Source organism: Carassius gibelio, chromosome A1, assembly GCF_023724105.1.
Source record: "Carassius gibelio isolate Cgi1373 ecotype wild population from Czech Republic chromosome A1, carGib1.2-hapl.c, whole genome shotgun sequence".
NCBI classification, from domain to species: Eukaryota; Metazoa; Chordata; class Actinopteri; order Cypriniformes; family Cyprinidae; genus Carassius; species Carassius gibelio.
In genome coordinates, this window is record NC_068371.1 from 30,407,179 (window position 1) to 30,522,673 (window position 115,495).

Here is a 115,495-nt window from a genome sequence, read left to right on the forward strand (position 1 = left end):
AGATCTAAATTAATCATATTCCTGATTAATTATTCAAATTCCCTATATATCATTTGAGTTAATTATTCTGTAAAACTCATTGTTGCTACATAGCTAAGTTAACAACACAGAGATATTTGAAGCAGTTTTACTCACCGCATGTGGTTCCAACACACGATCGTGACCCTTTTCCGTTGGGACTGCATTATCCTTCAGAAATAAACGATGTGCAATCCGAAATGCAGGGAACAAACAAAAACACTTGCAACAACTCCGTTGATGCTCTGTAAAAATAAACTCCATCCACTGGTCCCTTAATGCTGTTTCTCTTTTGGTAATCTGTGCAGGGTTGTCTTGCCCTGGAAACCAAAAACACACTTCTTTTGTGACTTTTCGCGACGCTCTCGCTCTGATCAGGCTGTGCTCAGCCTCTCAGTGCTCTGCTATACGGGAGCGCGCGCTCTTCCGGCAGAAGAGCGCGCACTTAGGACCCATATAAGGAAATTCCGCTCCATCTAACGTCACACAGAGCCATACTCGAAAAAAAAAAACTTTCCGAAACTTGAGACAAACCGGAAGAGGTTTTTTTGGAACAAAAATACTCCTTCAAACGTACAACTTAATTTTTGAAACTTTGTCCATGTTTAGCATGGGAATCCAACTCTTTAACAGTGTAAAAAACTCAGTATGCATGAAATAACATTTCACTCCCCCTTTAAAAGTGTTTTCTGCGAGTCATTGTGCTTTAATTCGTTATTGTTTCACGTGCGTTTACCAAAAAAACACTTAACACAGTCGCACGTAGTCGTGCTTTATGTGCTGCTCAGGAGTCACTATCTGTTTGTTAAGTGGTGAAATGTCACCTTGTAGAATGGCTCTTAATTGTAGTACATGATCATTTATTGACGTTAACCTTATGCTGCGTTCCAGACAAACAACTTGGATATAATAACTATAATACAATACAATATTATTTGATATTATATTATAGGGTATAGTATTATACTTTACATAATAATATATAATATAGTTTATATACTTTATATATTTATATATTATGTTAGGTAAAAAAAAAAAAAAATTAGCCTGATTGTCGAAATGTTTACATTTTTCTGCCCTTTTTAATTATTTAATTTATAAATTAATACAAAAATGAAGAAAGAAAAAAGTTGTGAAGTGTACAATAAAGCACAATCAAGTCCTTATATTATAATCACATTGCACTTTATAATCAAGTTAAAGGTGCAATCTGCCGATTGTCCTCCAGGTGATGAGTGTCTGTAAACACCTTCCTGATAAGGCTCTGTTGTCCGTTCTTCATATGTGGATTACTCAGTTAGCTTGATTTTATTGTTGATTTTTCTCTCAGTGCTCTGCTATAAGGGAGCGCGCGCTCTTCCGGCAGAAGAGCGCGCACTTAGGACCCATATAAGGAAATTCCGCTCCATCTAACGTCACACAGAGCCATACTCGAAAAAAAAAACTTTCCGAAACTTGAGACAAACCGGAAGAGGTTTTTTTGGAACAAAAATACTCCTTCAAACGTACAACTTAATTTTTGAAACTTTGTCCATGTTTAGCATGGGAATCCAACTCTTTAACAGTGTAAAAAACTCAGTATGCATGAAATAACATTTCACTCCCCCTTTAAAAGTGTTTTCTGCGAGTCATTGTGCTTTAATTCGTTATTGTTTCACGTGGGTTTACCAAAAAAGCACTTAACACAGTCGCACGTAGTCGTGCTTTATGTGCTGCTCAGGAGTCACTATCTGTTTGTTAAGTGGTGAAATGTCACCTTGTAGAATGGCTCTTAATTGTAGTACATGATCATTTATTGACGTTAACCTTATGCTGCGTTCCAGACAAACAACTTGGATATAATAACTATAATACAATACAATATTATTTGATATTATATTATAGGGTATAGTATTATACTTTACATAATAATATATAATATAGTTTATATACTTTATATATTTATATATTATGTTAGGTAAAAAAAAAAAAAAATTAGCCTGATTGTCGAAATGTTTACATTTTTCTGCCCTTTTTAATTATTTAATTTATAAATTAATACAAAAATGAAGAAAGAAAAAAGTTGTGAAGTGTACAATAAAGCACAATCAAGTCCTTATATTATAATCACATTGCACTTTATAATCAAGTTAAAGGTGCAATCTGCCGATTGTCCTCCAGGTGATGAGTGTCTGTAAACACCTTCCTGATAAGGCTCTGTTGTCCGTTCTTCATTTGTGGATTACTCAGTTAGCTTGATTTTATTGTTGAGGGTTTGACATGATCCAGGATTTATAAATTGTTCAAAGCTCATCCTGGAGCCGCTTTAATAGCAACAGGCCCGTGAGCTCAAACTCAAGAGCAGCTTATTTCAAATAAACAGGATCAGATCACATCTTTTTAAATGAAGGGGTTACTGAAAGTTTGTCCCCACCACTGATATTTACTTGTGTACCTTATTTCCAGAAATCATCATTTAAAATGATTTTGAAAATAGTTATGTTGTGTAAAACTATAATTATGGACACAACCAATTTTGCTCATTGGAATATTTATTCATGAAAAGCTGTTATATCATAATTATACTGCAGTCATACACACACTTACATATAGTTTGTATGAGCCATGCATTAATCTGAATGGAGAGCTTAATTCATTAATTATTAAAATAATTAATCCCATGATTCTCAAATCTCAAAACGCTTTTATGAAGCACAATTAAACACAGTCTGTTTTGTCTTTGGTGATTTAGGATCTTTAATGTTTTCATGTATAGCAAATCCGCTTAAATGAACGGCTAATTACAAAACCCTGAAAACTGAAAAAAGCAGAGCCTATAGAAATACTAAAATTGGTGAAAAATAACTGGGAATGATAAAACAAATATGGTTACATTTTATTTATCCATCAGCAGTTTCATGTCATCTTGCGGGCTGGGCTGTTTCCTTTATCTTAATTATATATATATTAATTATATGATGTCATTACACTGATATCTCCACTACATTGCTGGTCATGGTTTTGAGTATTGATATATCTGCCCTTTCCAATGAACACAACAACACAAAGTAATCTCAGACAATTTAATCCAGTTATTTGAATCAAATCTGCTAATTTATTTGAAGCACCAAATCAGCCAGAAATCAGTTATCACGATTAAAAGATCTGGCATCTGTCAGATCATCTCGCATGTATTAAGCAAGGTGTGAAGAATGGACCCCCTGGTCAATTTTCGGCGGGTTGTCAGTCACATCCACAATGGTGACGAGTACAACAGCATCAGCCGTCTTACTGGCGTCATTCTGCTGAGTTGCCTGATTTTACAAGGAAACACTGTTTAGGAAAAAATATACAAACAAAGTAGTGAAATCTCTTCAGACTTATAAGAAACTTCTGATACCTGTATGACAATAGCAATCTGCCCTGTTTGCTCTCTGTCTAGCGCTGCCGTCACAGAGATGACCCCAGTGTTTCGGTCGATCTCAAAGCTGTTCTGATATTCATTTGGAATGACTGAAACAAAAATATCAATATATGCTGTGTTATTATCAGAAAGGTAATTCAGATCATGAGTACATTTAATGATTATTTTATTGTTTAGATTAGGACGTGTGTTGTAAATCGTCCGTTACAGGTACCTGATGTTATGCTGTAAACTACAGGCTCGTTGATGCCCGTGTCACCATCTTGAGCTTTTATGGGCTCAGGAGTGATGTCCGAGAAGAGTCCAATCTGTGCATGGACAGAAAGAGGGTTTTATTCAAGTGCTCAGACATGTATTTAAAGCTTCGATCTTGTCCTCCGAGTTAATTTACCTGATTTTCCTCAATGGATGCCTTGTAGAGACAGTGATCAAAATAAGGGTTTAGGTTGTCAAAATCTTCAATCGTTAGTGTAACTGTTGTTGTGCCACTGAGTCCTCCTATATCCTGCAAGATAATAAACTCCTTTCAAATTTTTCAAAAGTAATCATTTCTCTCCAATTGTGATTTATTGTAACCCAATGAAATGAGTTTCTCAGCTCAGTCCATTGGATTAAACTGTATCCAACCACTGACTTTACTTTAATTTGTACTATTAATGACATTGAAAATGATAGTTTCCAGACATCAAGACAGCTGTTCCTATATAGCTTGGACATTCTGCTAAAAATCTCTTTTTGTGTCCCTCGAGTAATTAGATGATGACAGAGTTCCCAGTTTTGGATGAGCTTTGCTTTATAGGCTAGAGCAGTATTTTGAGGTTTAATAATGGATGTAAGACTAGAAGGATGTCAGAGAGTTTGTATTTACTTTAGCTTCCACCATGAAGACGTATTTTTTAACATTGTTGTAGTTCACAGGCTTAATCAACTCGATGTCAGCAGCATCGTGTTGTGGGTTATATCTCAAGCCAAAGTGTTCTGGTACTGGAGGCTGTTAACAGAAGTCATGAATTAAAACAGGGACATGCAGACACAATATTATTTTATTTCGTTTAGTTTCTTTAAAAATGATTTGCATGCATCAATTCTGTGATTGTAAAACATGAGATTAGACACATTCAATGCTTTAACACTCTGGAGTCTAAGAGCCATATTGGCATTAAATTTAGTTTGATGGATTTAAAGTCATATGATATTTATCAGATGAATATTAACAGAATAAGGAACAGGACATGAAAGTGCAATGGTTTTGTTTGGTAATGAAGATTTTTGTTTATGATCAAAGTGCAGAGTTCCCAAGACAAGAGCTCAACAGCATCTGTAAGGTTCACACAACAGTCGGGGCTTGAACACGGTCAAATCAAATGTAGGATGCAGTTTCACTCATTTATTGTCTGACTTTCACCTTCACCATTAATGCACTTTTGAGGAAGCCTATTGCATATATCAGATATATAATAATCCCTCACGACTCACCAGCATAGAATATGTAACTCTTTTGTTTTCTAGATTTACATCTTTATCGAAAGCTTTCACTCTGTTGCAAACCCAACCGACAGGCGTCCCCTGGAATGAAAGACACGGTTTAGTAAGAGATGCGAGGGAACTCTGAGACCAAACACAATGCAGCTGTAGAGATGTGAGATTACACACACATCGGACACTGTGCCGGTGTATGAACTGGTCTGGAAGATTGGAGGGTTGTCATTGATATCCAGAACATATAGTGACCGGACGTTTTTCGCCTGAAATGGAAAACGAAGACTCTATAGTCAAGGTTATTTGCTGAATCTTTATTTCTATAATATGTTGTCTTATTTAATGATTTATGATGTTATTGTTTAAATAAACATACCCCTCCTACACAGGAAACTGAATAAGACAAAGCTTCTCCATACTAGAAAACATAAAACATACAAAGAGATTTATATATAAAAATGCAATATTATCTATCTATATATATGCACTTGATCACTGAGCGTGGAACAAACCTGCCTTATTTCCTCAAGATCCAGTGGTCTGATGGGCCGTACAGTCGCGGTTGAGTCTCCATCAGTGTAAACCAGCTCCAAATATTGCAAACAAAGTAGACAGACATGGTACTCCAGAACAAGACGAACATCTGGACTGATGTTAGTGATAATCTCTATATCTCCTGTAAGCCATATCAAATACACATTTAAATACATACTCTAAAATATACACACCAGATAATGTTTTTGCATTATGACTCAACATACTATTTAATTATTGGCTCATTTATCTAAATATTAACAATAAATTGAAATGGAAAACAACAACAACAACAATATTATTTTATATTAAATATAATAATAAAAATATTATATTATATTATATTATATTATATTATATTATATTATATTGGTATATCGTACCATCAAATCCCTCCTCGACTCTCGCTAGAGCGACATTACTTCCACTTACACAGTTCACTTCTGTTGAAACTTAAACAACAAGCAATTGGTTTCTGGAGTTAGTTAAATTTAGCAGCACATGTTATTATATGCAGTATATAGAAAATCAAGACAAATTCAGCATTCAATAAAAAAAAAAAAATGTCTGAAATACTGAAAAAACTACAGAAACAGTGGCATGGCTCAGCTGCCGTTCTTAAAATAGACAGAAAACTGACTTACCAATAGCGCTCCTTACACTGTCGACTTGCAGACACACTAAAATAATTAAAACAGAGAATAAGGCCATATTTTCAGTGCAGCTTGTATCGTGAAGTCTGACAGTGAACAGAATGACTATCCTTGTGTAATATATATATGTATCTTTCTGAGCTGTTATCTATTATGTTAACTGTTTATGTCATAAAGAGTTATGGCCTCTACTGTAATCAGGTATCAAAGGTGCGTGATAGAGGCCAATAAAGCAAGATTGACAGCATATGTGACAGAATGACTGGAACGAGCATATTTGACATGTTGAACATTTGGAACTGAACTTAACTTAATCTTGTTCTGTAACTCATGAAGGGGTTTCAATCACTAAGGTCTATTCTTGTTTATTATTATGAAGCCTTCTGAAATATTTAATTCTGATTGGACAGTCACAACCTTTTAATGTGAAATGGACTCTTAAGTTTATATTTGGCCACGACACAGCAACCAACAGGGTTTCTGTTGGGCTTTAAAAAGATTTTGCGACATTAAATGGGATTAAAAGATATTACATTTGATTCTTACAGGCATTACATGGTTTTTAAGATAATTTTATATAAATGTATTGAATATAACCTTCACAATTAATACAAAAAATTGTTGTTGCAAGATATGTAACGTTATGGGAAACCAATTTGGTAATTGTTTCTTTCTGAATCAAAATTGCTGTGATGTGGAGATGACACAGACATTTTGTACAGCGGTGGACCGATCTGAACCTAGGAACAATGGGAAAGTGTAAGTTCCAGCTGAAGTGGCTGGAAAACCAAAATGTTAAGACACGGTTGCAGCCTGTTAGAGGTAAAAATGTTGAGGGATTTTGCAGCGTTTGCAGCGTTGGGGACCATGAGAATCAGCGCTGTGAAATCCCACATGCATTGTGATGGCCTCAAATCAGCGGTGAGAGTCAGACAGCCTACAGTGACTGATAAATCTACAAGTAATAATGTTACGATGACAACTGATGTTGTAGTCACTAACATTACCGTAGCAAAATCAAGGAACAGTCAATGTTTCCTGATTCTGAAACCGTCAAATATTTCACTTGTGGCAAGGACTAAATCAGCTACATTTTAACATTTGCAGCTAAAATCGCACATGCCTTAATTAACTTACACAGTAAATGACAATTGACAGAGACAAATAACAAGTAAATGCAGTTTCTATGGCTATTGCATACATGTATCTACTTTGAATACATTAAGTTTGAGCATTTAAAAAGTTGACCATTGAAGTTGAAAAGTTGAAGCTGAGCTGTTTTGTGATTTATGAAACAATTATAAATAAAATCATTCCCTTTCTGAACTCCGAGGTGGCAGTGAGATTACATTTTGTTACAATTGCACACTTTTGTTTTTGGTTAGCCTACAGTTACTGATTTGTTGTTTTGCGCACACTTTTACAAAAGCAAGCTTTTTGAATAATTGTGGCTCTCAACTTAAACTAGAGTTCCTGCTAATTTTGAAATATCTCCAAATAAATTTACATTTTAAGCTGCCTCCTGAGCCATTTCTAATTCAGTTCAGAGTGACATAGTTTCATCATTGCATCATCGTGAAACTGACTGGTTGCAATTCAGAATTTGGGATTTGTCTAAAGAAATATGTGTGTGTGTATAATATCCGTGGTTAGTCATGGGTTGTGTATGGCATTAAAAAGGCATAACATTCAATTTGAAGATACCTGCAGAAACCCTGTGCTTTCTTTATTGTTACATAATATAATAATTTAGTTCAAATCGGTATTTCACAGCAATATATCAATATATTTGTCAAATTAATAAGAAGAATCAAGAACAGTCAACTGGTGATTATAATAAAATAAACCCCTTTATGGTGATACAAGTTTGTATCTGGGATGTTGTCCGGCTTTATTTTGCAATAATGAATGGTTATTATTCCTTCCTTAATAAATAAATCTGAAAAGCTTCATGCTGGAGTTTGGCCTGCAATTGAACAGGCAGTAAAGTTCCTCGACATCGATTAATGATTCACACCTGATACTGCTGGGATTTTTAAATGTATGCCTTATCCTATGTTTCTACTGCCAACACGGAAAAGGCCTTATCTTTACACTGTTTATTAGTTATGATCCTTGATCATCAGAACTAATCAGCATTGAGAAGATTACTTTAGAATTTAGGTTACAGATTACAAGTTATCCTATTTAAAATTTAATATGTAGTGTAATTTCAATTACTTTAAGAAAATAATGTAATATAATCTTTGAATTCTTTTTTTGAATACTTCTTAAAATTTCTGTTTTCAACTGTTAATCATTTGCAAACATTTAAACCAATATGAATTCACAAAATCACTTTGAGTGATGAACAAATAAACTTACTCAGTATAGAGAGTTTGAGTATATTGAAAAGAGTTATTATCTCATTAATTCAATGAAAACAGCAATCAAATCCAATTTAGAGACACATCAACATCATGAAAACTTGCACAAGAACTGACAAATTATTGATATTGTCATTTTAGTTTTGGGCAGTTTAAAGTGGTTTGATGTGACAATATGACGTTGCAAAATTCATATCATAAATGAGATAGAAGTGACATCCGTGCAAATCAGGTCATATGTCATGCATAAACATTTATTTATATATCATTAATTAAAACTACTCAATAAAATAGGTTACATGCAAGTCCCTGTCTGCTCTGCATTGTGAGTGAAAGTAAATGACTCTGAGAAAAAGTTTAGTGTGCACAAGACATACAGTAAATATCACTATAAATCAGTATGACGTAAAATGAATAAATAAACAAATAAAATGCATTTTATTGCCCCTAAAATACATGTAGCCTTTTTTTTTTTTTTGGTTGAAACTCAATATATTTCCAGGGGCCAAAGAGTAAAAGTCCTGAACAATGCATTCGCTTTGATGCAAATTTATAGAAACTGTTTAAAGGCTCAAGAACTCAACTGAAGCAAATACTCACCACAATTATGGTGGCAAAGTTTTTTTTTTTTTTTTTCAGTTACACTTATATTGTAATTGTTTTATTAAAGAAGTGGTTCATTAAAAAAGACACCTTACCTATATTGTAATTGATTTATCATACTTAGAAGGGAGAGGCTATTATGTGAGTCTAGGAGAGCATAAGTCTAAGTGGACGTCCATGACATGCGGAGTCCCACAAGGCTCAATTCTTGCACCGCTCTTGTTTAGCCTGTATATGCTTCCACTAAGTCAAATAATGAGAAAGATCCAAATTGCCTACCACAGCTATGCTGATGATACTCAGATTTACCTAGCCTTATCTCCAAATGACTACAGCCCCATTGACTCCCTCTGCCAATGCATTGATGAAATTAATAGTTGGATGTGCCAGAACTATCTTCAGTTAAATAAGAAAAAAACTGAAGTCATTGCATTTGGAAACAAAGATGAAGTGTTCAAGGTGAATGCATACCTTAACTCTAGGGGTCAAACAACTGAAAATCAAGTCAGGAATCTTGGTGTGATTCTGGAGACAGACCTTAGTTTCAGTAGTCATGTCAAAGCAGTAACTAAATCAGCATACTATCATTTAAAAAACATTGCAAGAATTAGATGTTTTGTCTCCAGCCAAGACTTGGAGAAACTTGTTCATGCCTTTATCACCAGCAGGGTGGACTATTGTAATGGGCTCCTCACCGGCCTTCCCAAAAAGACCATTAGACAGCTGCAGCTCATCCAGAACGCTGCTGCCAGGATTCTGACTAGAACCAGAAAATCTGAGCATATCACACCAGTCCTCAGGTCCTTACACTGGCTTCCAGTTACATTTACGATTGATTTTAAAGTACTTTTACTCGTATATAAGTCACTAAATGACGTAGGACCAAAATATATTGCAGATATGTTCACTGAATATAAACCTAACAGACCACTCAGATCACTAGGATCAAGTCAGTTAGAAATACCAAGGGTTCACACAAAACAAGGGGAGTCCGCCATTAGTTACTATGCTGCACGCAGTTGGAATCAGCTTCCAGAAGAGATCAGATGTGCTAAAACACTAGTCACATTTAAATCTAGACTTAAAACTCATCTGTTTAGCTGTGCATTTATTGAATGAGCACTGTGCAATGTCCAAACAGATTGCACTATATTTTCACTGTTTTATTTATTTTTTATTTTTTATATCATTTTCTAACTGTTTTTAAATGTTTTAATCATTTTAAAAGTTTTAAAATTGCTTGTTTTATTTTTGTTATTTTTTCTTCATGATTATTTTACTTTCTTTTATGTAAAGCACTTTGAATTACCATTGTGTACGAAATGTGTGTGACCGTATTACAGTCAACTCATCCTAATAAGGCCCGTACTCCAGGCTTTCAACCAAATGAAAAGGACGAGCAGAGACAAAAATCACAGATAACAAAATGTATTAATCAATTAAATTACTAAAACCACATTGAGCTCGACAGTAATTAAAAGACCCCTTTGACCAATGGAAACAGGTCAACGAAATGGGCTTTGTTGTGGTTGGCTTACATGGGCCGCCCACCATACACTGACCAACACAAAAAAAATTCAAAAAATACAAGAAAAAAGGAAAATAAAAAAAAATAAACTAATCAAGTTAGTTTATTTTCTCTGATTGCAATAACCAATTTACTGCTCAAATAATAAACAAACACTTCAAACCAAAAAAAGAACACAATTATGTAAATCCACCCAACACAAACCAAATAAGCCAAAATAAGACAATTTAAATAAATAAAAAAAACAATCGCCCCCAATGACTACACTACATTCTTGAGCAGTTCTAATGTAAAGCAGATCAAAGAAATAATACAACTCGAACAACAAAATAATCAAAATACTAAATCAATTCAAAAACAACCTAAATGATAATAGCTGATAATTACAACAAAACCGAAAATAAAAAAACAAACAAACACACAATTTCAGTTAAACTCACACACACACAACAAAATACAATCAGCAAATAAATGAAAATCAAAAGGATTGCGTCACCGTTAATCTGCTCCGTAAGTGAGCGATGTCAATATGCAGGAAGTAACCCAAATACAATAACCCCAGATTACTAAATAACTGAAGTTAAACCATACATAAAATTGCGCCAGCGAGGTGGCGAACACCATGCAATCCCGAAATCAAGTTACGGGTTTAGAGTGGCTTCAACATGGGGATCGTACAGGCATTAACAATGTTCAATGAACTTGCGGGCGCTCGATACAACCAAGAGCGTGCACTGCAAACCCGCTTCTCAAACGGGAACGATGATTTAACCGCAGCAAAGCAGCAACTGGCACTCTGAAAAAAAACATTAGACATACATTCGTTTGCTTTTCTTCTTCCTCCCCACTCCTCTCCTATTTATAATCACACCAGAAGGGTAGGGAAAAATAAAATTACCTTTTGCGTGTATAACACTCACATACTCGCAGTGGATGCCTGGATATACCCAACTAATCTAAAATAACACCAAACAAACACATTAAACACCTGTGAATTAAATAAACTTCCCCACAAACACCCGTATTCTAAATTTATAATTCCCTCCCGTCAATACCCTCCAATTTAACCAAACCTACCTTTACCAAGGAGTGAAGGAGATACAAGACCTACAGCAACAGGTCACATCAGTACAATGGCACAAAGAAAGCGAACTCACCTGAGCCTATATAGCTACGTGATTACCTAACGTAATCAACCACGCACCTGATGCAATCTGTCTGCTCTTTTAAAGGGCTACGCCAGCTATTATTAAAGGGGCAATCCCACTACATGTGCAATATAAATAAACTTGCCTTGCCTTGCCTATTAGAGAAGTGATTTATTAAGAAATACACCACACTTATATTGTAATTGTTTTATTAGAGAAGTGGTTTATTAAGAAAGACACCACACTTATATTGTAATTGTTTTATTAGAGAAGTGGTTCATTAAGAAAGACACCACACTTAAATTGTAATTATTTTAAGCATTTATTGAGCAAATATTTATGGCATATATAAGCTAGAAATAATATATTCATTAGTAAGAGCTTTGCTAAAGAAAAATGAAGAAAAAAGGATGTTACTGTAGAATGCTGTGTTGCAGACGCAGTGCATTAGGCATCTAAGAAGAAAGTCCTGGAGGAGAAAGGTGAGGAAATGGAAAGCTTCTTATAGGGAGCTTCTGAGGGAATTTCCCGACCTTATGACATCACCAGACATTGGAATCCACCTGCTGTCTATAAGGGACTGAAGGGCAATGAGGAAACAAGATGTTGAGGAACAGATTCTCCTCTGCCAGCAGCCTTGCCTGTGATGCCTCTAAACAACCGAGCTTGCAAATTATTTCTCTTTTATTTAGTTTTTTTATTATTATTTATGTTAGTAATTTGTTTGTAATGTATTTAACATATATACAATAAACATATACTTAAATATAATTAAGAAGCTCAAATTTTATTATAAATAAAATAAGGTAGAAGGTGTAGGAAATTTAGCACTGTGATATATTATGTTATATATATATATATATATATATATATATATATATATATATATATATATATATATATATATATATATATATATATATGGTTGAAATGTATTACTGATTGTTCATCATCATTAGCAGAAAGATCTGACCTGATGATGTAAGCTGATTCTCACAGACACAAATGACTGCTTAACTATTCCAGTATCTGTTCGTGTTGAGATGTTTTAAGAGATGTTATCTGTCCATCAGTCTGCTGAAGCAAACTCCACTGTTTCAAACTTTAAATTCAAATATAAATGAATCATGGGAATATCAAATTAAATTTGTCCATTTATTTTAATCTATTCGTAAACATTGACACATGCAAACAAGGAGTTCAGGAGTTTTCAGACTGATCACATGAAAAGCCAACATTACAGTTCTTAAAGACATACACACACTCAGATGGCTAAGAGGCATTCAAATGACCTAAGCACATGTAAACCAATTATAGCTTTATAATACATACACAGCTAAATCCCCAGTGTTAATTTAACAAAAAATTGTGCCGTTAAATAACAGTAATTTAATTAATTTAACACTCTGAGTGTGCACTGTTAAAAATCGCTGTAAAAAAACGGCCAAATTCGACAGTAACATACTGTTTTTCATTAAAACAGTGCATTCTGGGTAATATTCATCGTTTTCGAGAGGGTACACTGTTAAAAATCGCTGTAAAAAAACGGCCAAATTTTGACAGTAACATACTGTTTTTCCTTAAAAAAATGCATTCAGGGTAATATTCATCATTTCGAGAAGGTAGCCTGCTGCTATATATCGTATAATATTCAATAAGAGAAAGGACACGGGATTGGATCAGAAATAATAGAGTGTTTGTTGTTGTCAATCTATGAAAAGCAACACCAAAATCTCTTTTCTGTTTTTCCGCTATAGCAGGCTCCAAAAATGCATTGTTACAGCATGTAAAAAAAAAAAACATAGTTGTTTTAAAGTCACGTTTAAGAGCCCAACTAAAGTAAACACTGATCTCCATCATGGTAGTGAAAAAAAGCACCTAAACCTATTTAACTCTCAATAAGATCTTCTGTAGACATCTGACAGAAATAAAGTCAGTCTGGTTAGTAATGTGAATCTGGTGAAGCTGTTTTATGAGTAGTTTAATCAGATCTTGAGAGATTTTATGAATCAATTTATTTCAGTTGATTTCATCTAAGGCAGTGGCTCAAGTCAGTTGTATTCCTTGTGTTTCTCTTTCCTTTAGTAATTGTGTTTGTTAATAGCGGGTGTTCATCACTTATGCTCAATCATCAATTAATCACATAATTATCTCATTAACTTCACTAATTCAGTGTTAGTCAAACACTCTGTAGTGTGCACACATTATAAGTCTTCATTTAAAACTGAGGATTTTGTTGTGGGGTTTAAAGGGTTAAAAATTTAATACGAAGAAAAAACAGCATGAAACATAATTTAACAGTAATAAACTGTAATTAATTTACAGGAAACAAACTGTAGAAAAACAGTTATTTACTGGCACCCCTGCTGCCAGTAAATAACTGTTTTTCTACTGTTTGTTGCCGTAAATTAATGGTTGCCAGCAAAAAAAAGTGTTTTTCTACAGTTTGTTGCTGTTAAGTCAAGGAAAAACTGTAATATACTGTTAAATGTAAATGTCAGATTTACCAAATGAAAAAAAAAATAATTTAACTAAAATATTTGTGAACATCCATAGAAAAAAATGTATGCAAAGTCATACACTGATAATGAGAGTAAATACTGAACTCAACTGTATTAATGTGCACTGTTAAAAATTGCTGTAAAAAAACGGCCAAATTTCGACAGTAACATACTGTTTTTCATTAAAACAGTGCATTTTGGGTAATATTCATCATTTTCGAGAAGGTAGCATACTGCTATATATCGTAAATTAACAACGTTCAAAGTCGACATCAGCCTCTGTGTTTCAAATCACACCCTACACCCTCATTCACTATTCCCTTCATGAGTTTACTAAAATATTCCACCTGACAGAGAGAATGAAAACTAATGAGTGAATTCAGACACTGATGAACAGCTGCTGTTAACGAGTAGAATCACCGAAGAAAAGAGAAACAAGACAAACACAAGAACTACAACTGACTTCAGCCACAGCCTTAGATGAAATCAACTGAAGATTTAAACAATCAACAAACAGCTTTACCAACTTCACTCATTACTAACCAGACAGATTTTATTTCTATCAGATCAGAGATCAAAAGATCTTACTGAGAATTACAGAAATGTAGATGATAATGCTACTGTTTCGTTTGACGTCACCATTGTGGAGATCAGTGTTTGCTTTAGTTGGGCTCTTGACCCTTGACTTTTGTACTTTAACTTTTGTTTCATTGCTATATTTGTATCTTTATGATCCATCTCTATTAATTTTGATGGTCAAGTGATTATGACTGTTTCTGTCAGGCATGATCTACTAGACTGACTTGTTGCTGTAATAGTCAAATAATAATTTGGTGTTGAAATATGTGAGTGAATTACACTTTTTTTTGTTTTTTCAATTTTGTAAGATTGAATGGTAATGTGATAATCTGAACATAATGATTTAACGATAGTTTGAGTTTTTTGGGCAGCGGTCCCCACAACACTCAAAGAGAGACATCAACAATCAGCATATGGATCTCAACAATGGTGACAATCAAAAGGTTCATGATGCAATGCATGCTGGGTACCAGCACAGGATAAAACTCATCCATGACTCCCAGCATGCATTGCGGCATGAATAAATTATGCCCCTTATTTAGTTATTTACTGGCAGCAGGGGTTCCAGTAAATAACTGTTTTTCTACAGTTTGTTTCCTGTAAATTAATTACAGTTTATTACTTCTACATTATGTTTCATGCAGTTTTTTCTTCATCTTAAATCTTTAACACTTTAAACCCCACAACAAAATCCTCAGTTTTAAATGAACACTTATAATGTGTGCACACTACAGAGTGTTTGATAAACACTGAATCAGTTAAGTTAATGAGATAATTCTGTGATTAATTGATGATTGAGCATGAGTGATGAACACCTGCTATTAACAAACTGAATTACTAAAGGAAAGAGAAACACAAGGACTACAACTGACTTGAGCCACTGCCTTAGATGAAATCAACTGAAATAAAATAATTCATAAAATCTCTCAAGATCTGATTAAACAACTCCTAAAACAGCTTCACCAGATGCACATTACTAACCAGACTGACTTTATTTCTGTCGTATGTCTACAGAAGGTCTTATTGAGAGTTAAATAGGTTTAGGTGTTTTTTTTCCACTACCATGATGGAGATCAGTGTTTAATTTAGTTGGGTTCTTGAACATGACTTTTCAACAACTAAGGTTTTTTTTTTTTTTTACATGTAGTAACAAGGCATCTTTGGAAACTGTTATAGCAGGGGGTAAAAAGTCTACAGAAGAAAAAAATCTGGTATTGTTGTTTATAGATTGACAAGAACAAACACTCTATTATTTCTGATCCAATCATGTGTCCCTTCTCTTATTGATACTACAGCAAAAGAAGGAACACTGCTGAGCCTTAAGTTATGAAAGACTGTTAAGAAAATTTTGCTCATAAAAAAAAAAAAAAACCTTCACTGAAATTTAGACAGAAACATCAAGAATCAGCGCATGAATCACAACAATGGTGACAATCCAGAAAATAAATAAACAGATAATTTCTGATCATCACAAAACATGCTACTAAAACTTAAGACAAAAGCAAAATTTTAAGCACATAAGAATTCAAGAAAACAAGTGAACAATTCAGCGTCATAATTTATTCATGCTGCAATGCATGCTCGGAGTCATGGATGAGTTTTATCCTGTGCTGGTACCCATCATGCATTGCATCATGAACCTTTTGATTGTCACCATTGTTGATCTCTCTCTTTGAGTGTTGCGGACACCGCTGCATAAAATATTTAAAACTCAAACTATCGTTAAAAAGTATGTTCAGATTATCACAGTACGGTTCATTCTCATAAAATTGAAGAAACAATTTTTTTTTTTTGTAATTCCCTCAAATATTTCAAAGCCTAACTAATATTTGACTACTATAGCAACACTTTAAGTCAGTCTAGTAGATCATGATGGACAGGGGCAGCCATAATCACTTGACCATCAAAATTAATATTGCTGTATCCAATGTAGCATAAAGATACAAATACAGCAATGAAACAAAATTTAAAGTAAAACAAGTCAAGGGTCAGGAGCCCAACTAAACCAACCACTGATCTCCACAATGGTGATGCTAAACGAAACTAACATTATCATCTGAATCTCTGTAATTCTCAGTAAGATCTTTTGATCTCTGATCTGATAGAAATAAAGTCAGTCTGGTTAGTAATGAGTGAGGTTGGTAAAGCTGTTTGTTGATTGTATAAATCTTCAGTTGATTTCATCTAAGGCTGTGGCTGAAGTCAGTTGTATTTCATGTGTTTGTCTTGTTTCTTTTTTCTTCAGTGATTCTACTCGTTAACAGCTGCTGTTCATCAGTGTCTGAATTCACTCATTAGTGTTCATTCTCTCTGTCAGGTGGACTATATTAGTAAAGTCATGTAGGGAATAGTGAATGAGGGTGTAGGGTGTGATTTGAAACACAGCCGCTGAGTGTCGACTTTGAATGTTGTTAATTTACGATACACACTGTAAAAAAAATTGCCGTTAAATAACAGTAATTTTCTGGCAGCAGGGGCGCCAGTAAAGTACTGTTAATTTACAGCTCTTAACCATTAATTTACCACTCTTATTTTTTAACAGTATTTTACTGTAAATTCTACCATGGAAATTAACTCCACTCCCACTGCTTCAAACAGTTCTAGTTTTTAAAACTAGCATTCCTATGATGTTAGTACTATGAACTTATTTCATTTGAGTCCACTGAGAAGGAATATTTCTTAATATAACGATGCAAACACTTAATGTGCAGTAATAAAGTAACTAAATACATGACTTTTACTCAAATCACTGCAGCTCATTGTCATCTGCACTAGAGTTGTGACGTTCGCGAACGAACCGATTCTTTTGAACGGCTCATAAACATGAACGATGGGAGCCGAGTCGCGACTGGAGAGGAGCCGTTCTTTCTATCGTTCTTTTTTCCTATGCGTGTTCATACAAATGAGCTCCTCCAGGAGACAGAACAGTTATAGGGGGAGGGGCGCACCCAGCGCAGGCCAACCCTTTATAGCGTGATGATATTAGTTATTAGTTGTGCATGCATTTACATTGCATTTTGTGTTCATTTAAAACTTATTTTAAAATCATTAAAAATGTTCTTTTGTGATACTGTACTTGTATAGAAATTTTTCACTAAAAGCTGTTTTCCACAGACATTCATTGCAGCCCACTTTGTTATTGTTCATTGACTTGAAGGGGTTGATGTCCTATTTGCAAAGTTTACAGTAGTAATAGTATGTAGTATGTAGACATTTCCATTTTAATTATTCTAATTTTATCTACTTTAAAAAAAAAATAGTTTTCTATCAAAATGTTCTTGTGTGATAACAATGTTCTTGTGTGGAAGTGTTTGTAGTAAAAGCTGTTTTGCACAGAAATTCATTGCAGCCGGCTTTGTTTTTTATGTTTATTTGTGAGTAGGTATTGTATGAATAACATAAGTCAACGTAGTTTTACACACACACACACACACACACACACACACACACACTTTGTACTAAAGGTAAATCAAAATAATGATGTCACTGTCTAAGCAGAGGGATTTGTGCAACCCTATGGAATATAGTCCACACATGAGAAATGAGGTAACAATCAATATTTCAGAATAATTCAAACTCAGATATTGGTGTGTGATATCTGAGCTTTAATTATTTGACTAACAAATCTCACCTCATAATACCTCCCAGTGATTATTTCCAGGATAAACTGAGATGCTCCCAAGCTGGCTTCTTAAAACTGACTAAATATTTAAAAAGAGCCAAAAGAGCCATTCTTTTGAACGGCTCTTTGAAAGGAACGGATCGCGAAGATCCGGATCCCCTCAAAGAGCCATAAATCCCATCACTAATCTGCACCACACATGTATGTGCTGAAGTACTTAACACAGAGATCATCACTGTATCAGCAACTCCACATTTACTGCCTTTATACAAAGCAGCAGAAAATCAGAATTTGTGGCTCATCATTGACTGAATCACAGGCTCTACTCTCCAGCACAATGGTGAACAACAAAACTGCATTAAACTAAACGATCTCTCTTGTGCAAACACACATTAATACAGTCAAGTTCAGTATTTACTCTCATTATCAGTGTATGACTTTGCCTAATTTTTTTTCTATGGATGTTCACAATTATTTTAGTTAAATTAACTATTTTTTTCATTTGGTAAATCTGACGTTTACATTTTACAGTATATTACTGTTTTTCCTTGACTTAACGGCAACAAACTGTAGAAAAACACTTTTTTTGCTGGCAACCATTAATTTACGGCAAGAAACACTAGAAAAACAGTTATTTACTGGCAGCAGGGGTGCCAGTAAATAACTGTTTTTCTACAGTTTGTTTCCTGTAAATTAATTACAGTTTATTACTGTTAAATTATGTTTCATGCTGTTTTTTCTTCATCTTAAATCTTTAACCCTTTAAACCCCACAAGAAAATCCTCAGTTTTAAATGAACACTTATAATGTGTGCACACTACAGAGTGCTTGAGTAACACTGAATCAGTGAAGTTAATGAGATAATTCGGTGATTAATTGATGATTGAGCATTAGTGATAAACACCTGCAGAATCACTGAAGGAAAGAGAAACACAAGATCTACAAATGACTTCAGCCACAGCCTTAGATGAAATCAACTGAATAAAAGAATACATCAAATCTCTCAAGATCTGATTAAACAACTACTAAAACAGCTTCACCAGATTCACATTACTAACCAGACTGACTTTATTTCTGTCAGATGTCTACAGAAGAACTTATGGAGAGTTAAATAGGTTTAGGTGTTTTTTTTTCACTACCATGATGGAGATCAGTGTTTACTTTAGTTGGGCTCTTGAACGTGACTTTTCAACAACTAAGTTTTTTTTTTTACATGCTGTAACAATGCACCTTTGGAACCTGTTATAGCAAAACAAAAGTACACAGAAGAGAAAAAATCTGATATTGTTGTTTATAGATTGACAAGAACAAATACTATTATTTCTGATCTAATCCCGTGTCTCTTCTCTTATTGAATATTGATACTACAGCATAAGAAGGAACACTGCTGAGCCATAAGTTATGAAAGACTGTTAAGAAAATTTCACTCATAATAAAAAAAAAAACCTTTGCTGAAATTTAGACAGAAACATCAAGAATCAGCGTATGAATCACAACAATGGTGACAATCCACAAAATAAATAAACAGATCAGTTCTGAACATCACAACACATGCTAATAAAACTTAAAACAAATGCCAAATTATAAGCACATAAGAATTCAAGAAAATAAGTGAACAATTCAGGGGCATAATTTATTCATGCCGCAATGCATGCTGGGAATCATGGATGAGTTTTATCCTGTGCTGGTACCCAGCATGCATTGCATCATGAACCTTTTGATTGTCACCATTGTTGAGATTCATATGCTGATTGTTGATTTCTCTCTTTGAGTGTTGTGGAGACTGCTGCCCGAAATATGTTTTAACTAAAACTAGTCATTAAATCCATAAATACTGGTTATCACATTACTTTTCAATCTTACAAAATTGAAGAAACAAAAAAAATTGTTTCATTCACTCAAATATTTCAACACCAAATTAATATTTGATTACTAGTGATGGGATTTATGGCTCTTTGAGAGGATCCGGATCTTCGCGATCCGTTCCTTTCAAAGAGCCGTTCAAAAGAATGGCTCTTTTGGCTCTTTTTAAATATTTAGTCAGTTTTAAGAAGCCAGCTTGGGAGCATCTCAGTTTATCCTGGAAATAATCACTGGGAGGTATTATGAGGTGAGATTTGTAGTCAAATAATTAAAGCTCAGATATCACACACCAATATCTGAGTTTGAATTATTCTGAAATATTATTACCTCATTTCTCATGTGTCGACTATATTCCATAGGGTTGCACAAATCCCTCTGCTTAGACAGTGACATCATTATTTTGATTTACCTTTAGTACAAAGTGTGTGTGTGTGTGTGTGTGTGTGTAAAACTACGTTGACTTATGTTATTCATACAATACCTACTCACAAATAAACATAAAAAACAAAGCCGGCTGCAATGAATTTCTGTGCAAAACAGCTTTTACTACAAACACTTCCACACAAGAACATTGTTATCACACAAGAACATTTTGATAGAAAACTAATTTTTTTTAAGTAGATAAAATTAGAATAAATAAAATGGAAATGTCTACATACTACATACTATTACTACTGTAAACTTTGCAAATAGGACATCAGCCCCTTCAAGTCAATGAACAATAACAAAGTGGGCTGCAATGAATGTCTGTGGAAAACAGCTTTTAGTGAAACATTTCTATACAAGTACAGTATCACAAAAGAACATTTTTAATGATTTTAAAATAAGTTTTAAATGAACACAAAATGCAATGTAAATGCATGCACAACTAATAACTAATATCATCACGCTATAAAGGGTTGGCCTGCGCTGGGTGCGCCCCTCCCCCTATAACTGTTCTGTCTCCTGGCGGAGCTCATTTGTATGAACACGCATAGGAAAAAAGAACGATAGAAAGAACGGCTCCTCTCCAGTCGTGACTCGGCTCCCATCGTTCATGTTTATGAGCCGTTCAAAAGAATCGGTTCGTTCGCGAACGTCACAACTCTATTGATTACTATAGCAACACTTTGAGTCAGTCTACTAGATCATGCCTGACAGAAATAGCCATAATCACTTGACTATCAAAATTAATATTGCTGTAACAGATGTATCATGAAGATACAAATACAGCAACTAAACAAAATGTAAAGTACAAAAGCCAATGGTCAGGAGACCAACTAAAGTAAACACTGATCTCCACAATGGTAACATCAAACGAAAACAGTAATATTATCATCTAAATCTCTGTAATTCTCAGTAAGATCTTTCGATCTCTGATCTCTGATCTGATAGGAATAAAGTCAGTCTGGTTAGTAATGAGTGAAGTTGGTAAATCTTCAGTTGATTTAACCTAAGGCTGTGGCTGAAGTCAGTTGTAGTTCTTGTGTGTGTCTTGTTTCTTTTTTCTTCAGTGATTCTACTCGTTAACAGCAGCTGTTGATCATTGTCTGAATTCACTCATTCATTTTCATTCTCTCTGTCAGGTGGACTATATTAGTAAACTCATGTGAAATAGTGAATGAGGGTGTAGGGTGTGATTTGAAACACAGCCGCTGAGTGTCGACTTTGAACGTTGTTAATTTACGATATATAGCAGCAGGCTACACTGTTAAAAATCGCTGTAAAAAAACGGCCAAATTTTGACAGTAACATACTGTTTTTCATTAAAACGGTGCATTCTGGGTAATATTCATCATTTTCGAGAAGGTAGCCTGCTGCTATATATCGTAAATTAACAACGTTCCAAGTCGACACTCAGCGGCTGTGTTTCAAATCACACCCTACACTCTCATTCACTATTCCCTACATGAGTTTACTAATATAGTCCACCTGACAGAGAGAATGAAAACTAATGAGTGAATTGAACTACATGAAATACAACTGACTTCAGCCACAGCTTTAGATGAAATCAACTGAAGATTTAAACAATCAACAAACAGCTTTATCAACTTCACTCATTACTAACCAGACTGACTTTATTTCTATTAGATCAGAGATCAGAGATCGAAAGATCTTACTGAGAATTACAGAGATTTAGATGATAATGTTACTGTTTCGTTTGAGGTTACCATTGTGGAGATCAGTGTTTACTTTAGTTGGGCTACTGACCCTTGACTTTTGTACTTTTAAATTTAGTTTCATTGCTGTATTTATAACTTTATGATACATTTGTTACAGCAATATTAATTTTGATAGTCAAGTAATTATGGCGGTTTCTGTCAGGTGTAATCTGCTAGACTGACTTAAAGTGTTGCTGTAGTAATCAAATATTAGTTTGGTGTTAAAATATGTGAGTGACTGACACAATTTATTTTTCTTTCTTCAGTTTTGTAAGCTTGAACAGTAATGTGATAACCAGAACTTATGGATTTAACGACAGTTTTATTAAAAAAATATTTCGGGCAGCAGTCCCCACAACACTCAAAGAGAGAAATCAACAATCAGCATATGAATCTCAACAATGGTTACAATCAAAAGGTTCATGATGCAATGCATGCTGGGTACCAGCACAGGATAAAACTCACCCATGACTCCCAGCATGCATTGCAGCATGAATAAATTATGGCCCTGAATTGCTCACTTATTTTCTTGAATTATTATGTGCTTATCATTTTGCATTTGTCTTAAGTTTTAGAAGCATGTTTTGTGATGTTCAAAACTTATCTGTTTATTTATTTTGTGGATTGTCACCATTGTTGCGATTCATACGCTGATTCTTGATCTTTCTGTCTAAATTTCAGCAAAGGTTTTTTTTTTATTATGAGTGAAACGGTCTTTCATGACTTATGGCTCAGCAGTGTATCTTCTTATGCTGTAGCATATAATAGTGTTTGTTCTTGTCAATCTATAAACAACAATACCAGATTTTTTTTTTTCTTCTGTGGACATTTGTTTTGCTATAACAATTTTCAAAGGCGCATTGTTATAACATGCAAAAAAAAAAACCTTAGTTGTTGAAAAGTCACGTTCAAGAGCCCAACTAAAGTAAACACTGATCTCCATCATGGTAGTGAAAAAAACACCTAAACCTATTTAACTCTCAATAAGATCTGCTGTAGACATCTGACAGAAATAAAGTCAGTCTGGTTAGTAATGTGAATCTGGTAAAGCTGTTTTAGTAGTTGTTTAATCAGATCTTGAGAGATTTGATGTATTCTTTTATTCAGTTGATTTCATCTAAGGCTGTGGTTGAAGTAATTTGTAGTTCTTGTGTTTCTCTTTCCTTCAGTGATTCTGCAGGTGTTTATCACTAATGCTCAATCATCAATTAATCACATAATTATCTCATTAACTTCACTAATTTAGTGTTACTCAAACACTCTGTAGTAGGGCTGGGCGATATATCGAACGATATGATCATGCGCATCTAATCAGTAAAGCTGCTTCCGTGATCACCGCTAAAATCTCCATCACCTGCTTATAATTGGAGTGGCATTTAATAGACAGAGCCGTAGATCGCTGACAAGCCACGCCATATCGCGTTCATTACCGCAGGCGATAATGAACGCGATATGGCGTGGCTTGTCAGCGATCTACGGCTCCGTCTATCAGAGGTGAGACTTTCAAGTCACAAGCAAGTCTTCAAGTCATATTCAAGTCCTCAGAGGGTTAAAGCTAAAGAGATAATTAAGTGACTAATTAAATGATGATTGTGCATTAGTGATGAACATCTGCTGTTAACAATCAACATCACTAAAGTAAAGAGAAACACAAGAACTACAACTGAATTTAGCCACAGCCTTCAACTAAAAAAAAAAAGTAAAATAAAAGAAAACACTATGCCACCATAATTGTGGTCAAGGTTTGCTTTAAGTAGTGTCTTGACCCTTTTACTAATTCAAACCAATTTGATTCAAAACAATTGCAATATTGTTTTCGCAACAACCTTGCAGTAACAGATGATCTTATGCTTTTTCTGCTTATAACTCATGATAACTGAACATAATGAAATTGTGTTTATCTTTGGATAGTAGACTGACACTCAGCTATTACTGAACTGAAGTAAAAATAATCACAATGCTTCAATGTTGAAAAACATAAAAGGAGATAATCAGTTCAGGTTTTTAGACAAACACACTTATCACACGATCCTCAACAGTGGTGACAATTTTTCATACTGCAGTGCATGACGGGAGTTTTTACCCAGCATGCAACATTTTGTTGATTGTCACCACTGTTGAGAGTCATATGCTGGTTCTTGATGTCTGTGTGTGTCTACAGAGTATAGTTTTTCACATTTTGTATGCACTTAGTAGATTTAAAATTCACTTACTTTATTTTTTTTTTCCATAGTGTAGTTTTACTGGGTTGATTATGCTAAACTTAAATAGAGCTAACGTCAATTTGATTGTAATCGGACCACCTATCACATACAGATTAATTTCTTCTCTCTGCTTTACAGCACCTCATGCAATGCTACATAAAGAGATCTAAAATGACAGTCAAGGGTCAAGAGCCCCACTAAAGCAAACGCTGATCTCCATTATGGTTGCATCACTTTAATCAATAAAACATCAACATCTGATCCTCTGTAATTCTCAAGAACAGCAGGTGTTCATCATTAATGCACAATCATCATTTAATTAGTCACTTAATTATGTCATTAACTTTAACCCTTTGAGGACTTGGGATATGACTTGAAGACTTGCTTGTAAATTGAAAGTCCCAACTCTGCTGTCTATTAAATGCCACTCCAATTATAAGCAGGTGATGGAGATTTTAGCGGTGATCACGGACGCATCTTTACTGATTAGATGCGCATGATCATATCGTTAGATATATCGCCCAGCCCTACTCTGTAGTGTGCACACATTATAAGTGTTCATTTAAAACTGAGGATTTTGGTGTGGGGTTTAAAGGGTTAAAAATTTAAGATGATGAAAAAACAGCATGAAACATAATTTAACAGTAATAAACTGTAATTAATTTACAGGAAACAAACTGTAGAAAAACAGTTATTTACTGGCACCCCTGCTGCCAGTAAATAACTGTTTTTCTACTGTTTCTTGCCGTAAATTAATGGTTGCCAGCAAAAACAGTGTTTTTCTACAGTTTGTTGCCGTTAAGTCAAGGAAAAACAGTAATATACCGTAAAATGTAAACGTCAGATTTACCAAATGAAAAAAAAAAAGTTAATTTAACTAAAATATTTGTGGACATCCATAGAAAAAAATTATGCAAAGTCATACACTGATAATGAGAGTAAATACTGAACTCGACTGTATTAATGTGTGTTTGCACAAGAGAGATCTGTTAGTTTAATGTAGTTTTGTGGTTCACCATTTTGCTGGATAGTAGAGTCTGTGCTTCAGTCAATGATGAGCCACAATTTCTGATTTTCTGCTGCTTTATATAAAGACAGTAAATGTGGGTCCGCTGATACAGTGGTGATCTCTGTGTTGAGTATTTCAGCACATACATGTGTGCTATAGCTGACAATGAGCTGGAGTGATTTGAGTAAAAGTCATGTATTTAGCTACTTTATTACTGCACATTAAGTGTTTGCATCTTTATATTAAGAACTATTCCTTCTCAGTGAAATCAAATGAAATAAGTTCATAGTACTAACATCGTAGGAATGCTAGTTTTTAAACTCGAACTCTTTGAAGCAAGTTAATTTCCATGGTAGAATTTACGGTAAAATATTGTAAAAAAAAAATAAGAGTGATAAATTAATGGTTGAGAGCTGTAAATTAACAGTACTTTACTGGCACCCCTGCTGCCAGTAAATTACTGTTATTTAACGGCACAATTTTTTACAGTGTACACTTTTAAAAATTGCTGTAAAAAAACGGCCAAATTTCGACAGTAACATACTGTTTTTCATTAAAACAGTGCATTTTGGGTAATATTCATCATTTTCAAGAAGGTAGCCTACTGCTATATATCGTAAATTAACAACGTTCAAAGTCGACATCAGCCTCTGTGTTTCAAATCACACCCTACACCCTCATTCACTATTCCCTTCATGAGTTTACTAAAATATTCCACCTGACAGAGAGAATGAAAACTAATGAGTGAATTCAGACACTGATGAACAGCTGCTGTTAACGAGTAGAATCACCGAAGAAAAGAGAAACAAGACAAACACAAGAACTACAACTGACTTCAGCCACAGCCTTAGATGAAATCAACTGAAGATTTAAACAATCAACAAACAGCTTTACCAACTTCACTCATTACTAACCAGACAGACTTTATTTCTATCAGATCAGAGATCAAAAGATCTTACTGAGAATTACAGAAATGTAGATGATAATGCTACTGTTTCGTTTGACGTCACCATTGTGGAGATCAGTGTTTGCTTTAGTTGGGCTCTTGACCCTTGACTTTTGTACTTTAACTTTTGTTTCATTGCTATATTTGTATCTTTATGATCCATCTCTATTAATTTTGATGGTCAAGTGATTATGACTTTTTCTGTCAGGCATGATCTACTAGACTGACTTCTTGCTGTAATAGTCAAATAATAATTTGGTGTTGAAATATGTGAGTGAATTACACTTTTTTTTGTTTCTTCAATTTTGTAAGATTGAATGGTAATGTGATAATCTGAACATAATGATTTAACGATAGTTTGAGTTTTTTGGGCAGCAGTCCCCACAACACTCAAAGAGAGACATCAACAATCAGCATATGAATCTCAACAATGGTAACAATCAAAAGGTTCATGCTGCAATGCATGCTGGGTACCAGCACAGGATAAAACTCATCCATGACTCCCAGCATGCATTGCGGCATGAATAAATTATGCCCCTGAATTGTTCACATATTTTCTTGAATTCTTATGTGCTTATAATTTTGCTTTTGTCTTAAGTTTTAGCAGCATGTTTTGTGATGTTCAGAACTTATCTTATCTATTTATATTGTGGATTGTCACCATTGTTGTGATTCATAGGCTGATTATTGATGTTTATGTCTAAATTTCACCAAAGGTTTTTTTATTTATTATGAGTGAAATTTTCTTAACAACTTTTCATAACTTATGGCTCAGCAGTGTTCCTTCTTATGCTGTAGTACCAATATTCAATAAGAGAAGAGACAGGGGATTAGATCAGAAATAATAGTGTTTGTTCTTATCAATCTATAAACAACGATACCAGATGTTTTTTCTTCTGTGGACTTTAGTTTTGCTATAACAAGTTCCAAAGATGCACTGTTACAGCATGTAAAAAAAAAAAAACTTGGTGGTTGAAAAGTCACGTTCAAGAGCCCAACTAAAGTAAACACTGATCTCCATCATGGTATTGAAAAAAAAAACACCTAAACCTATTTAACTCTCAATAAGATCTTCTGTAGACATCTGACAGAAATAAAGTCAGTCTGGTTAGTAATGTGAATCTGGTGAAGCTGTTTTAGTAGTTGTTTAATCAGATCTTGAGAGATTTGATGTATTTTATTTCAGTTGATTTCATCTAAGGCTGTGGCTGAAGTCATTTGTAGATCTTGTGTTTCTCTTTCCTTCAGTGATTCTGCAGGTGTTCATCACTCATGCTCAATCATCAATTAATCACAGAATTATCTCATTAACTTCACTGATTCAGTGTTACTCAAACACTCTCTAGTGTGCACACATTATAAGTGTTCATTTAAAACTGAGGATTTTGTTGTGGGGTTTAAAGGGTTAAAGATTTAAGATGAAGAAAAAACAGCATGAAACATAATTTAACAGTAATAAACTGTAATTAATTTACAGGAAACAAACTGTAGAAAAACAGTTATTTACTGGCACCCCTGCTGCCAGTAAATAACTGTTTTTCTACAGTTTTTTTGCCGTAAATTAATGGTTGCCAGCAAAAAAAGTGTTTTTCTACAGTTTGTTGCCGTTAAGTCAAGGAAAAACAGTAATATACTGTAAAATGTAAATGTCAGATTTACCAAATGAAAAAAAAGTTAATTTAACTAAAATAATTGTGAACATCCATAGAAAAAAAATTAGGCAAAGTCATACACTGATAATGAGAGTAAATACTGAACTTGACTGTATTAATGTGTGTTTGCACAAGAGAGATCTGTTAGTTTAATGTAGTTTTGTTGTTCACCATTGTGCTGGAGAGTAGAGCCTGTGCTTCAGTCAATGATGAGCCACAAATTCTGATTTTCTGCTGCTTTATATAAAGGCAGTAAATGTGGAGTTGCTGATACAGTGATGATCTCTGTGTTAAGTACTTCAGCACATACATGTTAGTGATGGGAAGTTCGGATCATTTTACCGACTCGGACTTTTGAGTCTCGTTCAGCAAAATGAACTAATCTTTTTTCGAGTCATTTTGTTCATTTCGTTCATTTTAGCAAAATGTTATTAAAATATTAAGTGCTACCTCCCCAACACATCTAGTACTTACGCAAACGTTCATCACACTACAAACAATACAAAACTAAAATGCTATAAGATAAAGAAAAAAATATTCATTCTTTACCTGGGTCTTCAGCCTGTGATTAGCTCATCTCACCTCTTATCTGACAAGAAGTCTTCGGGCTTAAGTCATTCCTTAATCACGTGACAGCCCCATACGCAAAACCAACGCGGTCTAGAGCCGGAAAGAGAATTGATTAGTTCATCTCATGAGTCTTTCGGGTCGAGTTTGACTCGTTCCTTAATCACGTGACAGCCCCATACGCAAAACTAACGCAGTCTTGAGCCGGAAAGAGAATTGATTAGTTCATCTCATGAGTCTTTCGGGTCGAGTTTGACTCGTTCCTTAATCACGTGACAGCCCCATACGCAAAACTAACGCGGTCTTGAGCCGGAAAGAGAATTGATTAGTTCATCTCATGAGTCTTTCGGGTCGAGTTTGACTCGTTCCTCACGTGACAGACCCATGCGCTATTTCTGACATTTCTGTCACTGTGTATTTGTTACTATTTGTTGAGGATCTGTGGTGTGTTATTATTTTATAAATAAATAAAACCTTGTTATAAATAAAATTTTGATTAATTTGTCTTCTTGACTGTCTATCGGTAAATAAACACTAGGCTATATAATAATATAATAATCCAAACTTACAATAAAAAGTATTTATAGACTAGTTTGTATAAGAAGATTGCTCAAAAAAGGACATAATGACATGCATTAAAAGCAAATAACATTTTGAATTTGAATTATTAATGTTAGTATAAAACATTAAAGTTATGATAACTTCAGTTTTAACCGTTTTAACCCAGCTCAGAGTGAGGAGTTTCAGATCCTGGTGCGACTGCCAATGCAGGGGCCATGTTTTGGGAAGACTTTGACGAGAGGTTAGCAAGTTTGAGGCCTTCTGCTACCTCTTCTAAGACCTCAGATGCTATGATGGAGATGCGGGCCAACCTTGCAGAGCTACTCTTACCCCGCACATCAGACCCTCTGGCCTGGTGGAGGAGATGTTCACCAGTATACAAAAGCCTTTCTGAAGTCACAAAGACAAGACTTTGCATTGTGGCCACATCCGTGCCATCAGAAATTATTTTTTTCTAATAATTGGGCAGATTATCTCAGATAGAAGAACTCATAGACTCAGCCCATCCAAGGTCAGGGAGCTTGCTTTTTTTATTTTTTTATAATGCAAACATGCCTTAAAGCAAGTCCTAAAAATATAGCCACAGTGTGTTATTTATTTTAAAGCTTATTTTTATTTATTTAGAAAAAGACTAGCTTGTTGTGCAATATTTTTGTTGTTGTGATTTTAAAGGTAATTTGTTATTGTTATAAGGCTCCGTAGCTTTAGTATCTCTTAATTTTCATTTATTTTTTATTCAAATGGTTTAAAATTATTTTGGGAATATTTATCCTCTTAGTTTTTATTTTGGCACAAAAGTGTTATTTATTTTAAAACGCATTCATTTAAAATTATTATGTAAAAAAAGCAAAGCTTGTTGTGCAACATTTAGTTTTTCTTTTTTTTATATTGTACTTTTAAAGTTCATTTGTTAAGGTTATTAGACCCAGTGGCTTTATTATCTTTTAATTTTAATTTCATTTTTAATTTTAATTTCATTTTTATTATTTTAATTTATTTTGGAATAGTTGTCTTCTTTGTTACAAAGCTTTTCTGGCACAAAAATAAACAACAATTGAAAAGTATGTACAGTGTTTTTAATGTTTATAAAGTGTCATATGTTACAAAAGTATGGTTTACACAGACAATCTGATTTAATAACTGCACAACTAAACAAAAAACAAACAAACAAACAGACAGAAAAAAAGATCAACATTTTAAGCATAACCAACTCTTAATTTCCACATTCAGTGTTATGGAAAAGTACCACCATGACAGAAATTAAAAGCAACAATTTGAAACCAGAAATGCATCACGTTACTGTAAGAGTAAATAATACTAATAATAAATAAGCACTACGCACCCATTTTGTAAGAAAAGTTGTAAATTAACTAATTACTCTAGCCAGTGTTGTCACATCACGGGACAAAAGAACGAAAAACCAGAAGAACCGAAAGATGAACTATTCAATTCTCTGCATTCTTTTACTGTCTATGGTTTTAGCGTATGGGTCTGTCACGTGATTAAGGAATGACTCGACCCGAAGACTCATGAGATGAACTAATCAATTCTCTTTCCGGCTCATTCTGCATTGGGTTTAGCGTATTGGGCTGTCACGTGATTAAGGAACGAGTCAAAAACCCGATAGACCCGAACTATGAACTAATCAATTCTCTTTCCGGCTCATGCTGCATTGGGTTTAGCGTATTGGGCTGTCACGTGATTGAGGAACGAGTCAAAAACCCGATAGACCCGAACTATGAACTAATCAATTCTCTTTCCGGCTCAGACTGCATTGGGTAAGCGTATGGGGCTGTCACGTGATTGAGGAACGAGTCAAAAACCCGATAGACCCGAACTATGAACTAATCAATTCTCTTTCCGGCTCAAGACTGCATTAACTGACAGGTGAATTACTAATACGACTAGAACAGAACCTATTGAATAATGCGCATGCGCGACTGAACGAATCACTCCCCGAGACGACTCGTTCTTCCCGAGTCACATTAAAGATTCGTTCAAAATGAACGAATCGTTCAAGAACGACACATCACTAATACATGTGCGGTGTAGATGACAATGAGCTGCAGTGATTTGAGTAAAAGTCATGTATTTAGTTACTTTATTACTGCACATTAAGTGTTTGCATTGTTATATTAAGAAATATTCCTTCTCAGTGGACTCAAATGAAATAAGTTCATAGTACTAACATCGTAGGAATGCTAGTTTTAAAAACTAGAACTGTTTGAAGCAGTGGGAGTGGAGTTAATTTCCATGGTAGAATTTACGGTAAAATATTGTTATAAAATAAGAGTGGTAAATTAATGGTTAAGAGCTGTAAATTAACAGTACTTTACTGGCGCCCCTGCTGCCAGAAAATTACTGTTATTTAACGGCAACATTTTTTACAGTGTACACTGTTAAAAATCGCTGTAAAAAAACGGCCAAATTTCGACAGTAACATACTGTTTTTCATTAAAACCGTGCATTCTGGGTAATATTCATCATTTTCGAGAAGGTAGCCTGCTGCTATATATCGTAAATTAACAACGTTCAAAGTCGACACTCAGCGGCTGTGTTTCAAATCACACCCTACACCCTCATTCACTATTCCTTACATGAGTTTACTAATATAGTCCACCTGACAGAGAGAATGAAAATGAGTGAATTCAGACAATGATCAACAACTGCTGTTAACGAGTAGAATCACTGAAGAAAAAAGAAACAAGACACACACAAGAACTACAACTGACTTCAGCCACAGCCTTAGATGAAATCAACTGAAGATTTACCAACTTCACTCATTACTAACCAGACTGACTTTATTTCTATCAGATCAGAGATCAGAGATCGAAAGATCTTACTGAGAATTACAGAGATTTAGATGATAATGTTACTGTTTCGTTTGATGTTACCATTGTGGAGATCAGTGTTTACTTTAGTTGGGCTCCTGACCCTTGACTTTTGCACTTTACATTTTGTTTAGTTGCTGTATTTGTATCTTCATGATACATCTGTTACAGCAATATTAATTTTGATAGTCAAGTTATTATGGCTGGTTCTGTCAGGCATGATCTACTAGAATGACTTGAAGTGTTGTTATAGTAATCAAATATTAATTTGGTGTTGAAATATTTGAGTGAATGACATTTTTTTTTTTTTGTTTCTTCAATTTTGTAAGATTGAAAAGTAGTGTGATAACCAGTATTTATGGATTTAATGACTAATTTTAGTTAAAAAATATTTCGGGCAGCAGTCTCCACAACACTCAAAGAGAGAAATCAACAATCAGCATATGAATCTCAACAATGGTGACAATCAAAAGGTTCATGATGCAATGCATGCTGGGTACCAGCACAGGATAAAACTCATCCATGATTCCCAGCATGCATTGCGGCATGAATAAATTATGCCCCTGAATTGTTCACTTATTTTCTTGAATTCTTATGTGCTTATAAGTATGTGCTTAAATTTTAGTATCTTGTTTTGTGATGTTCAGAACTGATATGTTTATTTATTTTGTGGATTGTCACCATTGTTGTGATTAATACGCTGATTCTTGATGTTTCTGTCTAAACTTCAGCAAAGGTTTTTTTTTATTATGAGTGAAATTTTCTTAACAGTCTTTCGTGACTTATGGCTCAGCAGTGTTCCTTCTTATGCTGTAGTATCAATATTCAATAAGAGAAGAGACACGGGATTAGATCAGAAATAATAGTATTTGTTCTTGTCAATCTATAAACAACAATATCAGATTTTTTTCTCTTCTGTGTACTTTTGTTTTGCTATAACAGATTCCAAAGGCACATTGTTATAGCATGTAAAAAAAAAAAAAACCTTAGTTGTTGAAAAGTCACGTTCAAGAGCCCAACTAAAGTAAACACTGATCTCCATCATGGTAGTGAAAAAAACACCTAAACCTATTTAACTCTCCATAAGTTCTTCTGTAGACATCTGACAGAAATAAAGTCAGTCTGGTTAGTAATGTGAATCTGGTGAAGCTGTTTTAGTAGTTGTTTAATCAGATCTTGAGAGATTTGATGTATTCTTTTATTCAGTTGATTTCATCTAAGGCTGTGTCTGAAGTCATTTGTAGATCTTGTGTTTCTCTTTCCTTCAGTGATTCTGCAGGTGTTTATCACTCATGGGCAATCATCAATTAATCACCGAATTATCTCATTAACTTTACTGATTCAGTGTTACTCAAGCACTCTGTAGTGTGCACACATTATAAGTGTTCATTTAAAACTGAGGATTTTCTTGTGGGGTTTAAAGGGTTAAAGATTTAAGATGAAGAAAAAACAGCATGAAACATAATTTAACAGTAATAAACTGTAATTAATTTACAGGAAACAAACTGTAGAAAAACAGTTATTTACTGGCACCCCTGCTGCCAGTAAATAACTGTTTTTCTACTGTTTCTTGCCGTAAATTAATGGTTGCAAGCAAAAAAAGTGTTTTTCTACAGTTTGTTGCCATTAAGTCAAGGAAAAACAGTCATATACTGTAAAATGTAAACGTCAGATTTACCAAATGAAAAAAAAGTTAATTTAACCAAAATATTTGTGAACATCCATAGAAAAAAAATTTGGCAAAGTCATACACTGATAATGAGAGTAAATACTGAACTCGACTGTATTAATGTGTGTTTGCACAAGAGAGATCGTTTAGTTTAATGTAGTTTTGTTGTTCACCATTGTGCTGGAGAGTAGAGCCGGTGCTTCAGTCAATGATGAGCCACAAATTCTGATTTTCTGCTGCTTTATATAAAGGCAGTTAATGTGGAGTTGTGTAGGGAATAGTGAATGAGGGTGTAGGGTGTGATTTGAAACACAGCCGCTGAGTGCCGACTTTGAACGTTGTTAATTAACGATTTATAGCAGCAGGCTACCTTCTCGAAAATGATGAATATTACCCAGAATGCACTGTTTTAATGAAAAACAGTATGTTACTGTCGAAATGTGGCCATTTTTACAGCGATTTTTAACAGTGTAAACACTGAAGCAGTGTTAAAAGTAACACTGAAGCAGAGTTGAAGTTAATGAGATAATTAAGAAGTTAATTGAGTTATGATTGACCATTAATGAAGACACCTGATGTTAACAAGCAGAATCACCAAACGAGAAAATCACAATTTGTGTGTCACCATTATAGTGGTCAGTATTTGCTTTATGTGACCAGATGCTCTCCTCCCATGTTTGTATGGATACTAATGATTTAATTAGAATTTGCCGCCTACAAATTTCCTTTTAGTTGGGGTGACGTGTCATTTCCGATTAGGCTATAAATAGCGCATTTCCATTCATGTCGAGATGTACGTCACCTCCGATTGAGTCGGGGGTTCCCATTTGCTTCCAACGTGCGGGTGATTTGACTGCGGCTGTATGCCAGCTTTTGCGTGCTCCTGAAATGATTTCTTTCGGTAAGCTGTTATTGCAGTTATTTGTGGGAACCAGCTCTCTGGTTGGGATTCTGACGAGTGGGTATGGGTCTTTCGTGTATTTCAGGCACATGTAAAACAACGTGTGACGCTACAGGATCAAAACAAATCAACGAGCGATCTAGAGTGGTTTGTTTTAAGTGATTGACATGGTTCTATCGGCGGGTGAGTCTTTTCCTTATTGGGTCGAGACCATTGGGCATTCAGGCGGGCATTTAACCATTGTGTTTCCCTTCTAAGGTGTCTGAGATCTTTTCCTCTCTGCCTTTCTTCCGTATTTACTGCGAGGAATCGCCGTTGTCCTAACCTACTGTTTTGTGGTTTTTGTCTGTTTCATTTAGTCTGATTTGTAAGAGTGGTTTGTTATGTGGGTTGGATGATGTTATTAGTAATTTGTTTTGTTTTTTTTGTTTCGAGATTGTGTTAGTGTGAATTATAGTATTCAGTGAAGTGTTTTTGGATTATTAGTATTTTTGTTTTTTTGCTGTTTATATTGACTTCATTGTGATTTTTCTAATCGTGATCTTTTTCTTTTTTTTGTGTGTGTGAGCAACTGTAAACTCTCTTTCTGCTAGATGCCAGGGGCTTCAGTCAGGAATCCTCCTTTTCCTCAGCGTGCTGGTGGTGGTTTTGAACACTGGGTGCTGTGTGCAGTGAGACGCACCGATTTTGTGTGTGAGTGAGAAGTTTACTCTACAGTGTGTGGTTTGGTTCCTTGTTCTTTAGCCCGTGGCTGAAAAGCTTTTGAGTGTAAGGTTTTATTGTATGTTTATTTTGTAGTGATTGACTTTTGAATGATTGTAAAACTCCTCTGCCTCTATAACACATACATTCGATGGTCAGATGCCGTGAGGAGTTTTGCCTGGTACGCCCGGTTTACTCCTGTCTGCTTTTAATAATAAAGAACTCCTTTTGTATGATTTGCATGTCTGTTCCTTACTAGTGCAACGAACTTGTGTGTCTTAAGATAAAGGGTATCATTCATTCTCTGATGTCAGAGTGGCGTAGTCGGTTTTTGTAAAGTTGCAGTTATTCTATTCTAAAAAAGCTAGGCCCTAGTGCCCCACGAATTACGAGCTCCCCTCGTTCTGCCACATTTAGTTGGGATCTTGGCTTGTGACTTTTTAAATTTAAAATTAGTGTGTCAAGCCAAGAGCAAAAATCATTGGGTGTTGATGATTGTGTTTTAATGTAATCATTGCTTGACCTTAATCACTGAGCTCATTTGCAGTCTTTTCTCTAAGTTTATTGATTGTTATTTATTGTAACAGCTTTGATTCCACAATGAATGAGTTTGTATTTTCTATCCATTTTATAAGTTAAAATCTGAAGGGTCAAGATCCCAACTAAAGTAAACACTGACCGCTATAATGGTGACACACAAATTGTGATTTTCCCGTTTGGTGATTTCTGCTTGTTAACATCAGGTGTCTTCAATAATGGTCAATCATAACTCAATTAACTTCTTAATTATCTCATTAACTTCAACTCTGCTTCAAGTGTTACTTTTAACACTGCTTCAGTGTTTATATGTGTCCACACAGAGTGTTAAATTAACACTGGGGATTTTGCTGTGTAATATCATTGTAATAAATAGAGCAGTTAAAACATGTCTGTGGTGTGATAGCGTCACAAGTTTACTGAACAATACTGAATAATAATAATAATAATAATAATAATAATAATAAAAGAGTCTGTCTACTGCTGCAACCGTTTATGGTGCTATCGTAAATATTACAAAATGTAGACAGGATTTTGCAGTATTTAACACAGTAACCCAATAAAGTGGACTGTGAAACTCTAAACCATCTTTCCTACACATCTCTGTAACAGCTAATATGCCATATGCATATAATTTGCATATTATGCCGCACACACACTCTCAGAAAATAAAGTACATAATTGTACCTTTAGGGGTACAATAGCTTGTCACTGGGGCTGTACCCTCAAGGGTCCAGCTTTTGTATCAACTGTGATTTGTACCTTAAGAGACCAGTGTTGTACCTGTGGTGACAATTTTGTTCCTTTATTTAACAGTACAAAAATTCACCCTTCAAAAAGGGTACAATCGTTGACTATAATGAGAAAAGATTTTATATATATGAACACACACGCTGAACTAAAATCAGAATTTACTAAATCCTTTTCATTTTAAAAACAATGTCTAACTGTAACATAGAAATGATCATCCACTGAGTGAGTGCAATTTGCCTGAAAATCCATTTAATTTCAAGTAACGTTCATAGGACAAAGGACCCACATGGTGTCTAGGTTAAAGAGATACTTGATTTGCCAAAACAATGGCAATGTCGGTTACTTCTATGCCTGCTTTTGATATTTGTTTAAGGACCTCCTTGGTTGAAAGCCCTGAAAGAACCAGAGGTGGGAAGTCCAGGGGCCAAAGAGTAAAAGTCCTGCCATATTGTTTTACACCCATGAACTCAACATCCGATTTCAGCAGAGAAGGAACCAAGTCATTCTTTCCAAGTTACAAATAAGTCTTGAAAGAGATTATGCCTGCTGTGTGGTGCTATTGAGGATGCCGGTTTGCCATGGAAAAGGTTTGTTAGAATAACAACCGATGGAGCGCCATCAATGACAGGAAGGAAAAATGGACTGGTGGCACTTGTTCAAAGAAAACTGGAAGAGGAGAATGTGCAGGAGGCCATTGCTCTGCAGTGCATTATCCATCAGCAGGCCCTTTGCAGCAAATGCCTTAGGGTTGACAATGTGATGTCTGTTGTTGTAAAATGCATCAACCATATCAGATCTAGGGGCTTAAAACACCGGCAGTTCCGCACCTTTTTGGAGGAAATAGGGTCAGAATATGAGGATGTGCTCTATTTCACAGAGGTACGTTGGCTCAGTAGGGGAAATGTCTTGAAGAGGTTTTTTGAGTTGCGTGCAGAAGTGCACTGTAAAACCCGACAAGTTAACTCAAACCGTTTGAGTAAACAGATTGCCTTAATTTAAACCATGTAAGTTTTAAAACTTTGCATTTAAGTAATTAAGTGATTAACTAAGTGCTGATTGAGAATTAGTGATGAACAGCTGCTGCTAACAAACAGAATCACTGAAGAAAAGAGAAACACAAGAACTACTACAACTGACTTCAGACACAGACTTAGATGAAATCAACTGAAATAAAATACATTACATTTTTTCAAGATCTGATTAAACAACCCCACAAACAGCATCGCCAGCTCAACTTATTAATAACCAGACTGACTTTATTTCTGTCAGATGTCTACAGAAGATCTTATTGAGAATGAACTAAGGTTTAGATGTTGATTTATTGTTTAATTTGAAGTAACCATGTTAGAGATCAGTGTTTGCTTTAGTTGGGCTCTTTACCCTTGATTTCTGTCTTAGTCTTTTCTCTGGCTGTTATAACCATGTGTTGCTAAAACACATTTGTTGTAACTCAAAAGCCCAGAAGAAATATCATCAGGTTTGGTGATGATCATCATCAGTTATTGAACTGTACGAAGTATAATCTCTGATGAAATAGGTGCTGTGCAATTTGATTGATTATAGTAAAAGTGACTCTAAGTGCAAGTGGTTCTGTGATAATCAGTTAATACAAAGACTTTCCAAACAGTGTGGTCTCCTATGGTGTCAATTAGTCACACAAAGACATCAATAATCAGCATATGAACCTCGATAATGGTGACCATTCAAAAAAAAAAATCCTGCAGAGCATGCTGGGAGCCATGGATGAGTTTTGTACTACAATAGTACCCAGCATGCATTGCAGCATGTTTTTTTTTTTCGTCACCATTGTAGAGGTTCATATTCTGATTATTGATGTCTGTGTTTGACCAACTACTGGTATAGAAGAAAAATTTATGTGTACAAAATGTTTAGAAAGTCGTTTTTATATTGACTGATTATCACAGAACCACTGGCTCTTAGTGTCACTTGTACTAGAATCACTTCAGCTAATTAAAACACCTACTTCATCAGAGATTAGACTCCATATAGATCAATGATTGTGAATAGTAATGATTAATCATCATCACCAATATAAAGTATAACAACCTACATCTAGATACAAGTTAACACCTGATGATATTTCTTCTGGGCTTTTGAGTTACAACAAATGTGTTTTAGAAACACATGGTTATAACAGCCAGAGAAAACTCTGAGACAAAAGTCAAGGGTCAAGAGCCCAACTAAAGCAAACAGTGATCTCTAACATGGTTACTTCAAATGAAACAATAAATCAACATCTAAACCTTAGTTCATTCTCAATAAGATCTTCTGTAGACGTCTGACAGAAATAAAGTCAGTCTGGTTATTAATAAGTGGAGCGATGCTGTTTGTGGGGTTGTTTAATCAGATCTTGAGAGATTTCATGTATTTTATTTCAGTTGATTTCATCTAAGCCTGTGTCTGAAGTCAGTTGTAGTAGTTCTTGTGTTTCTCTTTTCTTCTGTGATTCTGTTTGTTAACAGCAGCTGTTCATCACTAATGAACAATTATCACTACAACTGACTTCAGCCACAACCTTAGATGAAATCAACTGAAGATAAAATAATACATTAAATCTCTGGAGACAGCCGCTGACTGGATTTGAACATTTTTCTATTTTTGAATACAAATGCGTGGCGTGGCCAAAAACCAGAGAAAGATGCTTTTTGGAAGCTTAATGTATCGCAACACCTTACATGAACAAACAGACATGCAGCAAAATCCAGGCGACGGCTCAACTGACCGCGGCCCTACACTCACGGAGCACGGTCAATGCAATAAATAATAATACCTGCAGACTTCAGGTTGAATACCAACTAAAATATAAGCACTGTGAACCAATGTGATATAACTATTTTAGCGTTTGAGGCTCTGGAAAACAGTGAATTAACGAGGGAAAAACGTGGTGTCATATTACATTCACGAAGCACATTCAAATTTGCTTACATGCAATAAATCGCAACATTATTTGTTTATCATTACAAATAAAAAAACCTAAAACTCACCTTCCTCGCATTCTTTGTGTTTCTCGACACAAATTCGTGTAAGGTCTCCAGGCAGATGCATTAACTCAAAGACAACACATTTCTTTACGTTTCAATTTTCAATTACTTATAAACTTAAGTTCAGTATCCAAAACTTAAAATGACAATTTAAGTTAAAGAGGAAAAGTAAGTACATAAAACTTATTTGGGCTATGATGTTTCACAGTGAAAAAGTTTGTCCCCGCCACTGATATTTACTTGTGTACCTTATTTCCAAAAATCATCATTTAAAATGATTTTGAAAATAGTTATAATGTTGTGTAAAACTATAATTATGGACACAACCAATTTTGCTCATTGAGATATTTATTAATGAAGAACTGTTATATCATAATTATACTGTCACACACACACACACACACACACACACTCTTACATATAGTTTTTATGAGCCAAGCATTGATCTGAATGGAGAGCTTAATTAATTAATTATTAAAATAATTAATCGCAGGATTCTGAAATCTAAAACTACTTTTATGAAGCACAATTAAACAGAGTCTGTTTTGTCTTTGGGGATTTAGAATCTTTAATGTTTTCATGTATAGCAAATCAGCTTTAATGAACGGCTAATTACAAAACTCTTGACACTGAAAAAAAGCAGAGCCTATAGAAATACTAAAAATGGTGAAAAATAACTGGCAATGATAAAAAAGGCAGTATCCATTAGCAGTTTTATGTCATCTTGTGGTCTGGGTCGTTTCCTTTATCTTAATTATATGATGTCATTACACTGATATCTCCACTATGCTGATTATGGTTTTGAATATTGATATATATATATTCCTTTTCCAATGAACACAACAAGAAAGTAATCTCAGACAATTTAATCCAGTTATTTGAATCAAATCTGCTAACTTATTTGAAGCACCAAATCAGCCAGAAATCAGTTATCACGATTAAAAGATCTGGCATCTGTCAGATCATCTCGCATGTATTAAGCAAGGTGTGAAGAATGGACCCCCTGGTCAATTTTCGGCGGGTTGTCAGTCACATCCACAATGGTGACGAGTACAACAGCATCAGCCGTCTTACTGGCGTCATTCTGCTGAGTTGCCTGATTTTACAAGGAAACACTGTTTAGGAAAAAATATACAAACAAAGTAGTGAAATCTCTTCAGACTTATAAGAAACTTCTGATACCTGTATGACAACAGCAATCTGCCCTGTTTGCTCTCTGTCTAGTGCCGCCGTCACAGAGATGACCCCAGTGTTTCGGTCGATTTCAAAGCTGTTCTGATATTCATTTGGAATGACTGAAACAAACATATCAATATATGCTTTGTTATTATCAGAAAGGTAATTCAAATCATGAGTACATTTCATGATTATTTTATTGTTTAGATTAGGACGTAAGTGTGTTGTAAATCGTCCGTTACAGGTACCTGATGTTATGCTGTAAACTACAGGCTCGTTGATGCCCGTGTCACCATCTTGAGCTTTTATGGGCTCAGGAGTGATGTCCGAGAAGAGTCCGACCTGTGCATGGACAGAAAGAGGGTTTTATTAATGTGCTCAGACATGTATTTAAAGCTTCGATCTTGTCCTCCGAGTTCATTTACCTGATTTTCCTCAATGGATGCCTTGTAGAGACAGTGATCAAAATAAGGGTTTAGGTTGTCAAAATCTTCAATCGTTAGTGTAATTGTTGTTGTGTCCCTGAGTCCTCCTATATCCTGCAAGAAAATAAACTCCCTTAAAAATGGTGAAAAGTAATAATTTCTCCCCAATTGTGATTTATTGTAACCCAATGAAATGAGTTTCTCAGCTCATTCCATTTGAATTAAACTGTATCCAACCACTGACTTTACTTTAATTTGTACTATTAATGACATTGAAAATTATAGTTTCCAGACATCAAGACAGCTGTTCCTATATGGAAAAAAAGCAGCTTGGACATTCTGGTAAACATCTCTTTTTGTGTCCCACGAGTAAGTAGATGATGACAGAGTTTCCAGTTTTGGATGAGCTTTGCTTTATAGGCTAGAGCAGTATTTTGATGTTTAATAATGGATGTAAGACTAGAAGGATGTCAGAGAGTTTGTATTTACTTTAGCTTCCACCATAAAGACGTATTTTTGAACATTGTTGTAGTTCACAGGCTTTATCAACTCGATGTCAGCTGCATTGTTTTGCCGGTCATATTTCAGACCAAAGTTTTCTGGTACTGGAGGCTGTTAACAGAAGTGATGATAGGGTCATGCATAAATTCATGAGTGTATACATTATTATTTTCTTTAGTTTCTTAAAAAATTATTTGCATGCATCAATTCTGTAATTAGAAAACATGAGATTAGACATATACAATCCTTTAATAGACTTATGGATTAAAAGTCATATGAGATTTATCAGATGAATAGTAACGGAATAAGGAACGTGACATGAAAGTGCAATGGTTTCATTTATTAATGTAGATTTTTGCTTATAATCAAAGTATAATCAGAGTTCCCAAGACAAGAGTCCAACAGCATATGTAAGGTTCAAACAAGAGTCGGGGCTTGAACATGGTCAAATCAAATGTGGCTGCAGTTTGAGGAAGCCTATTGCATATATCAAATATATAATAATTGTTCATGACTCACCAGTATATAATATGTAAGTCTTTTGTTTTCTATAGTTGCATCCTCATCAATAGCTGTCACTTTCTGCACAACCCAACCGACAGGCGTCCCCTGGAATGAAAGACACGGTTTAGTAAGAGATGTGAGGGAACTCTGAGACCAAACACAATGCAGCTGTAGAGATGTGAGATTACACACACATCGGACACTGTGCCGGTGTATGAATTGGTCTGGAAGATTGGAGGGTTGTCATTGATATCCAGAACGTATAGTGACCGGCCGTTTTTCGCCTGAAATGGAAAACGAAGACTCTATAGTCAAGGTTATTTGCTGAATCTTTATTTCTATAATATGTTGTCATATTGAATGATTTATGATGTTATTGTTTAAATAAACATACCCCTCTTGTGCAGGAAATGGAATAATACAAAGCATCTGCATACTAGAAAACATAAAACATACAAAGAGATTTATATATATATGTATATATAAATGCAACATTATCTTTCTATATATATATGCACTTGATCATTGAGCGTGGAACAAACCCGCTTTATTTCCTCAAGATCCAGTGGTTTGATGATCCGTACAGTAGCGGTTGAGTCTCCATCAGAGTAAACCAGCTCCACATATTTCATACAAACAACACCAATATACGGCTCCAGAAACAGACCAGCATCTGGACTGATGTTAGTGATAATCTCTATATCTCCTGTAGGCCATATCAAATACACATTTAAATACATACTCTAAAATATACACACCAGATAATGTTTTTGCATTATGACTCTTATCATACTATCTAATTATTGGCTCGTTTTTCTATATATTAACAATGAATTGAAATGGAAAAACAACATCAACAACAACAATATTATTTTATTTTAAATATCATAATAAAAACATTATGATATGATATTTGATATTATGATATGTTATGATATATGATATGATATGTTGATATATTGGCATATCGTACCTTCAAATCCCTCCTCGACTGTCCCTACAGGGTTATTACTTCCAGTCACACAGTTCACTTCTGTAGAAACTTAAACAACAAGCAGTTGGTTTCTGGGATTAGTTAAATTCAGCAGCACATAATGTTATTATATGCAGTATGTAGAAAATCAAATCAAACTGAGCTTTCAATGAACAAATTGGTTTGAAATACTGAAACGACTACAGACACAGTGGCATTGCTCAGCTGATGTTCTTAAAGCTTTACAGCAGTAAATCAGAGTTACTGAAACTTGACATAATCAAAACTAAAATCTAGTTTTCCCCTGTAGACAGAAAACTGACTTACCAATAGCGCTTACACTGTCGACATGCAGGCAGGCTAAAATAATTAAAACAGAGAATAAGGCCATATTTTCAGTGCAGCTTGTATCTGGCAGAGTGAACAGATTGACTATCCTTGTGTAATATATATATGTATCTTTCTGAGCTGTTATCTATTATGTTAACTGTTTATGTCATAAAGAGTTATGGCCTCTACTGTAATCCGGTATCAAAGACCATGGGACCATGAGAATCAGCGCTGTGAAATCCCACATGCATTTTGATGGCCACAAATCGGCGGTGAGAGTCAGACAGCCTACAGTGACTTATAAATCTACAAGTAATAACCTTACGATGACAACTGATGTTGTAGTCACCAACATTACCTTAGCAAAATCAAGCGACAGGCAATGTATCCTGATTCTGAAACAGTCAAATCTTTCACTTGTGGCAAGGACAAAATCAGCTACAGTTTAAAGTGGGGTGAAATGCTCATTTTCACTCAATATCCTGTTAATCTTGAGTACCTATAGAGTAGTACTGCATCCTTCATAACTCCAAAAAGTCTTTAGTTTTATTATATTCGTAAGAGAAAGATAGTCTGTACCGATTTTTCCCGGAAAAACACGACTGGCTGGAGGCATGACGTGTGGGCGGAGCTAAAGAATCACGAGCGTGAGTAGGCTTTTGTGTTGAGAGCGTTTGGAAGCTGTGACAGCTGTGAAGGCTGAAACTGAATGAGAGCAGCAGCAGCAACAACTCGCTCCGAGTGGGGCTCGAACCCAGGTCTCCGGCAGGGGAGGCAGACGCACTAACAAGGAGGCAGAGATATTTTAAGCAGTTTTACTCAACGCATGCGGTTCCAACACACGATCGTGACCCTTTTTCGTTGGGACTGCATTATCCTTAAGAAATAAACGATGTGCAAATCCGTCGTCAAACTGGGCCTTGTTTGTAAAACAAGCATCTTCGAAATGCAGGGAACAAACAAAAACACTTGCACAACTCCGTTGATGCTCTGTAAAAATAAACTCCATCCACTGGTCCCTTAATGCTGTTTTTTTTGGTAATCTGTGCAGGGTTGTCTTGCCCTGGCAACCAAAAACACACTTCTTTTGTGACATTTCGCGTCGCTCTCACTCTGATCAGTGAATGTCTGTGCTCTCTCAGTGCTCTGCTATACTGGAGCGTGCGCTCTTCTGGCAGAAGTGCCCTTATAAGGAAATTCCGCTCCATCTAACGTCACACAGAGCCAGGGCCAGCGCTCCGCACACGCACATCACGCACTGCGCGTAGGGCACCAAGTGCTTGGGGGGGGCACCAAAAAATCTGGGTCGTGAAAAAATCATCACAATAGGCTACTAGTATAAATAACAAATAAAAATTTTCTAAAAGCATGTTAATATACAAAAGCAATACAAAAGTAATGTAGGCCTAGACCAAATTAGTCGAGAAAAAGGTGAATCTCTGTGCCAGTATCCCTCTGGTTTCAGAATTGGTGATGACGGTTATGACGTGACTCAAATGTGACTTGTTGTTCTTGAAGATAGCGGGTTAACTCCGTGTCAGCGCGCGCTCTGGTCGGTAAAGGGGCAGAGATTTCAGACTTCCGTTTATTAAGGAGATCTGTCACAAAACTCATCATCCGCGCCAAGTTTTTTGAGCAAATTTCAAAGCCACACCCGCCTGCCATCCGCTGATTGTTTTGCGGTCTATGGCGATGCAATGCTTTGTTGTTGCGAGCCTCAAAAAAAAAAAAAAAAAAAAAAGCCATTGTCTGTTCTAAAAAGGATGCAGAGGCATAGGCCTATGCTGAGTTTCATTACGATGAGATGCGCTCTAGTTCACAGTGCAGTGCAAGTGAACGCGGTGGGCTGGTGCTTCCATGTCACGGTTATCATTGTCTGCTATATTTGCTTTTTATTAATTGAAATACATGCAATTGGTTGATGAAACATTTATTAAAATTAAGATAAAATTTGTTCAAAACGAAATTCATTTTTAAGAAAGGTTTTCTACAAAGCAAAATTTAATGAAGTGTAGGGCTGTCAACTTTAGTCGTTTAGTCGACTAATCGGTCGATGCCGTCTTGTTGCATTTTTTTTTTCACCAATAAAGAAATGTTCATTGATTAACATCCTTGATATTTATTCCTTTATTGGCAGTTATATAGCCTATTACAGTATTCTAAAGATAATTAGCCTATGTTTTATCCCAAACTTTAAATGCTTTCATTTAGGCTATTTTATAACAGCGCCAAAGTGAACACTTGGGAACCGCATCTGTGGCTGGCTGCACTGCGCGCTCAGTAAGGACTATATGTAGATTTGCTGTATTAAATCAGTTAAAATGCTACTTGTTTGGCTTTAGTCGACAAAATATCCAAGAAATCGTTTAGAATATGTTTAAAATCGTCGAGCCAAGATATACTGTGCCAGCACGGGAGACTGTCATGCGTGCGCTGCGTTCGCGGTTTGATGGACTACGTTAAATGTAAACCAGTTAACGTTTCTCCAATCCTCGGAGGCTGTAAGCCTCACGACTGATTTGTGGTCTTCGGTTAGAATGGAGGCATACATGATAGTTACGGCCCGTTTTATCGATGCGGACTGGAAAATGAATAGTGTTGTGTTAGAAACAAAGCAGATGGATGAATCGCACACAGGAGAAAATGTCGCTGCGCGACTCAATCAAGTCGCGAACGCTTACCACATTCCACCAGAGAAGCGGGTGTCAGTGGTAACGGAAAACGCTGCCAACATGGTTCTCTCGGTGGGATTACTGATGTCAGTGGCCAGACGTGGAGTTGGTTAGGTGTGCAGGCCACACCCTGCAGCTGTGCATAAATGCTGTATGTAATATGTAATAAATGCTGCCTTATATTTTGTAGCGTATGGTGTGGTCAGGTGCACGGACCTAGGACAGAGCTCCTCGCTTTGCAGTAAAAATACAATCAATTAATTTTCAAAGAATTGTATTATTATTATAGTTTTATGTATTATTGATGTTTTTCGTTGTTGTTTTACAAATGCTCATAATTGTTTAATAAATGTTCAATCAAAATGCAAAACATCGCGTTTTTTATTATTATTATTTTTTAGTCGACTGGTCGTTGCGCAGGACAGGACTTTGGTCGACTAAGCATTTCTTTGGTTGACTACAGCCCTAATGAAGTGGTAAAACCATGTCTTCCGATATATTGCGCATCTTATGATCCTATCTAAAAACTGAAACCCACAGATGGGAAATCAAAAATTACCTGTATTACAGTGTATGATGTAGCTGTCCATCTGTATAAACGATGTGCAAATAATTAAACCAAATAGTACACGATTTATAAAGTTACTGGCTTCTAAAGTAAGGAGTCGACTCTGAATCGCTGAAACGAGTCGTTATAGATTTCAAATCTTTTGCCCATCTCGATGTACGTCACTAGGAGCACTTTGCATAATAATCTCCGCCTACCGTATTGGGAGAAACGGAACTCTGACCTGCCCCACCCCCACACACAGATGCTCTGGTTGGTGTGAGAGCATCTTGTCGAGGAGACCGTTTTATTTTCACTGCCAAAGAATGAAGATCAGAAGAACCAATGGCTAAAATTAATTTTCACCACAATACCAGAGCAGTACAACAAATCCCTTTTGTTGTGTTCACAACATTTCACTGATGACTGCTTTTCTAATCTCGGTGAGTACAGCGGGATTTTCAAAGCGTTTGGCCATATAGGGCCCTATCTTGCACCCAGCGCAAATGACTTTGTACACCGACGCATGTGTCATTCCTATTTTGCACCCACGCAAAGCGCGCTTTTCCATCCACAGAAGCATGTCGCTAAACTAGTGAATGAACTTGCGCTCCCTGGGCGGTTCAGCGCAAAAAAGGAGGCGTGTTCCGGCGCAAACAATCCCTGGTGCTATTTTGCTGTTCCATTAAACAATTGCGCCACTGACCAGAAAAAACCTAGTCTAAAGTCAGTGGCGCGTTGTTCATTAGGCTATGCTATTTTAAGGGCGCATGCTTGACCATAATGTATAGCGTGCACAACGCGCATACACTTTGCTCATGTAATCTACACAGATGCAACAGTTATTTTTGCAAATCATAAATTGTTACACTAAAAAAATATTAACAAATGAGATGATGGAAATCATTGTGGTGTGCCACGAAGATGTGAAAAAAATAGGCATAAATCTAGCTTACAAATTATTCAGGCTAATTATTCTCCCATCCCCATACAACACAACTTCTCTGTCTTTCACTGCTCTTACAAGAACACCAGTCTCCTCGGCTGTGAACCACTCCTGGCGTGCGCCTGGTAAATACGCCATAATAATAGCAATCCATAATGGAACTTGCGCACCTGGTTTTAAAGGGAATGTTGGATGACGCTCTGATTGGTTTATTTCACGTTACGCCCAAACCACACCTATGAATAATGAAGCTACTTCAGACCAACCCATTTTAGATTTGCACCGGGCGCAAGAGCCATTTATCCCGCCGGGAAAATAGCAACAGCGCCGAGACCCGCCCACAAAGCTACTTGCGCTTCGCGCTTTGACACTTGCGTTTCAGATCGTTAAAATAGGGCCCAAAAGATGGTTCATTTCCAACTTTATTTAGACCAGACGAGCATCTCCGAATCACAACGCGAAGTATGATTATGAAGTTATGTGTCTGTTTTCTCCCGAGCGTCTTATCAGTATGTGTGCTGTCTGCAGCCTGTCTGCGCTGATCGTCATTTACAAACACGTCATTAAAATGAAGTGTAACTCCGTGAATACTCAACGAAGAGACATGAGAGAGATATCTATAGAAAGCTTGACATGTCTACTTTAAGACTAAACAAGTGCTGCTAACAGATATTCTGTGATAAAGTAATCCATATGAAAACAACGCAATGTCTGTTTTTCATGTCTCCCTTCATTATATCTAATGTGACAACGCCCCCGCGCTGAATGCGCTATTCAGATTCAAACTGAAGCGCGCGGCTTGAATACACCCACACAGAAGAAAAAGCAGCGAGACTGTTCAAGTTTTTTATTTTACTGTTTGCTTCGCGATGAGAGGAATAAGACATAATTCACCCCAAACAGATGCTAAGGCATAGTTTACCGTGGAGGTGTGTGCGGAACAACCAATCAAACCTGACTATGTTACTTGACCAATCAGAACACAGTATGCTACCGAAAGGTGGGGTTTAAGGAAACTGAATCTTTTCAACAGCATCGCACGAACCGTTTGGGGATCTCTGAGAATTGAGGTAATTTTAAAATTATATTTTGACAAAATGACAATGTTTTTTTTTTTTAACCTTGGATGGATTTAAACCTAATGTACAGGACTTATAAACAGTGATAGGAAGCTTAGAATTTTCATCTTACTGGGTCTTTAATTAACTTACACAGTAAATGACAATTGACAGAGACAAATGACAAGTAAATGCAGTTTCTATGGCTCTTGCATACATGTATCTACTTTGAATACATTAAGTTTCAGCATTTAAAAAGTTGACCATTGAAGTTGAAAAGTTGAAGCTGAGCTGTTTTGTGATTTATGAAACAATTATTAATAAAATCATTCTCTTTCTGAACTCTGAGGTGGCAGTGAGATTACATTTTGTTTTTGTGTGTAATTGCACACTTTTGTTTTTGGTTAGCCTACAGTTACTGATTTGTTGTTTTGCGCACACTTTTACAAAATCAAGCTTTTTGAAATTGTGGCTCTCAACTTAAACTAAAGTTCCTTCTAATTTTGAAATATCTCCAAATAAATTGACATTTTAAGCTGCCTCCTGAGCCATTTCTAATTCAGTTCAGAGTGACATAGTTTCATCATTGCATCATCGTCAAACTGACTGGTTGCAAATTCAGAATTTGGGACTTGAATTTGGGAGAAATATGTGTGTGTATAATATCTGTGGTTAGTCATGGGTTGTGTATGGCATTAAAAAGGCATAAAATTAAATTTGAAGATGCCTGCAGAAACCCTGAACCAACTTCATACGCTGTGCTTTATGCCTTTCGTATAACTCTGCGCTTTCTTTCTTGTCACATAATATAATAATTTAAAGTCAAATCGGTATTTCACAGCAATTTATCAATATATTTGTTAAATTAATAAGAAGAATAAAGAACAGTCAACTGGTGATTATAGTAAAATAAATCCCTTTAGATTAGTGATACATGTTTGTTTCTGGGATGTTTTCAGGCTTTATTTTGCAATAATGGTTATTATTCCTTCCTTAATAAATAAATCTGAAAAGCTTCATGCTGGAGTTTGGCCTGCAATTGAAAAGGCAGTAAAGATCCTCGACATCGATAAATGATTCACACCTGATACTGCTGGGATTTTTTTATGTATGCCTTATCCTATGTTTCTACTGCCAACACGGAAAAGGCCTTATCTTTACACTATTTATTAGTTATGATCCTTGATCATCAGAACTATTCAGCACTGAAAAGATTACTTTAGAAATAAAAAAGCTCACAGATTACAAGTTATCCTATTTAAAATTTAATATGTAGTGTAATTTCAATTACTTTAAGAAAATAATGTAATATAATGTTTGAATTCTTTTTTTGAATACTTCTTAAAATTTCTGTTTTCAAGTGTTAATCATTTGAAAACATTAAAACCAATATTAATTCACAAAATCACTTTGAGTGATGAACAAATAAACTTACTCAGTATAGAGAGTTTGAGTATATTGAAAAGAGTTATTATCTCATTAATTCAATGAAAACAGCAATCAAATCCAATTTAGCGACACATCAACATCATGAAAACTTGCACAAGAACTGACAAATTATTGATTTTGTCTTTTTAGTTTTGGGCAGTTTAAAGTAGATGTGACAATATGACATTGCAAAATACATATCATAAATGAGATAGAAGTGACATCCGTGCAAATCAGTTCATATGTCATGCATAAACATTTATTTATATATCATTAATTAAAACTACTCAATAAAATAGGTTACATACAAGTCCCTGTCTGCTCTCCATTGTGAGTGAAAGTAAATGACTCCGAGAAAAAGTTAAGTGTGCACAACACATACAGTAAATATCACTATAAATCAATATGATGTAAAAATGAATAAATAAATGAATAAAACGAATTTTATTGCCCCTAGAATACATTTAGCCTTTTTTTTTTTTTTTTTTTTTTTTGGTTGAAACTCAATATATTTCCAGGGGCTAAAGAGTAAAAGTCCTGAACACCTGGACAATGCATTCGCTTTGATGCAAATTTATAGAAACCGCTTAAAGGCTCAAGAACTCAAGTGAAGCAAATACTCACCACAATTATGGTGGTACAGTTTTTTTTTTCCAGTTACCCTTATATTGTAATTGTTTTATTAGAGAAGTGGTTCATTAAAAAAGACACCATACTTATATTGTAATTGTTTTATTAGAGAAGTGATTTATTAAGAAATACACCACACTTATATTGTAATTGTTTTATTAGAGAAGTGGTTTATTAAAAAAGACACCACACTTATGTTGTAATTGTTTTATTAGAGAAGTGATTTATTAAGAAATACACAACACTTATATTGTAATTGTTTTATTAGAGAAGTGGTTCATTAAGAAAGACACCACACTTAAATTGTAATTATTTTAAGCATTTATTGAGCGAATATTTATAGCATATATAAGCTAGAAATAATACATGTATTAGTAAGAGCCTCTGCTAAAGAAAAATGAAGAAAAAAGGATGTTACTGTAGAATGCTGTGTTGCAGACGCAGTGCAGGAGGCATCTAAGAAGAAAGTCCAGGAGGAGAAAGGTGAGGAAATGGAAGGCTTCTTATAGGGAGCTTCTGAGGGAATTCCCCGACCTTATGACATCACCAGACATTGGAATCCACCTGCTGTCTATAAGGGACTGAAGGGCAATGAGGAAACCAGATGCTGAGGAACAGCTTCTCCTCTGCCAGCAGCCTTGCCTGTGATGCCTCTAAACAACCGAGCTTGCAAATTATTTCTCTTTTATTTAGTTTTTTTAAATTATTATTTATGTTAGTAATTTGTTTGTTATGTATTTAACATATATACAATAAACATATACTTAAATATGAGAAGCTCAAATTTTATTATAAATAAAATAAGGTAGAAGGTGTAGGAAATTTAGCACTGTGATATATTATGTTATTTATATATATATATATATATATATATATATATATATATATATATATATATATATATATATATATATATATATGTTATATATACAGTTCTTAAAGACATACACACACTCAGATGGCTAAGAGGCATAAAAATTACCTAAGCACATGTAAACCAATTATAGCTTTATAATACATACACAGCAAAATCCCCAGTGTTAATTTAACACACTGAGTGTGGACACATCACTGTAAAAAATTGTGCCATTAAATAACAGTAATTTACTGTCAGCAGGGGTGCCAGTAAAGTACTGTTAATTTACAGCTCTCAACCATTAATTTACCACTCTTACATTTTTTTACAGTATTTTACCGTAAATTCTACCATGGAAATTAACTCCACTACCACTGCTTCAAACATTTTTAGTTTAAAAACTAGCATTCCTATGATGTTAGTACTATGAACTTATTTCATTTGAGTCCACTGAAAAGGAATATTTCTTAATATAAAACTGCAAACACTTAATGTGTAATAGTAAAGTAACTAATGCATGACTTTTACTCAAATCACTGCAGCTCACAAGTATGTACTGAAGTACTTAACACAGAGATCACCAATGTATCAGGAGAATCCACATTTACTGTCTTTATATAAAGCAGCAAAAGGTCAGAATTATTGGCTCGTCATTGACTGAAGCACAGGCTCTACTCTCCAGCACAATGGTGAACTACAAAACTACATTAAACTAACAGATCTCTCTTGTGCAAACACACACTAATACCGTTGAGTTCAGTATTTACTCTCTTTATCAGTGTATGATTTTACAGTATATTACTGTTTTTCCTTGACTTAAGGGCAACAAACTGTACACACTGTAAAAAATTGTGCCGTTAAATAACAGTAATTTACTGGCAGCAGGGGTGCCAATAAAGTGCTGTTAATTTATAGCCTTCAACCATTAATTTACCACTCTTATTTTTTTACAGTATTTTACCGTAAATTCTACCATGGAAATTAACTCCACTCCCACTACTTTCAAAGAGTTCGAGATTAAAAGCTAGCATTCCTACGATGTTAGTACTATGAACTTATTTCATTTGAGTCCACTGAGAAGGAATATTTGTTAATATAAAACTGCAAAGACTTAATGTGTAGTAGTAAAGTTATTAAATACATAATTTTCACTCAAATCACAGATCATTGTCAGCTATAGCACACAGGTATGTGCTGAAGTACTTAATACAGAGATCACCACTGTATCAACGACTCCACCTTTACTGTCTTTATATAAAACAGCAGAAGATTAGAATTTGTGGCTCATCATTGACTGAAGCAAAGGCTCCACTCTCCAGCACAATGGTGAACAACAAAACTACATTAACAGATCTCTCTTGAGCAAACACACATTAACACAGTTGAGTTCAGTATTTACTCTCATTATCAGTGTATGACTTTGCATAAATATTTTTCTATGTATGTTCACAAATATTTTAGTTAAATTATCTTTTTTTCATTTGGCAAATCTGACATTTACATTTTACAGTATATTACTGTTTTTCATTGACTTAACGGCAACAAACTGCAGAAAAACACTTTTTCTGCTGGCAACCATTAATTTACGGCAACAAACTGTAGAAAAACTGTTATTTACTGGCAGCAGGGGTGCCAGTAAATAACTGTTTTTCTACAGTTTGTTTCCTGTAAATTAATTACAGTTTATTACTGTTAAATTATGTTTCATGCTGTTTTTTCTTCATCTTAAATCTTTAACCCTTTAAACCCCGCAACAAAATCCTCAATTTTAAATGAACACTTATAATGTGTGCACACTACAGAGTGTTTGAGTAACACTGAATTAGTGAAGTTAATGAGATAATTCAGTGATTAATTGATGATTGAGCATTAGTGATGAACACCTGCTATTAACAAACAGAATCACTGAAGGAAAGAGAAACACAAGAACTACAAATGACTTCAGCCACAGCCTTAGATGAAATCAACTGAAATAAAATAATTCATCAAATCTCTCAAGATCTGATTAAACAACTCCTAAAACAGCTTCATCAGATTCACATTAATAACCAGACTGACTTTATTTCTGTCAGATGTCTACAAGAAGATCTTATTGAGAGTTAAATAGGTTTAGGTGTATTTTTCACTACCATGATGGAGATCAGTGTTTACTTTAATCGGGCTCTTGAATGTGACTTCTCAACAACTAATGCTACTAAATGGTGAAACATTGCATCTCTGGAACTTGTTATAACAAAAAAGAAAGTCAACAGACAAAAAAAAATAAAATCTGGTATTGTTGTTTATAGATTGACAAAAACAAACACTCTATTACTTTTGTAATTACTTTTCTTAATATTGATACTACAGCAAAATAAGAACCCCTGCTGAGCCATAAGTTATGAAAGACTTTTGCTGAACTTTAGACAGAAACATCAAGAATCAGCGAATGAATCACAACAATGGTGACAATCCACAAAATAAATAAACAGATCAGTTCTGAACTTCACAAAACATGCTACTAAAACTTAAGACAAAAGCAAAATTATAAGCACATTAGAATTCAAGAAAATAAGTGAACAATTCGGGGGCATAATTTATTCATGCCGCAATGCATGCTGGGAGTCATGGATGAGTTTTATCCTTTGCTGTTACCCAGCATGCATTGCAACATGAACCTTTTGATTGTCACCATTGTTGAGATTCATATGCTGATTGTTGATGTCTCTCTTTAAGTGTTGTGCCCACTGCTGCCCAAAATATTTAAAACTCAAACTGTGTTAAACATATATGGTCTGGTTATCACATTACAGTTCAATCTTACAAAATTGAAGAATCAAAAAAATTGTGTAATGCACTCTCACATTTTAACACCGAAGTAACATTTGACTGTTATAGCAGCACTTTAAGTCAGTCTAGCGGATTATGCCTGACAGAAACAGCCATAATAATTTGACTACTAAAATTAACATTGCTGTAATAGATGTACCATAAAGATACAAAAATAGCAATTAAACAAAATTTAAAGTGCAAAAGTCAAGGGTCAGGAGCCCAACTAATGCAAACACTTATCTCCACAATGGTGACGTCAAACGAAACTGTAATTCTCAATAAGATCTTTTGATCTCTGATCTGATCTCTGTTGATCAGTGTCTGAATTCACTCATTAGTTTTCATTGTCTCTGTCAGGTGGACTATATTAGTAAACTCATGTAGGGAATAGTGAATGAGGGTGTAGGGTGTGATTTGAAACACAGCCACTGAGTGTCAACTTTGAACGTTGTTAATTTACGATATATAGCAGCAGGCCACCTTCTCTAAAATGTTGAATGTTACCCATAATGCACTGTTTTAATGAAAAACAGTATGTTACTGTCGAAATTTGGCCGTTTTTTTACAGCAATTTTTCACTCCCACTGCTTCAAACAGTTCGAGTTTAAAAACTAGCATTCATACGATGTTAGTACTATGAACTTATTTAATTTGATTTCACTGAGAAGGAATATTTCTTAATATAAAGATGCAAACACATAATGTGCAGTAATAAAGTAACTAAATACATGACTTTTACTCAAATCACTAGCTCATTGTCAGCTATAGCACACATGTATGTGCTGAAGCACTTAACAGAGAGATCATCACTGTATCAACGACTCCACATTTACTGTATTCATATAAAGCAGCAGAAAATCAGAATTTGTGGCTCATCATTGACTGAAGCACAGGCTCTACTCTACAGCACAATGGTGAACAACAAGACTACATTAACAGATCTCTCTTGCGCAAACACACATTAATAGTTGAGTTCAGTATTTACTCTCATTATCAGTGTATGACTTTGCATAACATTTTTTCTATGGATGTTCATAAATATTTTAGTTAAATTAACTTTTTTTTTTCATTTGGTAAACAGTATGTTACTGTCGTAATTTGGCCGTTTTTTTTTTACAGCAATTTTTAACAGTGTACATTCTCAAAAATGATGAATATTACCCAGAATGCACCGTTTAAATGAAAAACAGCATGCTACTGTCGAAATTTGGCCGTTTTTTACAGCGATTTTAACAGTGTACACTAGGGCTGGGCGATATATCTAACGATATGATCATGCGCATCTAATCAGTAAAGCTGCTTCCGTGATCACCGCTAAAATCGCCATCACATAATTGGAGTGGCATTTAATAGACAGCAGAGGTGGGACTTTCAAGTCACAAGCAAGTCTTCAAGTCATATCCAAGTCCTCAAAGGGTTAAAGTTAATGAGATAATTAAGTGACTAATTAAATGATGATTGTACATTAGTGATGAACTTCTGCTGTTAACAATCAACATCACTGAAGTAAAGTGAAACACAAGAACTACAACTGAATTTAGCCACAGCCTTCAACTGAAAAAAACAAAACAAAACAAAAAAAAACACTATGCCACCATAATTGTGGTCAGGGTTTGCTTTAGGTAGTCTCTTGACCCTTTTACTAATTCAAAGCAATTTGATTCAAAACAATTTCAATATTGTTTTCGCAACAAACATATATGCATTGCTGAATTCCAGAAAGCTTGGTTAACTTACCATTTGATAAACTATAACCTCTGGGTTGATTTACCCCAAACAGGCATACCATGAGTATGTCGGTTCCAAAACACCTGAGAAGAGTTAGCTTAATCAACCTCTGACTGGTTACCCAGAGTTAATGCGCGTGCACGGTGCATGTATAAAGACATTTTCAATGGATCGCCGATTTCACGAGTCACCATGGAAACTCAAAGCGAAAAAAAGAGAGCCGCGTATTTCACAGAGGCGGAGTTGGAAGTTTTAATGCATGCTTATGAGGAGTTTAAGCCAATAATATTAAAAAGAAGCAATACAGCTGCATCGGCTAAAGCAAGAGAGTTGGCTTGGCAAAAAATAACGGACAGAGTAAATGCGTGAGTGTATTAAATTACAAATTTGGTATTGGCTCCCGTTTTATTGAAATGCAAAATAATGAAGTATGACTTATACATACTTTTGAATATGTTAAATCACTATGAAAGCATTTACTTTTCCTGCCATTTTATTTCTTTAGCTTGAAATAATAATGTATATTTCTTATTTAATAAGGTGTAATCCTTCTGGAGCCACAAGAACTTTAAGCCAAGTCAAAATGAAACACAAAAACATTCTGCAAAAAGGTAATATTTGATTACACAATTACTGAACTATTATTATAACAGGATTTAGTATATTCATTCTGTCATGCAGCTAACAGAAAAAAGACTGAAGCCCGTCTAACTGGCGGGGGGCCACCACCACCTCCCCTCACCCCATCTGAGGAGCTGGCTCTGTCCCTTAATAAAGGGCGACCAGTGGTTGCTGGCATTCCAGGGGGCAGTTCATCACACATACTATGCACCACAAGTGATGGTGAAAAAAGGGTGAAATGTAAGTTTACCTCTATGATTTGTTTTCATTTTTTATCCTGATAAATTACTATCTCTGTCACTTAAAGGCTTTTTGAACAAGATTAATTTATGTAGGCTTATTTTATTTAACTGCATATGATGTATTATTTTCTTTGATAATATTGAGAATTTAACGGGTTGTGTGTTCTTATAGATACTGATGGACGGATTGTATTATTGGACTCTCCAGAAAGAACACAGTCTGTCACAGTTGTAAGTGATTTGTTGTCAGGTACTTTTAGGGTTTTTTTTTTTTTTTTTTTTGCCAAATAATGTATACTTGAATATTTGTCTTGTAGGATGAAGATGATGATGACGATGAAGAGACCACATCTGCTGTGACAGAAGTGGACAATGCTGGTAGATCCACTGAGGTATGATGCATACCATTATGATGTATGGCCCCTTTTTGCATTAGAGTAACAAACTGTCATTGTCCTTTCATAGTACATACCTAGGGATTTGCCCACAGATGAGGGTCCTTCAGCCTCAGCACACAATCTAAGCAGGGTAAGAATTTGTGTCCATGTGTCCATATTTTAATTTTATTGTCTGACCAAACAATCTCATTTATTACATTTTTCCACCTTAGTTGCCAGCAAAGGAGCTGTATAAGGTCCATCTTCAAAAACAAATAAGAAAAAGTGACATAGAGATGGACCTTATACAGCTTCAAATGGAAGAGAAAAGGCTCCTCATTAAAAAAGCAGCACTTGAAATAGAATTACTTGAGAATCGCCTTAAGGTGAGAACTTGTCTGAATATTAATCTGTTGCATGTTAAAAGTGGTCTGTCTGTCTCTATCTATCTATCTATCTATCTATCTATCTAGCTATCTATCTATCTAGCTATCTATCTATCTGTATGTATGTATGTATGTATGTGTAAAGCAATATAAAAAAAAAAAACATTTTAATGAATTTTACTTTTATTGTTTTTCAGGAAATGAAGAAATAAACTGCCTGGCAGACCAGTGCAAAAAAACTAATAAAAGTAATTTTGACAAATCCTGTCTCTCAAAAGTCTTCCGTCTCTGTTGGCCTCTAAAATCTGTCGGTGTTCCTCTGGGCCATCTTCCTCAATACAAGGAGGGTGGCTCTCTCCTCTTATAGTGGCAATATTGTGAAGCACAACACAAGCCACAATAATGTCGCATGCCCTCTCTGGACTAACCCGGAGCCCACGCAGACACTGAAACCGAGATTTGAGGATCCCTATAGTCATCTCCACCTTGGCCCGTGTTCGGCTGTGAGCCAGGTTAAACCGTGTCTGTGGTCCAGGCTCAGGTTCAGGGTAGGGTGTCATTAAATAGGGCAGACAAGGGTATCCTCTGTCCCCCAGCAAGTAACCATTGTACTGTCCTGTAATGATTGAAGTGTACAACACAAATATAGTAAAAACGAAAAAACAAAAATTGTATAAAGCAAATCATACCCTGCTGAAATGTCTGGCATAATGATGACTCGCGGAAAATTCTGGCATCATGCACAGATCCTGGCCATTTTGCCTCGACATTGGTGATGATTTGGGTTGCCTCACATATTACCTATAGTTAGTGGAAAAAGTAATGACTTTGATGATTTTAAGAAGGGGAAAAAATTAAGTTGTTACCTGCACATTGATACTATGAATAGATTTCCTATTAACATAGTCTCCCTCATTTATTGATGGAGCTTTAATAGGAATGTGAGTGCCATCAATGCACCCAATTACATTTGGAAACCCTGAAACAGAAAGTTTTGGAAGTATGAAGTGTGTGCATAAGGAATACATGTATAGATATTAATAATATGACTAAATATTAAATATGCGTCATATATTTTACTACAAAGGACAAACCTGCCACTCTGTGGAATTCGTCTTTAATAACAAGCAGAGGTTTATGGCCAGGGAACTGTACAAACGTGGGTAACAACTGTTTAAGTGCCAGACACACTGTACGAACGGCTCTACACACAGTTGCCTTTCCCACATGCTCTGAATCGCCCACACTGTACAAAAAATGGCCAGACGCAAAAAACCTAAGTGCTATGCACAGAATGTTTTCTGTGCTAAGCGCAGAGCCGCGGTTTGTCACATTTGCGATATGCGGTTTTAAAAGACGTGTTAAATAAACTAATGAATCTTTTGAAAAACGATAACGCTCTTTTAAATATTCATTAGGGTAAGCAAACACATCAATACGCGGTCTTATAACCAGAGGTGGAGAATCCAGGGGTCAGAAAGTAAAAGTCCTGCCACATTTTTGCTCCACCCATGAACTCAGCAGCTGATTTCACCAGAGGAAACAAGTCATTCCTTCCAAGTCACAAACTAGTCTCAACTCAAATCCCAAGTCCTCAAAGAGTTAAAGTCAATGAGATAATTAAGAGACTAATTAAATGATGATTGTGCATTGGTGATGAACACCTGCTGTTATTGTGCGTTACAGAGGATCAGATTCTGATGTTTTATTGGTTAAAATTATGCCACCATCATGGAGATCAGTGTTTGCTTCAGTTGGGCTCTTGACCTTTGGTTTCTTATGTTAGATATTTCTCTGTAAAAGTACATGTGCTGTTATAAAACAGTGCGATCAGTGCTGTGCAGAAAACCGTTACTAGCTGCTTTTACATGATGAAGTAATTATTAGGCATCAGCCTGATTATTTCCAAAACAATTTTACGTATTTATTATTAAAAAATGTTCAGTTTTTAAATAACTTACCTTGTGGAACGTTGGTTTAATCACTATAATGAATACATTTCCTAATGTATGTAATAAATATACATTTTTCGAAATCTTTTCCTAATAAAACGCACAGACATCATGGCCCAGCATATGAATCTCAACAATGGTGACAATCAACAAAACACTTCAAGCTGAAGTGCATGCTGGGTAACACCATAGTAAAAACTCTCATCATGCACTGTAGCTTGAATAATTATTGTAACCACTGTTGAGGATCATATGATAAGTGCTCATGTCTAAAATCCCGAGCCTGTACAATTTTTTCCCCCAATATTTAAGCATTACAATAATGTTTGTTTAATAGGACTTTTTTGTAGTTCAGTAATTGCTGAACATAATTTAACAAACCTAAGAGAGACACCTTCATGAAGTTAATTAAAATGTTTTAGATGAAAAAAGGACAATTAAATATTCTACTTCAAGCTTTTCATTCAGCAATGTGTTAATGTTTACTACGTAACACAACCGCAAGTGTTTAAAAGCAAATTACTTTGAATTATTAAAAGGGTCAAGAGCCCAACTAAAGCAAACACTGATCTCCATGATGGTGGACTCACCACAATTATGGGGACAAAGTTTTTTTTTTTTTTTTTTTCTTCCAGTTGATTTCATCCAAGGCTGTGCTTAAAGTCAGTTGTAGTTCTTGTGTTTCTCATTTCTTCAGTGATGTTGATTGTTAACAGCAGGTGTTCATCACTAATGCAGAATTATAATTTAATTAGTCACTTAATTATCTCATTGACTTTAACTCTTTGAGGACTTGGGATTTAACTTGAGACTTGTTTGTGACTTGAAAGGAATGACTTGATTCCTCCTCTGGCGAAATCAGCTGCTGGGTTCATGGGTGGAACAAAAATATGGCAGGACTTTTACTTTCTGACCCCTGGACTCTCCACCTCTGCTTATAACCCTCTCCCGATGAAAAAAACCTAGTATAATTTGTGCTTCAACGTCCACAGGATCCTCGTCAAAAGGGCACGCCATGCTCACCAACCTTCTGAAACGAAGTTACACTGAAACATAACCTGCTCTCGAGCAGGTTATCTTCAGAGAGTCAGTTGCTATGGTTACATACATACCCAGAAAGTTACCTCTGTTTTTGGAACCGAACGTTGAGGTTATCCACGAACTTACCCTTAAACATACCCAGGTATGTCACATAACCTGCTTTTTGGAATACCCCCCTGCTGTTATTGAGAATTACAGAGGATCAGATGTTGATGTTTTATTGGTTAAAGTGATGCAACCATAATGGAGATCAGTGTTTGCTTTAGTGGGGCTCTTGACCCTTGACTGTCATGTTAGATCTCTTTATGTAGCATTGCATGAGGTGCTGTAAAGCAGAGAGAAGAAATTAATCTGTATGTGATAGGTGGTCAGATTACAATCAAATTAACATTAGCTCTATTTAAGTTTAGCATAATCAACCCAGTAGAACTACACTATGGAAAAAAAAAATAAAGTAAGTGAATTTAGAATCTACTAAGTGCATACAAAATTTGAAAATCTAGACTCTGTAGACACACGCAGACATCAAGAACCAGCATATGACTCTCAACAGTGGTGACAATCAACAAAATGTTGCATGCTGGGTAAAACCTTAGTAAAAACTCCCGTCATGCACTGCAGTATGAAAAATTGTCACCACTGTTGAGGATCGTGTGATAAGTGTGTTTGTCTGAAAACCTGAACTGATTGTCTCCTTTTGTGTCTTTCAACATTGAAGCATTGTGATTTTTTTTTATTTTTACTTCAGTTCAGTAATAGCTGAGTGTCAGTCTACTATCCAAAGATAAACACAATTTCATGATGTTCAGTCATCATGAGTTATAAGCAGAAAAAGCATAAGATCATCTGTTACAGCAAGGTTCGACTCAGCAATGCATACATGTTTGTTGCGAAAACAATATTGCAATTGTTTTGAATCAAATCGGTTTGAATTAGTAAAAGGGTCAAGACACTACTTAAAGCAAACCCTGACCACAATTATGGTGGCATAGTGTTTTCTTTTCTTTTACTTTTTTTTCAGTTGAAGGCTGTGGCTAAATTCAGTTGTATTTCTTGTGTTTCTCTTTACTTCAGTGATGTTGATTGTTAACAGCAGATGTTCATCACTAATGCACAATCATCATTTAATTAGTCACTTAATTATCTCTTTAGCTTTAACCCTTTGAGGACTTGAATATGACTTGAAGACTTGCTTGTGACTTGAAAGTCCCACCTCTGATAGACGGAGCCGTAGATCGCTGACAAGCCACGCCATATCGCGTTCATTATCGCCTGCGGTAATGAACGCGATATGGCGTGGCTTGTCAGCGATCTACGGCTCTGTCTATTAAATGCCACACCAATAATAAGCAGGTGATGGAGATTTCAGCGGTGATCACGGAAGCAGCTTTACTGATTAGATGCGCATGATCATATCGTTAGATATATCGCCCAGCCCTAGTGTACACACTGAAGCAGTTTTAAAAGTAACACTGAAGCAGAGTTGAAGTTAATGAGATAATTAAGAAGTTAATTGAGTTATGATTGACCATTATTGAAGACACCTGATGTTAACAAGCAGAATCACCAAACGAGAAAATCACAATTTGTGTGTCACCATTATAGTGGTCAATGTTTGATTTAGCTGGGATCTTGGCTTGCGGCTTTTTAAATTTAAGATTAGTGTGTCAAGCCAAGAGCAAAAATCATCGGGTGTTGATGATTGTGTTTTAATGTAATCATTGCTTGACCTTAATCACTGAGTTCATTTGCAGTCTCTTTTCTAAGATTATCGATCATTATTTATTGTAACAGCTGTGATTCCACAATGAAAGAGTTTGTATTTTCTATCCATTTTGTAGGCATCTCTTTCAAACGATTCTGATATTTTTTTATTATTATTATTAAAGAGTTTTTATTTTAGGTACCAACAGATAACAAGAATCAGCATATATGAATCTCAACAACGGTGACAAACAGCATATTCAGATAAACAGATCTTCTCTGAACATCACAAAACTAGATATCAAAAAAGAAATCACATAAAAACAGCAAAAATAAAATATAGTTAGAATAAAAAGTAAAAAAAAAAAAACGTTCAGCTCATAATTTATGCATGCCGCAATGCATGATGGGAGCCATGGATGAGTTTTTATTGGCTACAACATGCTTTTTTAAGGTCACCGTTGTTGTGAAGCTCACTATGATTCTTGTTGTCTGTGTGTCTAAACTAAAAAAAAAACATTTCATACTAAGGCAAAAATCCTGGATTACTTTGTCCGCCTAATTTATGTACACATTAAAGAAACCTTAACTCAGGCATTCAGGTTCCTCCATAACAGTTAGTCCAAACCACAATCAAATCCATAAGATTGCTTTGGCTATGGTTTGTTGGTATGTTATAACTCAGTTACCACAGCCACACAAAATCTGAAGAGTCAAGATCCCAACTAATGCAAACACTGACCACTATAATGGTGACACACAAATTGTAATTTTCTCATTTGGTAATTCTGCTTGTTAACATCAGGTGTCTTCAATAAGGGTCAATCATAACTCAATTAAACTTCTTAATTATCTCATTAACTTCAACTCTGCTTCAGTGTTACTTTTAACACTGCTTCAGTGTTTATATGTGTCCACACTCAGTGTTAAATTAACACTGGGGATTTTGCTGTGTAATATCATTGTAATAAATAGTGCAGTTAAAACATGTCTGTGGTGTGATAGCGTCACAAGTTTACTGAACAAATTATGGCTATTAATAATATTAATAATAATAATAATAATAATAATAATAATAATAATAATAATAAAAGAGTCTGTCTACTGCTGCAACCGTTTATGGTGCTATCGTAAATATTACAAAATGTAGACACGATTTTGCAGTATTTAACACAGTAACCCAATAAAGTGGACTGTGATGGCTGCTGAAACATTGGCAGTGACTAAATATTGATCATTAGTCAGTCTATGAACATTTTTACAGGTTTAAAATACAATATCAGTAGTGTGCTGTGGGGTTTCAATCAGGGCCTTCAGTAAGCAACTGTAAACTACATACTCTAAACCATCTTTCCTACACATCTCTGTAACAGCTAATATTCCATATGCATATAATTTGCATATTATGCCGCACACACACTCTCAGAAAAGAAAGTACATAATTGTAACTTTAGGGGTACAATAGCTTGTCACTGGGGCTGTACCCGCAAGGGTCCAGCTTTTGTACCCTTGGCATAGGGAACAAATTTGTACCCTTGTGATTTGTACCTTAAGAGACCAGTTTTGTACCTTTGTTGACAATTTTGTTCCTTTATTTAACAGTACAAAAATTCACCCTTCAAAAAGGGTACAATCGTTGACTATAATGAGAAAAGATTTTATATATATGAACACACACGATGAACTAAAATCAGAATTTACTAAATCCTTTTCATTTTAAAAACAATTTCTAACTGTAACATAGATATGATCATCCACTGAGTGATTGTAATTTGCCTGAAAATCCATTTAATTTCAAGTAACGTTCATAGGACAAAGGACCCACATGGTGTCTAGGTTAAAGAGATACTTGATTTGCCAAAACAATGGAATAGACTCAGAATGCAGTACATCCCGATGTCGGTTAAGTCTATGCCTGCTTCTGAAATTTTTTGAAGGACCTCCTTGGTTGAAAGCCCTGAAAGAACCAGAGGTGGGAAGTCCAGGGGCCAAAGAGTAAAAGTCCTGCCATATTTTTGTTCCACCCATGAACTCAACATCCGATTTCAGCAGAGGAGGAACCAATTCATTCCTTCCAAGTTACAAATAAGTCTTGAAAGAGATTATGCCTGCTGTGTGGTGCTATTGAGGATGCCGGTTTGCCATGGAAAAGGTTTGTTAGAATAACAACCGATGGAGCGCCATCAATGACAGGAAGGAAAAATGGACTGGTGGCACTTGTTCAAAGAAAACTGGAAGAGGAGAATATGCAGGAGGCCATTGCTCTGCAGTGCATTATCCATCAGCAGGCCCTTTGCAGCAAATTCCTTAGGGTTGACAATGTGATGTCTGTTGTTGTAAAATGCATCAACCATATAAGATCTAGGGGCTTAAAACACTGGCAGTTCCGCGCCTTTTTGGAGGAAATAGGGTCAGAATATGAGGATGTGCTCTATTTCACAGAGGTACGTTGGCTCAGTAGGGGAAATGTCTTGAAGAGGTTTTTTGAGTTGCGTGCAGAAGTGAAAGCAGGGGCAGCTTCTCAGTGCTGCCTATGACAATGTGAGAGCATTCTCCACAAAACTTGTGTCATGGAAAGCCCAGCTCTCTCAGACAAACCACGGCCATTTCCCTGCATGCAAGGCAATCATGGATATGGGCACACCATTCAGTGGTGAGAAGTTTGCTGATGCCATTATGAAGCTACATGAGGAATTTGATCATAGGTTTGCACACTTCAAGACACATAGAGCAACTTTTAAAATTTTTGCTGATTTTTGCTCCTTTGATGTGCAAGATGCTGTTCCTGTACTTCAAATGGAGCTCATTGACCTGCAGTGCAATTCTGAACTCAAAGTCATGTTCAGGGAGGTGAATGGAAACACAGACAAGCTTGGAGAGTTTTTGAGAGATGTGCCATCCACCTTCCCTGAGCTCTCCGGGATGTTCAAATGGACCATGTGCATTTTTGTTAGCACCATCTAAGTGGAAAGCTCTTCTCCACTATGGACTTTAATAAGTCAAAGTACAGGTCCAGACTTACTGATACCCATCTTCAAGCCATACTGAGGGTTTCAACTGTTTCCTCCCTCAAGCCAAATGTTTCTCAGCTGTGTAAGAGGAAGCACTGTCAGGTCTCTGGTAGCAATGAGTAGGCAAGAGACACCTATGTTCCAAAGAACTATTCATGTTCATGAAAAAAAGATTCAGAAAGGATTCAGAAAGAATTGTTCAAATTCAGAGGAACCGTTCATGTTTGGAAGAAACTTTAATGTTGAAGAACTGTTAGTAATACAGATTTAGATGATTGGATCAGTTGTGCTGCTTTTTTGTGGAATACTTGATGCGGCCTAGCCTGACCCAGACTCTACATCCAGCATCCCCCAAGTATATTGAGTTTGAGACCCCTGCTCTCCAGAGTGCGGTTATCCCTATTGCTTGTACTATTTTTTCTACCACATATCTTCCTTCCCTTCACCTCTCTATTAATGTGCTTGGACACAGAGCTCTGTGAACAACCAGCCTCTTTTGCAATGACATTTTGTGTCTTGCCCTCCTTGTGCAAGGTGTCAATGGTCGTCTTTTGGACAACTGTCAAGTCAGCAGTCTTCCCCATGATTATGTAGCCTACAGAAGTAGACTGAGAGACCATTTAAATGCCTTTGCAGGTGTTTAGAGTTAATGAACTGATTAGAGTGTGGCACCAGGTGTCTTCAATATTGAATCTTTTCACAATATTCTAATTTTCTGAGATACTGAATTTGGGATTTTCCTTGTCAGTTGTCAGTTATAATCATCAAATTTAAAAGAAATAAACATTTGAAATATATGAATCTGTTTAATGAATGTATAAAATATACAAGTTTCCCTTTTTGAATAGAATTAGTTAAATAAATCAAACTTTATGATGATATTGTAATTATATGACAAGCACCTGCATGACATGTATCATCCAAAAACAAAGATTATGTAAATCACTTTATATTAATGGCAGTTTTTATTACTTTCCGAACATGATGCTGTGGTCCTCAGTGTTTTTTACATCCACAGCAAAGACATCTAAAGCACTTCCTGTACTGCTGCCTGATCTGGACAAGAATGAGACGAGAGGAGCTGTGCGACTTCATGAGATAAATTCAGCTTCTGAAACCAGATCGAAGTTTGTTCATCAGCTGAAAAAAGTTAAACCTGCCACAGGCACAGATGACACAGTTTTACTCAGCTATTATTGAGTCTGTTCTGTGCTCTGTCAAATCAGAAAATCAGATTGAAGAATATGGCAACGGACTATTAGGACTACAGAAATGATCATTGGTGTGCACCTACCCAGTCTTCAGGACTTGTACAACTCCAGAGTGAAGAAACGGGCAGGTAACATCATCACAGACCGCTCTCATCCCAGACACAACCTGTTGTGCACTTCTCCCCTCAGACAGACACTACAGATCTCTGGGCACTAGAACATTAAGACATAAAAAAGTTTTCCCCATTGTCATTTCCAGCTTAAACAGCTAACATATCAATCATTGCCTGTGCTCTGTAATTAATTTCCATAAATCATTCTACATCTTTAATTATTACCTTTTCAAGTATTATGTAAATGCATATGCATATCTCTATTATTTATACAGTTCTATATAGAGCAAAAATACAAAAATCTGTACATAAATCAATCTACTATTGCAGATTCCTACATAATTAAAGTCTTACTAATTAAAATAGTAAAATAATAGTAAAAAAAATAAATAATTTTATTTATCTATTTTTATTTTTGTTCTCATGTAAGATATGTATGTATGCATGTACCACCTTAAAAACAACAACAACAAATGTATCATGTGTTTGCACAAACCTGGGCTGTGTTTCCCGATAACGATTGATCTTAGAGCTTAAAAGTGTTTTCTGCGAGTCATTGTGCTTTCATTCGTTATTGTTTCATGTGCGTTTCCCAAAAAAGCACTTAACACAGTCACACGTAGCCGTGCTTTATGTGCTGCTCAGGAGTCACTATCTGTTTGTTAAGTGGCGAAATGTCACCTTGTAGAATGGCTCTTAATTGTAGTACATGATCATTTATTGATGTTAACCTTATGCTGCATTCCAGACAAATAACTTGGATATAATAACTATAAAACAATATAATATAATTTGATATTATATTATAGGGTATAGTATTATACTTTACATAATAATATATAGTATACTTTATATATTTATATATTATGTTAGGTAAGAAAAGAAATGTTAGCCTGAATGTCGAAATGTAAAAAAATTTGTCTGCCCTTTTTAATTATTTTATTTAAAAATAAAGAAAAAAAACTATTTTACAATAAAGAACAATCAAGTCCATATATTAGAGCAGCAGCTTATTTCACATAAACAGGATCATATCACATCTTTTTAAATAACTCCTTCGAAGACAGCCAGAAACCTAGGTGTTGTGATGGATCATCAATTAAGCTTCACTGACCACATTGCTACAACGACCCGGTCCTGCAGATTTGCCTTATACAACATTAGGAAGATTAGACCCTTCCTGTCAGAGCAAGCAACCCAACTTCTTGTCCAAGCTCTTGTTCTCTCCAGACTGGACTATTGTAATGCTCTCCTGGCGGGCCTTCCTGCATGTACTGTCAAGCCTCTGCAAATGATCCAGAATGCAGCAGCGAGGGTTGTCTTCAATGAGCCAAAAAAAGCTCATGTTACTCCTCTCCTCATCAGGTTACATCAAATTCAAGGTACTGATGCTTGCCTACAAGACGACCACTGGCACGGCACCAACTTACCTAAACTCACTGGTTAAATCCTATGTGCCCTCCAGAAGTTTGCGCTCTGCAAGTGAACAACGCCTTGTGGTGCCATCCCAAAGAAATTCAAAATCACTCTCACTGACTTTTTCCTGGACTGTGCCCAGCTGGTGGAATGACCTCCCAATCCCAATTCGTACAGCTGAGTCTTTACTAATTTTCAAGAAACGTCTAAAGACTCATCTTTTTCGCCTGCACTTAACCTACTAACACCAGTACTTTTCCTTTTCTTGTCTTTGTTCATTTAATTAAAAAAAACAAAAAAAAAAAAAACAAATCCTGGCTATGCGTTCTATACTAGACTAACTGAGACTTGTCATGGCACTTGTATTCTGTTGTTGTTCTCTTGTTGACCTGACTGCGTCTATTGTTCTCATTTGTAAGTCGCTTTGGATAAAAGCGTCTGCTAAATGATTAAATGTAAATGTAAATGTAAATGTAAATGAAGTGGTAACTACACTGTAAAACATTTCACGTTGGTTAAACTTATAAACGAAAGTTCACCTGCTGCCTTAAAAATGTGAGTTAACTCAACTTAGGCCTACTCTGTGTTTCAACTCAAGAAGTTGTTTTACAGTTTATTAAACTAATGATCATTTGTTGTTTCAATTTGGTGCTCTGAGAGATAAGCAGAAACACAAGAACTACAACTGACTTCAGCCACATCCTTAGATGAAATCAACTGAAGATAAAATAATGCATTAAATCTCTGGAGACAGCCGCTGACTGGATTTGAAAATGTTTCTATTTTTGAATACAAATGCGTGGCGTTGCCAAAAACCTGAGAAAGATGCTTTTTAGAAGTTTAATGTATCACAACACCTTACATCAACAAACGACATGCAGCAAAATCCAGGCGACGGTTCAACTGCCCTACACTGTAAAAAATGATTCACTTTATTTACTCAATAAAATTGTTTAAAATGTTACATTCAATATTATTAATTAAATTTAACACTTTATAATTAATTATTAATAATCAAATTAGATGGTTACAACCAACCATTCAAAATGAGTAGAATAACATGAAAAAATTAATTAAAATTTTCACAAAAATATTGATTTTATTGAAAACAAAGAAACAAAAAACACTATGCTAAAGAATACTATGTTATACATGCCAGGCCAGTAGTTGGGGATCATGAAACACTATACATGTTCACATTTTTGTTGCTTAAATAGATATGATACAGGCATCATGTTCAGAAGTTTGTGTCTTCAGTCCCCCAAAAGTTATTGAAGACACCTAAGGTTCACAAACAGAATCACTGAAGGAAAAAAAGGTACATTTATAGGGTTACCATTATAGTGGTCCGTGTTTGCTTTAGTTGGGCTCTTGACCCTTTACTTTTTAATGTTACATTTTGTACTGCTGTTGTAACTGAATTATAACAGCTAGATTTGCTGACAGAATTGCGGTGGTCCTGGTTATAATCTAGCACAATCTTTGTTTGGCCTGAGCATTATAAATTGAGTCTGTTCTCGGAGACAAATTGACATTCATTAAAGCAACATCTGTAATTCTGCAATAGAAGACCTGGATTTTTATGTGAAATCCAGAGTTTAAGAATTCTGATTAAGAAAAAAAATGTGATGGAGAAGGGAAACTTTCTCTTTGGCACTAAGTGACATCAAGAACCAGCATATGATTCTCAAGAATGGTGACAGACAGCATGATGGGATCCATAAATTAGTTTTGATTGGTGGCACCCAGAATGCAGTGCAGCAAGATTTTTGATGGTCACCATTGTTGAGATTCTCAGGCTGATTCTTGATGTTTGTGTGCCTAAATAAAATTTTCTTTTTTTTTTTTTTTTTTTTAAATGTCCAGACCTTATGCTGTTCAAACATAGGACAACTGAAATCCAGACCAAATGCTGTCAAAACAGACAACACCACCTGATCTTACTCTTTATTGGCTTATCTAGCGGCAATCTCACAATTACAGCAACCAAAAAAAGTTTTGTTTGAAAGGTTAAGGGTAAAGTTCCCATTTACAGCAAACACTGACCACCGTAATGGTAACCAAAATTTAGATTATTCTCCTGCAGTGATTTTGTTTGTTAACATCAGGTGTCTCCAGTTTTGGTAGCTTGAAAACATGAGCTTTTGAACATGATGCCTGTATCATCTCCATGTAATCAACTAAAACATGACTTTGTAAATTACATTTTTGGGCTGTGTTTCTTAGTCGCCAACTACTGGCCTGGTATGCATAACATAATGTTCATAGTGTGTTGTTTTTCTTAAAGAAATGTTATTTTTTTGTTGTTGTTTCTATTTGTTTAAACTTAGCTTATTTTTTGTGCTATTTAACTCATTTTGAATGGTTAATTTCTAAGTATCTCATTTGATTAATTCTAATGAATTCTTATGTGTTAAATTTAATTAATAATATTGCTTGTAATCTGTTGCCACAATTTTATTAACTAAATATAATGTATTATTTTTAACAGTGTACACCAACTACACACACATTTCCTATCATGTATGCCTATGAAAGATGGTCAAACCAATCACAGTAGGTATGGGGCGGGTTAATTTGTGCCACCCCGCCTCTATATGCAGGCTGCAGCTGGGTGCTTCTCGTTTTATCCAACAAAACCGATATTTTTAAATATATTTTAATTAGTTTTTTCATGTTATTTTACTCATTTTGAATAATTTCTTTCAAGCATCTCATTTGATTAATTCCAATTAATTCTAATGTGTTAAATGTAATTAACAATATTGCTTGTAATCTGTTGCCACAATTTAATTGAGTAAATATAGAGTATCACTTTTTACAGTGTACACTCGCGGAGCACGGTCAGTGCAATAAATAATAATACCTGCAGACTTCAGGTTGAATACCAACTAAAATATAAGCACTGTGAACCAATGTGATATAACTATTTTAGCGTTTGAGGCTCTGGAAAACAGTGAATTAACGAGGGAAAAACGTGGTGTCATATTACATTCACGAAGCACAGTCAAATTTGCTTACATGCAATAAATTGCAACATTATTTGTTTATCATTACAAATAAAAAAAAAAAAAACTAAAACTCACCTTCCTCGCATTCTTTGTGTTTCTCAACACAAATTCGTGTAAGGTCTCCAGGCAGATGCATTAACTCAAAGACAACACATTTCTTTACGTTTCAATTTTCAATTACTTATAAACTTAAGTTCAGTATCCAAAACTTAAAATGACAATTTAAGTTAAAGAGGAAAAGTAAGTACATAAAACTTATTTGGGCTATGATGTTTCACAGTGAAAAAGTTTGTCCCCGCCACTGATATTTACTTGTGTACCTTATTTCCAAAAATCATCATTTAAAATGATTTTGAAAATAGTTATAATGTTGTGTAAAACTATAATTATGGACACAACCAATTTTGCTCATTGAGATATTTATTAAAAGAACTGTTATATCATAATTATACTGTCACACACACACACACTCTTACATATAGTTTGTATGAGCCAAGCATTGATCTGAATGGAGAGCTTAATTAATTAATTATTAAAATAATTAATCGCAGGATTCTGAAATCTAAAACTACTTTTATGAAGCACAATTAAACAGAGTCTGTTTTGTCTTTGGGGATTTAGAATCTTTAATTTTTTCATGTATAGCAAATCAGCTTTAATGAACGGCTAATTACAAAACTCTTGACACTGAAAAAAAGCAGAGCCTATAGAAATACTAAAAATGGTGAAAAATAACTGGCAATGATAAAAAAGGCAGTATCCATTAGCAGTTTTATGTCATCTTGTGGTCTGGGTCGTTTCCTTTATCTTAATTATAAGATGTCATTACATTGATATCTCCACTATACTGATTATGGTTTTGAATATTGATATATATATTCCTTTTCCAATGAACACAACAAGAAAGTAATCTCAGACAATTTAATCCAGTTATTTGAATCAAATCTGCTAATTTATTTGAAGCACCAAATCAGCCAGAAATCAGTTATCACGATTAAAAGATCTGGCATCTGTCAGATCATCTCGCATGTATTAAGCAAGGTGTGAAGAATGGACCCCCTGGTCAATTTTCGGTGGGTTGTCAGTCACATCCACAATGGTGACGAGTACAACAGCATCAGCCGTCTTACTGGCGTCATTCTGCTGAGTTGCCTGATTTTACAAGGAAACACTGTTTAGGAAAAAATATACAAACAAAGTAGTGAAATCTCTTCAGACTCATAAGAAACTTCTGATACCTGTATGACAACAGCAATCTGCCCTGTTTGCTCTCTGTCTAGTGACGCCGTCACAGAGATGACCCCAGTGTTTCGGTCGATCTCAAAGCTGTTCTGATATTCATTTGGAATGACTGAAACAAAAATATCAATATATGCTGTGTTATTATCAGAAAGGTAATTCAGATCATGAGTACATTTAATGATTATTTTATTGTTTAGATTAGGACGTAAGTGTGTTGCAAATCGTCCGTTACAGGTACCTGATGTTATGCTGTAAACTACAGGCTCGTTGATGCCCGTGTCGCCATCTTGAGCTTTTATGGGCTCAGGAGTGATGTCCGAGAAGAGTCCGACCTGTGCATGGACAGAAAGAGGGTTTTATTCATGTATTCAGACATGTATTTAAATCTTCGATCTTGTCCTCCAAGTTCATTTACCTGATTTTCCTCAATGGATGCCTTGTAGAGACAGTGATCAAAATAAGGGTTTAGGTTGTCAAAATCTACAATCGTTAGTGTAATTGTTGTTGTGTCCCTGAGTCCTCCTATATCCTGCAAGAAAATAAACTCCCTTAAAAATGGTGAAAAGTAATAATTTCTCCCCAATTGTGATTTATTGTAACCCAATGAAATGAGTTTCTCAGCTCATTCCATTTGAATTAAACTGTATCCAACCACTGACTTTACTTTAATTTGTACTATTAATGACATTGAAAATTATAGTTTCCAGACATCAAGACAGCTGTTCCTATATGGAAAAAAAGCAGCTTGGACATTCTGGTAAACATCTCTTTTTGTGTCCCACGAGTAAGTAGATGATGACAGAGTTTCCAGTTTTGGATGAGCTTTGCTTTATAGGCTAGAGCAGTATTTTGATGTTTAATAATGGATGTAAGACTAGAAGGATGTCAGAGAGTTTGTATTTACTTTAGCTTCCACCATGAAGACGTATTTTTTAACATCGTTGTAGTTCACAGGCTTAATCAACTCGATGTCAGCTGCATCGTATTGTGGGTTATATCTCACGCCAAAGTGTTCTGGTACTGGAGGCTGTTAACAGAAGTCATGAATTAAAACAGGGACATGCAGACACAATATTATTTTATTTCGTTTCTTTAAAAATTATTTGCATGCATCAATTCTGTAATTATAAAACATGAGATTAGACACATTCAATGCTTTAATAGACTAAGAGCCGTATTGTTATTAAATCTAGTTTGATGGATTAAAAGTCATATGATATTTATCAGATGAATATTAACAGAATAAGGAACGTGACATGAAAGTGCAATGGTTTTGTTTAGTAATGAAGATTTTTGTTTATGATCAAAGTGCAGAGTTCCCAAGACAAGAGCTCAACAGCATCTGTAAGGTTCACACAACAGTCGGGGCTTGAACACGGTCAAATCAAAAGTAGGATGCAGTTTCACTCATTTATTGTCTGACTTTCACTTTCACCATTAATGCACTTTTGAGCAAGCCTATTGCATATATCAGATATATAATAATCCTTCACGACTCACCAGCATAGAATATGTAACTCTTTTGTTTTCTGTAGTTGCATCCTTATCGATAGCTTTCACTCTCTGGCAAACCCAACCGACAGGCGTCCCCTGGAATGAAAGACACGATTTAGTAAGAGATGTGAGGGAACTCTGAGACCAAACACAATGCAGCTGTAGAGATGTGAGATTACACACACATCGGACACTGTGCCGGTGTATGAATTGGTCTGGAAGATTGGAGGGTTGTCATTGATATCCAGAACGTATAGTGACCGGATGTTTTTCGCCTGAAATGGAAAACGAAGACTCTATAGTCAAGGATATTTGCTGAATCTTTATTTCCATAATATGTTGTCTTTTTTAATGATTTATGATGTTATTGTTTAATTAAACATACCCCTCTTACACAGGAAACGGAATAATACAAAGCATCTGCAGACTAGAAAATATAAAACATACAAAGAGATTTATATAGAAAAATGCAATATTATCTATCTATCTATCTATCTATCTATCTATCTATCTATCTATATATATATCTATATCTATATATATATATATATATATATATATATATATATATATATATATATATATATATATATATATATATATATGCACTTGATCATTGAGTGTGGAACAAACCGGCTTTATTTCCTCAAGATCCAGTGGTTTAATGGTCCGTACAGTCGCGGTTGAGTCTCCATCAGAGTAAACCAGCTCCAAATATTGCAAACAAATGCTACAGCGATATGGCTCCAGAACCAGACGAACATCTGGGCTGATGTTAGTGATAATCTCTATATCTCCTGTAAGCCATATCAAATACACATTTAAATACATACTCTAAAATATACACACCAGATAATGTTTTTGCATTATGACTCATCATACTATTTAATTATTGGCTCATTTATCTAAATATTAACAATAAATTGAAATGGGAAACAACAACAACAAAAATATTATTTTACATTAAATATAATAATACAAATATTATATTATATTATATTATATTATATTATATTGGTTTATCGTACCTTCAAATCCCTCCTCGACTCTCCCTAGAGCGACATTACTTCCACTTCCACAGTTCACTTCTGTAGAACCTTAAACAACAAGCAGTTGGTTTCTGGAGTTAGTTAAATTCAGCAGCACACAATGTTATTATATGCAGTATATAGAAAATCAAGAAAAATTCAGCATTCAATTAATAAATTGGTCTGAAATACTGAAACAACTACAGAAACGGTGGCATGGCTCAGCTGCTGTTCTAAATTCACTGAAAATTGACTAAAACTAACACCACCTTCTATAAACATTTTCCCCTGTATTTTTTAACATTTATAGATAGACAGAAAACTGACTTACCAATAGCGCTCCTTACACTGTCAACATGCAGACAGGCTAAAATAACTAAAACACAGAATAAGGCCATGTTTTCAGTGCAGCTTGTATCTTGAAGTCTGGCAGTGAACAGAATGACTATCCTTGTGTAATATATATATGTATCTTTCTGAGCTGTTATCTATTATGTTAACTGTTTATGTCATAAAGAGTTATGGCCTCTACTGTAATCAGGTATCAAAGGTGCGTGATAGAGGCAAATAAAGCAAGATTGACAGCATATGTGACAGAATGACTGACACGAGCATATTTGACATGTTGAACATTTGGAACTTTACTTTATCTTGTTCTATAACTCATGAACGGGTTTCAATCACTAAGGTCTATTCTTGTTTATTATTATGAAGCCTTCTGAAATATTTAATTCTGATTGGACAGTCACAACCTTTTAATGTGAAATGGACTCTTAAGTTTATATTTGGCCACGACACAGCAACCAACAGGGTTTCTGTGGGGCTTTAAAAAGATTTTGCGACATTAAATGGGATTAAAAGATATTACATTTGATTCTTACAGGCATTACATGGTTTTTAACATAATTTTATATAAATGTATTGAATATAACCTTCACAATTTATACAAAAAAATGTTGTTGCAAGATATGTAGCGTTATGGGAGACCAATTTGGTAATTGTTTCTTTCTGAATCAAAATTGCTGTGATGAGGAGATGACACAGACATTTTGTACAGCGGTGGACCAATCTGAACCTAGGAACAATGGGAAAGTGTAAGTTCCAGCTGAAGAGGCTGGAAAACCAAAATGTTAAGACACGGTTGCAGCCTGTTAGAGGTAAAAATGTTGAGGGATTTTTTAGCGTTTGCAGCGTTGGGGACCATGAGAATCAGCGCTGTGAAATCCCACATGCATTGTGATGGCCTCAAATCAGCGGTGAGAGTCAGACAGCCTACAGTGACTGATAAATCTACAAGTAATAACCTTACGATGACAACTGATGTTGTAGTCACTAACATTACCGTAGCAAAATCAAGGAACAGTCAATGTTTCCTGATTCTGAAACCGTCAAATATTTCACTTGTGGCAAGGACAAAATCAGCTACATTTTAACATTTGGAGCTAAAATCACACATGCCTTAATTAACTTACACAGTAAATGACAATTGACAGAGACAAATGAAAAATGCAGTTTCTATGGCTCTTGCATACATGTATCTACTTTGAATACATTAAGTTTCACCATTTGAAAAGTTGACCATTGAAGTTGAAAAGTTGAAGCTGAGCTGTTTTGTGATTTATGAAACAATTATAAATAAAATCATTCTCTTTCTGAACTCCTAGGAGGCAGTGAGATTACATTTTGTTATAATTGCACACTTTTGATTTTGGTTAGCCTACAGTTACTGATTTGTTTTTTGGCACACACTTTTACAAAAGCAAGCTTTTTGAATAATTGTGGCTCTCAACTTAAACTAAAGTTCCTGCTAATTTTGAAATATCTCCAAATAAACTGACATTTTAAACTGCCTCCTGAGCCATTTCTAATTCAGTTCAGAGTGACATGTAGGACATGTATAAAGAAATATGTGTGTGTTAAATATCCGTGGTTAGTCATGGGTTGTGTATGGCATTAAAAAGGCATAAAATTAAATTTGAAGATACCTGCAGAAACCCTGAACCAACTTCATACGCTGTGCTTTATGCCTTTCTTATAACTCTGCGCTTTCTTTCTTGTTACATAATAAAATAATTCAATCAAGTCAAATCGGTATTTCACAGCAATTTATCAATATATTTGTTAAATTAATAAAAAGAATGAAGAACAGTCAACTGGTTTTTATAGTAAAATAAACCCCTTTATGGTGATACAAGTTTGTATCTGGGATGTTGTCCGGCTTTATTTTGCAATAATGAATGGTTATTATTCCTTCCTTAATAAATAAATCTGAAAAGCTTCATGCTGGAGTTTGGCCTGCAATTGAACAGGCAGTAAAGTTCCTCGACATCGATTAATGATTCACACCTGATACTGCTGGGATTTTTTAATGTATGCCCTATCCTATGTTTCTACTGCCAACACGGAAAAGGCCTTATCTTTACACTGTTTATTAGTTATGATCCTTGATCATCAGAACTAATCAGCATTGAGAAGATTACTTAGGTCTTTAGGTCACAGATTACAAGTTATCCTATTTAAAATGTAATATGTACTGTGATTTCAATTACTTTAAGAAAATAATGTAATATAATGTTTGAATTCTTTTTTTGAATACTTCTTAAAATTTCTGTTTTCAACTGTTAATCATTTGAAAACATTTAAACCAATATGAATTCACAAAATCACTTTGAGTGATGAACAAATAAACTTACTCAGTATAGAGAGTTTGAGTATATTGAAAAGAGTTATTATCTCATTAATTCAATGAAAACAGCAATCAAATCCAATTTAGCGACACATCAACATCATGAAAACTTGCACAAGAACTGACAAATTATTGATATTGTCATTTTAGTTGGGCAGTTTAAAGTGGTTTGATGTGACAATATGACGTTGCAAAATTCATATCATAAACGAGATAGAAGTGACATCCGTGCAAATCAGTTCATATGTAATGCATAAACAGTTATTTATATATCATTAATTAAAACTACTCAATAAAATAGTTTACATGCAAGTCCCTGTCTGCTCTCCATTGTGAGTGAAAGTAAATGACTCTGAGAAAAAGTTTAGTGTGCACAACACATACAGTAAATATCACTATAAATCAATATGATGTAAAAATGAATAAATAAATGAATAAAATGCATTTTATTGCCCCTAAAATGCATTTAGCCTTTTAGCATTTAGCATTTTTTTTTTTCTAAAATATATTTCAGTGAGCTTACCAGTTCACAATATATATTCAGCATATATTTATGTATATATTGTTGAGGAAAATATGCAATTGTCCTATTACATGTTTGCCTTTTTATTTATATGTACTACCTTTGTATTGTAACCACGTTATGCAATTGTTTATTAGAGAAGTGGTTTATTAAGAAAGACACCACACTTATATTGTAATTGTTTTATTAGAGAAGTGATTTATTAAGAAATACACCACACTTATATAGTAATTGTTTTATTAGAGAAGTGGTTTATTAAAAAGATACCACACTTAAATTGCTATATATAATATAATATATAAGCTAGAAAAAAATTAATGTATTAGTAAGAGCTTTGCTAAAGAAAAATGAAGAAAAAAGGATGTTACTGTAGAATGCTGTGTTGCAGACGCAGTGCATGAGGCATCTAAGAAGAAAGTCCAGGAGGAGAAAGGTGAGGAAATGGAAAGCTTCTTATAGGGAGCTTCTGAGGGAATTCCCCGACCTTATGACATCACCAGACATTGGAATCCACCTGCTGTCTATAAGGGACTGAAGGGCAATGAGGAAACCAGATGCTGAGGAACAGCTTCTCCTCTGCCAGCAGCCTTGCCTGTGATGCCTCTAAACAACCGAGCTTGCAAATTATTTCTCTTTTATTTTTATTTTTTATTTATATTAGTAATTTGTATGTTATGTATTTAACATATATACAATAAACGTATACTTAAATATAATTAAGAAGCTCGGATTTTATTACAAATAAAATAAGGTAGGAGGTGTAGGAAATTTAGCTCTGTGATGACTGCTTAACTTTTCCAGTATCTGTGTGTCAGTGGCGTAGCCAGGGGTGTACCAGGGTGTGCCCGTACCACCCACAGTGGCAGCTGGCACACCTAAAAATAGATGCAGAATTAGGAATTATAGTCTCAATAAAAAAAAGTTTACTAAACTTGGGCTATTTTTGTTTACTTAGAAAAAAAAATATATATTTTTTTTAAATCAACCCTTTCACAAATAGGAGCCTTTCCTGCACACTTAAGCTGCGCGAGCGTCCTGTACCTGTCCCTGCACAAGCAGAGACAGTGAAGAGATGTTCAGCTCAACTTCTCGCCTGTTGGATGAGAAACGAAACAGACTAAACAGTGACATACACATTTGAAAAGACAGAAGTAAATGTCAGTTCGTATAGGATGATTTTATTTTACCTTAAAATTACATCGACTTAATTTGATTTAAAAATCACCTGCTGCAGCACACTGAAAAAAGTGTTTCATTCATCCAATTAAAAAAAAATTAGGGTAATGATTAACTTGAGACAAAAGTTATTTCTTTTTCATTGGCTCAAGTAAAAAAATATAGATGTGAATAATTACCCTAATTTTTTTCTTTTTTAATTGAATGAATGAAACACTTTGCATCTTTGTTTTATTCGCACCAACATAGTTTTATTTAGTTTCACTGGTAAATACCTTTTTTTTTTTTTACCAAATTTAAAAAATAAAATACTGAATGCTGATTAAGAAACATCTTATTGAATGTGTGTTGATTGGATTGTTGAACTATGCAGTTATTGCATTTAATTTCACATGGTTACAGTTAGTCTTTTCATTTAAGGCCAGTTCTATGTAGTTTCAACCCAATTCAAAAACAAAAGCTAAATGCTGATGTCTGTACCATCTGTGTTTGTATTGAATGTAGTCTACTTACTGTGCAGTTACTGCTGATAATTTCAGATGGTTCCGTTTTTTTTTTCAATAGCCAAAAGCCAGTTTGGCCTATTTAATACCAAATAAACATCCTATTTACGCATACTTACATTCTTTCTTGTTTGTTGCTTAAAGAAAAAAAAACTGAAATCTGTATCTGAATCGGCAATAAAAAATCATGATCAGTGCATCACTAGTTCAAACTCCTTGAAATTAGCACTCCTAGACTTATACACTTTAAGTCACAAATGGACTTTGGAATTCAAAATAGTCAGTTTTCATGCTAAATTATGGATGACCCTTAGAGTTAAGACTCTGAAAACATTGTCGTTAAAGGTTCACTTTAAAGTGCAGTTGCTAAAATTGTTTTTATAATGTAACAGTATGTGAGCATGTTTTTCCCCTCACCGTTAACATTTTGAAAATGTTTTAGATTTGTGACTCTCAAACTGGGATCCCTTTGTGAATCACTGTTTTAGATAAAGAAACAAGTAGTTCAAGAAGTTTTGTTTTCTATACTACAAAAAATTATTAAATACCTTACACAAAAACAATTAAGCTGTGGGGGGCAGATTCATAAACATTGTGTTTAGACAGACAGCAGTATTCCACCGCTACAAAAAACCCTCCCTTTTTTATAATTTCATAGTTGAGACATATTAGATTAGTTTCATGTACAGTTCTGGTGCAGAGTCCCAGTTCTCTGGTTTCTGTAACTGATTGTCTTCCATGGCAAAGTTCAAGTACTCCTGCATGTTTGGGTCCCCACAAGGAATCATTGACAGGCTAGCCTCAGTAAGGGCATCCAGTTCAATTTGAAATCTGCAGTCTCTGGAGCCAAACCTATCGTTAAATAGAAAACATAAGCTTTTATTTTCATTTAAGCTAAAACACTAGAATAATACTTTCATCTGTTCATTACCAATGTATCACCTGTGTGGTAAGTAGTAGAGTTCATTGGGCACTCATCCTGAACATGCTGCTGCTCTTGAAGGGTGAATGCTGTGACTGTTCCACAGTCTCACACACTCATCTAAGTATCCTTTCTTCTGCGGTACAACGTACAACACTTCATTCAGTTTTTAAGAGCCCTCAAGCTAATGTTTACACCGTGTAGACTTGACATCATGTCCATGATTACAGGGTACGAGTGGACCTCGTTAAAATATTGAACACATTGATGCAGTATGTCTTGTGTTTCCATCTGGTCCGCGTTGTTTAGAAACTCCAAACATCGATCACATGTGAAGAAAAACCACGTTAAGCTGTTTATGTGTTTGCCACAAAACCTCCCTCGGCCGCAACTTCATTTATGCCATTTACTCCACAACCACACAAATTTTCTGAATTTACCGCGCTCAACAACAACAACAACACCATTCACCGCGTCACTTCCGGTGTGTGGTACGTTCCCTTTTCGTGAAAAATCTGTCATTGTAAATTTGTTTCGGGACTGGTAAAAGTGTTTTGCCTCTTGTTAATTTGTTTTCTAAAATGTAAATTTGTTTCGTCCTTGGTAAATGTGTTTTCCCCATGTGATTGTGTTTTATGGTAAGTAAAAATGTTTTCCAAAATTTAAATTTGTCTTGAGCTTCGTAAAAGTGTTTCACACTTTGTAATGTTGTTTTGCACTTACCGGCCACCGTAGTGAAAAGTCAAATAAAAGAGAAACTGTGTAAAATAGCAGGGCTAAATTCACTAAACATTTCAAAGACAAACTTCCTCATAACTGCTATTTTTTTATTGTATAAATAACACAAGAAAAAAAGTAAAGTCTATTTTGTATTTGCAAAAACTTAATAATTAGAAATGCTGCAAAGAATATTCTTAAAAATCATTGTAAATAACCTATCAAAGTTAGAGTCTTAAATCTCCAAAGATAAGATGTTCAATTCCTTTACTGGGTTTCAAATTAATTGTTGTAAATGAGTGTTGACTGAAGAAGCCCCATTAAGATGTCTTAACTTTTATGTAACAATAGTTTAGCGTATGTAGGAAGATGATACAGTAGCTAATGTATTTTTAAGAGTAATATATTTACTAAACATTTTGGTAAATGTTTACTAAATAAGTTGTCATAGTATAACATGTAACTAAAATATTTAGAATTTTATAAATATGGCATACCTTTTATAGGCAACTTTCAGAGTGTAACAGACTCCCCCATCTATAGAAATGATTAAAAGCTATTTAATAGACATATTAAAATACAATGGCAAGTGCTCAATTTCAAATGAATAGTGTGATTCTACACTTGAATCATGTATAATAATTTCTGTATATGTTACATCAGGGCAAACTGTTACTATAATTTAAGGGGTCATATGATGCAATTTCAATTTTGCGTTTCTCTTTGGAGTTTTACAAGCTCTTGGTGCATGAAGAAGATCTATGAAGTTGCAAAGACTAAAGTCTCAAATCCAAAGAGATATTCTTTATAAAAGTTAAAAGGGTCATATATTGCCCATTTTCCACAAGTTGATATGATTCTTTAGGCTCTTAATGAAAAGTCTGTAACATAGTTTGTTTAAAATTTCTCTATTGTAGTGTAAAAAACACACCCTGTAAAAAACAGCTCTTATCAAACTTGCTAATTAGCACATTATTAGCAAAGACAATATGCAATGATTAATTAAATTACATCATACTCACTGCTTCTGTAGTTGAGGCTGGATCATGAATGATTTGCGCGAACATAAACGCATTTAAGTCGATCAATGGTGCATTACCTTTAGATCCGAATGTTAATCCTCTGCGATTTCAGACCCTCATATGTCGGAAGTAAATGACTACTGCAAACAACAAAGCAGCTCAATCACTTATGATTCATGCTCGTCTGCATCTCGGGCTGATGACGTCTCACTCAGGGCTGAGGTAAGACACAAGTCCAGTCTGTGCTGAGATGCTGCTGTCAATCAAACAATTGTGGGAGGGGCCTACGACCATGTGACGTCACATGTTCACACGCTCAATTTGAGAAAGGGGAAAACATTTAACGTGATTACAAAAAAAAAAAGAAAAAACACTCGGTGGATTTTTATCTTTATATGGTAGTTGTGTACACACACTGCCAACACAGTTCATACAGCTTGTAAAAGTGCATGTAGCATTATGTGACCCCTTTAAAACTCTGCCATGCCCCCCTAAAACGCCTCTTTTAAACACGCCACCACATCTCTATTTCACTATGTGGAACTATTTGTGTAATGCCGCCCAAATGTTCACGTGAAGAAAGCATGGTTTCAGTATCTGCAGTTAGTATTGAAGCAGTCATGTCAGGGAGATGCTGTGTGTATCCCAAAAGCACTTTATTTGGCCTTCTGAAAGTAGATGCGTTAAGGAATCTTTAAGATTCAGCAACGCATTTTATGGATGACTATTTTGTGAACCTTGGAGAGGAGTGTGTGTGCGCGTTTGTGTGTGTGAGAGAGACATAGTGGAGTCGGTTGTCTTAACCGATCATGGCTTGTGTACATACGTACGAGCTTCATCACTGTGTCTGTCACGCGACTCTGTTCCTCTTTCGGGCTTGAACTGATGGTAAAACTAAGGACATTATTAACTAATAACATTATTAATTCATCTTTATTTTTATTTTGAAAGAAGAAGCTTGCAATTATGACAAGGGGCGTTATATTTCCAACGATTGCTTGCAATGATCCACTAGTCACAATGCACTGGGTCGGTTGGCTAATCATAGCAGACTGCACTTGTTGGACTTTGTAGGAAATTACGTGTTTAAGAGAGGCGGGCCATAGACGACCTTCAGTAATGTACAGTATTTGAAAAATACTGTGTTTTTTTAACATTAATGCATGTCATGATATTCTATTACACCAAATACACCAAATAATGATATTTTAAAAAAAAAAGCATCATATGACCCCTTTGAGCCAATTCGGAAATGAACTTATCTATGAGTGGAATCTAGTCAAGGCAGAATGTAAGGATTTTTAAGCTTATTTTAGCCATGCAAGAGTTGATTGGCTGGACACGCCTGCTAATTCAGTCAGTAAATTTAATGCTAAATGTTCAAGTCTGCTTTATTGTCATTTCTTCCACATGTACAGTACATACATCCAGAGAATCGAAATTGTGTTACTCTCAGACCCCCGGTGCACACAGAAAACATTAACATTAAAGCCTAAAAATCTAGATCAAAATATAAAATGTAGATTCAACTATACAATAAGTGAATGTTAAAAAAGACATATAATAAATTGAAAATAAAGTTAAATAAAAGCAGCGCAAGGCAAAAGGCAGATAGAGTTCAAATCAATGAAGTGAACAACAGTGCAGATAAAAGGTTTTTTAGTGCAAAAACAAAAGCTTATCACACAGATAAGATCTGAGAACGTTTTCAAATCAGCTCACTAGTTCAAACGGATCATTTCATCTTGCTAGGTAAGCTATGGATTCAAATAAACAGCAAAGGAGGATGTAGCTATTGCAAGGCTAGCTGCAATAGTAACTTCACATGCAAGTGTCATAAAAATATCCCCAAAATGGCACTTCAAGGGGCAGCTAAAGAGGCTACGCAGTCTGCTCATACTGATGGCAATGAAGATACTGACTGCTGTGATGAATGTTTCTGTGAAATATGGAGCTGTATTGTGGATACTTTTTGTTGCAGGTGAGTATCATTAGCTTTATATTCAATGTCTCTTTTGCTCCCATTTCTTAATTTACGTTCACTGTGGAAATCTAATTTGTTTATTTATCATTTATTCTATTTATTTTAAAATGTGTAAAAAGATTAAATTAATTTGTCCAGTGTATTTGAAAGCATAATAAATGTTGAAATTGAATGTTTTAATGTTATTATTTCTTTTCTTCTTCCATGTAGTTAATCAGTCCTCAGTAAACGGCTTTCTGCAAACTGCAGTCATCAGGACAAGAACATCATCCAACACAAAGCCAACAGCACTACAAACTAAAAATGCAACATATGATAAGAGTGTAGTCAATTCATTTCTAATTATAATTGAGACGGAGATCAAAAAGGCTGTTGAGGAAGATGTTCAACATGTCTGTCAAGTCATCCCAGTCCATGAACATCCCTTAAACACACCGATTTTTTTTAGTTTCTGTAACATCTGAGTTTCTCATTTTCTACCTTCAAAATACATTTATATACTCATTTAATTGATTCATTCGCTGATCAGTACTTTTTAATTATTTGTTTCCACTGATGTTTAATTTTATCATTGTGTGGTTTCAATGAATATTTGACTTCAGATGTAAGAGAATGACTCCATTTTAAAGCTTTAACATAAAAGGATGATGTTGTGAAACAGTAATTTTACTTTGGCTGTGGGATAATAACACCTGTTGGATTTGTGTTGCACTGTAAAATCGAATTATAGTCAGGCTTAGGGGGCTTTGACACTGGAAGTTTAGTGTGGAACAGTGCACGGTTCGCATGAAAAATCGCTAATGTGAACGCTGTGATCGGACCTGGAGAAGGTGGTCTGAGTTCGGTTGCTCCCGAACTGTGGCGTGGTTCGTGTAAATGTGCAAGGAACACGGACTTGGGTGTGCACTTGTTCAGGAAGTAAAGTATCCCGCGCATGCGTAACACTGTCAATATCATTGTTTCCTCAACACACGAGAGAGCCGTAGTTGTTTCCACACACTCCTAAAAGTCCAAATTTGACACATTAAAGTGTCTTTGGTGTTTCCATGTTTTCTAAAAACAAAAACGAGGATGGCAGGCAACACAATGACACAATGGCAGTGTAACTAGTTCAAATTTATTATTTCTCTGGATTTAAACATTCTTCAAAATAGTTGGGATAATGTAAGTACACAAGGAACCAAAATATATGACACTGTTCTAGTGGTTTTTGGATATTTGAAAAAATAAAAATATTCTTACATTGTGTGTCTTTAAAATAAACAAGCAAACAAAAAGTTTAAAAAAGACTAAATAAAACAGTTCAGTAGTGGAACAGCTTTACACTGAACGCATTAACAGCTAAAATAAGACACTTGAATAACAGAGAGGATCAGAAATAATTATATTTATCATCCAAAAACAAAGATTATGTAAATCACTTTATATTAATGCAGTTTTTATTACTTTCTGAACACGATGCTGTGGTCCTCAGTGTTCTTTGCGACATCTGAAGCACCTCCTGTACTGCTGCCTGATCTGGACAAGAATGAGACGAGAGGAGAGACTTCATGGGATCAATTCAATTTTTCAACAACTTTAACAAATTCAACAAGTTTGTTTATAACAAACACTGTCCAGAAAAATCACCAGTTCAGTCACTGACAACAGAACAGCATGTAGGGAGAACGTGGGTCAAGGTAACTGTGACTGGTGGACAATTATTGTGCGTCAGCCTGCGTCTGCCCCGACCCGATTCTGAAGCAGTGGGGGCAATAATTAAAAAAAGGTATACTAAACGATTTTTGCCAAATGATGTTGGTATTCGAAAGCACCAAAACAAATGACCATACCCTATACCCAAACAGGACCTGCTATGGTGGCCGAGAGAGATCAATGCACTGCAAATAAAAAATAAAAAAACTTGCAAATCAAGACAACATCTTCATCTGCAAATGCTCACAACACAAGCAAATAAAGAAACATGCTGCAAATACTCACAATTAGACAAAGAAATGCACTACAATATTCACAACACAAATAAATAAAGAAACAGGCTGCAGAAACATGTTGCAGAAAGAGGTACGAACTACATCAGAGATATTTAAGGGAACCACAAAGTGACTAACTTGGCTCTGGAGGTACGTTTGCTCTGATCTGATCATACGATTCCTGACAAAATACACACTTATTGTAAGTGTGAAAGGTTATGTTAGGTGGCTATAACTTACTTTAGCAATGTACCTTACAAAAAATAACCATAGCCAATGGTTTTATTGTTGTAAATAAATAAATAAATACATAATTTATTAAAAAAATAAAAATAAAAATAAATAACCATGGATTAACAACTCTGACCATAGTTTAACAATGCTATTTTACAAATGTTGTAATACAAATGGTCATCAAAAGACAAAAAAAAAAAAAAAAACACATGGTTATTTTTCGTTTTGTTGGGGTAAATTTGTTTGTGTTTTGAGTATCTGCAGCACATTTCAGCTTTTGCAACATGTTTCTGTATTTATTTGTGTTGTGAGCATTTGCATATTGTTTTTGTATTTAGTTGTTTTCCAAGTATTTGCAGCACATGAGATGTCAAACTGTTGAAGATGTTTTCTTAATGTGCTGGTGCTTTTTCTATTTGCATGCGTTCTGTGAAGATGCAGCAGCTTGAATTCTCTCGGCCACCATACCTCGCCCCTATTTTGAAATCTCTGTCCCACACATATGGACGCAACCATGGCAACAACGATTGTGGACACGTGAAGATGACACACAAGCGTATTCAAACAAAAGCCAACACGGATAGGTAATGTGAAACAAAACAAAATTACCATTACTCACCTATCCTAAAAGAAACAGCACAACCTATTTCTGATGTAGTTTGTACCTCTTTCTGCAACATGTTTCTGCAGCCTGTTTCTTTATTTATTTGTGTTGTGAATATTGTAGTGCATTTCTTTGTCTAGTTGTCTAATGTTTCAAGTGACATTATGATGGCGGCTGACCACTCAAACGGACCACTCTCTACTCTCGATCATGAAAAGACATGCCAATTACCGCTGATTGGCTACAAGTGTGTTTTGGGAATTGGTCAAACACTGCGGTCGAAACAATACTGCATGTTTATTTTGACTATTTTGGCTAATGTACATAGTGGAAACTCTGATTAATCCTCTGTTTACCAATGTCACCTTTCATAGAGACAGTGGGGGGACCATGTCCCCCCCATCCCTAATGTCATCTGTGCGCCGGTTTATAATAAACAGGTATGAAAAAGTGGCCTTCATGCTTTTCTTCCCTATGACCTCAATGAAAGACATCCAGATCATGCATGCAAATTGAAAAAAATATCTGAACTCATTATTGAGGAGACAGTAGATCACGAAGATGAAGGTTCCCTGCTGGGAGTTCAAGATCAGGAAGACGATCTCCAGCCCCTTACTGCCATTAGTGGAGAAAAACAGAATCCAGGAGCAACCAAGAACCACAAACTGAGCCAGTGTTTTAAACGCCATAATCCTGCAGAAAAACAAAAGAAATAAGGAGTTAATGTCTTTATTGACTATGTGGTTTTCTATAGAGTGATTAAATAATGATATTACTTGGTTTGTTTCATCTGTGAAACTTCAGCATTGAGAGTATTGAGTGCTGAGATCAGACTGATGACGATCTTCATGAAGAGAATCATGTTTAACTGCAAAGTAGAAGAGTAATTATTCACCTCTTCCTTATAATATGTATGTCATGAGAAAGAAGAAATTTGTTTACTGCTAGTATGACACAAACAGGACCCAGGAAACTCCAGATGAAGCCTTTCTCCACTTTAATCCAGCATCTGAAAAATCAATATAATAGCTGAATGAAGTAGTCAGAAATACGATTTCAGGTGTTGACTGGTGAAATACTACAGATTTTAATTGTGTGCGTGAAACTGATACAACCTGTGTGCTTATTTTATCAGATAGCAAAATGTCCAAAAACCCCAGAGCTGCCTTTTTCCGTTTAATCAAATTAACTTCAACAACAACAACTCACTGTTCGCTGCCGTAGCCTTCAGGAACCAGACCGACAGACACACACACCACAACCAGAGCAACCAGATATCCAATCACACACAGGAATCCACTGCTAAGCACCTCCCTCTTTCTGGAGCTGATTTGTGATAGGTTCTTCACACAGATGAAGAGCAGCACAGCTTCAATGAACATCCACACAAAGCCGGAGAGAAAGAGGAAGTGCAGAAGTCCTGAGATCACGGCACACAACACCTGGAGACCATGAGAGATGGTTATGATGATTCTCAGTGAGTCTGTGTTGAGCTGTAGGGCTCCTTCATCATTCTCACCTGCTGAGGACGTATGAGGCTCAGGAACTGCTGTGTGAGCAGAAACAGAAGGTGAGCCAACAGAAGACTGATGCAGATGTTGATTCGAGCCACATTATTCACTCCAGGACTCCACTGACAAAGGGCAAAGGTCAACAGGGCCAAAGTGAAGAACACCAGCCCCACGGACACACACACCAGATTCAACAGCTCCATTAGTGAGTCGCTCTGAGAAAACATGTGAGAGAACATGAGATCCAAATCTGTGCTGTTCTTCAGTGTTCAAGAGAAATGCTCTCATACCTCTGGTGGGCGGCTGGTTTGCATGATGAGAGCGAATGTGGACAGATGATCACAGGAACACACAGTGTGGCTGCTGTTGGACTTTAAAACAGAACAACCATCTACAATCCACTCGCTAATATTCCAGTACACACAGGATAGGGAATTGTTAGGATCAAACTCCTGTAAAAACAAGAATGAAGATACAAGAAATATCCGTGCACATAATTAGATGTTTTACGGTTTTCATCAGTGCTCTGATAAAACAAAAGCACATTTCAGTCTCTCACTCTGATGTGTTTGAGGGTGAAGTTGACTGGTTTAGTTAGTGTAGTGTTGGTGGTTTTGGGAAGAGTAGCTGAGATCACAGTGGACATCATGGTTTTAATCGTGTCATTTGGTGTGTTGAAGAAGTCTGGCTTCAGTAGATTCTCCATCGTGTTGTAGCTCATGAAAGCCACAGCAGCTGATCCTGTGAGACAGAAACAGAAACTACAGTAAATGCAATACTATGTAAAAACAACAATAAATGTGATTTATTGGTGATAGTACGCGGTCTCTATGATATATACAAACCCGATTCCAAAAAAAGTTGGGACACAAACAAATTGTGAATAAAAACAATGATGCAATGATGTGGAAGTTTCACATTTCAATATTTTATTCAAAATACAACATAGATGACATATCAAATGTTTAAACTGAGAATATTTATAATTTAAGTGAAAACCCCAAAAAGCCATGTTTACCACTGTGTGGCATCCCCTCTTCTTTTTATAATGGTCTGCTAACGTCTGGGGACTGAGGAGACAAGTTGCGTAATAGGAATGTCGTCCCATTCTTGTCTAATACAGGCTTCTAGTTGCTCAACTGTCTTAGGTCTTCTTTGTCACATCTTCCTCTTTATGATGTGCCAAATGTTTTCTATGGGTGAAAGATCTGGACCGCAGGCTGGCCATTTCAGTACCCGGATCCTTCTTCTACACAGCCATGATTTTGTAATTGATGCATTATGTGGTCTGACATTGTCATGTTGAAAGATGCAAGGTCTTCCCTGACAGAGACGACGTCTGGATGGGAAGATATGTTGTTCTAGAACTTGGATATACCTTTTCAGCATTGATGGTGCCTTTCCAGATGTGTAATCTGCCCATGCCAAACAAACTCATGCAACTCCATACCATCAGAGATGCAGGCTTCTGAACTGAGCGCTGATAACAACTTGGGTTGTCCTTGTCCTCTTTAGTCCGGATGACATGGTGTCCCAGTTTTCCAAAAAGAACTTCAAATTTTGATTTGTCTTACCACAGTTTTCCACTTTGCCACAGTTCATTTTAAATGAACACTGGCCCAGAGAAAACACCTGCGCTTCTGGATCATGTTTAGATATGGCTTCTTTTTGGACCTATAGAGTTTTAGCCGGAAACGTAAAAAAATGGCACGATGGATTGTGTTCTCTGACAATGTTTTCTGGAAGTATTCCTGAGCCCATGTTGTGATTTCCATTACAGTATCATTCCTGTATGTGATGCAGTGATGTCTAAGGGTCTGAAGATCACGGGCATCCAGTGTGGTTTTCCGGCCCTGACCCTTACGCAAAGAGATTGTTCCAGATTCTCTGATTCTTTGGATGATATTATGCATTGTAGATGATGATAACTTCAAACTCTTTGCAATTATGCTCTGAGAAACTCCTTTCTGATATTGCTCCACTATTTTTCGCCGCAGCATTGGGGGAATTGGTGATCCTCTGCCCATCTTGACTTCTGAGAGACACTGCCACTCTGAGAGGCTCTTTTTATAACCAATCATGTTGCCAATTGAACTAATAAGTTGCAAATTAGTCCTCCAGTAGTTCCTTTTATGTACATTTCACTTTTCCGGCCTCTTATTGCTACCTGTCTCAAGTTTTTTTGGAATGTGTAGCTCTCATGAAATCCAAAATGAGCCAATATTTGGCATGTCATTTCACTTTTAACATTTGATATGTCATCTATATTCTATTGTGAATAAAATATAAGTTTATGAGATTTGAAAATTATTCCATTTCCTTTTTGCTCACAATTTGTTGTATATATATATATATATATATATATATATATATATATATATATATATATATATATATATATATATATATGGCATACTTTCATTGTTGTTCTTGGCGATCCCAATGAGATCGATGTCAACAGAAGAATTTGTCGTGTCGAGTCGAGGGATTTTCTCTAAGGTGACATGTGGTCCAATCATGAAGACTTCTATATCTGTTTAAACAAACAAGCATTTATGTGCTACAGCAATTCATATTTATTTTTTATAATTTTCAATGAAAGTCCAATTCAGCCATTAAATTTGCACACAAGACAAAGATTTTAATAACTGACTATTTTGGGTTTTAATTTAATTTAATTACTGAATTTTACTGTTGATTGTTTAATGCTCAAGGCAGCCAATATTCTCAAACACACTGACCACAAACCATAAACCTTTCACTTTAAGTGAACCTGTGTTTTAAATGTTGTTTTTTTATAATGTAAAAAAATATTTTTTTCCTTGACAACCTGTCCTTGTCCATATGACAGGATTCATGCCCCCTCATAAAAGTTTATAACTCTCCACAATTAAATTAAATTTCATTCATTACTGTTGCTGCGTTTGCTGCTGTCTGACCAACTGCTGCTCTCTAGACTACATAAAGTAACTGACATCATATGTAATCTGAGTTTAATTATTAATACTAATTGTGTATTACTGCTATTGGCACTTACCTACAGCAGCAATAATAAAACTGACACTGTCACTTGTGTCCACCGGCTTCACCAATGTAGACATGAGTTTCTCACTGGCTTTTAACAGACGGTTTCCATAGGAGGCTAGTTCAGTTTGGTTTACAGAGGATAATGATGACGACTCTAAAATTTTCTCTGAAGTGTTGAAGGCCATATTCAAAATATTTTTCACAGTCTAATTTGATTAGAAAAATACAGTTAGTGTGCATATAAATGGCAACAGAGCACATGCTGACATGTCAATCATTATGCAACCAATACAGATCTTTTGTATTTTTTCTCTTGAAGACGTACATCTAAAGGAAGCTCTTGAGCTGTAATGTTCTCTATCTGCTCAAGAAGATTTTGAAAACATCCTCCAAATGTCTGACTCTGAAATCACAATTGAGCTTTAGTATGGTAAATAAGACTGTGCTAATCATGTTTTGCAATATTAATATAGTAAACAAAAGTGCCCATAACCATCAGCAATAAACAGAAAAGCACATTCATATTTCTTATATCTGCCACATCTTATTTCATTGCTCTCTGCACCATAATTCATAGAAGTTGTGAATTTGACTTACGTTGCATCTTTCCTGCTGTGTCATATTTATAACTGCAATGACACAAAACAGCATGAAGGCAATAATGGAACCAAAAAGCAAATAAAGTGTCAAAAATAAATTACGAATGTAACCATGAGTGTGGGGAATAAACAAAAAAAAAAGAAAAAAAAAATTGAAACTAAATTCCTCTCACAGTAAACCATATGGTAACATAATTTCTCTTAATATCCATAAGCATATGAATTGTGCACTGAAGCTCACAAAATAATGTCATTATTCTGTGGATCAAGCGATTTTTCACAGCTTCTTTAAAGCTTGAAGAATGTCACCATTCACTGCCATTAACGCTACAGACATCTGAAAGTTTGGATGAATCGTGAAGAAAATTGTCCTCAAGAAATAATGTCTGCAATTACCTACAACCACACATTTCACACACACTTTTATCCCTCATTGATAAAAACACACTCACACACGTGTTCATTTCTACAGATCCACAAACATTCGGACAAAACACAATTTAATAGAAGAAACATCAGACTACATTACCAGGTGTACTCGTCTCTCGTCTGACTGGTAAAAAAATGGCACCGATGTTAGTAACAGGTGAAAAATTATGACTGATAAATACCAATCAACAATGGCATAAATAATACACAGACTCATGTAATTGTAATTACCTGCACAGTAGACTGCATCGTTGACTGCTGGTCTAACCAGCTCATAGACATGATAATTGCCCGGACAGGCTTTGACTTTAATGGAGTAAGAACCGTAATAGCAGCAGTAATTGTCCCAGTGACCGCAGACATCTCGAGTGACGATTCCATCCTCAACTGTAGGGTGTCCACCACGAATCCAGAGTGGGATAGCAGTACCACAACTATAGATTTCAACACACGTGTCTGCGATCTGAGTGCTCACACCGTTAATAAAGAGACGATACCAGCCGCTCCAGCTGACAGACTTATCAAGCTTGTAGGAGTTTGATGGGCGACTGCTGTTGGCTCTCCATGGTTCATCCAACACAGTGTAGTTGTAGCAGGGGTCAACAGAGGGATAAACTGTTATGATGAGAAAATAACACACACACACACACACGCACACACACACGCACACACACACACACACACACATATATATATATATATATATATATATATATATATATATATATATATATATATATATATATATATATATATATATATATACAGTATATATATATATATATATATATATATATATATATATATATATATATATATATATATATATAAAATATATAAGCATGGCTTGAATGTAATCCACCACTGAATGGAGCTGAATAATGAAAGTAGTATCTTGCTAGCTTGCTTGACTCATATGAGTGGTGGATATCTGAAAGCCACACTTTAGTAAAAGTATCAATAACTTTATTAGATAAAACTGTAATAGAAGTTAAAGTCACCACGTCTTAAAGTGTGTAATATATTGTTTTAACACAAATAACGCAAGATATTTATAGTTTTAACTCTTTCTTCCATAATGTTTCTTTGGGTAAGCATAAGAGAAAATTCATCCAGTACTTACTCACACAACATTTCTGGAATCTGCATTTGAAATGGCATTTACATTTATTTACAACAGCTTCTGATGGTGGTAATGAGGGATTCAACCAGTTCGTTCAAAAATCGGATTCATTCAATAAGGAAACACTGTCCTTTGTGTTACTCAGAGACGCAAAACAGTGCGGTGATCTTTATTTGGAACTATTTTTTTTTTTGCAAAATTGAGCAAAAACAGACAATATTGTGACTAAAATGTAAGCCACTTAATTCTAACTTTATTAATCTTCATATCTTGTCATCTTGCTGATATCTGGAGAAAACTGGTAGTCTTTGTGAGATGTAGATTAACTATATTAAATGATATAAATCTAAAAGACAAACTAGAATGCCTTGAATTTTGATGATTCAAAATGCATTTTAGTACAGTAAATCATAGTGTATGTGTGCACTCTCTGTGTGTTTTTGTGATATACTCAATAATGTCAGATCACACTTCATTAAAACAACACATATTATCACAGAAGATTTAGTATATCACACACCTCAACCTCGAACTGCATCATGCATTATGTTTAACAAAGTATACATTTTAATTAGGTAATGTAGTGGAGTAAAAGTTAAAGTTAAGAACTGTAACGAACTTAAGTACTTTAACAAAGTATTATTACTTTGCTCCCAACATCTATTCTATAGTAAAGATCAGCACATAAATCAGGCCAGAGAATAAGCCAATGGTATAAATTACCAGTGAAGATGGTCGCTGGTGTGACGACTGTAGAGCTGGTGTTAATGGTGCTGACATCTGAAAGTTTGGATGAATAGGGATTAATGAACAGAGACACAAATATCATGAATGTGTAGAAAGAGCTCATGGAAATATAATTACCTGCACAGTATGCTGCATAGCAGATAGTTGGACTAACCAGCTCATAGACATAATAATTTCCTGGACAAGCTTTGACTTTAATGGGGAAAGACCTGACAAAGCAGCAGAAATCATTCCATAGAGCGCAGGCGTCTCGGGTGACAACTCCATCCTCAATTCTGGGATGCCCATCGGGTAACCCCAGTGCAGTAGCAGTGCCACAGCTATAGGTCGTAATACAAGTCTCTGGGATATGAGCGCTCACACCGTTAATGAAGAGACGATACCAGCCACTCCAGGTGACATGCTGGTCACACTTCATGACTGAACCACGTATATTACTGGTGGATCTCCACGGTTCATCCAGTACAGTGTAGTTGTAGCAAGGGTCAGAGATATTAGCTGTTATGAAAAAAATATATATTTTAATGTGCCATTAATATGCTAATTTATGAACATTACTAGCATGAACATGGAACATTGCTTCACATACTGTGTCCTTTAGAAATGCTGACAGTATTAATAGAATCACCAGAATCCTCTTGATTTATATTCATATAGACAGATCTGCACATTTACAGTTAAAACACCGCAGCACAATACATTACCAGCTGTTGTTGTCTGTTGTGTGACAGTTATACAGGCCGAGACATCTGGAAAAAATATAATGATACAAATTAAATAAAGTCATAGAAAGGGAGTGTGTTTAATAGAAGACAAGTGACCAAACACAAAAAACAAAACAATCAATGATAATACAAAGTAAAATAAATGAAAACAACCACAAAACATCAATGACCAGCTTTTAGTTTAACGGATGGTTAAAAAATTATGTATGAAATTCTGTCAGCGTTTATTCACATTCATTTTATTCCAAAACAGTATGACTCTAGAGTTTAGAATTTCTTTTCCACATATTTAAAGTGAAAGAGAATTGAAGCTGCCAAGCCTTTTCTGACTAAAACAAAAGAAGCACTATACGAGTAGCTCTTATGAATGCCAATTTATTCTTGAAAGCATAAAACTAAAAGACTGAATCTTTTGAAACGAACTATACAAAAAAAAAAAAAAAAAAAAAGGTAAGGTAAGGTAAGGTAAGGTAAGGTATTATAGAAAAGGTACTTCAACTGCAGAAAAGAAAAACATCACTGGTTCTTACATATCATGTTGTCAGTGCACTATTTTTATATTCCTACAACTTTTTCACTCCTTTTCAGAGCTTCGAAGAAGGAGACAAATAATGAATTAAATTTCATGTGTATGGCTTCAGATGACATGGGATACAGTTCAAGTCTTATGCTAAATCAGAACAAATGGAGCAGCTGTCACTGAATGAATGAACTGCTGTATGTTCACTGGTGGAGGAAGCTGAGAAAGCAATGACCCGAACAAAATGTCAGTTAAGTTAGTGCATGTCAAACATGCAACCTAAATAGCATAATTTACATTAAATATACACGTTTACTCCTCCCAAACAGGACTGCGTCAACATGCAAAAATGTAGGAGACTGATTAATACACATAAAGTAGTACATTCATTTTTAACAGAACAACGACAAGGAAAACTTAAAGTTAATACTTACAAAGTATCAAAGAAATCGGCAGTTTTATAAAACCTGCCAATAAATTTGCAGAGATAAAACATTACCTGATTACATTTTTTCTCATAAATGATTTCAGCTCAGTTTGAACCAACATTTAAATGCTTATTATGACATCAATCAATCAGTCAATCAATCAATCAATCAATGCACACATACTCACCTCTCTGAAAAAAAGCCATTGTCAGTTTTGACAGTCGGTGATATTTATCTCATCTAAAAGCCAGTTCAGAGGGGAGATAAAAAAAAAAAAAAAACCATTGCTTTACAGTTGACTATCATTTATTTCCTTGTTTTTTCAAAGGTTTCCACTGAATTTATGAATATGTGTGTATCATTTATCGGTAAAGCATAATTAAAATGATGAAAAGATTCTCTCATACAGTATATTACCTGTGTAAGACAAGATATGTAATCAGATAACAAGTAATCACAAACTTTTCCCCAAACACCTCACACATGAAAATTGGTGTAGATCTACGAATGCTCTAGAGTAATTAATCTAGACTTATACATGCTTAAACATATCAAAGGACAGTATGAATCCTAAGCTGATAAGATTCCAGATGACTCAACTGTAACAAATCACAGTCAGTGATCACACATCAGTAAATGCTGAAATGTGTTTGATTTAAAGACTGAATGTTCATTCTCATAAGCGGAAAAATCTTACCCGATATAAGATGAAATACAGTGATGCTCACCGACAATAAGGGCTGCTTAACTATTAAAATATGTGTGTTTGTTGAGATGTTTAGAGATAAGTTATATGACCATCATACTGATGGGGAAATGCAAAAGTTCACAGTTTCCTTGTCAAATTCAAATACAAATTCAAATTCAAATTCAAATAAAATTAATTATGGAACTATCAAATATCCAGTTCCTTGTCAGTGCATTTTCATAAAAAAAATGTTTTTTTTTTTTTTTTTTTTTTGCAGAAATATTATACTTGAATTTCTTATATTATCACCTTCATTTAATTATAGATAATTCACAAAGAGGTCGTATCAGTTGTAACCCAAGGACTTCAGCTGCTGAATATAGATCATGAGTTCCCTTTCAGTCAGTCATGTTCGTCGTTATGTCAGAATGACTGACGAGTTGGGGATCTTGCTCAAGAGCTTCTGCCACACAGCTGGTACTGGCCTACACCAGTATACGTTTCCCCCAGTGAGCCTTCTCAAACAGACACAGAGCAAGGTCAGGGAGGACAAGGAGCAACTCATCTTAGTTGTTGGACCTGGTTTCCAGAACTGAAGGTAGCCCCTCCTTGGTGAATTCCTCTGAGGAGGGATCTCCTTTCTCAGAGAGGGAACACAGAATGGCACTGGAATCTCAACGTATGGTCTCTGGAAGGGATGAAGAGGTTCTAGGCGCCATCACTTCAGAAAGAGAGGGTGCTTATTACAAGGCTAACTTATGCTTTGAAGTTGAACCTGTTCATCAGTTGGTGCTCTTCCTCTCAGAATCCAGTAGATGCCTGATTGTGGTCATTATCTCGTTTCTGCAGGAAGGGTTGGAGTAGAGGCTGTCCTCCAACTCGAAAGTGTTTTTTTTACTGCTAAAGCCGCACATCACAATGCAGTGGATGGCGAATCTGTCAGGAAGCACGACCTGGTCATCAGGTTCCTTAGGGGAGCAGGGAGACAGAATCCTCTCCACCCTCACTTGATACCCTTTTGGGATCTCCTCTTTGTCCTAAAAGCCCTGGAAGTGGAGCCCTTTAAGCCTCTGCAGTCAGTGGAGCTTAAGTTTCTGTCTCTGAAGATGGTGCTCCTGACTGCACTGGCTTCTGTTAAGAGGGTAGGGGGTCTGTAGGCATTTTTGGTCAATCATTCATGATCATTCAATCATGCAGTCTCGTCATTAATGTGCCAATACCAAATGTTTATAAATAATTTTGATATCTTATTTACAATTTCTTTAAACTAATGTGAACTTTCACAAAACAGTTCAAAACCATCCAAAACTTTTCTCTGAACACGTTTAACAAGTCTTTTATTTCTTAGAGAGAATTCTATTCAGATGTGAAATATATTTCATGAGTTTCATGGATTACTTCAACATGACAGTCACTTTCTACTCTTGTCTGTCACTGGTCAGTTGAATAGATAGTCCTGCCCTAAACTGACATCACTGCTTGAGTCAGATGTTGACATGAGACAAATAAACTCAGTGTTATGAAAGTATCTCATTGGGTGCTTCTCAATATCCCTCCTCGTCTCCTCTCTCCTCCGTCCTCCATCCTATGACCCGGAAACCGATCGAGCACATCCATCTTGAAGGACATCTCAATTCTTGAATTGCAGTGAGGATCGAGGAGGCTTCATGAAGAGCAATGAGTGAGGATACACAGATGTATTTTACACACAGTATTTTATCGACTTAACGTGACACATATATAAATTATCCTTCCCCTTCACATCTGTTGTAATAAATTTCATTTATATTTTACCTTTTTACTTTACCATGCATGTCATATATTTCAAACAGGGCATCTTGCTTTATTAATATTTATTATGAATGTCTTAATTAACAAACTTTAACAACATAAGGGCAGATCCCTTTAATCACAGCTGATGACACTTTGAAGTAACGCTGAAGGGAGTGAGGATAAATCATTTCTCTTGAGTCAAGTCCTCCATCCTCACGTCTTTTCCTTGCGTCCTTCCCTCACATCCTGAAGAGGTAGAGCTAAGACACGAGGAAAGCACAATATGCACAAATAAGAATTGAGAAGCACCCAGTGTTTCAATCTTCAGAAAGTCAAACTACCAGTTACTGACATATATTGAGTGTGAAAGAATTAACATTAAAGTTACATCAGATTTGGTTTTGGAGTCTCAAAACATTAACTATACATACAAATATGAATATAAGGAAAGGGGCAATGTTTTTTTTTTGGCTTCTAATGCTTGTAGTGGGAAAAGAATCAAAACTTCAGAGTATCAAAAACAGTGCCATCTGCTGCCTGGTAAAATGTACAGCAGCGGGGACAAGTGGAAAATAAATTATTTTAGAGGGGGTCAACCAAAATTGATCAGTACCTTGTATCATGCAAACTGCGTACTGCTATTAGAAGTGGTGTATAAAATAGTGTACCAGAAAATGACTTTGATAGAAGTTTAAGTCCCCCGTTTAGAACATTTTTTGAGTAAAAGTCTTTTGATATTTATTGTACTTAAGTTCGAAACATATATTTTTTTTAAATCTTAAATGTACTTAGGTATTGAAAGTAAAAGTGAATAAATGCATAAATAAATGCAAAATGTAACAACAGCAAATATATATATATATATATATATATATATATATATATATATATATATATATATATATATATATATATATATATATATATATATATACAGCTTGATTAGCAAGATTTTGTTTAGTTTGAAATATTTCTTCCATTTTGTATTTTTGGGTAAGATTAAGAAGCACTGTTAAATGTATTTCAGCAGGGACATGGATCAATTTAACCTGCAGTTACAGATGCATAAATAGGCTTTTTTTTTTTTTTTTTTTTTTTTTTTACATAAAACATTGAATTCTGATATTTGAAATAATAATAATAAAAAAAAAAGTCATAATGTGTAGGTGATAGCAAGTGAATGTTAATGAGTGAGTCTTTAAGATTGAACCGATTCATTCAAACAGCTGATTCATTCAGAAACAAATAATTTGACCATGTTAATGAGTGAATCACTGAATCATTTATTCAACTGATTCATTAAAAAAAGCTGACTCATTCAATAAGTAAACACTGTCCATTGCTCAGTGACGCAAAACAGTGCTGTGATCTGTTTTTGAAACTATTTTCTTTAGCAAAATTGAGCAAAAACAAGCAATATTATGTCTAAAATGTAAGTCACTCATTGCTTTACTGAACTTATGTGCGATATAGATTAAGTTAACTAGGCCTACATTAAATTATATAAATATAAAAACCACAAAGAATAATTTCTGCATTTTAAACCTGCTTTGCTGCAGTCTCTGTTCTTCTGACTATTTTGTAGAAAGTAACGAATATACTTATTATAGTAAAATATACATTTTAATTAGGAAATGTAGTGAAGTAAAAGTAAAAGTTGCCTGAAATATAAAAGCTCAAGTAAAGTACAGATACTCCCAAAAAATACTTAAGCACTGTAAACAAATATTTAACTTTGTTACATTACAACACTGGCTATTTATATGTGTACACAAATGCTGCTTTCTGAGTTAAACGATGGTTCTTCCTCTCCCGGTTTTTCCTCCTCTGGCAACCTCTGTCTCTGTGCTTTCTCGTACATCTCATTTGTGTTATGATCTCCTCTGTTCTCGTCCACCATTCAGTTCAGTTTAGTCACATGTGACAGGTTCTGCTGATTTTGTCACTGTCTAGGTCACTGATTTAGAAGATAGCTGTGCTTTAAACACGTCTTGTCCCAGGAGGGCGTTTCCTGTGGAGCTAAAAGGAGAGACATGAAAAGATGTAAGCATCTGCTAAATACTGTAAAACAATGTACATTCAGTTTAGTAGACTAAATCAAGTACAGGCAGCTTTAACACATGTAAATTGTTAATAACAGTCATAAAGACTGAAGATTTATGTTCATGGAGAATAAGCTCCATCTAGAGGTGAAATTGGGTGGTAACCAGAATTTATTGAAAGTGCACGTAGGTAGTCAAAATTAGAGATCTGTGCAAGATGTTTAGTCCCACTATTGTCTCACAAAAATACATGACTTGCTTCTGCTCCCAACCACAACATTTAGCCCCAAGTTAAAAGTATATATATATATATATATATATATATATATATATATATATATATATATATTTTTTTTTTTCAGTATGTCCTTATCAAGACAAAATCTGGTTACCTATGTCTCATATGGAATTTATGGAAGACTTTAATTTGTGAAGCAAGTTATCGCTGAAAAAACCTACACCTGCCCACTCTGATAACTCCATAAACTTGATTTATTTATGAGCAAAATGTAAAGAACATGGCTTAAAACACTTATAATAAAGTATGTGGATCTGGCAACACTGCAAGAGCAGTGCTGTGAAGTGACCTTCCAAACATAAACTGTCATGCGAGGCTTTACTTCAAATTGGTTTTCGAGCTGTAATTAATTGGTAAAAAAAAAAAAAAAAAAAAAAAAAAAAAACCCAACAAAAAACATATCAACTATTTTTGGCACCTGAAACTGTTCATAGACAAAATCATAGACACCTGTTACTATGGCTAGAGTGCTGTCAATCATTGTAATTTTGGGAGTAAGTCATATTCCGTACACACGCTAAAGAATAATTCATGGGATTCTCTCCCATATTCAAATGTGGTTGTTTCTTCTGAAACTTTACAGCGTATACATTTAACCTTAACTGATAATAAGTCTGCGGGCATTTTTGATGATCTTTTCCTTCCGTTCACATTGTTTTATTGCAGCTGTTTTTTTTTATGTGTGTTTTGTCTGACACTGGCAGCAGGTATGCAATAAAATTACTAATTGAAGCCTGTACTCGCATCGAATCGGACACTGAAAGTTGACACATTTAAACTCCTTCTTTAGCCGACTCTGTGCTGTAAATTTCTGACCTCACTATTGAGGACACAATAAATTAGGATGATTAGAGTTCAAGATCAGGAAGAGGATCTCCAGCACCTTACTGCCATTAGTGAAGAAACCCAGAATCCAGGAGCAGTCAAGAACCACACATTGAGCCAGTGTTGAAAGACTATTTCATGTTAACTTTTTAATTTGGTATGCAAATTGCATTTTTATCAGAAAGCAGAAAGATTACATAAACCCTGAGAAGTTGTATATCCTTTTACTGGTTTAGTTAGTGTAGTATTGGTGGTTTTGGGAAGAGTAGCTGAGATCACAGTGGACATCATGGTTTTAATCGTGTCCTTTGGTGTGTTGAAGAAGTCTGGCTTCAGTAGATTCTCCATCGTGTAGTAGCTCATGAAAGCCACAGCAGCTGATCCTGTGAGACAGAAACAGAAACTACGGTAAATGCAATACTATGTAAAAACAATAATAAAAAGTAAGATAAAGTAAATATGGTTTAGTGGTAAAGGTATGACTCTGATGAGGTATGGTCTTTTTATTATTTTAGTTCACACTGAAACATTTGACATACTTTCATTGTTGTTCTTGGCGATCCCAATGAGATTGATGTCCACAGAAGAATTTGACGTGTCGAGTCGAGGGATTTTATCTAAAGTGACCTACAGCAGCAAGAGTAAAACTGACACTGTCACTTGTGTCTGTCGTCTTCACTAATATAGAAATGAGTTTCTCGCTGACTTTTAACAGACGGTCTCCATAGGAGGCTAGGTAAGCTGGGTTTACTGATGAGAATGACTCTAACATCATCTCTGAAGTGTTGAAGACCACAGTCAAAATGTTCATCACCATCTATTGATCAGATAAATAGTTACTGTACATGAAAACATCAAGAACAAGTAAAACAGCACTGCTAAGTAAATTAAATATTGATTTTGATATTGACAGATTTTTTTTTTTTTTTTTTACAATCACAGAAAGCTCTTGATATTTAATGTTTTCATTTTGAAGATATTCTTCTGAGAAACAAAAACTAAAATATTTGTGTGCTGGGTAAATTGAAATATTCAGCTTACCTTGCATCGATTCGGCAGGGTGATATTCAGTCCTGAAACAAAAAAAATTCATCACTACAATATAGCTACAGTAAAATCAAACAGCACATTCCAGTCTAGAAACATGGTCATCTGCAGTTGTTGGGTTGGGTGTGTGGTTGGGATGGAGATGTTACACTCACAAAAGCAGAATGAGGGGCTATGATGGTAGCATGTACACTATTACCAGTTCAGTTACAGTCTTTACCCTAGCAAGCATTCATATTGCACATAATTAATAATTCACATACAGCCGGGAAAATAAGTATTTGAAACATCAGCATTTTTATCAGTGCGGGGATTTCTAAGTGGGCCATTGACACAAAATGTCCACCAGATGTAGCCATCAGGCCAAATATTGAATTCATACAAAGATATCAGAACAGTTAAGTTTACAAGTTGAATAATAATAAATAAAGTGAAATGACTATTTCTTTCAAGTAATTAATTTTTTTTTTTTTGGCCAATGCTTAGTCATTTGTCATACTTAACGTACTTAACACACACACACACACACACACACACACACACACACACACACATATATATATATATATATATATATATATATATGTATATGTATATATATGTATATGTATATGTGTGTCTATATATATATATATATATATATATATATATATATATATATATATATATATATATATATATATATATATCAAAACAGGATACAAAAAAAAATATTAACTTTTAAATACAATGAACATCATTATGTGATCTAACAGTCCACTGGGTTCAATATTTAACAGCAATCCAGATCAGGCATTGATTTTCTGAAATTAAATAAGAGACAATAAAACTAAAAGTAGCCGCAATGAGGAAAACAAGGAATGTATAATAGTCAACATTTGAAGTGGATCTAATAATGTCATCTACGATGTTTTAAGAACTTTCTTCATGGAGAGGTTTGAGATCCACTTTCCTGCAGAGTATAACCCCTATCAAACACACCTGAGCATGTCGAGCAATGTCTTCAGGTTCATTAGAAAACTACAGGAAGGTGAGTTTGATCAGGGTTGGAGATAGATATACAGCACCTTTCTGAAAAATGTGTCTGTCCGTTTCCTCCTGCTCATTAAAAAGCATTTAATCATGAGCCAACTCTTCACATGTTTAGGATCCCACCAGAAATATTCAGCACAGACAATAAACCAACCAATCCTGGATTGCAAGATTTACACATAATAATAATAATAATAATAATAATAATAAATATATATATATATATATATATATATATATATATATATATATATATATATATATATATATATATATATATATATATATATCAGAAGTAAATTTCACAGTGTATTACAAAGAAAAAGAGGTGGATAGACTTAGAAACTTAGAAAGTATAATTCCAGCCATATTTTCGCTCCACCCATGAACATGAACCGAGTCATTCCTTCCAAGTCACAAACGAGTCTTGAGTCAAATCCCAAGTCCTCAAAGAGTTAAAGTTATTGAGATAATTAAGTGACTAATTAAATGATGATTGTGCATTAGTGATGAACACCTGCTGTTACTGAGCATTATAGTGGAATAAATGTTGAGGTTTTATTGGTTTAAATGATGCCACCATCATGGAGATCAGTCAACTGTGTCATTCATCATTATGCACAATGCATGATGGACCTCTTCAAACAAAAAATACAAATAAGAATAGCAATAATAAGAATAAAACCTGCCTTGAGTTGAGTGCCCCACAGGCTAAGCAAGCGCTACCCTTCAGCACAACCACTACATTCAAAAACCTGCTGAAAAAAAAAAAAAGGTTTTGATCTCCAACTTAGCTCATGATGCTTTTGGGAAATGCAGCCTTGGACAGTGGATCTGTACTTCCCAGCATGCTTTGCAAAGGACTGCACTAGAAGTGTAAATTTAGGGACTGAGTGTTATTTTATGTGTTTTCATTTTTACCTAATCATGTAAAGAGGGTCTCACCTAATAGGAATTGATGTGTGTGGTCTTCTCCCAACTAGACTGACTGAATATTTGAGTGCATTGAGAATATTTCACAATTTTATATGACACTTCACTGCTCAGCTAATGAGGAAACATATTATAAATACTTTTGTCTTCCAGGTAGTTCAAAATAATAATACAATTTATACACAAAGACAGCACACATACCAAGAAGTATTTACAATATATCAAGAGAATGCAAAATCACATTTTAAATATATTCATAACCATGTATATACACATTTTTTTTTAACTTTTAAAAAGCACAATTTCTCCTTGCGCTTTCTCCTTGTTAACATCTTAGATCTCCATATTTGCCATGGTACCTGACAACAACTTCTGTAACAGAAACCCAGGAAAAATGACAAAACTGCTTCTCACTAAACCTCCAGCTTGTCAGATATTTATGTAGATAGGAAATATAAATAAAACATAAAAATAAGTTTCTCTACTGTAAAATGCAATACACATTTAGTTTTGATTTGAATATTCATAAAAAAAATGTTTCTGCACAGACTATTTGGGATCTGCATGTAGAAGGGTGTTTAAAGAGTAACAAACTGACCAACCAACCAAAATTGGGCTTAAACTTACATTTATTTACAGCTTAACTGGCTTTTAAAGGGAATGTGAGGTGAGAAAACCCTTCAGTAGAGACAAATCTATATAATAACATAACATTTTCCAAAATACAGGTCTTGCCTGCTGAAATAATACAGATTTAATTTCGAGGGATCTTAATACAACTTGTATCAAAGGATGAAAGTAATCAAATTAAATGAAAAACTCATTGTTCACTGCTGTAGTCTTCAGGAACCAGACCGACATACACTTACTCTGCATTCCTGCAGTGCACTCAGTTTGCTCCTCCTTAATAATTCAGTGTCTGGTTATGGTTTCAGTTCACTCAGGTTGCTTGAGGCTGAATTCCATTTAAATGTTTTTAATTTCACCTTAATTTTCCTTTACCCTTCTTTATGGTTGAATGTCACATACCTGTGTCAGAAGCCCTTTGTGCTCGAGTGAACAGGTTTGTGAAATGTGAGAAAAAAAAAAGTTCATTCAGATTAAAAATACTGGATTAGGCAATCCATTTGCCAAATATCTGCACTTTGCAACTTGCTAAAGTGCATGCAAACAGTAAAATGAAAGCTGATGGTTACAGAGTGTAAGTTTGATAGCAACCAATCTATTATCATATAGGTGAGAAATGCAAATATCTCTTGGGTGTGAAATAGTCCCCCACTGATTACGCATGACTATATTCTAGTATTTAAAGGGATAGTTCACCCAAATAGCAAAATTGTGTCATTAATAACTCACCCTCAATTTGTTCCAAACCCAAAAGACCTCCGTTTATCTTCGGAACACAATTTAAGATATTTTAGATTTAGTCCGAGAGCTCTCAGTCCCTCCATTGAAACTGTGTGAGCCAGATAACGAACAACAGACTGACTCGTTCTTGAGTCAAGAACCGTTTCTGTCAGAAGCGTCCGATTCGAGAACCGAGGAGCTGATGATACTGCGCATGTGTGATTCAGCGTGAAGCAGACCGACGCACAGAGCGTCTGAACTGAACTGATTCTTTTGGTGATTGATTCTGAACTGATTCTGTGCTAGTGTTATGAGCGCGGGTAAACCGATGGATTGAATCAAGGGCAATCTTCGCAAATGACGCCATTACGTCTAGCGCAAAAGAACTGGTGAACCGTTTTCTTCAAGCGGTTTATTGAATCGAATTGTCCGAAAGAACTACTGGTGATCCGAACACCAATGCAACCGGTTCTTTACTCGTGAACGAGTCAGTGTTTCGTTCGTTATCTGGCTCGGCTCGGTGTTCATCTTCAGTTCTCTCTTCACAGCAGTTCAGTCAGTGTACTGTTTGAGTAAATGAATTACTCCGGGATATTGGTTTGTTTGAACTCAGAGGGAGTCTAAGCCACATTAAACAAGTTATCAGCTTAGGTCATTTGTGGATTAATGCGTATTGGAGACACGAACCGTTTAAAACGATTCAGTTCGATTTGGTGAACTGGTACAAAAAGATCCAGTTACATCGGAAGAAAAGTTTTTCTTCTGGACATGGACAGTATACTGTACACACAGTTTCAATTAGGGCTGTAGTACTCGAGTCCGGTCATGGACTCGAGTCCGGACTCGAGACATTTTTCTGTCGTCTCGGTCTTGTCTGGGACTCGTTGCATTTGCACTCGGACTTGTCTCGGACTTGGCCATTGGACTCGCCAAGTCTTCTAGTTGGTCTTGACCGAGTCCAGCAAAAAAAATAAAATAAAAAATTTCTCCTTCAAAACAAAACCACATTTGCATGATGTCGCGACTGAAAACGTGTGGAAAACGCTAGGCGCGCCGCTCTCCTTATTTCGTAAACACTGTAATCTAAGCTCGCGCTCCAGTGGCGTCTGCTGTTGCTGGGCAACCATGACCCGCTCTCCTTGATGACGCAGAAGTTTCAGCAAAGTATAAATGGATTTCCAGCACTAAACATCCCTTGTAGTAGCTCTGCTAATAGATTCATTTAAAAAATGGCTATCCTTGTACAGCTATGATCATCTGTTTCTCCATCTTAGCTTTCAGTATTGTTCCGGGAAAGGATGTGCATGACCAGCGGTGCATTTGCTGCGACCTGAAAAGTTTAGATGTTTCTAATTTAATTTTCTACCTGTTAGATTGTGTTTTATTTACGTCTACACCTAGATAGCCTTTTTTTTATCAATAAACAAGTATTAATGTATAGCCTTATGCAACAATTACATATGTAAATTTTAAAAACTTTATAATTGTGACATTACATATTTACATTTTCATGTAACAGCCAGTATTTGTATCTGTTACAATCACAACATTTTTCCTATCTGCATTCGAATACAACATCGTACAGTTACTTGATAAGACTGTTATGACTTTTTATATATTTTTTCGTAGTTATCACTGAATAAGTATGTCATGTTAAACTGAAATAATTATTAATTTGTAAAATAATATTTATCATGCAAGCAGAGAGAAGTCATGACAAACGTTTAGTGATCATTTGAACATGACTGAATCCATTCAATGCACACATTCTCATTACGCAGAACATTTTGAGCGAGTCTTAATGTTAATGAACTTCACTAAACAGATGTGTGTGTTCCGCGCAAACCAGCAAAAGGTAAATATGCAAACATGTAGGACAAGTAGACAATGTATCCGTATCGAAGCTGATTATTAGCCTACTCTTGAGAGAGAACTGGTTTGGTTTTTGAGAGACTGAGACGCGCAGCGCGGCTGTTTGATTGGTGAGCGCGCTGTGCTTATTACATTCATTCGTATCATATGGTAGCCTAAGCTTTCAATATTTGCCTTTTAAATATATACAAATAATATAACGTGTAGCTATGATGTATTATTATAGGTAAAATTACTCTTGCAACGCTCTGATTTATGAGAGATGCACAGAGAGGCGACAACAATGCGGTGTTTGATTTGCTCTCTTTTCACTCATAAAGTTTACATTCATTCACATCTGGCGCTGATTCCCTGGCTTACCTGTTATCTAGCAAACACCAGACTGTGTCAGCTTCAGCGAGTATTCAGTAAGAATTATTCCTTGTCCGTTTTTCGTTTTTTAAGCCATTATCCGTGCCATTCCGAACAAGGTATTCGGCTTCAGGCACAACCCTAATTATTACATTACATATTTTATTTTTACATGCAACATAGATAAGGTCATATAGTAACAGCTCCACGCAATATTGTAATTCTAAAATTCACGTCGTACTTGCCAACACTTTTATGCATTATGGTTAATGCATGCTGGAGTAGTCGATTGTTTCCGACAGCGCTCGACTAGTCTATGCAAGCCCAGTAAGACAAAAATTTAGTTGTATTTATGTGCGCATGTCCAGTAGAGCCAAACATATCCATTCTAGCCTTGCTGCGCGCATTTGTCATATCCCGAGCTTTGCGTGTGTCTGTGCACTGTGCCAATTAGGCATAGTCATATACATTTTTGACCACAGATATAATGTCAACAAAAAATAAAGTACATAAAGATAATTTGACCTTACAGTTCCAAACTTTGTTTGTTTATCCAAGTTTATTTCCCAGGGTCGGACTGGGGGTAAGACCAGTACTCATTACCAGGGCCCCAAAGGAAGAGAGGGCCCTTGAAAAGTATGAATCTGAAATATATATTTTTTACCTGGATATTTTCATGGGTGGGGGGCATGGGGACCCATCAGGACTGCCTATAGGGACCGGGATCTTGTTTAAGGCCCCTGTTAGCTTTAACCCTAATTATACACACTTGAACCAGCTAATCAAGCTCTTACTAGACACATTAATCTTCCAGGTGTTTTAAGGCCAGCTGAAGCTAAACTTTTCAGGACATTGGCCATCCAGGATGTAGTTTGGAGACCCCTGTCCTACAGAGTTTTTACTTTGCACATGCTTTTTGAGCATTACAAATAATAATGTAAAATGATTTTCTTAGAATAGGAGATATGCTTTCTCTCGCATCACAAACATTATCAGTAGTTAAGTATGTGGTCTTGAAGAGGACCCTTTTTTCTTTCATTTGGACTCGGTCTTGGACTTGGACTCGAAACTTTTGGACCTGGACTTGACTTGGACTCGAACCTCTTTGGACTCGGTCTTGACTCGGTCTCGACTAGTCCTGGACTTGGACTTGACTTGGACTCGACAAAGCTGGACTTGACTACAGCTCTAGTTTCAATAGAGGGACAGAGAGCTCTCGGACTAAATCTAAAATATCATAAACCGTGTCCCGGAGATAAACAGAGGTCTTACAGGTTTGGAACAACATGAGGGTAAGTTATTAATTAAATAACTTTGCTATTTGTGTGAACTAGCCCTTTACTGAGTTTATAGACGAAAGGTTGTATAGTTCATAGTTGATAGTGGAAATTGGTACTGTAGCTAAACTTGAGTGTGACCAGTTTGTTCATTCAGTTTTAAAATGTTGAATTGAGTTCAGAAGCTACATATTTCCCCAGAAAACCAAAATAACAAATCATGTGGCTGTTAATTTTCTGTTTTGGTCTTGAACATCAGTGAACAAAACAACAACAACAACAAAACTAAACACTTCAAAAGTATGCCATTCCTTCAGTAATGTTAATGATAAACAAAATACCTTGTATTTTAATTAGTTTAAATAGCATTCACATGACAACACTGACAATTTACCTTACATTACACCTGAATGCAACTCAACTGAATAGTTTTCTTTAAAACATTTTTAATGTAAATTGTATAAGTAGTCTTGTGTCATGAAAGGGTTATTTAAAAAAACATTTGACCTCCTTAATGTTATTCTGCTGATCTGCTTTGTTCACTTACGGGCAGATGAGCACCTTTATCATGCTGAAATGATGTCAGATGTGATAATAAATGATGTGTCCATAAACATGTGATTTTAAAATGAGCCAAGATAAGGTGATTGTGACGTCTTTTCAAAACGAAACTGAAAATCTTTATACTTTATAAATATGCAACACGTTACGGTCACTGTTGACTCAGCATCTGCATTAACTGAGGAGTTGCTACAATTGAGCTCATGCCACTGGATGCACACACATATCCTTGAGAAACATGCCAATTGCCCTCCTGAAGGAGCTTTTATGCAAATCACATTCTGATGCAAACAAGTTGGATTTGAGAATATTTCAAATCAGCTCAAACTGAGTTAAACTTGCTAGAGAAGTCATGGGTAGTGGGAACAGCAAAAGAGGATGTGAGGAGTGCATGGAGACTTGCAATAAGAAATGCAGCTGCAGCTGTCATGAAACCACCAGTGAATTTGAGGAGGAGGTTTGGTGGTATCCTGAAAATACGAGGCGCGTGGAGGATGCAGGTTCACCGGGTAATGAAAACACAGGTTACACTGAAGATGCAGGTTCAGCGTGTCACGAAACACCCAGTTACGCTGAGGATGCAAACTCGGCATGTAACGAAAACACAGGTTACATTGAAGATGCAGGTTCAGCGTGTCACGAAAAACCCAGTTACGATGAGGATGCGAACTCGGCATGTGAAAACACAGCTAACATTGAGGATGTAGTTTCGGCATGTGTAACCTGTATGGAGTTTATGACGGCATTATGGGAGTTCCTGCAATCATGTACTGAATGCATTTCACAAATGTGAGTGACAATACGTTTAAATTCTCTGTCATTGCTAAAAGGTCACTTTCCAGTCTGTCCAAATTTATTTAAAGTCTAATGACTGATATTGAGTTTTGAAACAGGCCATTTATGGGTGATTTGGAACATATACGAAATACAAATAAGAACATAAAATATGAGTAATAGGAAAATACAATATGAATTGGAGCCTAGTTCCAGGTTTATCTTAAATTATTCTGTAAATGATGTGTGTTTGTGTGTGTGTGTGTGTGTGTGTGTGTGTGTGCGTGTGTGTGTGTGTGTGTGTGTGTGTGTGTGTGTCTGATGGTGTCATGACAAACATTTGATCTCAAAATTAAATCTTTGTTTCCCCAAGATCAAGTGAGTGACTGGAGTGATGCAGCGAGCTGGACGTGTTACAGCTCCTGAGGAGAAGAGCATTATCATCCTGTGCTTAAAAAAATAACACAATTCATTTCAAAATTCAATGTCTGATTATAGATCTAAAATTATGTGTGAGAGGAAGATAAATAAAAATTGCATTAATGTAAACTGATTGCTGTCTGTTTGTTATTTGTTACTGATTGATGGCACTCATATACAGGCGTAGAAACAGTTCAAGTCATTGTTTGCACAGAAGAGTCTGTTAAAGTTGAACCAAAATTGACTATATTTAATTTCTTAATGATTGTTGCTGGTCTTTTGTGAATAATTCTCTATTAATGTATGCAAATATGCAATGCAGTAAAGTAAATTAACCATACATCTGCAATAAGAAATGCAGCTGCAGCTGTCATGAGACCACCAGTGAATTTGTGGAGGGCTTGGTGGTATCCTGAACAAAAGAACTACGTGAGGGATGCGGGTTCACCATGTAATGAAAACACAGGTTACATTGAAGATGTCATGAAAAACCCAATTACGTTGAGGATGAAAACTCAGCATGTAACGGAAACACAGCTAACACTGAGGAGTTTCGGCATGTGTAACCTGTATGGAGTTTATGACTGCATTATGGGAGTTCCTGCAATCATGTACTGAATACATGTCACAAATATGAGTGACAATACATTTAAATTCTGCATCACTGCTAAAAGATCACTTTCTTTCCAGTCTGCCCAACTTTATTTAGCCTAAATGTGCAAAATGTGAGTCTAATGAGTGATACTGAGTTCACATCTACCTCTATTCTAGTATGGACCACTAGTGCGGGATAACAAGATTTTTCTTTTTTTTTTTTTCTTTTTTTTTTTTTTTGTAAAACACATTTTGGGCTGTATCTCAAAAAATGCAAACATGCTTTCTAACTAGACTTATATAGACACAGAGCTCTGTGTATATTTATGGTCATAATACGGACAATACCCACAGGCTTTATACATGCATGGAAAGAGGTATTGAGTAAACTGATTGCCTCGAAGTAAGTTTAACTAACACAGAAACTCCACTGTGCTTGTGCTGGGGCTCTAAAACGGATTCTGAGAAATACTGATTTATTATTTTACTGTTTATGTTACTGGAATGGGCATTGCTGTCTCGATTGCACCTTTAACCCTAATGTTAGTTTATGTAGCATTTTTATGACATTTCATCATAAACATGTTTATCATAAAACCAAAGATAAACGGGAAATACCTCGTGCTCTTTGCTCTTGCATGAATGTATGTGAAGAAGCAGCACGAGACCTTTTCAAGCTCGGATCACTGTCATTTAAAACACTCTTTAAGCAGCATTTCATATATTGTGTGAGTCTAGATCACGCTGTTGCGCTTCTGGACAAAAAAAAAGTAATTTTTCTAATTTCTGGACAATACATTTTTGCTGGACTCAAGTCCACCCCTGATAATGTCTACATTTAGAACACACTGCAAATAAATAAATGAAAAATTTAATTAAAATAAATTAAATTAAATTAAAAAAATACAATATTTATAAAGATAACAAAGATGACATACTGTTTCCCAATAAAAAAAAAGAGAGAACGGAAGAACAAAAAATAAAAAACAGCAACTAGAAGTGACTGCGTCTCTTTGATATAAGTTTATATATTTATTTTATTTTATTATTTTATTTATTTCTGGCTTCCAACGATTATGAAAACATGATTGCATACTGAGCTGCTGAAGACATGCGTTAAACAGACAAATGCACAAGTGTCAGTCTTTGTGAGTTTTCTACATATATATATATCTCTATTAAGTATGGTGTTCCTGTTGTGTTGTGGAGATTTAGTTGTGTTCTGTACTACTGGGCCAATGTACTTAAGTGAACATAAACAGTTAGCAAAGTCATCAAATGCTTGTTAGTATATTAGATATGTGCATTGAGTCTTAAAGTGACAGCAGCCTCATAAACCTACTGCTGTCTCTGTCTTAAGAAATTGAGAGAATCAATCCCTGCTCTTCACCAAAAAACTTAGATTACAAAAAAGATGAAATTACAGGTTCAGTTAGGTGGAGTTGGGGTTGGAGAAGGGAGTTGATTTGAGAGCAGAGATGCAATAGAACAGATGCTGCCATGATTTTGCTAATTAATACATGTTCCTGGATCAACATCTTAGGTTGATCCTAGATCAACATAACTATCCAAAAATATAGACTTAACCCAATCCCTACCCCTAAACCTAACCCTATGATCCAGGAACATGTTGTACTTGGTGAAATCACGTTCACTGACTATCAGTTGATGCAAGATTGACTGACGTAAAAAAATATGAATAGGTGGAAGCCATTGTCACATCTGACAATCAAGTGTATTTTTCTTTATCCACAAACCAGTTCAGAGGACAAATTTACTTAAATACAGTATAGAGAATAAAAAATAAAAAACATAAATAAAAAAAAAGGCAGTGGAAATATGAGCCTAAGTCCATTAATTGTTTCCTTCACAAATTTAAATTAAAAAACAATAGTATATCTAACAATTGCTCACATGCCCAGTGCATTTCATTGACCTCCCACAACATTATGTAACTCATAATGTAACAGTTATGTAACAGTTTTAACCCAATTTAACCACATGGACTGCGATGGCTGCTGTAACGTTAGCAGCTGCTGGTCATTGTTCACTAGTTTTTGTTCAGCTTCCCAACATAACCTTCTTAACTTCCTCAGTAAAATGGATCTTTTGAGTCTCATCCATCCCTCAAACTCAGTTAATTTACTTATATTGTAAAAATAATAGAACATGTGCACATACAGTTCTAAGAGTTATTCGTTTTGCAGTTTAAATACTGAATTGCTGTAGAAAATGGCATAAATTCAAACTGGGGTATCAGGTCAGTATGTTATGAAGTTTTTCATTTGTGGACATGAGAGAGAGAGAGAGAGAGAGAGAGAGAGAGAGAGAGAGAAAGCGAGGGGGGCACATTTACAACAGCAAGTAATTATTATTTTTTTTTAATTTTGTTAATTAAGATATTTGTATCAAAATAAACAAAGATAATACAGTAAAATGTACTTTATGATTATGATTAGTTTAATGTTATGAGATTTACATCAATACAGCAATAAAAAAAAAAAACTTGCATTAAATGTTGTTACAAAGGAACAGTCATTTAATCAATATTTGTCTAAGCTTGACAAAATATAATATAAATGCATTTAACAGTTTACAGTAAAATATGATTGTTTAGTTTAACAGTTTAATTTTATTACTAGCATTAATTCCATATTCAGCTTTAATATTAAGTAACAAAAACTATTATTCTGTAAAAATATTTTTGCCCTCCACCAAAAAAATTTAAAATAAATTGTGTGAATAAAATAGTTAATTAATTTGCATCATTAATATTGTTAGCTGTAATATTAAGAAAGGTAAATAACTTTTTAATATCATTTGCAGAAAGAAATCTGAGATTAGAGGTCAAAATTTACACTAAACCAACAGACAGTGACGAAAATGTTTGTTGGTTTTGCTTGATTAGTGCGTTATCGCTGTCTGCATCTGTTGGTGATGGTTTGCCTTTTTTTGCCAACTGAACATGCTGAATTTAATGTTTGTCAGGGTCGAGAAACATCTGA

The 115,495-nt window shown here is 35.3% G+C and overlaps 3 protein-coding genes across 10 annotated transcripts; 1 reads left to right on the forward strand and 2 right to left on the reverse strand.

Moving 5' to 3' along the window:
* Nucleotides 1-2,614: 2,614 nt before the first annotated feature.
* On the reverse strand, nucleotides 2,615-75,679 carry LOC128029463 (protocadherin Fat 1-like). 8 transcript variants are annotated; one of them, XM_052617552.1, is made up of 11 exons: nucleotides 6,079-6,221; nucleotides 5,818-5,886; nucleotides 5,413-5,576; nucleotides 5,277-5,318; nucleotides 5,077-5,166; nucleotides 4,898-4,987; nucleotides 4,290-4,412; nucleotides 3,813-3,926; nucleotides 3,636-3,729; nucleotides 3,398-3,510; nucleotides 2,615-3,311 (listed from the first exon to the last, which is right to left on the reverse strand). In XM_052617552.1, exons 1-11 carry the CDS (start codon nucleotides 6,143-6,145, stop codon nucleotides 3,192-3,194), a joined length of 1,086 nt encoding a protein of 361 aa, XP_052473512.1. In that variant the 5' UTR covers nucleotides 6,146-6,221; the 3' UTR covers nucleotides 2,615-3,191. The 8 variants fall into 8 exon arrangements, with proteins under 8 accessions (XP_052473512.1, XP_052473386.1, XP_052473370.1 ...); XM_052617426.1 differs by lacking the exons at nucleotides 3,398-3,510; nucleotides 3,636-3,729; nucleotides 3,813-3,926; ... (5 more) ...; nucleotides 5,818-5,886; nucleotides 6,079-6,221 and adding exons at nucleotides 40,955-41,067; nucleotides 41,197-41,290; nucleotides 41,374-41,487; ... (5 more) ...; nucleotides 75,207-75,275; nucleotides 75,538-75,679 and having other exon boundaries at nucleotides 2,636-3,311; XM_052617410.1 differs by lacking the exons at nucleotides 3,398-3,510; nucleotides 3,636-3,729; nucleotides 3,813-3,926; ... (5 more) ...; nucleotides 5,818-5,886; nucleotides 6,079-6,221 and adding exons at nucleotides 72,681-72,793; nucleotides 72,923-73,016; nucleotides 73,100-73,213; ... (5 more) ...; nucleotides 75,207-75,275; nucleotides 75,538-75,679 and having other exon boundaries at nucleotides 2,636-3,311.
* Nucleotides 56,348-58,085, forward strand: LOC128030679 (uncharacterized). The gene is made up of 7 exons (XM_052618539.1): nucleotides 56,348-56,722; nucleotides 56,898-56,968; nucleotides 57,039-57,218; nucleotides 57,393-57,451; nucleotides 57,538-57,612; nucleotides 57,686-57,748; nucleotides 57,831-58,085. The coding sequence occupies exons 1-7, from the start codon at nucleotides 56,505-56,507 to the stop codon at nucleotides 58,068-58,070; spliced, it is 906 nt and encodes a 301-aa protein (XP_052474499.1). The 5' UTR covers nucleotides 56,348-56,504; the 3' UTR covers nucleotides 58,071-58,085.
* A 10,502-nt stretch (nucleotides 75,680-86,181) lies between the features above and the next one.
* Nucleotides 86,182-95,401, reverse strand: LOC128023461 (adhesion G protein-coupled receptor E3-like). The gene is made up of 16 exons (XM_052610685.1): nucleotides 95,101-95,401; nucleotides 94,960-95,016; nucleotides 93,591-93,728; nucleotides 93,345-93,500; nucleotides 92,683-92,714; nucleotides 92,411-92,488; nucleotides 92,096-92,291; nucleotides 91,475-91,591; nucleotides 89,618-89,799; nucleotides 89,349-89,510; nucleotides 89,067-89,273; nucleotides 88,757-88,989; nucleotides 88,490-88,556; nucleotides 88,324-88,415; nucleotides 88,079-88,240; nucleotides 86,182-86,257 (listed from the first exon to the last, which is right to left on the reverse strand). Exons 1-16 carry the CDS (start codon nucleotides 95,399-95,401, stop codon nucleotides 86,182-86,184), a joined length of 2,256 nt encoding a protein of 751 aa, XP_052466645.1.
* Between the last annotated feature and the right edge of the window lie 20,094 nt (nucleotides 95,402-115,495).

Excerpts from the sequence above, each read along its gene's own strand:
- LOC128029463 (XM_052617552.1), bottom strand. The coding sequence starts at position 6,145 with ATGGCCTTATTCTCTGTTTTAATTATTTTAGTGTGTCTGCAAGTCGAC. Across the intron at positions 5,319-5,412 it reads ATCTTGAGGAAATAAGGCAG|TATGGAGAAGCTTTGTCTTA; the intron begins GTTTGTTCCACG and ends TATGTTTTCTAG. Across the intron at positions 3,927-4,289 it reads TCTTCATGGTGGAAGCTAAA|GATATAGGAGGACTCAGTGG; the intron begins GTAAATACAAAC and ends ATTATCTTGCAG.
- LOC128023461 (XM_052610685.1), bottom strand. The coding sequence starts at position 95,401 with ATGAAGTGTGACCAGCATGTCACCTGGAGTGGCTGGTATCGTCTCTTC. Across the intron at positions 95,017-95,100 it reads CTATGCAGCATACTGTGCAG|ATGTCAGCACCATTAACACC; the intron begins GTAATTATATTT and ends CCAAACTTTCAG. Across the intron at positions 89,800-91,474 it reads CGCCAAGAACAACAATGAAA|GATCAGCTGCTGTGGCTTTC; the intron begins GTATGCCATATA and ends TCTGTCTCACAG.
- LOC128030679 (XM_052618539.1), top strand. The coding sequence starts at position 56,505 with ATGTATAAAGACATTTTCAATGGATCGCCGATTTCACGAGTCACCATG. Across the intron at positions 57,452-57,537 it reads GAACACAGTCTGTCACAGTT|GATGAAGATGATGATGACGA; the intron begins GTAAGTGATTTG and ends TTTGTCTTGTAG. Across the intron at positions 57,749-57,830 it reads CAGCACACAATCTAAGCAGG|TTGCCAGCAAAGGAGCTGTA; the intron begins GTAAGAATTTGT and ends TTTCCACCTTAG.